General features: G+C 46.5%; 2 protein-coding genes and 1 long non-coding RNA gene across 5 annotated transcripts; 2 read left to right on the plus strand and 1 right to left on the minus strand.

The window, feature by feature from the left end:
* The first annotated feature begins 23,536 nt into the window (after window positions 1–23,536).
* Window positions 23,537–92,289, plus strand: WIPF2 (WAS/WASL interacting protein family member 2). 2 transcript variants are annotated; one of them, XM_050762758.1, is made up of 9 exons: window positions 23,537–23,711; window positions 24,629–24,753; window positions 60,165–60,296; window positions 70,203–70,335; window positions 72,138–72,254; window positions 74,076–74,732; window positions 83,724–83,933; window positions 87,357–87,458; window positions 88,439–92,289. In XM_050762758.1, exons 3-9 carry the CDS (start codon window positions 60,234–60,236, stop codon window positions 88,477–88,479), a joined length of 1,323 nt encoding a protein of 440 aa, XP_050618715.1. In that variant the 5' UTR covers window positions 23,537–23,711; window positions 24,629–24,753; window positions 60,165–60,233; the 3' UTR covers window positions 88,480–92,289. The 2 variants fall into 2 exon arrangements, with proteins under 2 accessions (XP_050618715.1, XP_050618714.1); XM_050762757.1 differs by lacking the exon at window positions 24,629–24,753.
* On the minus strand, window positions 91,057–98,054 carry LOC126938647 (uncharacterized). The gene is made up of 2 exons (XR_007720145.1): window positions 97,907–98,054; window positions 91,057–93,312 (listed from the first exon to the last, which is right to left on the minus strand). It is a non-coding gene; the product is annotated as an uncharacterized LOC126938647 (long non-coding RNA).
* A 267-nt stretch (window positions 98,055–98,321) lies between these two features.
* CDC6 (cell division cycle 6) lies at window positions 98,322–113,423 on the plus strand. Of its 2 annotated transcripts, none has more exons than XM_050762679.1 (12): window positions 98,322–98,578; window positions 99,916–100,106; window positions 101,540–101,821; window positions 101,950–102,149; window positions 103,323–103,498; window positions 103,817–103,923; window positions 104,231–104,370; window positions 105,200–105,300; window positions 106,583–106,647; window positions 111,341–111,540; window positions 111,977–112,117; window positions 112,422–113,423. In XM_050762679.1, the coding sequence occupies exons 2-12, from the start codon at window positions 99,929–99,931 to the stop codon at window positions 112,509–112,511; spliced, it is 1,680 nt and encodes a 559-aa protein (XP_050618636.1). In that variant the 5' UTR covers window positions 98,322–98,578; window positions 99,916–99,928; the 3' UTR covers window positions 112,512–113,423. The 2 variants fall into 2 exon arrangements, with proteins under 2 accessions (XP_050618636.1, XP_050618635.1); XM_050762678.1 differs by having other exon boundaries at window positions 98,322–98,567.
* The last annotated feature ends 2,305 nt before the right edge of the window (window positions 113,424–115,728 follow it).

Genomic DNA, 115,728 nt, shown 5'->3' on the forward strand with positions numbered 1-115,728 from the left:
AGCATGCACTGTTCACACAACCAATATTTACCAGTACTACTAAGAGTATAGGGCGCAGAGAGCCTAGCGTTAGGCTCAAATGATAGCCTGAGTTCCAGAAGACATCATACACTCAAATAGCTATGCCTGGGCCCTCAATCTTCCGCATTCACATCTGTTTCTGCCTCAATCTTCTGCATCTCAGAAAAATGGTCCTCTCATCCACCCAGGTTTTCTCGCTCTGTTGCCAAAGCTGGAGTGCAATCTTGGCTCACTGCAACCTCTGCCTCCCAGGTTCAAGTGATCCTCCTGCCTCCGCCTCCTGAGTAGCTGGGATTACAGGCACAGGCCACCACACCCGGCTAATTTTTGTATTTTTAATGGAGACGAGGTTTCACCATGTTGGCCAGGCTGATCTCAAACTCCTAACCTCAAGTGATCCACCCACCTTGGCCTCCCAAAGTGCTGGGATTACAGGTGTGCGCCACTGCCCAGCCACCCGCCAAAGTTTTCTTTTCTTTTTTTTTTTTTGAGATGGAGTTTTGCTCTTGTTGCCCAGGCTGGAGTGCAATGGCGTGCTCTCCGGCTCACCACAACCTCCGCCTCCTGAGTTCAAGCAATTCTCCTGCCTCAGCCTCCCTAGCAGCTGGGATTACAGGCCACCACACCCAGCTAATTTTGTATTTTTAGTAGAGACGGGGTTTCTCCATGTTGGTCAGGCTGGTCTTGAACTCCCAACCTCAGGTGATCCGCCTGCCTCAGCCTCCTAAAGTGCTGGGATTACAGGCGTGAGCCACCGCGCCCAGCCCACGCACCCAAGTTTTCAAGGCAAAAATATAGGACTCATCATTGGTGCCTCTTTCTCCCACCCCTCATTCATCTCAGCCAGTCCCATCAGCTACAATTCCAGAGCATTTTCTGAGTGATCCACTTCTCTGTGACTCCCCTGTGACCACACTAGTCCAAACCACCTTCATATGTTCCCAGCCTCCTACGTGGTCTGTCAGCTTCCTCTCTCCGATCCATCCCTACCTGCCACCAGTGTGATTTTCACATGGCAGCCAGGGTGTTCTTTCAAAAGCAACAATCACGCTGGGCATGGTGGCTCAAGCCCATAATCCTAGCACTTTGGGAGGCTGAGGCAGGAGGATCGCTTGAGCCCAGGAGTTCAAGACCAGCTTGGGCAACATAGTGAGACCCTGTCTCTACCAAAAAAAAAAAAAAAAAAAAAAAATATTAATGAGGCTGCAGTGAGCTGTGATGGCACCACTACACTGCAGCCTGAGCAACAGAGTGAGACCCTGTTTCAAAAAATGTTTCCAAAAAAAAAAGAAAGAGAGAGAGAAGGAGGGAGGGAGGGAGGGAGGGAGGGAGGGAGGGAGGGAGGAAGGAAGGAAGGAAGGAAGGAAGGAAGGAAGGAAGGAAGGAAGGAAGGAAGGAAGGAAGGGAAGGAAAAAAAAAAAAAAAAAAAAAAAAAAACAAAAAAAACCCCAGCGTCCTTCAACACATGAATGGACAAATACACTGGGGCATATTCTTATGGTGGAATACTATACAGCAAGAAAAAAGAACAAATTATTAATACGTGCATGAATGAATCTCACAGACTTAATGTTAATTAAAGGAAGCCAGACACAGGCTGGGCATGTTGGCTCACACCTCTAATTTGAGCACTTTGGGGGCCTGAAGTAGGAGGATCTCTTAAGCCCAGGAGTTCAAGACCAGTCTGGCCAACATAGTGAGACCCCCATCTCTACAAAAACTAAAAAATGTAGCTGAGCATGGTGTCTTGTGCCTCTAATCCCAGCACTTTGGGAGGTTGAGGCAGAAGAATCACTTGAGTCCAGGAGTTTGAGACCAACTCAGGCAACATAGGGAGACCTTGTCTCTAAAAAAAAATTAAAAAGAGGTCGGGTGTGGTGGCTCACGCCTGTAATTCCAGCACTTTGGGAGGCCGAGGTGGGCGGATCACCTGAGGTCAGGAGTTCGAGACCAGCCTGACCAGCATGGAGAAACTCTACTGAAAATATAAAATTAGCCGGGCGTGGTGGCACATGCCTGTAATCCCAGCCACTCAGGAGGCTGAGGCAGGAGAACCGCTTGAACCCAGGAGGCAGAGGTTGCGGTGAGCTGAGATCACACCACTGAACTCCAGCCTGGGCAACAAGAGTGAAACTCCACCTCAAAAAAAAAAAAAAAAAAAAAAAAAAAAGAGTGAGCAGGGTGACTCATACCTGTAATCCCAACACTTTGGGAGGCCGAGACCTGTGGATCACGGGGTCAGGAGTGCAAGACCAGCCTGGCCAAGATGGTGAAACCCCATCTCTACTAAAAAATACAAAAGTTAGCTGGGCATGGTGGCGGGCACCCATGTAATCCCAGCTACTCGGGAGGCTGAGGCAGAGAATTGCTTGAACCCGGGAGGCAGAGGTTGCAGTGAGCCGAGATTGTGCCACTGCACTCCAGCCTGGGCGATAGAGTAAGACTCCATCTCAGAAAAAAAAAAGAAAGAAAGAAAGAAGAAGAAAAAGTTCAAGAACATGCTAAGTTAATCTATGGAGATAGAAATAAAAATATTGCCTACTCGATAGGGTAGGGGGAAGTATTGACCAGGAAGGGGCATGAAGAAGTCCTGTGGGGCAAAAGAAATATTCCATATTGGCCGGGCGCGGTGGCTGTCGCCTTTAATCTCAGCACTTTGGGAGGCCGAGGTGGGCAGATTGCCTGACCTCGGGAGTTTGAAACCAGCCTGGGCAACATGGCGAAACCCTGTCTCTATTAAAAATACAAAAATTAGCCGGATGTGGTGGCGCATGCCTGTAATCCCAGCTACTCAGGAGGCTGAGGCAGGAGAATAGCTTGAACCCAGGAGGTGGAGGTTGCAGTGAGCTGAGATCACACCACTGCACTCTAGCCTGGGCAACAGAGCGAGGAATAAATAAATAAATAAATAAATAAATAAATAAATAAAAGAAATGTTCCATGTCATGACCTGGGGATGGTATACAAGTGTGTGTGTCCAGCACGTTGAGTTGGTCATGTGAGATTCGTACGTGTTATCATAGCTACATTGCACCATAAAGCAATTCAGATTCTGACAGTCTCCTGTTTTTAATAACAGATTTTTTTTTTTTTTTGAGACAGAGTCTAGCTCTGTCGCACAGGCTGGAGTGGCATGATCTCAGCTCACTGCCAACCTCTGCCTCCCAGGTTCACGCCATCCTCCCGCCTCAGCCTCCCGAGTAACTGGGACTACAGGCGCCTGCCACCACGCCCAGCTAATTTTTTGTACTTTTTTTTTAGTAGAGACGGGGTTTCACCATGTTAGCCAGAATGGTCTCGATCTCCTGACCTCATGATCCACCCACCTCGGCCTCCCAAAGTGCTGGGATTACAGGCATGAGCCACCACACCTGGCGATAACAGTTTTAAAATAAAAAAATGCTCCCTTCCTGGCCAGGCATGGTGGCTCACACCTGTAATCCCAGGACTTTGGGAGACCAAGGCAGGCAGATCACTTGAGGTCAGGAGTTCAAGACCAGCCTGGCCAATATGGTGAAAGCCTGTCTCTACTAAATATACAAAAACTAGGCGGGTGTGGTGGCAGTCACTTGTAGTCCCAGGTACTCAGGGGACTGAGGAAGGAGAATCACTTGAACCCAGTAGGCGGAAGTTGCAGTGAGCCGAGATCCCGACACTGCATTCAAGCCTGGGTGACAGACCGAGGCTCTGTCTCAAAAATAAATAAAGGGCCGGGCGCGGTGGCTCAAGCCTGTAATCCCAGCACTTTGGAAGGCCGAGACGGGCGGATCACGAGGTCAGGAGATCGAGACCATCCTGGCTAACACGGTGAAACCCCGTCTCTACTAAAAAATACAAAAAACTAGCCGGGCGAGGTGGCGGGCGCCTGTAGTCCCAGCTACTCGGGAGGCTGAGGCAGGAGAATGGCGTAAACCCGGGAGGCGGAGCTTGCAGTGAGCCGAGATCGCGCCACTGCACTCCAGCCTGGGTGACAGAGCCAGACTCCGTCTCAAAATAAATAAATAAATAAATAAATAAATAAATAAATAAGGTGTCCTCTTGATGAGGTGTGCTGTGTGCAGTGAAGAATTTAAGCAGTGCCCTTTGAATCCACTAGGTGTCACCACCAAGATTGTTTTCTCAACCTGCCTGGGGATGGGGGAGGAGGCTACAGAGTACAGAGGAGGATAGGGCCTTGCTTGGGGTAATATTGAATCCTTCTGAGAGGGTCTCTCCCTAGGTATAAGTCATATTTGACCGGAAGAACTTGTTTCTTCAGTCTCTCCCTCTCTATGAGCTCTTTCATCTTTAGCGTTTAAACCCTCTCAAGCCTCCATTTTAAAAAACACTTTCCTTCTGTAGTCCTAGCGGGAGGATCACTTGAGCCTAGAAGTTTGAGGCTGTAGTGAGCTATGGTCACACCAGTGCACGCCAGCCTTGTAAACAGACCAAGAACCTGTCTCAAAAATAAATAGGCCGTGTGCAGTGGCTCATGCCTGTAATCCTAGAACTTTGGGAGGCTGAGGCAGGAGGATTGCTCGAGCTCAGGGGTTCGAGACCAGCCTAGGCAACATAGTGAGACCCCCCCATCTCTACTAGAAAAAAAAATAGGCAGGTGTGGTGGCATATGCCTGTAATCCTAGCTACTCGGAAGGCTGAGGCATGAGAATTTTTGAACCCGGGAGGCGGAGGTTGCAGTGTGTGGAGACTGAACCATTGCACTCCAGCCTGGGTAACAAAGTGAGACTGTCTCAAAACAAACAAACAAACAACAACAACAAAAAGAATCCTAATATTTGGGGGAAAAAAGAGAAAACATTATGTTTAAATGTGTTGTGTAATATTTCAATCATACGAAATGTTTGAAGACTAATATATTGAGCACTTGAGTCTGCACCTCCCAACTTAAGAAATGAAACCTTGGCCGGACGCCGTGGCTCACTCCTGTAATCCCAGCACTTGGGGAGGCTGAGGTGGGCAGATCATGAGGTCAGGAGATCGAGACCATCCTGGTTAACACGGTGAAACCCCATCTCTACTAAAAATACAAAAAAATTAGCCGGGCAGGCCGGCAGGCGCCTGTAGTCCCAGGTATTTGGGAGGCTAAGGCAGGAGAATCACTTGAACCTGGGAGGCGGAGGTTGCAGTGAGCCGAGATCGTGCCACCACACTCCAGCCTGGGCGACAGAGAGAGACTTCGTCTCAAAAAACGAAAAAAAAAAAAAAAAAGGAAAAAGAAATGAAACCCTACCCTCCCGCTGAACCTGGTACCGGTCCCCAGTCGCATCCTCTTTCTTTCTTTCCAGAACTACCCTTCTGAGTATGGTATCGTGACACAAAGTAGCAAACGTAAGTAGCCACTTGTGTTAATTCCGCTTGCCAGCAGAATTTCACCAATTCCCTTGGCAGCAGAATTTCACAAAGCCCCTGACTCAGTGTAAGCACAGTCCCCAGCCCAGAAGAATGCCCTGAAAATGATAAGCAGGATAGGGCACAGCTTCCTGTGTCTCTTGCCAAAGTCACTGCAATTTCCGAAAAGATAAGTTCAGTGATCCTGGCCTTTGCTTCTTCCTGTACGTAAAACAATGTGACGAATTAATGATTATACCTCTGTGATCTATAACCAGATGTATCTTCGCACCCAAACTTTGATGAGATTTTGCTCTAATGTAACTTCTGAGCACATACACAACCCCCACCACCTGTGTCTTCACTGTTCTGGAGCGAATGTTTACTGAAACTCTCTGAAAGTCTCCTCCCAGGTTGGGCGCAGTGGCTCATGCCTGTAATCCCAACACTTTGGAGGCTGAAGCAGGTGGATCACCTGAGATCAGGAGTTTGAGACCAGCCTGGCCAACATGGTGAAACCTCATCTCTGTTAAAAATACAAAAAAAATTAGCCAGGCGTGATAGCGGGCGCCTGTAGTCCCAGCTGCTTGGGAGGCTGAGGCAGGAGAATGGCGTGAGCCCGGGAGGCGGAGGTTGCAGTGAGCCGAGATCGCGCCACTGCACTCCAGCCTGGGGGACAGAGCAAGACTCTGTCTCAAAAAAAACAAAACAAAACAAAAACACACACACACACACACACACACACACACACACACAAATGGCCGGGCGCAGTGGTTCACACCTGTAATCCCAGCACTTGGGAGGCCTGAGGCGGGCGGGTCACAAAGTCAAGAGATGGAGACCATATTGGCCAACATGGTGAAACTCCGTCTCTACTAAAAATACAAAAATTAGCTGGGCATGGTGGCGCATGCCTATAATCCCAGCAACTCGTGAGGCTGAGGCAGGAGAATTGCTTGAACCAGGGAGTCAGAGGTTGCAGTGAGCTGAGATCGTGGAGCCTGGCAGCAGAACGAGACTCTGTCTCAAAAAAAAACAAAAACAAAAATAGCTGGGCGTGGTGATGGAGGCCTGTAATCCCAGCTACTCGGGAGTCTGAGGCAGGAAAATCTCTTGAACCTGGGAGGCGGAGGTTGCAGTGAGCCAAGGTCGTGCCATTGCATTCTAGCCTGGGCAACAGAGTGAGACTATGTCTAAAAAAAAAAAAAAAAAAAAAAAAGTAAAGAAAAAATAAAGAAGAAAGAAAAAAGAAAACAGAAAGTCTCCTCCCAGATCGCAATCCTCAGTGAAACTCTGCATAAAACTAATTTTTATTCTTTAAATGCTTGGTTTCTCCTTCCTTCCTTCCTTCCTTCCTTCCTTCCTTCCTTCCTTCCTTCCTTCCTTCCTTCCCTTTCTTTCCTTCCTTCCCTTTCCTTCTTTCCTTCCTTCCTTCCTTCCTTCCTTCCTTCCTTCCTTCCTTCCTTCTTTTTTTTTTTGGCAGGATCTTACTGTGTCGCTCAGGCTAGAGTGCAGTGGTGCAATCACAGCTAACTGCAACCTTGACCTCCTGGACTCCAGTGATCCTCCCACCTCAGCCTCTCAAGTACCTGGGACCGCAGGCATGCACCACCATACTCGGCTAATTTTTTAATTGTTTGTAGAGATAGGATTTCGCCATGTTGCCCAGGCTGGTCTCAAACTCCTGGGCTCAAGGAATCTTCCCATCTCAGCGTCTCAAGTGCTGGGGTTACAGGCTTGAGTCACTGTTTCCAGCCAAAAGCTCGATTTTTCTTTCATCAACAGTATAACATTCCTGTAAACTTGTACTACATTTGTATACATCTCCAAATAGTGTGTTGAAATTTTGGGGATAACAGTTTTATTGAGATGTAGTTCACATACTATGTAATTCACCTAAAGTGTACAAATCAATGGTTTTTAGTATATTCACCAAGCTGTGCAACCATCACCACAGTTTTTTGTTTGAGATGGAGCCTTGCTCTGTCTCCCAGACTGGAGTGCAATGGTGCGATCTCAGCTCACTGCAACCTCTGCCTCCCAGGTTCAAGCAATTCTCCTGCCTCAGCCTCCCGAGTAGCTGGGATTACAGGCGCCCACCACCATGCCTGGCTAATTTTTGTATTTTTAGTAGAGATGGGGTTTCGCCATGTTGGCCAGGCTGGTCTCGAACTGCTGACCTCGTGATCCACTCGCCTTGGCCTCCCAAAGTGCTGGGATTACAGGCATGAGCCACTGCGCCTGGCCAATTTTAGAACATTTTCATTACCCCCCAAAGAAACCCCCTGTACAAGACTGTTCATAGCAACATTATTTGTAGTAGCCCAAAGTAGATAAACTAAAATGTGGTATATTCATAAGAATATTCATACTATTCCATCATGAAAAATAATGTATTTGTCCATTCTCACACTCCTATAAAAAACTACCTAAGGCCGGGTGCGGTGGCTCACACCTGTAATCCCAGCACTTTGGGAGGCCGAGGTAGGTGGATCACCTGAGGTCAGGGGTTCGAGACCAGACTGACTAACATGGTGAAACCCCATCTGTATTAAAAATACAAAAACATTAGCTGGGCATGGTGGCAGGTGCCTCTAATCCCAGCTACTTGGGAGGCTGAGGGAGGAGAATCGCTTGAACCCAGGAGGTGGAGGTTGCAGTGAGCTAGATAGTGCCACTGAACTCCAGCCTGGGCAACAAGAGCAAAACTCCATCTCAAAAAAAAAAAAACCAAAAAACAACAAATCAAAAACAAACAAACAAACAAAACTACCTGAGATTGGGTAATTTATAAAGAAAAGAGGTTTAGGCCGGGCGCGGTGGCTCACGCCTGTAGTCCCAGCACTTTGGGAGGTCGAGGTAGGTGGATCACGAGTTCAGAAGATCGAGACCATCCTGGCTAACATGGTGAAACCCCATCTCTACTAAAAATACAAAAAAATTAGCTGGGCATGGTGGTGGGTGCCTATAGTCCCAGCTACTCGGGAGGCTGAGGCAGGAGAATAGCGTGAACCCAGGAGGTGGAGCTTGCAGTGAGCCAAGATTGTGCCACTGCACTCCAGCCTGGGCGAGAGAGCGAGACTCTGTCTCAAAAAAAAAAAAAAGAAAAGAAAAGAAAAGAAAAGAAAAGAAAAGAGGTTTAGGCTGGGCGTGGTGGCTCACGCCTGTAACCACTACACTTTGGGATGCCAAGGCTAGCAGATCACAAGGTCAGGCAATCGAGATCATCCCGTCCAACATGGTGAAACCCTGTCTCTACTAAAAATACAAAAAATTCACTGGGTGTGGTGGCACGTGCCTGTAGTCCTACCTACTTTGGAGGCTGAGGCAGGAGAATCACTTGAACCCAGGAGGCAGAGGTTGCAGTGAGCTGAGATGGCACCATTGCACTGCAGCCTGGACAACATAGCGAGACTCCATCTCAAGAAAGAAAAGCGGGGCAAGGTTTAATTGACTCGCAGGTCCACAGGACATACATGAGGCGTGGCTGGGGAGGCCTCAGGAAACTTATAATTATGGCAGAAAGGCAAAGGGGAAGCAAGTAATCTTCACATGGGCAGGAGAGAGAGAGCAAAACGGGAGGTGCCACACACTTTTATTTATGTATGTATGTATGTATGTATTTATTTATTTATTTTTGAGACTCACTCTGTTGCCGAGGCTGGAGTACAATGATGTGATCTCAGCTCACTGCAATCTCTGCCTTCTGGGTTCAAGCGATTCTCCTGCCCCAGCCTCCTGAGTAGCTGGGATTATAGTCATGCGCCACCACACCTGGCTAATTTTTGTATTTTTGGTAGAGAAAAGGTTTCACTATGTTGGCCAGGTTGGTCTTGAACCCCTGACCTCAGGCAATCCACCCGCCTTGGTCTCCCAAATGCTGGGATTACAGGCGTGAGCCATGTGCCTGGCCAGTGCCACACACTTTTAAACAACCAGATCTCATGGGAACTCATTTATTATCACAGAATCAGCAAGGGGGAAATCTGCTCCCGTGATCCAGTCACCTCCTGCCAGGTCCCTCGTAACACTGGAAATTACAATTTGACATGAGATTTGGCGGGGGGACACAGAGTCAAACCATAGCAAGGAATGAAGTACTGATATATACTACAACATGGATGAACCTTGGAAAAACTGTGCTAAGAAACCAGACACAAAAGGCTTCATATTGTATGATTCCATTTATGTGAAATGTCCAGCATAGACAAATCCATAGAGACAGAAAGTAGATAGTGGTTGCCAGAGGCTGGGGCGAGAGCAGAATGGGGAGAGGCTATTAATGGGTATGGAGTTTCTTTTAGGGTGATGAAAATGTTTTGGAATTAGATAGTGGTGATGGCTGTACAACATTGTAAATATACTATATACTCACTCGGATACTTTAAAGTGGTTACAATGGTGAGTTTTATGTTATGTGAATTTTATTTGCTTGGCTTGTAGACTCATCACACCAATCTCTGCCTCCATCATTACAAGGCATTCTCCTCTGTGTGTGTCTCTCTGTGTTCTCTCTTCTTCTTTCTTTCTTTCTTTTTTTTTTTTTTTTTTTTTTTTTGAGATAGAGTCTTACTCTTGTCACCCAGGCTGGAGTGCAGTGGCACGATCTCGGCTCACTGCCACCTCCGCTTCCTGGGTTGAAGCGATTATGCTGCCTCAGCCTCCTGAATAGCTGGGATTACAGAAGCCCGCCACAACGCCTGGCTAATTTTTTGTGTTTTTAGTAGAGACGGGGTTTCACCATGTTGGGCAGGTTGGTCTTGAACTCCTAACCTCAGGTGATCCGCCCACCTCAGCCTCCCAAAGTGCTGGGATTATAGGCATGAGCTACCATGCCCAACCTTTTTATATATTTTTATTTTTATTTTTGTCTGAGATGGAGTTTTGCTCTTGTTGCCCAGGCTGGAATGCAATGGCGCGATCGGCTCACTACAACCTCTGTCTCCTGGGTTCAAGCAATTCTCCTGCCTCAGCCTCCCAAGTAGCTGGGATTACAGACATGTGCCACCATGCCCAGCTAATTTTGTATTTTTAGTAGAGACAGGGTTTCACCTTGTTGGTCAGGCTGGTCTCGAACTCCTGACCTCATGATCCGCCCACCTCGGCCTCCCAAAGTGCTGGGATTACAGGCAGGACCCACTACACCTGGTCTATTTTTTGTATTTTTTATAGAAACAGAGTTTGGCCATGTTTCCCAGGCTGATCTGGAACTCCTGGGCTCAAGCAATCTGCCTGCCTCACCCTCCCAAAGTGCTGGGATTACAGGGGTGAGCCACTGTGCCCAGCCCCCTCCCCTTCCCTCCCCTCCCCTCCCCTCCTCTTCCTTCCCCTGCCCTCCCCTCCCCTCCTCTTCCTTCCCCTCCCCTCCCCTTCCCTTCTTCCTTCCTTCCTTTCTTTTTCTTTTTCTTTTTCTTTTTTTTTTTGAGACAGGGTCTTGCTATGTCACCCAGGCTGGAGTGCAGTGTCACGATCTCAGCTCACTGCAGCCTCTACCTCCTGGACTCAAGTGATCCTCTCACCTCAGCCTACTGAGTAGCTGGGACCACAGGCGTGCAGCACCAAGCACAGCTAATTTTTTTGGATTTTTAGTAGAGACAGGGTTTTTGTCATGTTGCCCAGGCTGGTCTCAAACGCTTGGCCTCAAGCAATCTGCCTGCCTCGGTCGGCCTCCCAAAGTGCTGGAATTACGGGTGTGAGCCACTACGCTTGGCCAATTGAATGTTTTTATATTTTGTATAAATATTATACTGGATGTGGTTCAGCAACTCCCCACGCACAACACTGTGCCTGTGAGGCTCATCCAGGTCAGCATGTAGAGTGTGGTTTGTTCAGTTTTGCTGTTCTGAGTTTCTCTTTGATTCTCAACCCAGTGCATCTGCCTTTCTCTGTCATCACTCACTGAAGCCGCCTGGGCCAAGAGTATCAATGACTCCCATGTTGCCAAATCCAAGAACACTTATCTTCCTATTGCCGGCATTTGATATTTCTGATCATTCTTCCTTCTGGAACACTTATTGCTGCTTCCAGGATGCTACATTCTCAGGATTTCCCTGTCTTCTCTTTCTCAGTCTTCCTTGCTGGCCTCTCCCTCAGCCTGGTCCTTGTATGTGGAGTGCCCCGGCTCTCTCTGGAGCCCTTTTTTCTTACCTCCATAATCCTGGGCTTAGATTTCATCGTTATATTTGTATTTGGTTATCTACGGCTGCATAACAAAAATTCCAAACTTAGTAGCTTAAAAACAACAACTTTGTTTTATTTTATTTATTTATTTTTTGAGACAGAGTCTTTCTCTGTCGCCCAGGCTGGAGTGCGGTGGCATGATCTTGGCTCACTGCAACCTCCACCTCCTGGGTTTAAGCGATTCTTGTGCCTCAGCCTCCCAAATAGTTGGGATTACAGGTAAGTGCCACCATGCCCAGCTAATTTTTGTATTTTTAGTAGAGACAGGGTTTCAGTATGTTGCCCAGGCTGGTCTTGAACTCCTAACCTCAGGTGATCCACCTGCCTCGGCATCCCAAAGTGCTAGGATTACAGGTGTGAGCCACTGCATCCAGCCTAAAAACAACCACCATTTTATAACCTCTCATGATCCTCCGGGCTGATGGGAATTTAGCTGGAAAATTCTTCTGGTCTCACTAGAGGTCTCTCTTGCTTCAGTCAGAAGGCCACTGGAGGGCCGGGCGCGGTGGCTCATACCTGTTATCCCAGCACTTTGGGAGGCTGAGGCGGGCGGATCACGTGAGGTCAGGAGTTTGAGACCAGCCTGGCCAGAGAGGCAAAACCCTATCTCTACTAAACATACAAAAATTAGCTGGGCATGGTGGCGGGTGCCTGTAATCCCAGCTACTCGGGAGGCTGAGGCAAGAGAATCGCTTGAACCCAGGAGATGGAGGTTGCAGTGAGCCGAGATCACGCCACTGCACTCCAGCCTAACAAAGCGAGACTCAGTCTCAAAAACAAACAAACAAACAAAAAAAGTCACTGGAGGCCGGGCGCGGTGGCTCAAGCCTGTAATCCCAGCACTTTGGGAGGCCGAGACGGGCGGATCACGAGGTCAGGAGATCGAGAGACGATCCCGGCTAACACGGTGAAACCCCGTCTCTACTAAAAAATACAAAAAAATAGCCGGGCGAGGTGGCGGGCGCCTGTAGTCCCAGCTACTCGGGAGGCTGAGGCAGGAGAATGGCGTGAACCCGGGAGGCGGAGCTTGCAGTGAGCTGAGATCCGGCCACTGCACTCCAGCCTGGGTGACAGAGCAAGACTCCGTCTCAAAAAAAAAAAAAAAAAAAAAAAAAAAAAAAAAAAAAAAGTCACTGGAGCTAGCTAGGATACTAGCTCACATGTCCTGAGCCCTGGTGGGAACAAAGGGACCACAAGGATGGCTGGGCCTTTCTCTCCATGTCCAGGCCTCTCCCTCCAGGTGGTTTCTGCAGCAGAGTACACGATTTCTCACATGAGAGACGAGTCCCAAAACAAAAAAGTAGAAGCTGTCAAGTCTTTTTAAAATTTAGTCCTCCACCTGGTACAGCCTCACTTCTGCTGCATTCCACTGGTTAAGAGCAGTCACAGGCCAGCCCCACATTCAATAAATACCAGGACTCCTGGTTCACTGGGAACCATCTTTGAAAATTAGCTACCACGGTTTATGAGTCCCAAATTCCTAGGATTACTCTCCTAAGTTTCAGACCCAAATATCCAGTGATCTAAGGAATCTCTCTTCTTGGTCATTCCACTCTGCTCTTCAGGCTCCTCCAGTGCCCCAGCCCCTCCTCCTGCTCTACAACTGTTTCCAGCTAAGTGTTAACATCACCTCCACACAGGAGTTCAAGTCAGAAGCTTAGCAATCATATTTGGATCCTCCCACTCTTTGGTCCCGCATTCCTTTTCTTTTCTTTTTTTTTTTTTTTTTTTTTTTTTTTTGAGACGGAGTCTCGCTCTGTCGCCCAGGCTGGAGTGCAGTGGCGCGATCTCGGCTCACTGCAAGCTCCGCCTCCCGGGTTCACGCCATTCTCCTGCCTCAGCCTCCCGAGTAGCTGGGACTACAGGTGCCCACAACCCCGCCCGGCTAATTTTTTGTATTTTTAGTAGAGACGGGGTTTCACCGTGGTCTCGATCTCCTGACCTTGTGATCCGCCCGCCTCGGCCTCCCAAAGTGCTGGGATTACAGGCGTGAGCCACCGCACCCGGCCCCGCATTCCTTTTCTTAAGTAACTCTAGACTTACTCCTCTCCATCTCTGTTGCTGATACTCTAATAGCAATCATGGCTAAGATTGGTGAGTGGTTTCCATGTGTGTAAACACTTGGGATGCATTCCATTTGGGCTTATCTGCTTATTTTGCAGAAGAGGAACCTGAGGCTGGTAGGGATTGGATAATTTGCCCAAAGTCTCACCCTATTCAAGAGTGGGGAGAACGAAGAGGCCTTAGGCTCTGCAGGCAGACAGGCAGCCCTGCTTTCAGAGGTTTTGTGGCAAGCCGGTGTTCAGCTGCCACTCAGTGTAGCCAACTGTCATCTCTCAGTTGGCCTTTCCCAGCAGCCTCCCAACTGGCGTTCCTGCCTCCAGCCGGGCCCCATCTGATCCATCCTCCAGGCTGCAGTCAGAGGTAGCTTTCTAGACTACCAAGAGGATCGTGGTCTTCTCTGCTTAAGCCTTTCAATGGTTTCCCTTGAGATAAAATCTAACTTTTCCCAGTACGTAGTTAAGTCCTTCACAAATTGACCCCTGTCAGCTTGACAGTACAGCGTGGGGCAGTAGCTCTTCATGGCAGCATTTTGGAAATGCGATTGTCCATCTATGACAATGGTAAGAACGTGCTATTGGCATTTGATGGTCAGTGGTCAGGGATACTGGAGTGCTATAATACAAGGGACACCTAACCAAGAATTATCCTTGGTTTCCACAAAACCCTTTTTTTTTTTTTTTTTTCAAGAGTCTTGCTCTGTCACCCAGGCTGGAGTGCAGTGGCACAATCTTAGCTCACTGCAAGCTCTGCCTCCCGGGTTCAAGTGATTCTCCTGCCTCGGCCTGCTGAGTAGCTTGAATTATAGGTGCCCGCCACCACGTCTGGCTAATTTTTTTTTTTTTTTTTTTTTTTTTTTTTTTTTTTTGAGACGGAGTCTCCTCTGTCGCCCAGGCTGGAGTGCAGTGGCCGGATCTCAGCTCACTGCAAGCTCCGCCTCCCGGGTTCCGGCCATTCTCCTGCCTCAGCCTCCCGAGTAGCTGGGACTACAGGCGCCTGCCACCTCGCCCGGCTAGTTTTTTGTATTTTTTTGGTAGAGACGGGGTTTCACCGTATTAGCCAGGATGGTCTCGATCTCCTGATCTCGTGATCCGCCCGTCTCAGCCTCCCAAAGTGCTGGGATTACAGGCTTGAGCCACCGCGCCCGGCCTGGCTAATTTTTGTATTTTTTATTTTTGTTTTTTGAGACAGAGTCTGGCTCTATCACCCAGGCTGGAGTGCAGTGGTGCAATCTTGGCTCACTGCAAGTTCTGCCTCCCAGGTTCACGCCATTCTGCTGCCTCAGCCTCCCGAGTAGCTGGGACTACAGGCGCCCGCCACCATGCCCGGTTAATTTTACTGTATTTTTAGTAGAGATGGGGTTTCACCATGTTAGCCAGTATGGTCTCGATCTCCTGACCTTGTGATCCGCACGCCTCGGCCTCCCAAAGTGCTGGGATTACAGATGTGAGCCACTGTGCCCAGCCCTGTATCTTTTTAAAGTATATATTTTTTGAGATGGAGTCTCACTCTTTTGCCCAGGCTGGAGTGCAGTGGCACAATCTTGGCTCACTGCAACCTCTGCCTCCCGGGTTCAAGCCATTCTTCTGCCCCAACCTCCGGAGTACCTGGAATTACAGACACCTGCCATCATGTCCAGCTAATTTTCGTATTTTTAGTAGAGACGGGGTTTTACCACATTGGCCAGGCTGGTCTGGAACTCCTGCTCACAAGTGATCCACCCGCCTCAGCCTCCCAAAGTGCTGGAGTTATAGGCGTGAGTGGGCCCCATCTTTATGGAGTGGGAATCTCCTATTAAATTCCCCTCTGAAGACTGGGTGTGGTGGTTCACGCCTGTAATTCCAGCACTTTGGGAGGCCGAGGCCAGTGGATCACCAGGTCTAGAGATAGAGACCATCCTGGTCAACATGGTGAAACCCCGTCTCTACAAAAAATACGAAAAATTAGCTGGGCGTGGTGGCATGCGCCTATAGTCCCAACAGCTTGGGAGGCTGAAGCAGGAGAATCGCTTGAACCCCAGGAGGAGGAGGTTGCAGTGAGCCGAGACTGCGCCACTGTACTCTAGCCCGGCAACAGAGTGAGACTCCGTCTCAAAATAAAATAAAATAAAATAAAAAATAAATTTAAAATTCTCCTCTGAAGAGGTTTTGGGGTGTTTCCCTTTCCCATGAGACAATGACAAAAGTTCAGGTTCACCAGGTTAGTCAAGTGCCCTCGGAGTAAAAGCTTGTTTCAGTGTTCCACTGACCTCTGGCTGCATCCCCTGCCTTAACTTATTTTATTTTGCCCTGAAAATTCCTTACTTTTTCAGCAGCTCATCAAAGCATTTACAATTTTTAAAAAATTAGGCTGGATATGGTGGCTCATGCCTGTAATCTCAACACTTTGGGAGGCTGAGGCAGGCAGATCACCTGAGATCGGGAGTTGGAGACCAGCCTGACCAACATGGAAAAACATCTCTAGTAAAAAAACACAAAATTAGCCGGGCATGGTGGCGTATGCCTGTAATCCCAGCTACTCGGGAGGCGGAGGCAGAATTGCTTGAACCCGGGAGGTGGAGGTTGTGGTGAGCCAAGGTGGCGCCATTGCACTCCTGCCTGGGCGACAGAACCAGACTCCATTTCAAAAAAAAAAAAAAGAAAAAAAATTAGGCCGTGGGCGGTGGCTTATGCTTGTAATCCTAGCACTTTGGGAGGCCAAGGCAGGCAGATCACGAGGTCAGGAGATCGAGACCATCCTAGCTAACATGGTGAAACCCTATCTCTACTAAAAATACAAAAAATTAGCTGGGCGCGGTGGCGCATGCCTGTAGTCCCAGCTACTTGGGAGGCTGAGGCAGCAGAATCGCTTGAACCCAGGAGGCGGAAGTTGCAGTGAGCCGAGATTCTGCCACCACACTCTAGCCTGGGTGAGAGAGCGAAACTCCGTTTAAAAAAAAAAAAAATAAAATAAAATAATAATAATCGTTATCTGGGATTTTTTTTTTTTTTTTTTTGAGACGGAGTCTCACACTGTTGCCCAGGCTGGAGTGCAGTGGTGCGATCTCGGCTCACTGCAAGCTCCGCCTCCCGGGTTCCCGCCATTCTCCTGCCTCAGCCTCCTGAGTAGCTGGGACTACAGGCGCCCGCCACCGCGCCCGGCTAATTTTTTGTATTTTTAGTAGAGACGGGGTTTCACTGTGGTCTCGATCTCCTGACCTTGGGATCCGCCCGCCTCGGCCTCCCAAAGTGCTGGGATTACAGGCTTGAGCCACCGTGCCCGGCCCGTTATCTGGGATTTTTAGTTGTTTTTTGGGGAGACAGAGTCTTCCAGGTACTTGGCCTGGCAGAGGAAGGCATAAACATGAAATACCTTTGCATGTATTTAGTGTGACTTGGTTTTTTCCAAGAATGCAACTATGCAAATTGTTTTATATTGTTCAGAACTTTATCAAAAGTTGTTTACTATTTTGGAAAATAGTAACACTAATGGCGATGCTGTTCTATACAACACCCTTAGGTAAGTCTGCATTTATCTCTACCACATTCTTAGTGATTCTAGGTATGGATGCAAGTATCTGACTACTTTATCTTCCAGTGTAATGGTGCCTGGGTATTTGCATATTGAATCGCCATCCTTCTATTTGTCTTTTTTTTTTTTTTTTTTTTTTTTGAGACGGAGTTTCAATCTTGTTGCCCAGGCTGGAGTGAAATGGCACACTCGCACACTCTCAGCTCACTGCAACCTCTGCTTCCCGGGTTCACCCGATTCTCCTGCCTCTGCCTCCAGGGTAGCTGGGATTAAAGGTGCCCACCACCACGCCTGGCTAATTCTTTGTATTTTTAGTAGAGATGAGATTTTACCATGTTGGCCAGGCTGGTCTCAAACTCCTAACCTCAGGTAATCCACCTGCCTCCGCCTCCCAAAGTGCCAGGATTACAAGTGTGAGCCACCATGTCCGGCCTAGTTGTCTTTTTTATAATCAAGACATCATATTGATTTGTTTTTTGAAATCATGTGTCCAGGCAGGCTATACTATCTGTTAATTTCACTCTGGGATATTAGTGTTGCAAAATGTTTGTTATAAGAAAGGAACATTGGGGCTGGGTGTGGTGGCTTGCACATGTAATCCCAGCACTCTAGGAGGCTAAGGCAGGAGGATCACTTGAACCTAGGCATTCCAGACCAGCCTGGGTAACACAGTGAGACCTCGTCTCTACTAAAAACAAACAAAAAAAATTAGCTGGGCCTGGTGGTGTGGGCCTGTAGTCACAGCTGTTTGGGAAGCTGTGGCAGGAGGATTGCTTGAACCTAGGAGCTCCAAGTTGCAGCTACCTATGATCGTGCCACTGTATTCCAGCCTGGGTGACGGAGCAAGACTGTCTTAGAAAAGAAAAAAAAGAAAGTGACATTGGATCTGTTAGGGTGCAGTCACTGGCAAGGACATTAAGAACACAGACTCAGCCAGGCGTGGTGACTCATGCCTGTAATCCCAGCCCTTTGGGGAGGCTGAGGCAGGTAGATCACGAGATCAGGAGTTCGAGACCAGCCTGGCTAACATAGTGAAACTGTTTCTAAAAAAATGCAAAAATTAGCCAAGTGTGGTGGTGCACACCTGTAGTCCCAGCTACTCAGAAGGCTGAGGCAGGAGAATTGCTTGAACCCAGGAGGTGGAGGTTGCAGTGAGCCGAGGTCACACCATTGCACTCAAGCCTCGGTGACAGAGTGAGAATCCGTCTCAAAAAAAAGAAAAAAAGAGAAAAAGAACACAGGCTCAGCTCAGCGGGGTGCGGTGGCTCACGCCTGTAATCCCAGCACTTTGGGAGTCCGAGGCGGGTGGATCATAAGGTCAGGAGTTCCAGACCAGGCTGGCCAACATGGTGAAACCCTGTCTTTACTAAAAAATACAAAAATTAGCCAGGTGTGGTGGAGCACCCCTGTAATTCCAGGTACTCAGGAGGCTGGGGCAGGAGAATTGCTTGAACCCAGGAGGCAGAGCTTGCAGTGAACTGAGATCATGCCACTGCTCTCTAGCCTGGGTGACAGAGCAAGATGTGTCTCAAAAAAAAAAAAAAAAAAAAAAAGGGCCGGGCGCAGTGGCACATGCCTCTAAAATTCCAGCACTTTGGGAGGCTGAGGCTGGCGGATCACCCGAGGTCGGGAGTTCAAGACCAGCCTGACCAACATGGAGAAACCCCATCTCTACTAAAAATACAAAATTAGCTGGGCATGGTGGCGCATGCCTGTAATCCCAGCTACTTGGGAGGCTGAGGCAGGAGAATGGTTTGAACCCAGGAGGCAGAGGTTGTGGTGAGCCGAGATCGTGCCATTGCACTCCAGTCTGGGCAACAAGAGTGAAACTCCGTCTCAAAAAAATAAAAAATAAAAAACAAAAGGACCAGTGCGGTGTCTCACACCTGTAATCCCAGCACTTTAGGAGGCCGAGGCAGGTGGATTGCTTGAAGTCAGGAATTCAAGACCAGCCTGGCAAATACGATGAAACCCCATTTCTACTAAAAATACAAAAATTAGCCGGGTGTGCTGGCGTGTGCCTGCAATCCCAGCTACTCGGGAGGCTGAGGCAGAAGAATTGCTTGAACCCGGGAGGCGGAGGTTGCAGTGAGCCGAGATTGTGCCATTGCAATTCAGCCTGGGCAACAGAGCAAGACTCTGTCACAAACAAACAAACAAACAAACAAACAAAAAACACAGACCCTGGAGATACTTCTACTTTTGCTACTTACAGGTATGTGACTTTGAGCAAGATGGTTAACCTTGCTGTGTCTGTTTCTTCATCTGTCAAATGGGCTTCCAAATACCTGCCTCAGAAAGTTACTGTGAGGATTAAATGAGTTATGTGAGGTTTTGACAGTGCCTGGCACATGGTAAGTGTTACTAAATGTCAAACCTAACCTATGATGACTTCTGTAACCTAATTTCTTGCCTCCCCCAGAAGTTCTAACTCTAACCTTATCAACATGCTTTATGGGCCAGGTGAGGTAGCACACGTCTGTAATTCTAACACTTTGGGAGGCCCAAGTAGGAGGCTCACTTGAGGCCAGGAGTTCCAGACCACCTGGGTGACAAAGGGAGATGCTGTGTCTTTGAAAAGAAAAAAATTGGCTGGGTGCGGTGGCTCACGCCTGTAATTCCAGCACTTTGGGAGACCGAGGCGGGTGGATCATGAGGTCAGGAGATCAAGACCATCCTGGCTAACACGGTGAAACCCCATCTCTACTAAAAATACAAAAAATTAGCCGGGTATGGTGGTGGGCGTTTCTAGGCCCAGTTACTCAGGAGGCTGAGGCAGGAGAATGGTGTGAACCTGGGAAGCAGAGCTTGCAGTGAGCTGATATTGTGCCACTGCACTCCAGCCTGGGTGACAGAGCAAGACTCTGTCTCAAAAAAAAAAAGAGAAAAAAAAAATTAAAAATTAGCTGCGCGTGGCCACCAGTGCCTGCAGTCCTAAATAGGAGGCTGAGGCAGAAGGATTACTTAAGCCCAGAAGTTCAAGACTACAGGCCGGGTGCAGTGGCTCATGCCTATAATTCCAGCACTTTGGGAGGCCAAGGTGGGTGGATCATCTGAGATGAGGAGTTTGAGACCAGCCTGGCCAAGTTGGTGAAACCCCATCTCTATTAAGAATACAAAAATTGGCCGGGCGCAGTGGCTCACGTCTGTAATCCCAGCACTTTGGGAGGCTGAGGCGGGTGGATCACAAGGTCAGGAGATCGAGACCATCCTGGCTAAAACGGTGAAACCCCGTCTCTACTAAAAATACAAAAAATTAGCCGGGCGCGGAGGCAGGCGCCTGTGGTCCCAGCTACTCGGGAGGCTGAGGCAGGAGAATGGCGTCGGCCCGGGAGGCGGAGCTTGCAGTGAGCCGAGATCGCGCCACTGCACTCCAGCCTGGGCGACAGATCGAGAAAAAAAAAAAAAAAAAAAAAAAAAAAAAGAATACAAAAATTAGGGCTGGGCGCAGTGGCTCACGCCTGTAATCCCAGCACTTTGGAAGGCCGAGGCAGGTGGATCACCTGAGGTCTGGAGTTTGAGACCAGCCTGGCCAACATGGTGAAACCCCATCTCTACTAAAAATACAAAAAATTAGCTGGGCATGTTGGCAAGCACCTGTAATCCCAGCCACTTGGGAGGCTGAGGCAGGAGAATTGCTTGAACCTGGGAGGTGAGCTGAGATTGCGCCATTGCACTCCAGCCTGGGCAATAAGAGTGAAACTCTGTCTCAAAACAACAACAACAACAACAACAACAACGAAAACCAAAAATTAGACAGGCGTGGTGGCAAGTGCCTGTAGTCCCAGCTACTCGGGAGGCTGAGGCAGGAGAATGGCGTGAACCCAGGAGCTGGAGGTTGCAATGAGCTGAGATCGCACCACTGCACTCCAGCCTGAGCAACAGAGTGAGACTCATTCTCAAAAAAAAGAAAAAAGAAAAAGACTGTAGTGAGCCATTACTGTGCCACTGCACTGCAGCCTGTCTCTAAAAGACCCTGTCTCTTAAAAAAAAAAAAATGTGCGTTATTGGAATGTGCCATGATTCTTCTTGCTTTGCACAACTTCTCCCTACAATGCTTTTCCCTCACTTCTTCCCTGGTCAATTCCTACCTGTCCCACAAGTCTCACTTAGAATTTGGGTATGGCCTCACTTAGTTACTTTTTGTTTTCTTTCTTGAGACAGGGTTTCACTCTATTGCTCAGCCTGGACTGTATTGGCACAATCATGGCTCAGCCCAGCCTTCATCTCCCAGGCTTAAGTGATCCTGCCACAGCAGCCTCCCAAGTAACTGGAACTACAGGCTCACGCCACCGGGCCCAGCTAATTTTTTTTTTTTTTTTTTTGAGACAGAGTCTCACTCTTGTTGCTCGGGCTGGACTGCAATGGCATGATCTTGGCTCCGCAACCTCCACCTCCTGGGTTCAAGTGATTCTCCTGCCTCAGCCTCCTAAGTACCTGGGATTACAGGCATGCACCAACACACCTGGCTAATTTTGTATTTTTAGTAGAGACGGGGTTTCACCATGTTGGTCAGGCTAGTCTCGAACTCCCGACCTCACATGATCTGCCCGCCTTGGCCTCCCAAAGTCCTGGGATTACAGGCATGAGCCACCACGCCCAGCCATATCCGGGTAATTTTTGTAGTAACAAGGTTTCACCATGTTTCCCAGGCTGGTCTTGAACTTCTGGGCTCAAGTGATCCCCGCCCCCGCCCCGCTCAGCCTCCTAAAGTGCTGGGATTACAGGCGTGAGCCACTGCACTTGGGCCAGTTAGTTACTTTTTTCCTGAAGCCTATATCACTATCTCCCCAAGTCTGGGTGAGATGTCCCTATATTTATCCCAGTGGCTGCCCTTATCATACAGTGTAAGTGTTATAGAGCATGAGGGTTTACAGTGGGCAGTGAATGCCCTGAGGAAGAAGCATTTGCAGTAAGGCTTGAAAAATGAGGAAGAGGCAGAGGATAGCTTGTACAAAGTCCCTGAGGTGGGAACTGCCGAATGGGGTACATTGCAGTGAGTGAGGAGGGGACAGGCAGGGGACTAGGTTGAAGAGCTGGGAGGCTCTGGTAAAGTGTTTAGACGCATCATCTCCCTGGCTCCATTGCCCCACCTATGGCCATGCAGGATGTAGACAGCTGAAAATCTTTACCTTGTGTCCCTGATCCCTATGCCTGCAATGTTCCCTGCCTTCTCTGATTAATAATAAAATTCCATTCATCCTTCAAGGCCCAGGTCCAAACTATTTACGAAACCTCCTTCCATTCTTTAGCAGGAATTAATTGCTCCCTTGTCTGAAGTCCACAGCACTAATCACATGCTGACTTGTATCTCAGCTAGCTGTTTATGCCAGTCTGCCCACCAACGTAGAGAGTTCCCTGAGGGCAAAGGCTCTTAGTCACCTCTGTAGCCATCTCCTGGTGTTTAGCAGGTACTCAATGTGACATTTACTTGACTAGTGGGTGGTGCTTAGTACTACTCATGGCAGAATAGAAGGAAAACAAAAATAGTAACAATTTATGCTCTATCACGTTTCCCCATTCATTACCTGATTTCTGCCTTCCAACAACTCTATGAGACAGATGGGACAGGCACTATTAGACCCACTTTACAGATAGGGTAGCTGAGGCCCTATGGCACACAGCTTGTAAGTAATGTGGACTAAGTCTCAAACTTGTCCCCTTACTTCGGATTCTGTGCTAGGAATGGAATTAAACCAAACAGTATTTTGAAGCCATAATGGAAAGCGCTTTTCTGGGTGGACTAGGGAGAGATCTTTAGTCACTTGTCAGGGGTTAACAGCAGCTCCATCAAGGAGGGCACAAGATTTCTCTCTCTGGCCCAAGCAGCTGGAGGAGTCCACAGCACCATCCTACAGCCCTGGAAGCTGGAGGAAACCCCAGCCCGAGAAAGAAGAGACTGGTGTTCGGGTCAGGTGGGTAAGATGACGTAAATGATGACTTGTGAGCAGAGGCCTGCCTCTGTTGCTATGACAACTGGAGCTTGACTACTTGGCCTTTGCAAGGTTGGCTGAGGCGGGTTCTTCGTTAATTCGAGATTAAGGAAGGATATTTAGCGGGGAAAGTGTGTGTGTGTGGGGCGGATTAAAGACGAAAGGAGTATATTCAACAATGACTGTTTAGCTCAGTGTTCTCCACCTTGGCAACACGTTACAATCACCTGCCACAATTTCCTGATGCCTAGGCTGCACCCCAGAATTAAATTAGAATTTCCAGGAGTGGGAACCAGGCATCATAGTTATTTAAATCTGCCAGGTGATTCCAATTGCAGCTAAAGTTGCAAACCCAGGTTTTAACTGGTAAGCGGCATTCTTGTGACCTTCCCAAGATGGCGGCCACTCAACCGCTTCCGCCTTTACGTGGGCAGGCAGGGGGCGGGCTTCCCAGGGGCGCATGCGTCCCGCGTCTCTTCGCTCCCTGCTCCCTCCTCCTTTTTCCCCCGCCTCCATTTTGTTCGCGGACGCTGGGGACGGTGGGAGCAGATCCATTTCCGGGTTGGCAAAAGGGGCGGCGGCGGCGGCGAGAAAGAGAGCTTGCCGGGGGGCGAGCAGGGCAGGACGAAGCCGGAGCGTAGGCGGCGGAGGATTCGCTCCCAGAGCAGCTGTGGCCAGGTCGGAAAGAGGCCGGGGCGGCTGGGTCAGTCGCTGAAATGACCTGCGGACCTGAGTGGGAGGAAAGCCGGGGGGAGGGGGACTGGGGGCGGGGCTTGAGAAGAGAGGGGGCATTAGAGGAGGGGCCGGAGGGAGAGAGGGGTCTTGGGGGCGGGGCCTGAGGGGCGGGGGGCCTGGGGACTGAATCGGAAGAACCTGGAGGAGAGAGGGCGTGGGGAATCTGGGGAGGAGTGGTCGGGTATTGGTATGGGGCTAGCGCGGACTGGGAAAATGGGGAGGAAGGTTTTTGAGAGACAGGTAATAAGGGCTCCTGAAGGATTGGGTGAGGTAAGGCGGCAGCTCAGGGTGAGGAACGAGGTAATCGTGCGCAAAGAGGGAGACGGGAACGGAAGACCTGTTGGGAACAGCTGATTAGCAGGATGCTGTGAGTGAGGAGTCCAGTGTGACATTTTGGGGATTGAGTTAAGTGGAAGCTAGCGTTTGGGAAGATGGCTCGGGAAACTGCTTACACCAGAGGGAATCTTGAGAACATTCGTTGAAAAGGAATCAGAATCGAGTTAAAGGTCGGATTGAGAATGTTGAGAAACGCATTGGAACGTCTGGAGTTGAGGGTTCATGTTGAAGTGGTGTGAAGTGAGGGAAGATGGAATTTTTTTTTTTTTTAAAGGTGGGGTCTGGCAATGTTGCTCAGACTGGTCGTCTTGAACTCCTGGGCTCAAGCGATCTTCCCACCTTGGCCTCCAAGAGTGCTGGCATTACAGGTGTGAGCCACTGCGCCCGGCCAAGATGGAAATCTTAAAGTGTTCAGCATGAGTGTGTATGGTCGAGTTTTTGATCAGGAAGGAAAGTTCTTAAAGATAACATTGGGGCAAGGAACTGGTATGTGACGGAATTTTTTTTTTTTTTTTTCTTTTAAGAGACGTGGTCTCACTCTGTCGTCCAGGCTGGAGTGCAGTGGCATGATCATGGCTTCTTGAAACCTTGACCTCCCGGGCTCAAAGTGATCCTCCCACCTCAGTCTCTCCAATAGCTGGGACCACAGGTGTGGCCACTACTCCTGCCTAACATATGTGTGTGTGTGTATATATATATATGTGTGTGTGTGTGTGTGTGTGTGTTTTATTGTTGTTGTTGGAGACAGAGTCTTGCTCTGTTGTCCAGACTGGTCTAGAATTCCTGGGCTCAAGTGATCCTCCTGCCTTGGCCTCCCAAAGTGCTGGGATTACAGGTATGAGCCACTGTGCCTGGCCCAGAATTCGTTTTTTTTTTTTTTTTTTTTTTGAGACAGAGTCTTGCTCAGTTGCCCAGGCTGGAGTGCAGTGGTGCGATCTCAGCTCACTACAAGCTCTGCCTCCCGGGTTCACAGCCATTCTTCTACCTCAGCCTCCCGAGTAGCTGGGACTACAGGCGCCTACCACCACACCCAGCTAATTTTTCTTTTTGTATTTTTGGTGGGGACGGGGTTTCACTGTGTTAGCCAGGCTGGTCTCTATCTCCTGACCTCGTGATCCGCCCACCTCGGCCTCCCAAAGTGCTGGGATTACAGGCATGAGCCACCACGCTCAGCCAGAATTCATTTTTTTTTTTTTTTTTTTTTTTTGTTGAGACAGAGTCTCGCTTTGTCGCCCAGACTGGAGTGCAGTGGCCGGATCTCAGCTCACTGCAAGCTCCACCTCCCGGGTTCACGCCATTCTCCTGCCTCAGCCTCCCGAGTAGCTGGGACTACAGACGACCGCCACCTCGCCCGGCTAGGTTTTTGTATTTTTTAGTAGAGACGGGGTTTCACCGTGTTAGCCAGGATGGTCTCGATCTCCTGACCTTGTGATCCGCCCGTCTCGGCCTCCCAAAGTGCTGGGATTACAGGCTTGAGCCACCGCGCCCGGCCCAGAATTCATATTTTTTAAAGGACTTGAATAATTTGTTATTGCTTTGGGCTCTCCCAGGGTCCCCATCCTTTTTCATGCTGTTATTTTTGCCTTACGGTTTTGGTTTTTGACTGTCTTACTGAATGTTTTTGGCTATTCTGTTCTCCTTTTACAAATCAGAAGAGAACTTCAGGGAGTAAGGACAGTTTTAGCCTACCTATGGATTTAGTAAATAACTTCAAGGCAAATTATTAAACTCTCATTTTTTTCCCCTTTGAAATATAGGTCTCATCTGTCCCTGCCTCTAAAAGTTTGTGTTAACACATGGGATCTTTAAAGTGGTTGCATAGAAGTGATGTCTGAAAACGAGACTGCGATATTGATATTTAGAAGACACACAATGGTACACCTGTCTGTAATCCCAGCTGCTTGGGAGGCTGAGGCAGGAGGATTGCTTGAGCCTAAGAGTTCAAGACCACTCTGGGCAACATAGCAAGACCCCGTCTCTCTCTCTCTCTTTTTTTGTTTTTAAGATAGAGTCTCGCTCTCTTGCCCAGGCTGGAGTGCAGTGGCGTGATTTCAGCTCACTGCAACCTCCGCCTCCCAGGTTCAAGCGAATCTTCTGCCTCAACCACCTGAGTATCTGGGATTACAGGCATGTGCCACAACGCCCAGCTAATTTTTATATTTTTAGTAGAGACAGGGTTTCACCATATTGGCCAGGCTGTCTCGAACTCCTGACTTTGTGATCCGCCCACCTCAGCCTCCCAAAGTACTGGGATAACAGGCGTGTGCCACCGTACCTGGCCGACCTGTCTCTTAAAGAAAAACAAGACCGGGCATGCTGGCTCATGCCGATAATCCCAGCACTTTGGGAGGCCAAGGCGGTGGATCACCTGAGGTCGGGAGTTCGAGACCAGCCTGACCAACATGGTGAAACCCGGTCTGTACTAAAATACAAAAATTAGCTGAGCATGGTGGTGGGCCCCTGTAATCTCAGCTACCTGGGAGGCTGAGGCAGGGAATTGCTTGAACCTGGGGAGGTGGAGTTTACAGTGAGCTGAGATCGTGCCACCGCACTCCAGCCTGGGCAACAAGAACAAAACTCCACCTCAACAACAACAACAAAGACAAAAAAAGGAAACATGAGTTTCTTCCTCTCAGCCTTGCTGCTGCTGTGTGTGTGTGTGTGTGTGTGTGTGTGTGTGTGTGTGTGTGTCTGCATGCCAGCCAGGGAAGAACTGGTTTTGATTTGATGCATGTTCAGTGTTTTTTTTTTTTTTTTTTGAGACAGAGTTTCAGTCCTGTTGCCCAGGCTGGAGTGGAATGGCACAATCTTGGCTCACTGCAACCTCCGCCTCCCGGATTCAAGTGATTCCCCTGCCTCAGTCCCCCAAGTAACTGGGACTGTAGGCATGCACCACCATGCCTGGCTAATTTTTTGTATTTTAGTAGAGATGGGGTTTTACTACCTTGGTCAGGCTGGTCTTGAACTCCTGACTTCAGGTGATCCACCCGCCTCGGCCTCCCAAAGCATTGGGATTACAGGCATGAGCCACCACACCTGGCTGCATGTTCAGTTTTTTTTTTTTTTTTTTTTTTTTTTTTTTGAGACGGAGTCTCGCTCTGTCGCCCAGGCTGGAGTGCACTGGCCGGATCTCAGCTCACTGCAAGCTCCGCCTCCCGGGTTTACGCCATTCTCCTGCCTCAGCCTCCCGAGTAGCTGGGACTACAGGCGCCCGCCACCTCGCCCGGCTAAGTTTTTGTATTTTTTTTAGTAGAGACGGGGTTTCACCGTGTCAGCCAGGATGGTCTCGATCTCCTGACCTCGTGATCCGCCCGTCTTGGCCTCCCAAAGTGCTGGGATTACAGGCTTGAGCCACCGCGCCCGGCCGCATGTTCAGTTTTTAAATTCTTACTAGTGTCAACTTTTAAAAGTAAAAATTTCATATTGTGTTACATTGTGTTGGTTGCCATCAAGATGAAGATAGGGAAGTTAAGAGTTGGGGAAGGTGGAGATGAATGAAGTCAATTGATGGAGACTAGTAGAATGCAGTGTTTTTATTTATTTTGAGACAGAGTCTCGCTATATTGCCCAGGCTGGAGTGCAGTGGCGCAATCTTGGCTCACTGTAGCCTTCGTCTCCTGGGTTCAAGCAATTCTCCTGGCTCAGCCTCCCAAGTAGGTGGGATTACAGGCATGCACCACTGGGCCTGGCTAATTTTTGTATTTTTAGTAGAGACGGGGTTTTGCCACGTTGGCCAGGCTGGTCATTTACTAATTCCACCTTACACTTGATACTAGAGTAGTGTTTACCCTAGCTGGTACTGATAAGTTATGTGATAGCACCAAGGTGAAATGCAGGGGAGGTGTGAACATTGGAGTTTTCAGATTTTACTGATGGCTTTTACGAAGGGAAGAGACTCTAGACTCACTAGGTGTTTTTAGAAAGAAAAAAAAAAAAGGCTAGAGACAGAAGTCTTGTTCTGTTGAAGAGAAAATTATTAAATGTTCTTTTCTTTACTTGGGCTCTCTGATTGGGAGAGTGACCTGGTATGCTTTAGTCTGTTTTCCTGCTCTGAAATAACAGCAGAATTCATGGCTCTTGGTTTAGGCAGCTTCAGCGTAAAAACCTGCTTAATATTATGCTATTTCAACCTACAGTGTACCTTTTTGGTTTTTTTTTTTTTTTTTTTTTGGGACACTTTTTCTCTTGTTGCCCAGGCTGGAGTGCAGTGGCACAATCTCGACTCACCACAACCTCTGCCTCCTGGGTTCAAGCAGTCCTCCTGCTTCAGCCTCCCGAGTAACTGGGATTACAGTAACGTAATGAGTTCCCATTTTTCCCATCCTGTCACAGTTTTCCATTGCTCTGCTTGAGCCAGTCCTGTGTGGAAAATGACAAATTACATATTTTTTCTCCCCTTTCAGTCTCTGGTGGACATCTTGTCTGTGTCACAGTTTGATACTGCCAAATTGAAAGGATTCTTCACTGCTTCAGATGGGGAGGGTGACAGAAGCTGAGCTGTTTCCTGGGTCAGAGAATGGACTGTGTCAAAGCAAAGAATAGTTGTAGAGACACAAACTGGGCCCTTAAAGCTGTGACTAACATTTTGGCAACATGCATCCCTTTGCCAAATAACTTCTTTTCTTCTTGAGTGTGATTGTTGATCTCCTTCTCAAAGTAGGCTCTTGTTGCTACTGTTCTTCACACAACTCCCAAGCAAAAGTTGGCAGAGTTCCGGTTGACTGACTGTGTCTTGAGGGATATGCCCTGGATTAGAGTGGATGGGGCGTTCCATGTCAAAATGAGGTTCATTGGCAGATCCTGAGAGCTGCTCTGCAAAGAAATAGAGGCAGTACTCTTTACTGAATGTTCTTGCAGTCCTTTATCTTTCTTCTAAATTCAAGCCTGTTTCTTATTCATCTAGTGATTAAATGCGGAATCATTGCCTTTGCCTAGCTTCATGGGCATGGTGGAAGAGAAGACAGTATTTCCAACTATTTTTTTTCTTGTCTCATTTTTTTTTTTTTTTTTTCTTTTTTTTTTTTTTTGAGACGGAGTCTTGCTCTGTAGCCCGGGCTTGAGTGCAAGCTCCGCCTCCCGGGTTTACGCCATTCTCCTGCCTCAGCCTCCCAAGTAGCTGGGACTACAGGCGCCCGCCACCTCGCCCGGCTAGTTTTTTGTATTTTTCAGTAGAGACGGGGTTTCACCGTGTTAGCCAGGATGGTCTCGATCTCCTGACCTCGTGATCCACCCATCTCGGCCTCCCAAAGTGCTGGGATTACAGGCTTGAGCCACCGCGCCCGGCTCTTGTCTCATTTTCAAGCCATTGAGCCTGAGGAACTACAGGCTAAATTTATGAGCATTTCTTCATATTATCTATGGAGGGCTACTAAAAAAAGTGCTGAATAGACCTTTATGGGGAACAACAATGTTAATAGGAAAAGAAGGTGATGTGTTTGCTAATGTACTATGTCAGTCTTAACTCTCTTTTTTTTTTTTTGAGACGGAGTCTCGCTCTGTCGCCCAGGCTGGAGTGCAGTGGCCGGATCTCAGCTCACTGCAAGCTCCGCCTCCCGGGTTCGGGCCATTCTCCTGCCTCAGCCTCCTGAGTAGCTGGGACTAGAGGCGCCCGCCACCTCGCCCGGCTAGTTTTTTGTATTTTTTAGTAGAGACGGGATTTCACCGTGTTAGCCAGGATGGTCTCGATCTCCTGACCTAGTGATCCGCCCGTCTCGGCCTCCCAAAGTGCTGGGATTACAGGCTTGAGCCACCGCGCCCGGCCTCAGTCTTAACTCTCTTAAGATGTTGGCTTAGTTTGGCTTAAGAGCCTGCAGAAGTATGTAAGTTATCAAATAGGAGAGCCAGGAATTGGTTTCTTCTTGCCATTTAGGCTTGGCAAAGTTAGAGCAATTTGGAATAGCTGTCCAATAATGTGTTCTACTTAGTAAATACGCTCTTGTTTTTCAGGGAATAGTTAGCTAAAGGTAGGGTTATCTCCAATATGTTTTGGGATGGATTGTGAAGATCATTCCGTTTTTATTTTGAGACAGGATCTCTCTCTGTTGCCCAGGCTGGAGTGCAGCGGTACGATCCGTAGCCTCGACCTCCCCAGACTCAGGCTCAGGTGTTCTTCCCACTTTAGCCTCCTGTGTAGCTGGGACTACAGGCGCACGCCACCATGCCTCACTAATTTTTATTTTTTGTAGAGATGGGGTTTTGCCATGTTGCCCAGCCTGGTCTTGAACTTCTGGACTCAAGCAATTCGCTGGCCTCCTCGGCCTCCCAGAGTGCTGGGATTATAGGTGTGAGCCACCGGGCTCAGCCATTATAATTGATTTTCAAAAAAATTTTAGTTTCTTAAGTTTCATGGGTTCAAATTTAGTGCCATTTGGATTTTGAGGCCCCTCAGTGGAAATAATTTGTTTTTAGCAAGTAATTATGATATTTCTAAAGTACAAATTCACTGACCTACTTTCTATGCTTCTGGAAATGCTGAATCGAATAATCCTTTTTTTTTTCCTTCCAATAATCCCTCTGTGAAAACATTCTCCATATGTATTCAGATTGGGATAGTTGGTACCCAGCCTTTGGAATTTTCTTCTAAGGTAGTATGCTAGTATGGGATGCAATGTCTGAGATTTGTGGATAAGTGAGTTTTCCATCTTCCATTTCTGCCCTCCCAGTGATCGGCCAGTAGGGAGGATGTTTATCATTTAAGATCCAGGTGTGAGACATTTAAACTGTTTCTTTCCCTGTCTTAGAAATAAGGACAGGCCGGGCGCGGTGGCTCAAGCCTGTAATCCCAGCACTTTGGGACGCCGAGACAGGCGGATCACGAGGTCAGGAGATCGAGACCATCCTGGCTAACACGGTGAAACCCCGTCTCTACTGAAAAATACAAAAAACTAGCCAGGCGAGGTGGCGGGCGTCTGTAGTCCCAGCTACTCGGGAGGCTGAGGCAGGAGAATGGCGTAAACCCGGGAGGCGGAGCTTGCAGTGAGCTGAGATCCGGCCACTGCACTCCAGCTTGGGTGACAGAGCAAGGCTCTGTCTCAAAAAAAAAAAAAAAAAGACAGAACTGTTTTTAGCAAATTTTATTTTTTTCATTTTTTAAATTTATTATTGTTATTATTATTATTATTTTTGAGACTGAGTCTCGCTGTGTCGCCCAGGCTGGAGTGCAGTGGCACAATCACATCTCATTGCAGCCTCTGCCTCCTGGGTTCAAGCGATTCTGCTGCCTCAGCCTTTCGAGTAGCTGAGATTACAGGCGCACGCCACCACGCCCAGCTAATTTTTGTATTTTTTAGTAGAGACGGGGTTTCACCATGTTGGCCAGGCTGGTCTTGAACCCCTTACCTAGTGATCTGCCCGCTTTGGCCTCCCAAAGTGCTGGGATTACAGGTGTAAACTACCACGCTCAGCCTATTAATTTTTTTTTTCAGACAGAGTCTCGCTCTGTCAGCCATGCTGGAGTACAGTGGCATGATCTGGGCTCACTGCATGCTCCGCCTCCCAGACTCAAGCAATTCTCCTGCCTCACCCTCCTGAGTAGCTGGGATTACTGGCGTACGCCACCATGCCCGACTAATTTTTGTATTTTTAGTAAGATGGGGTTTCACCATGTTGGCCAGGCTGGTCTCAAACTCCTGACCTCGTGATTGTCTGCCGCACCCTCCCAAAGTGCTGGGATTACAGGCGTGAGCCACCGCGCCTGGCCACAAATTTTGTATTTTAAATAAATAATACAAAATTTAAAAGACAAAAAAGTATATAAGGAGGATGGCGGCCATGGAAGTCAGAATCCACTAAGGAGTATGTATCAAGTCACCTGATAAGAAAAAGAAAGTATATAGTGAATGCCCTTGGAAACATCTACGTTTGTCTTCCTGTCAATTCAGTTCATCTTCCTAGAGGCAACTCATATTATTATTTTCTTAAGATCTGTTCAAGGCCGGGTGCGGTGGCTCACGCCTGTGATCCCAGCATTTTGGGAGATCAAGGCGGGCGGATCACCTGAGGTCAGGAGTTTGAGACCAGCCTGACCAACATGGTGAAACCATGTCTCTGCTAAGAATATAAAAATTAGCGGGGCATGGTGGTGTGCGCCTGTAATCCCAGTTACTCGGGAGGCTAAGGCACAAGAATCGCTTGAACCTGGGAGGCAGAACGGTGAGCTGAAATTGTGCCACTGCACTCCAGCCTGGGTGACAGAGCGAGACCTTGTCTCAAAACAGAACAAAGCAAGTAACAAAAACAAATTTGTTCCAGAGATACCAGGTACATATAAAGCAAATATATATATTTCTTGCATTTTTAAAAAATAGGCCGGGCACGGTGGCTCAAGCCTGTAATCCCAGCACTTTGGGAGGCCGAGACGGGCGGATCACGAGGTCAGGAGATCGAGACCATCCTGCTAACACGGTGAAACCCCGTCTCTACTAAAAAATACAAAAAACTAGCCGGGTGAGGTGGCGGGCGCCTGTAGTCCCAGCTACTTGGGAGGCTGAGGCAGGAGAATGGCGTAAACCCGGGAGGCGGAGCTTGCAGTGAGCTGAGATCCGTCCACTGCACTCCAGCCTGGGCGACAGAGCGAGACTCCGTCTCAAAAAAAAAAAAAGTAGCACACTGTTAATATTATCTATGTCTTTTGCTTTTTTTTTTTTTGTTTTGCTTTTTTTAAATTGTTTTTGAGATAGAGTTTCACTGTTGTTGCCCAGGCTGGAGTGCAGTAGCGCGATCTCTGCTCATTGCAACCTCCGCCTCCAGGTTTCAAGCGATTTTCCTCCCTCAGCCTCCTGAATAGCTGGGATTATAGGCATGTACCACCGTGCCTGGCTAATTTTGTAGTTTTAGTAGGGATGGGGTTTCTCCATGTTGGTCAGGCTGGTCACGAACTCCCGACCTTGGGTGATCCGCCTGCCTCTGCCTCCCAAAATGCTGGGATTACAGGTGTGAGCCACTGCGCCTGGCCCTTTTGCTTGTTTTTATACCTCTTTTGGTGGTTACTCCATATCAGCAATAAAGATACTTGGCACCTACCCTACACTGATAGGATAGTGTTTCCAGTCTTTTACTATTGCAAACTATGCCCCAGTGAAGAAGCATATACACTTGGCTCTTTGCATGTATGACTGTATCTGTAGGGTTAATTCTTAGAAGTAGAATTGCTGAAGCTGATTTTCTTTGATGTTTGTTATTCATTTATTCAACAAGAACTTTTGAGTTCCTGCTGTGTGCCAAGTACTGTGGTAGGGGATGCAGGGGATGCAGATAGGGCAGTGAACAAATTTTCTCGGTCTTTTTTTTGTTTTTTTTTTTTGAGACAGAATCTCACTCTGTCATCCAGGCTGGAATTTAGTGGTGCACACATGGTTCATTGTAGCCTTGATTTTCTTTTTTTTCTTTTTTTTTTTTTTTTTTTTTTTTGAGACAGAGTCTCGCTCTGTTACCCAGGCTGGACTGCAGTGGCCGGATCTCAGCTCACTGCAACCTCCGCCTCCCGGGTTTACACCATTCTCCTGCCTCAGCCTCCCGAGTAGCTGGGACTACAGGCGCTCGCCACCTCGCCCGGCTAGATTTTTGTATTTTTTAGTAGAGACGGGGTTTCACCGTGTTAGCCAGGATGGTCTCGATCTCCTGACCTCGTGATCCGCCCATCTCGGCCTCCCAAAGTGCTGGGATTACAGGCTTGAGCCACCGCGCCCGGCCGTAGCCTTGATTTTCTGGGCTCAAGCAATCCTCCCACCTCAGCCTCTTGTGTAGCTGGGACCACAGGTGTGTGCACAACGTCTGGCTAATTTTTAAAATTTTTTGTAGACATGAGGTCTCACTTTGTTGCCCAAGCTGGTATGGAATTCCTGGCCTGAGGTAGGAGGATCACTTGAGTCCCAGGAGAGGGAGGTTGCTGTGAGATGTTGCAGTAGCACTGCACTCCAGCCTCGGAGACAGAGTGAGACCCTGTTTCAAAAAACAACTAAAAGAGTAATAGCATAGTGAATTTTGAGGTCAGCCTCTAGAGCTTTTTTTTTTTTTTTCCCTTTCAGTTCTTTTTTTTTTCGAGATGGAGTCTTGCTGGAATGCAGTGGTGCGATCTCGGCTCACTGCAACCTCCGCCCCCCAGGTTCAAGCAATTCTCCTGCCTCAGCCTCCTGAGTAGCTGGGATTACAGGTGCCCGCCACCATGCCCAGCTAATTTTTGTATTTTTAGTAGAGACGGGGTTTCACCATGTTGGTCAGGCTGGTCTCAAACTCCTGACCTCATGATCCACCCACCTTGGCCTCCCAAAGTGCTGGGATTACAGGCGTGAGTCACCACGCCTGGCCCATCCTTTCAGTTCTTTAATTTACTAGATGATGAGACCATCAGTATCATAAAGAAGTCTGATGCTTGTGCAGTGAAACAGTTTTTACAAGAACTTTCCTGGATAAAACCTATTCTTTTAGTCTTGATTTCTCTTAGGTCCTGCAAATCAAACTTGGATGGCTGGATTAGCTCTTAAAATTTTAGGATCTTAGAAATTGTTTGGAGATTAGGATTATTGGGGAACAATTCTTAGATTATGGGGGATGATGGGATTATTAGTTTACCAGACTTACTATTTAGGAAACAGAAAACCAATTTACTTTTAGGGGGAGGAGCAGGGAGGAGTGTTTAAAAAAAAAAAGACTTTGGGAAGCTGTGGCGGGCGGATCACGAGGTCAGGAGATGGAGACCATCATGGCTAGCACGGTGAAACCCCGTCTCTACTAAAAATACAAAAAATTAGCCGGGTGTGATGGCTGGCGCCTGTAGTCCCAGCTACTCGGGAGGCTGAGGCAGGAGAATGGCGTGAACCCGGGAGGCGGCGCTTGCAGTGAGCCGAGATCGCACCACTGCACTCCAGCCTGGGCGACAGTGAGAGTCTGTCTCCAAAAAAAAAAAAAGAAAAGAAAAAACCTATTTACTGTTAGGGAATGTTGACTGTTTTAAAAATAATCTTCATGGTGCTAGAGAGAGAACAGATGTTCTTATTTTGAACCGATGAATATAGTATTCTGTCATACCCGTCATCTAGACCATATGTCTTAGCACGACATGTAAGTCTTGTTGGGCACACAAGGTAGCCCAAGGGCCATTATAATTCTGAGTATATGAAAGCGTTTTTTACCTGCAAGTACATTGACTTTTGTTCAGAAATCACAGTACTCAAAACCCAGATGGTCCTGTTTGATTTAGTATCTTTCTTGTTTAATGGGATTAGCTTGCCCTGTTTTTATAACTTAAAGTAGACTCTTGACTTAGCAGCATATCACTAGTAATCAAGGGACGGAAATGTGCAAATTTTCTAGCATTTCAGCAAGGAGCATCTGTGTTTCTGATGGCTTAAGGGTATTAGAATGCAAGAGAAGAGACTCCTTGACAATGGAAGTCATAGCTTTGTTATTAGATTATCTGTGGTGAGTTGGGACTTAATATATTATCTTTGAAATGAGGCATGACACTTCTCTCCATGTGAAGTCTGGATCAGCATTTTATGGAGCATCTGTTTAAGTTTTCTTTCAAGCCTTTTCTTAGTGGAGACTGTCATCACTGGATTTTCCTTCTATCTGACTGTTCTGTCTGTGCTTTTCTTTTTTTTCTTTTTTTTTTTTTTTGAGACGGAGTCTTGCTCTGTCGCCCAGGCTGGAGTGCAGTGGCCGGATCTCAGCTCACTGCAAGTCCCGCCTCCCGGGTTTACGCCATTCTCCTGCCTCAGCCTCCTAAGTAGCTGGGACTATAGGCGCCCGCCACCTTGCCCGGCTAATTTTTTGTATTTTTTAGTAGAGACGGGATTTCACCGTGTTAGCCAGGATGGTCTTGATCTCCTGACCTCGTGATCCGCCCGTCTCGGCTTCCCAAAGTGCTGGGATTACAGGCTTGAGCCACCGCGCCCGGCCTCTGTCTGTGCTTTTCTACTTTTATATATGGAATGTGCAGATGAAGGCGGGCTCCTGGAATTTGGGAGCTAGTAATATGGGATACGGCTAGCTTAAAATCTGAGAAGAGCTGTTTTTTTAGTCATCAATGACTAGGTTTCAGCCTGCCTTGTGATTGTATTTTAAGTCTAAATAACAGTTTCTTAGAACAGATTCTTTGATTTTTTATTTTTTAGCAGTTAGTGGCATTACATTGAAAACAAGACCTAAAAAGAGAGTTAAGGTAATTGATTTTACTTTTTTTTTTTTTTTTTTGAGACAGGATCTGGCTCTGTCACCTAGGCTCGAGTGCAGTGGTGCGATCTCTGCTCACTGCAACCTCTGCCTCCTAGGCTCAAGCAATCTTCCCACCTCAGCATCCGGAGTAGCTGGGATTGCAGGCACATGCCACCACGCCTGGCTAATTTTTTTTTTTGAAACAGAGTCTCGCTCTATTGCCCAGACTAGAGTGCAGTGGCATGATCTTAGCTCATTGCAATCTCTGGCTCCTGGGTTCAAGCAATTCTCATGCTTCAGCCTCTGGAGTAGCTGGAATCACAGGTGCACGCCACCACACCCAGCTAATTTTTGCAGTTTTAGTAGGGACAGGGTTTCATCATGTTGGCCAGGCTGGTCTTGAACTCCTGACTTCAAGCAGTCCACCTGCCTTGGCCTTCCGAAGTGCTGGGATTACAGGCATGAGCCACCATTCCTGGCCTAATTTTTGTGTTTTTGTAGATGATTTCATCATGTTGCCCAGGCTGGTCTCAAATTCCTGAGCTCAGGTGATCCACCCACCTCGGCCTCCCAAAGTAATGGGATTACAGGTATGAGGCACCGTGCCCAGCCGGTAATTGATTTTAAGATTCATTTCTCTTTTTTTTTTTAATTTGAAGTAGAGTTTCGCTCTTGTTGCCCAGGCTGGAGTGCAATGGCGTGATTCAGGTCACTGCAACCTCCGCCTCCCAGGTTCAAGCGATTCTCCTGCCTCAGCCTCCTGAATAGCTGGAATTACAGGCGTGCGACACCATGCCTGACTAATTTTGCATTTTTAGTAGAGACAGGGTTTCACCATGTTGGTCAGGTTGGTCTGGAACTCCCGACCTCAAGTGATCCGCCCGCCTCGGCTTCCCAAAGTGTTCGGATTACAGGTGCGAACCACAGTGCCCGGCCGAATTTTGTATTTTTAGTAGAGACAGGGTTTCACTATGTTGGCCAGGCTGGTCTCAAACTCCCAACCTCAGGCCTTGGCCTCCTGATCACAAGGTCAGGAGATTGAGACCATTCTGGCCAACATGGTGAAACCCCTTCTCTACTAAAAATACAAAAAGTAGCTGGGTGTGGTGGCACATGCCTGTAGTCCCAGCTACTGGGGAGGCTGAGGCAGAAGAATTGCTTGAACCTGGGAGGTGGAGGTTGCAGTGAGCCGAGATCACACCACTGCACTCCAGCCTGGTGACAGAGTGAGACTCCGTCTCCAACGACAACAACAACAACAACAATAACATCAGCAAAAAGCAAAATTATCTGGGTATGGTGGCACACGCCTGTAGTTCCAGCTATTTGGGAGGCTTGAGAGGTAGGAGCACTTGAACTGGGTAGGTCAAGGCTGCATGCAGTAAGCCATGATCACACCACTGCGCTCCAGCCTGGGTGACAGAGCGAGACTCTTTCTTCAAAAAAAAAAAAGAAAAGAAAAACCATTTTTGGTATTTCAAAGAGGATATTTTAGATGTTTACAAGACCAGTGGAGGGCTGGAAGAGCATAGGTCAGGGAAACCTCGTTGCAGGAATTTTAAGAAATTGCTTCCGTTAATAATCTTAGCTGCATTAAGCACCAAAACAGGCAGTTTGCAGAAAATTAGAAATGGCTGCAAACCACATGTCTTCCATCTGTCCGAGGCCACACACGCTCTCATTGCTACTGGAGAAGCAATAATGGCATCTACCCTTCTTCCATTGTGCAAATCTTAAGTGTTGGTAGAATTTAAACCACAATGGCATTGATGGAGGATTCTGATAAATGTAGTTCCCAGGCCTCCAACTTCTCCCCAACGCCAGATAAATCCAGAAGGAAGGCCGGGCGCGGTGGCTCAAGCCTGTAATCCCAGCACTTTGGGAGGCCGAGGCGGGCGGATCACAAGGTCAGGAGATCGAGACCACAGTGAAACCCCGTCTCTACTAAAAATACAAAAAATTAGCCGGGCGCGGTGGCGGGCGCCTGTAGTCCCAGCTACTCAGGAGGCTGAGGCAGGAGAATGGCGTGAACCCAGGAGGCGGAGCTTGCAGTGAGCCGAGATCCCGCCACTGCACTCCAGCCTGGGCAACAGCGTGAGACTCCGTCTCAAAAAAAAAAAAAAAAAAAAAAAAAAAAAAAAAATCCAGAAGGAAGTAGAAGTGAAAGTTACAGAGGAAAAAAAATTTAGCGCCCAGTATCATGACTGTATCATTCGTTACCTTTGCTTCCTTGTGTAGTTTTTCCCTAGATAAAGTAATTGTCATTCTTTTCCTTCCTTGCTTTTTTGTTTTCTGCTTATTTTACGGAAAGTCACTAATTCATCCCTAAACTCTGACAGGTAAAAATCTCTTCTCATCATTGAAGCACATTAGTGGAGCACCTCTTCCAGAGGCTTTATGAAATGAGTCTTTGGAGAGAGAGACTTTTTTTTGAGATGGAGTTTCGCTTTTGTTGCCCAGGCTGGAGTGCAATGGCACGATCTCAGCTCACTGCAGCATCCACCTCCTGAGTTCAAGCGATTCTCCTACCTCAGCCTCCGAAGTAGCTGGGATTACAGGCATGCCTTACCATGCCAGGCTAATTTTGTATTTTTATAGAGACCGGGTTTCTTCCATTTTGGTCTCGAATTCCGGATCTCAGGTGATCCACCTGCCTTGGCCTCCCAAAGTGCTGGGATTACAGGCATGAGCCACTGCGCCTGGCCTCTGGAGAGTGGGACTTTTTTGAGGCCTTGCATATCTGAATTTTCTCCTTTCTGCCTTCATGCTTGGCAGTTTGACTGGATTTAATTTTTTTTTTTTTTTTTAGATGGAGTCTTGCTCTGTCACCCAGGCTGGAGTGCAGTGATGGAATCTCAGCTCACTGCAACCTCTGCCTCCTGGATTCAAGAGATTCTCCTGCCTCAGCCCCGCCCCGAGTTGCTGGAATTATAGGCATCCGTCACCATGCCTGGCTAATTTTTTGTATTTTTAGTAACGAAAGGGTTTCATTCACCATGTTGGCCATGCTGGTCTCGAACTCCTGACCTCAGGGTGATCCGCCCACCTCAGCCTCCCAAAGGGCTGGGATTACAGGCATGAGCCAACTATGCCCAGCCTAGATATAAAATTTTCTACTGGAGATTATGTTTCTTTGGAAATTATAAACCCTTGCTTTGTGGTCTTCTAACCCTTTTATTCTTTTGAGACAGAGAATTGCTCTGTTGCCCAGGCTGGAGTGCAGTGGTGCAATCTTGGCTCACTGTAACCTCCACCTCCCGGTTCAAGCAATTCTTTTGCTTCAGCCTCCTGAGTAGCTGAAACTGCAGGCACGTGTAGAGATTTAGTTTTGCCATGTTAGCCAGGCTGGTCTGGAACTCCTAGCCTCAACCGATCCTTCTGGCTTAGCCTCCCAAAGTGCTAGGATTACAGGCATGAGCCACCCCACTCAGCCTGTCTTTGTTTTTTTTTGTTTTTTGAGACAGAGTCTCACTCTGTCCCCCAGGCTGAAGTGCAGTGGCGCCATCTCAGCTCACTGCAACCTCCATCTCCCCGGGTTCAAGCAGTTCCCTGCCTCAGCCTCCCGAGTAGCTGAGATTACAGGCACCTACCATGAAGCCCGGCTAATTTTTGTATTTTTAGCAGAAATGGGGTTTTACCATCTTGGCCAGGCTGGTCTTCAATTCCTGATCTCGTGATCCACCTGCCTCAGCCTCCCAATGTTTCTAACTTTTAATGGTGGCATTATGAAGTTTGATGCTGTTTTGACTCTAGATTCTTTGTATGGGATCTATTTTTCCTCTGGAAGACTTTAGGATCTTGCCTATATCCCTGGCATTCTGAAATGCAACCATGTTGTGCCTTGGTGTGGATATTTAAAAATTCATCACACTCAGCATTCAGTGGACCTTTTCAGTCTGGAAGCTTATTTCAGTCTATCCTGGGAAATTTTTTTGTATTATTTCTTGTATTGATAATGTATTCTCACTTTGATAATTATTTATCTCCTCTGTCTTTCTGGGAACTCAGATGGTGAAACTCCTAGGTTGGTATTCTTAATTTTTTTTTCTAGTCAACTTTTTTTTTTTTGAGGCAGAGTCTCACTTTGTCGTCCCAGCTGGAGTGCAGTGGTGCGATCTTGGCTCACCGCGGTCTCTGCCTCCTGGGTTCAAGGGATTCCCCTGCCTCAGCCTCCTAAGTAGCTAGGATTACAGGTGCGTGCCACAACACCCGCCTGATTTTTGTATTTTTAGTAGAGACAGTCTTACCATGTTGGCCAGGCTGGTCTCAAACTCCTGACCTCAAATGATCTGCCTGCCTTGCCCTCCCAAAGTGCTTCAGATAACAGGTGTGAGCTACCACGCCTGATCCTAATTTTCCATTTTTTTTCCTTCATTCAATTTTTGTGAGATTTCCTTAGCTGTTCTTCCAACTCTCTATTATCTTTTAAATTCCTGTTATCAGTTTGTTTAAGTTCCAAGGGCATTTTTTTTTTTTTTTTTTTTTTTTAGATGAAGTCTCACTCTGTCGCCCAGGCTGGAGTGCAGTGGCGTGATCTTGGCTCACTGCAAGCTCTGCCTCCTGCGTTCAAATGATTCTGCTGCCTCAGCCTCCTGAGTAGCTGGGATTACAGGCGCCCACCACCACGCCCGGCTAATTTTTGTATTTTTAGTAAAGATGGGGTTTCACCTGTTGGTCAGACTGGTCTCAAACTCCTAACCCTGTCTCTGTTAAAAAAAAAAAAGCCAGGTGTGATGACGTGCACCTGTAATCCCAGCCACTCGGGAGGCTGAGGCAGAATTGCTTGAACCCGGGAGGTGGAGGTTGCAGTGAGCCAAGGTGGTGCCACTGCACTCCAGCCTGGCAACAGAGGGAGACTCTGTCTCAAAAGAAAAAAAAATAAAAAAAACCTCTTGATCTTGTAATCCACCTACCTTGGCCTCCCAATGTCCTGGAATTACAGGTGTGAGCCACCACCGCCGGCTCCAAGGGCTCTTTTTATTATCTGAATTTTACATGTATTTTTGGACATTGTCAGAAATTCTGTTTTATTTGCTTTGATTCTTTCGTGTTAGAGATCTTCTTCAGTTGTCTGAAATTCTTAGCTGCTTATTCAATTTTTATTATTTATTTATTTGAGATGGAGTCTGGCTCTGTTGCCCAGGCTGAAGTACAATGGCATGATCTTGGCTCATCTGCCTTCCTGGTTCAAGCAATTCTCCTGCCTCAGCCTCCCAAGTAGCTGGGATTACAGGCACCAGCCATCATGCCCGGCTAATTTTTGTAGTTTTGTAGAGACAGTTTCACCATGTTGGCCAGGCTGGTCTTGAACTCCTGACCTCAAGTGATCTGCCTGCCTTGGCCTCCCAAAGTGCTGGGATTATAGGTGTGAGCCACCGCACCTGGCCTTATTTATTTATTTACTATTTATTTTTTGAGACAGAATCTCACTCTGTTGCCCAGGCTGGAGTGCAGTGGCATGATCTCGGCTCACTGCAAACCGCCGCCTCCTGGGTTCAAGCGATTCTCCTGCCTCAGCCTCCCAAGTAGCTGGGATTACAGGCGCGTGCCATCACACCTGGCTAATTTTTGTAGAGATGGGGTTAGTAGAGATGGGGTTTCACCACCTTGGCCAGGCTGGTCTCAAACTCCTTACCTCGTGATCTGCCCGCCTCGGCCTCTCAAAGTGCTGGGATTACAGACACGAGCCACCGTGCCCGGCCATTTATTTTTTAAGAGATGGGGTTTTGCTGTGGGGCCCAGGCTGGACTCAAACTCCCGGGCTCAAGTTATACCTCCAGGTAGCTGAGACTACAGGCTCATGTCACTGTGTCTGGCTTCTTTTTAAAAATGAGACACTAAGAAGTTCATCAAGTGGTGGACACTGCTATAGGGTATTGGGATTACAGGCAGCCTGGCAGGCTGGTAAAAGGACTCCTCCAGTCCCCTGCCTAGAGAGTATAAACCAGTGGCAGGTGTTTGAGTATAAGTCTGGCTGCCAATGTTTTTGGAGCCAAGTGAGAGAAAAGAGCTGGGGACGGAGGAGAGGTCTCACTGTTGACTTATTAGGCTTTCCACTTGACACCCTTATTTCAGTCACGGCCCTTAGCTGTGACTTAATTCCTTTGGACTCTTTGGGTCAGCTTTTCTTTCTTTCTTTCTTTCTTTTTTTTTTTTGAGATGGAGTCTCTATCGTCTAGGCTGGAGTGCAGTGGCGCTATCTTGGCCCACTGCAACCTCTGCCACCCGGGTTCAAACGATTCTCCTGCCTCAGCCTCCCAAGTAGCTGGGATTACAGGCCTGCCACTGCACCCGGCTAGTTTTTGTATTTTTAGTAGAGACGGGGTTTCACCATGTTGGCCAGGCTGGTCTTGAATTTCTGACGTCAGGTGTGCCACCTGCCTCGGCCTCCCAAAGTGCTGGGATTACGGGCGTGAGTGCCCGCGCCCAGCCTGGTTCAACTTTTCTAATTTGCTTGGCAGCATGGGGAAGGATGAAGGAATCCATTTTTTTTTTTTTTTTTTTTTTTTTTTTTTTTTTGAGACTGAGTCTGGCTGGAGTGCAGTGGCCGGATCTCAGCTCACTGCAAGCTCTGCCTCCCGGGTTTACGCCATTCTCCTGCCTCAGCCTCCCGAGTAGCTGGGACCACAGGCGCCCGCCACCTCACCCGGCTAGTTTTTTTTGTATTTTTTTTAGTAGAGATGGGGTTTCACCGTGTTAGCCAGGATGGTCTCGATCTCCTGACCTTGTGATCCGCCCGTCTCGGCCTTCCAAAGTGCTGGGATTACAGGCTTGAGCCACTGCGCCCGGCCGGGAATCCATTTGTTATACAGACTTTCTGGGTTTTTTTTTGTTTTGTTTTTTTGGTTTTTTTTTGAGATGGAGTCTTTTTTTTTTTTTTTTTTTTTTGAGACGGAGTCTCGCTGTGTCGCCCAGGCTGGAGTGCAGTGGCCGGATCTCAGCTCACCTCAAGCTCCGCCTCCTGGGTTCACGCCATTCTCCTGCCTCAGCCTCCCGAGTAGCCGGGACTACAGGCGCCTGCCACCTCGCCCGGCTAGTTTTTTGTATTTTTTAGTAGAGACGGGGTTTCACCGTGTTAGCCAGGATGGTCTCGAACTCCTGACCTCGTGATCTGCCCGTCTCGGCCTCCCAAAGTGCTGGGATTACAGGCTTGAGCCACCGCGCCCGGCGAGATGGAGTTTTTGTCGCCCAGGCTGAGATCGCAGTGGTGTGATCTCAGCTCACTGCAACCTCCACCTCCCAGGTTCAGGTGATTCTCCTGCCTCAGCCTCCCAAGTAGCTGGGAACTACAGGCATGAGCCACCACACCCGGCTAATTTTTTTGTATGTTTAGTAGAGATGGGGTTTTGCCAGGTTGGCCAGGCTGGTCTTGAACTCTTGAGCTCAAGTAATCCGCCTGCCTTGGCTTCCCAGACTTCTGGGATTACAGGCATGAGCCACAGCGCCAGGCCCAGACTTTCAACCAGTCCTCCTGTTTAGCCCCTTCTACACTATCACCCCCTCTTCCCGAGGTACCAGGTGTCTCTAATTTCTGAGACACTGCAATGTTTATTTTTTTTACTTTTGTGAAGTTATTTATCACTAGTGCATTTGCTTTTTACCTTGCAAAACTTTGTTGACATCTCTCTCTCTGCTGTCTCCTTTCCTAGTTTTTTTGCTTGTTGTTTGGTTTATGTCTTTATAAAAAAAAAAATCCCTTTGCTGTAATTTTAATGGTGTTTTATGATGGAACATTGATTAATGCATGCAATCTATTATGTTTAACATGTTATTCAACATATTCATCAGCTTTTCCTTGCCAGTATCCATTCAGACACCATAATGTCTTTATAGTTCATTACTAATACTCCTTTAGAATAGTGTTTTCTAGACTTCTCTAACACCAAGAATCACTTAAAGTGCTTTTTGGATATACAGATTACCAGATCATTCTCCTGGAAAACTTCTGATTATAGTTGGTTTAGATCAGCACCCAGGGATCTTTTTTTTAAAGTGTGTTTGTTTTTCAACAAATGCCCTAAATGTATCTTATCTTCAGGCAAGTTTGGAAATCCTGCTTTAGAAGGATTCTTTTTAAACCATTAATGCCATCTTACATCTCCATGGCAAACTCCTTAGCCTTCCCCTAATACTGCTTTTGTATTCAGACTTTGTTTTAGCCTGTCTAGCTTTGGTCTGGATTTCCAAATTAGCATGTGTGTCTTTCATCTGATTAACTCCCCTCTTAATATTAAATGCTGGCTGATGGTAATAACTTTGGCCTTGTGTGACTTCATGTTTTTTAGTCAGAGTCTCTAAACCCACTGGTTCCTGGGATGTATAGGGGAGGAAATACTAGTTAGGAATATTGAACCACTCTGCATCAATTCACTAAGTCCAGGAATCAGTGTTTTTGGTGAAATGGAAAATCGACTCAGGCTTTGAAAACAGATGGCCTAATCATCTGCCTTGGGTTTATGCAGCATCATTTTTGGAGATGTTGAAGCACTGTGAAGTTTGTTTTTAACTTTACAATCAAAAGGACACAATTCTCCCTTTTGTATTATAGATTCCTAGGCCTAGAAAGGAAAAAGGGTTGTATCATTTCCTGCCAGTCTGTAAAGCATCTGGAAATGTGTTTGCAGCTGCTCCTTGGTTGTTGTGAATTGCTTAGAGGTTAAAAGCCAAGCCAAATAGTACTTGTCCTAGTAATGTTGCAGAGGCAAACTGTGGTACCCTAGTCTCAGTTCTTGGAAATCTTGTGGCTGTTATTACCTAAAATACAGCTGAGGAGGCCGTGTTGGCTCTGACGTAGAGTTGATTCGCATTCAAAGATGAGCAGCTCTATAGACATAGCTCTAATACATTTTTACAACTTCCATTGAAACAGTTTTTTGGAAGGCTAAGGCAGGAGGATTGTTTAAGGTCAGGAGTTTGAGATCAGCCTGAGCAACATAGTGAGATCCTGTCTCTGCAAAAAAAAAAAATAAATAAAACAATTAGCCAGATGTGGTAGTCCCAGCTACTCAGGAGGCTGCGGTGGGAAGATTGCTTGAGCCTGGGAGGTTAAGGCTGCAGTGAGCTGGGATTGTGCAACTTGCACTGCAATCTGGGCTGTAGGGTGAGACCCTTTTTCAAGGAAGAAAGAAAGAAAAAAAAAAGCAAGAAACAGTTTTTTTTTGTTGTTGTTGTTTGTTTGTTTGTTTGAGACGATTCTCGCTCTGTCCCCCAGGCTGGAGTGCAGTGGTGCAATCTTGGCTCACTGCAAGCTCTGCCTCCCGGGTTCACACCATTCTCCCGCCTCAGCCTCCCGAGTAGCTGGGACTACAGGCACCCACCACCATGCCCGGCTCATTTTTTGTATTTTTTAGTAGAGATGGGGTTTCACCATGTTAGCCAGGATAGTCTCGATCTCCTGACTTCATGATCTGCCTGCCTCGGCCTCCTGAAGTGCTGGGATTACATGTGTGAGCCACCGCGCCCGGCCTGTTTGTTTTTTGAGACAGAGTCTCACTCTGTTGCCCAAGCTGGAGTGCAGTGGCACCATCTCAGCTCGCTGCAACCTCCGTCTCCTGAGCTCAAGTGATTCTCTAGCTTGAGCATCCCGAGTAGCTGGGATTACAGGCACCTGCCACTACCCCTGGCTAATTTTTTTGTATTTTTAATAGCGATGGGGTTTCACCATGTTGGCCAGGCCGGTCTTGAACTCCTGACCTTAGGTAATCCACCTGCCTCGGCCTTCCAAAGTGCTGGGATTACAGGCGTGAGCCACTGTGCCTGGCCAAGAAACAGTTTTGATGAACAGAGTCACAAAAACAAAGCCACATCATAAGTGTTATTGTCTCATTGGTTGTTGATCACTGGCTGTATTATAAGGCATGACTTTGATCTATTCCTGATTTACTGCAATTGACTGTTTTCTGTATATGTTCCCATATCTCCCAGTGCTGTACTTCAGTGCTTTCAGGATAATGAGATTTTCTCTTTGCCTTGAGGGGTTGGGCGTGAGGTCATTCCCTGATATCTGTTTCGTATGATTTTCAGATATTTAATTTACATTGCTTTTGCATTACTTATTGCTAGTCATCTTTTTAAATGAAGCTTTCTTTGCAGCTCTGGTTATTTAATTGAACATAGGAGTAGACTTCTCATTGATTTGTTATCATTTTAGATGACAGAATTCAGCTCCTGGGCTGCCCTGTATCTGGGAATAACCCATAGTATCTATTATTTACCACATAAGGTAGTATATGAAGGTAGACTTCCAAATTTACATTTTTAGGGCTTTAAAAAAATAATCTGGGACTCATCTGATGGCAGTGGGTTATCAGAGCTTATTAACATTAGTGTCACTGCAGTTGGTATACAAACGCCCACTGCTAAATTTGACTGACTTTAAAAAAATTCTGGGGGAAGAGGAAAGAGTCACATTAGTGGGGAAAGCTGCGTTTTGGGGATGCATTATGTTTTTGTTAAAGAAAATAGGTTTGAAAGAATTTCATCATTCAGTAGTTAAATCTTTCTTCTTCATTTTCTCTTTCGGGGGGAGTAAAACATCAAGGTTTCATTTGTTGTAGAAGTCCTAGGATTTTTCAGGTTTTTTTTTTTTTTTTTTTTTTTTATGGAGTCTTGCTCTGTTTGTTGCCCAGGCTGGAGTGCAATGGTGCCATCTCGGCTCACTGCAACCTCCACTTCCCGGGTTCAAGCAGTTCTTCTGCCTCAGCCTCCTGAGTACCTGGGATTACAGGCATGCGCCACCACACCCGGCTAATTTTGTATTTTTTCAGTAGAGTCGGGATTTCTCCTTGTTGGCCAGGCTGGTCTCAAACTCCTGACCTCAGATGATCCACCCACCTCGGCCTCCCAAAGTGCTGGGATTACAGGCATGAGCCATTGTGCCCGGCCTGATTTTTCAGTTTTAATATTCATGATGGTTATGTGATTTTTTTTATTACTTGTTGGATCAGTCAGATTTGCTGCATAGTTGAATTTCTGTGATGAAAATTTCTGTAGTTGAAAAAAATTTTTTCCCTTAAGTAACCTTGGAATTTTAATTAATTCCATCTCTACATGTGATAGAAATCTGTTTCACCAGAGGTTTGACTGAATTGAATTTCAAGAAGTGGTAGCACTTTCTCCATTGAGAGGAGAGGGCTGTGAGCTATAGAAAAAGCCTTTTTTTGGAGTGGTAGTGGTAAAATATGTGTGACATGAATATTATTCTAGTCTGTTTCCTTGTACTTTAGAGAAACCAGAAACGCTTTAGTGGAAACCCTCTGCTGTAGTCTGTCCTCGAACACATGGAGGCAAGTTCTTCATTCCTCTTGACATTATTCCCTGTGTAATTATAGGAACCTGTTTGGCTCCTGCCGTCGGTGGCTCCTGGAGTGGCATGTGAATACTCTTAGGCAGCTCCTGGCTCTTTTCTCATTTTGGGGTTCTTTGGCCTGGGGACTGGATGCCATTATGCCATTGTAGTAATGAGCTCCTACCTCCCAGGCTGGATTGCTTTTCAGGAGCAAAGCTGAAGGACAGGTGAACAGGTGGGCAGGTTACCAGCAGGTGACTTTTAACCCTGGAAGGCTTTCCGTTAGTACTGAGTCTCTGGATGAGATTAAGCCTGGAGATCAAGTGTAGTCTGTGGGATTAATGAGATAACCGATCGAACTTCTGGTTTGAGTGTGAAGCCATTGGTTCGTTCAGGTTTCTTTGGTATTACAGTGTTGGCATATTGGACAGAGAGGGAGACCACTTTTGGATTTGGAGGATGGCCTATATATAAAGCCTCAGGTTTCATCTCTTCTCACTCTGTTCTAGCTATCCTGGCCTTTTTACTAGTTCTCTAACACACCAACCACATTCCCATGTCAGGATTGTTTTGCTTGCTGTTATTTGTTTTTGACATGCTCTTTCCCAGATGTTTACATGGCATGCTCTGCTCATGGAGAGACTTCCTGGGAGAGCCAGATACTCTCCCCCAGTGGCCCTTTCCTTGTGACTCTATTATTTTATCATTATTATTACTATTTTGTTGTTGTTGTGGTTAAATTCTCCTGGATCCCGAAGCCTGCAACCCTATCTAAAGGAAGACTCTAACCTGGGCACCTGTAGTCCCAGCTACTGGGGAGACTGAGGCTGGAGGATTGCTTAAGCCCAGATGTTCAAGACCAGCTTAGGCAACATAGTCTGGACAACCTGTCTCTAAAAAATAAATAAATAAAACAAAAGAACATTCCAGTCTATTCCTATACTCTACCTTTATGATTCTCTGTTTTTTTTTACTCCTTTTCTCAGTAACTGTGATACTGAGATTTTATTTCTACCCTGTCTCTTACACTAGGTGTAAGCTCCAGGATAGTAGACGTTTGTCTTGCTTATCTTCTAGTACAGGGCTTAGCAACCTCAGCACTGTTGACATTGTAGACCAGATAATTCGTTTTTTGTTTTTTTTTTTTTGAGGTAGAGGCCCATTCTGTCGCCCAGGCTGGAGTGCAGTGGCACGGTCTCGGCTTACTGTAACCTGCACCTCCTGGGTTCAAGTGATTCTCCTGCCTCAGCCTCCTGAGTAGCTGAGATTACAGGCGCCCGCCACCATGCTCGTCTAATTTTTGTATTTTTAGTAGAGACGGGGTTTCACGATGTTGGCCAGGTTGGTCTCGAACTACTGACCTCAAGTGATCCGTCCACCTCGGCCTCCCAAAGTGTTGGGATTACAGGTGTGAGCCACCACACCTGTCCTGACCAGATAATTCTTTATTGTGGGTGGCTGTCTTATGCGTTGGAGGATGTTTAGCAGCATCCATGTTTTCTATCCACTAGATGCCAGGAGCACTCCCTACCCTAGTTGTGACAAATATGTCTGTAGACATTGTCAATGACTCTGGAGAACAAAATCCCTCCTGGTTGACAGCCATTGTTCTAGAAAAATACTTTGGCACTCAGTGGGTGCTTCAATATTTATTAAGTGGATTAAGTGGTGGATACTTAATTGGATGATGGATGCATGAGTGCATTCAGCATATTAAAAATTTTTGGAGCATTGAACAACGTGTATAGCCTTGTGTTCTTCCTTTCCTCTTTTCATAGATATCTCCATTCTTCTGTCTCTTTTCTGTTTCTGGCATGTTGATCCATCCTTTGCTGCATTTTCCTCCACCCACATTTGATTGCTCTTTTAGACAGTGCTACTCTTTTTTTTTTTTTTTTTTTTTTTTTTTAAGTCTCACTGTCGCCCAGGCTGGAGTACAGTGGCATGATCTCGGCTCACTGCAACATCTTCCTCCTGGATTCAAGCAATTCTCCTGCCCCAGACTCCCAAGTAGCTGGTATTACAGGCACGCACCACCACACTCAGCTAATTTTTGTATTTTAGTAGAGACGGGGGTTTCACCATGTTGGCCAGGCTGGTCTCAAGCTCCAGACCTTAAGTGATCTGTCTGCCTCGGCCTCCCAAAGTGCTGGGATTATAGGCGTGAGTCACCGTGCCCTGCCTGTGTTGCTCTTTTTTTTTTTTTTTTTTTTTTTTTTTTTTTGAGACTGAGTTTCGTTCTTGTTGCCCAGTCTGGAGTGCAATGGCATGGTCTCGGCTCACTGCAACCTCCACCTCCTGGGTCCAACGACTTTCCTGCCTCAGCCCCCCAGTAGCTGGGATAACAGGTGCCCGCCACCACGCCCAACCAATTTTTGTATTTTTAGTAGAGATGGGGTTTTACCATGTTGTCCAGGTTGGTCTCAAACTCCTGACCTCAAATGATCCACCCGCCTCAGCCTCCCAAAGTGCTGGGATTATAGGTGTGAGCCACTGTGCCCCGGCTAGACCTGTGCTACTCTTATATTTACTTTTGTTCAATTCAGCAAGTGACTCCTGAGCAGCTATGGTATGCTGTAGAATAATGAGAGAGAACCCTAGAAAGATATGGTACTGTCTGTGCTTAACATCTCATTTGTTGGCCGGGTGTGGTGGCTCAGGCCTGTAATCCCAGCACTTTGGGAGGCTGAGGTGGACGGATCACGACATCAGTTCCAGTCCGGTCTGGCCAACATAGTGCAACCCCGTCTCTACTAAAAATACAAGAAATTAGCCGGGTGTGGTGGTGGGCGCCTGTAATCCCAGCTACTCAGAAGGCTGAGGCAGGAGAATCGTGTGAACCTGAGAGGTGCAGGTTGTGGTGAGCCGAGATCGCGCCATTGCACTGCAACCTGGGCGACAGTGCGAGACTCCGTCTCAAAACAAAACAAAACAAACAAAAAAACCCCCAACTCATTTGTTAAAATGGACATAGGTGTATGAAATGTTCCTCCAAATTTTAATTCTTATTTCAAGGTTTTTTGTTTGTTTGTTTGTTTTGAGACAGGATCTTGCTATGTCGCTCAGGCTGGAGTGCAGTGGCACAATCTCGGCTCACTGCAACCTCTGGCTCCCGGATTCAAGCGATTCTCCTGCTTCAGCCTCCCAAGGTAGCTAGGGTTACAGGCGTGTGCCACTAAACCTGGCTAATTTTTGTATTTTTAGTAGAGATGGGGTTTCACCATGTTGGCCAGGCTAGTCTTGAACTTCTGACCTCAAGTGATCCGCCTGCCTCGACCTCCCAAAGTGCTGGGATTACAGGCAAGAGCCACCGCCTCTGGCCTTGTTTTTACTTTTTTTGAGACAGAGTCTTACTCCTTCACCCAGGCTGGAGTGCAGTGGTGCAATCTCAGCTAACTGCAACTTCCGCCTCCTGGGTTCAGGTGATTCTTGTGCCTCAGCCTCCCAAGTAGCTGGAATTACAAGCGTTTGCCACCATGCCCAGCTAAGTTTTGTATTTTTAGTAGAGATGGGGTTCACCAACTTGGTCAGGCTAGTCTCAAACTCTTAATCTCAAGCAGTCCACCCCGCTTGGCCTCCCAAAGTGCTGGGATTACAGGCATGAGCCACTGCGCCCAGCCTCAGGATATTTAAATTGATATTAATGGGCCACCGTAGGGTTGAGTTAGTAATTGTTAAGTACTTATCAGAATGGGTGAAATTGCTGTCGAATTTAAAATCCAATTTTAACAAAACCTACCCATTCAATTTTTACTTATTTTCATTTGTTGCAATTGTCTTTGGTTTCTTGCTATTAATTCTGTTTTTGTCTAAAACCTGGTTGAAAAATATACAAAGTGGCCTTGGTAATTTTGAACTTCTTGTTCGTTGTGAATGTTCTTGGGGTGGGTTGTTGTATTGAAAGGTTGTGAACAGCTGATACATCAGTTTTTTTTTTTTTTTTTTTTTTTGAGACAGAGTCTTGCTCTGTCGCCCAGGCTGGGGCGCAGTGGCCGGATCTCGGCTCACTGCAAGCTCCGCCTCCCGGGTTTACGCCATTCTCCTGCCTCAGCCTCCCGAGTAGCTGGGACTACAGGCGCCCGCCACCTCGCCCGACTAGTTTTTTGTATTTTTTAGTAGAGACGGGGTTTCACCGTGTTAGCCAAGATAGTCTCGATCTCCTGACCTCGTGATCCACCCGTCTCGGCCTCCCAAAGTGCTGGGATTACAGGCTTGAGCCACCGCGCCCGGCCGATACATCAGTTTTTAAATAAAAATTTAAAAATTCTTTTTTTTTTTTTGAGACGGAGTCTCGCTCTGTCGCCCAGGCTGGAGTGCAGTGGCCGGATCTCAGCTCACTGCAAGCTCTGCCTCCCGGGTTTACGCCATTCTCCTGCCTCAGCCTCCCGAGTAGCTGGGACTACAGGCGCCCGCCACCTCGCCTGGCTAGTTTTTGTATTTTTTAGTAGAGACGGGGTTTCACCATGTTAGCCAGGATGGTCTCGATCTTGACCTTGTGATCCACCCGTCTCAGCCTCCCAAAGTGCTGGGATTACAGGCTTGAGCCACCGTGCCCGGCCTTTTTTTTTTTTTTTTTTTTTTTTTTTTTTTTTTTTTTGAGGTGGAGTCTCTCTCTGTTGCCCAGGCTGGAGTGCTGTGGCGCAATCTCGGCTCACTGCAACTTCCGCCTCCCGGGTTCAAGTGATTCTGGCACTTCAGCCTCCCGAGTAGCTGGGATTACAAGCACCTGCCACCATGCCTGGCTAATTTTTTTTTGTAATTTTAGTAGAGATGGGGGTTCCACCGTGTTGGCCAGTCTGGTCTCAAACTCCCGACCTCAAGAGATCCGTCTGCCTCCCAAAGTGCTGGGATTATAGGCGTGAGCCATTGCGCCTAGCCTAAAAGATACTTCTTATTAAATAGAGACAAGTTCTCACTTTGTTACCCAGGCTGGTCTCTTAAGCACAGGCGATCCTCCTGCCTCAGCCTCTCAAAGTGTTGGGATAGCAGGCTTGAGGCATAATGCCCTGCCTGACTCTCTTTCTACCAAACATTTATGTTTCATCTCTGATACTGTTAGAGAGATTTCATTTGATTTGAACTATGGGATGAGAAGAATTCCATTAGGGAGGAGTGTCTGGAATCTTTTTCTTTTGAAGACACAACTGTCTTCTCCTTAGATTATCTGGGAGATAGAGTAGACAAAGCTATTGTGGTTTTTTCGGAGAGGATCCTGAAATTTGTTTTACCTATCTCTGTTTCTTTGTGTTGATAAATGGTTTATTAGGATATTAAATAATTAAACATACATTTAAGAAAAAAAGATGATTTTCTTGTTGATGTCTCAGATTCCTATTCATATGACTGATTCTTGTAAGGAAGAACTGGGACCTTAAGATTTTGCTGAGTGAGGGAGGTGGCCTGTTTTTTTAAGGTCAGTTTTTTCCTCTTGTGGGATTTTGTTCAGTGCTTTGATACAAAAACTGTAATTTACTTTGTAGTCAAAACTGACATCAAAGGAAAGTACTGTTACCTGAGGCATGAAAATAGAAGATAGCATTAAGATTTAGAATTTTTCTTGATTTTCGTGTCTTTTTAAAATAACTTGCAATTGAAACCTGAGTTTTAGAGCAGCAGAATGCCATTTGAATAAAGGCCCCAGATTGTAGTGGTAACTAGGATACCTCTTAGATAATTTTAAGTGTACGAGAAAAGCAACAACTAAACTGGATTCTTCATTTATCACATGTAAAAGGTAGTAGTTGGTGTTTTTGTACTAAGGAAGTCTCCTGTTTTTCAAATGTAGGAATATTTGGAGTGAAACATTAGGAAATTGAAGAGAAAAATAGGCTTTGTCATTTTAAAGACGAATAGAAGGAAGCATTTTTTTTTTTTTTTTTGAGATGGATCTTCGCTCTTGTTGCCCAGGCTGGAGTGCAGTGGCGCAGTCTTGGCTCACTGCAACCTCTGCCTGCGTCCTGGGTTCAAGCAGTTCTCCTGCCTCAGCCTCCTGAGTAGCTGGGATTACAGGCATGCGCCACCAGGCCCGGCTAATTTTGTATTTTTAGTAGAGACAGGGTTTCTCCATGTTTGTCAGGCTGGTCTCAAACTCCTGACCTCAGGTGATCCGCCTGCCTCGGCCTCCCAAAGTGCTGGGGTTACAGGTGTGAGCCACTGCACCCTGCCAGGAAGCAATTTTTAAAAGTGCATTACTTGAGTTTTATCAAGACTTATTTCTGAATTCTATGATGAATTTGACATCAGGACGATTTTTTTTTATTTTTATTTTTTGAGATGGAGTCTCGCACTGTCGCCTGGGCTAGAGCACAGTGGCGTGATCTCAGCTAACTGCAACCTCTGCCTACTGGGTCAAGAGATTCTCCTGCCTCAGCCTCTAGCGTAGCTGGGACTACAGGCACCTGCCACCACGCCTGGCTAATTTTTTGTATTTTTAGTAGAGGCAGGGTTTCACCATGTTGGCCAGGCTGGTCTCGATCTCCTGACCTTGTGATCTGCCCGCCTCAGCCCCCCCCAAAGTGCTGGGATTATAGGCCTGAGCCACCCCGCCCAGCTGGACATCAGGAAGATTTTAAATAATATTCTCTGGTGTTTATTTTTAAGATATTGACTCCTGAGGTTGTGAAAATCTTGTTTTATCTGTTTTTTTTTTTTTTTTTTTTTTTCGAGACAGAGTCTGGCTCTGTTGCCCAGGCTGGAGTGTAGTGGCGCAGTCTCGGCTCACTGCAAGCTCCGCCTCCCGGGTTCATGCCATTCTCCTGCCTCAGCCTCCCAAGTAGCTGGGACTACAGGCACCCGCCACCATGCCTGGCTAATTTTTTGGAATTTTTTTTTTTTTTTTTTTAGTAGGGATGGGGTTTCACCATGTTAGCCAGGATGGTCTTGATCTCCTGACCTCGTGATCCACCCGCCTCGGCCTCCCAAAGTGCTGGGATTGTTACAGGTGTGAGCCACCGCGCCTGGCCTTTATCATGGTTTTTAAGATGGAAGGGCTTAAGAAAGGAATGAGAATTACTGTGTTGCTGAACTTGAGGCAGCCTCAAGATGTTTCTGAAAATCAAGGTCTCTGAAGAACACAGATGGTGAGGTTTGTAGTTCTAATTTAATAGATCAGAAAGGAAATACTTAAAATTCTGTAGAGAACCTTCTTGTTCTTTTCTAAATTTAATCTCAGGTTTAACCTCAAGGCTGTTAGATCCTTAGCTGCATGTGGTGGTGTTCACTTGTAGTCCTAACTTCTCGGGAGGCTGAGGCAGGAGGATCACTGGAGCCCAGGAGTTTGAGGTTACAGTGAGCTATGATGGTGCCAGTGCTCTTTAGCCTGGGAGACAGAATGAGACCCTGACTCAAAAAAAAAGCTGTTAGATTCTTTTTTTTTTTTTTTTTTTTTGAGACAGAGTCTCGCTCTGTCACCCAGGCTGGAGTGCAGTGGCGCGATCTCGGCTCACTGCAAGCTCCGCCTCCCGGGTTCACGCCATTCTCCTGCCTCAGCTTCCCGAGTAGCTGGGACTATAGGCGCCCACCACATCCAGCTAATTTTTTGTATTTTTTAGTAGAGACAGAGTTTCACCGTGTTAGCCAGGATGGTCTCAGTCTCCTGATCTCGTGATCCGCCCGCCTCAGCCTCCCAAAGTGCTGGGATTACAGGCATGAGCCACCGTGCGTAGCCTGTTTGTATTCTGTCACTAAGAAATCTGGAATGAGTTAAATTTCATTTGGGGAAAAATAGAAAATTGCTAAACCACACTAATTTCTAGGGGAGTTTTTTGTTTTCTCCATAGTGATTAGTGAAAAGGAAGAAGTCAGGAGACCTGGATATGAGGCCTAACTCTGCACTTTACTCCTGAGTGATCTTGGGCAGTTGCCCTTTGATGAGTCAGTTTTTCTCATGTACATATAGGCACTCCCACTCCTGGGACTTCAGTGTCCTCACCCATAAAATGGGAAGGATAATGCATCATTATGTAATAAATGGCATTGATAGGAGTGTGTCATGCATACAGTCCCTGTGGAGCCAGAAGAAAGCTTGAGAGCCACTGTTGGTAGTCAACACTAAAGTCAGTCACTTGATAAAGATGATGTTTCTTTGACTTGTTTTATGCATTTAATTTTTTAAAGGGGTCCTCCTATGTTGCCCAGGCTGGACTGAAACTCAGAGGCTGAAGTGATCCTCCCTCCTTGGCCCCTCGAATAGCTGGAATTATAGGCAAGCGCCACTGATGAATCTATTTTTCAGTTAGAGTTTGAATTGAGTCTATTTTAGGAAGGCATCTTTAACTGTATAATATATTGCTTAAAAAAAAAATTGCCATGCTAGAGAATTCCTGCTTTGCTTAAATAAGTGGAGCACACTGACAGGCATAAGGCTGTTTTCTTTAGGTCATTATTCACCTTGTAGCATGTAGATTGGATCACCTATGGACATGGAAAGAGTAAAGGACTTGTCTGAATCTTTTTTGGGTCATTCTAGGGGATCCTTTCAATTATCACAATGGCCAATGGCTGATAGAACTAGAAACCCAGGCCGGATACAGTGGCCGATGCCTGTAATCCGAGCACTTTTGGAGGCCGAGGTAAGAGGATCACTTGAGGTCAGGAGTTTGAGACCAGCCTGGCTAACTTGGTGAAACCCCGTCTCTACTAAAAATACAAAAATTAGCCAGGTGTGGTGGCATGCGCCTGTAGTGCCAGCTATTTGGGAGGCTGAGGCAGGAGAATCGCTTGAACCTGGGAGGAAGAGGTTGCAGTGAGCTGAGATGATGCCGCTGTAGTACTCCAGCCTGGGCAACAAAAAAAAAAAAAAAAAAAGAAAGAAAATAGAAACCCCCTCAAAAAGGCAGGACCTCTGGTGACTGGAATTAGTTGAAAATGTTTGTTTCTGAATCAACTGTTATTTTCCCTGTTTTTTGTTTGTTTGTTTTTTGTTTTGAGATGGAGTCTTGCTCTGTTGCCCAGGCTATAGTACAGTGGCCCAATCTCGGCTCACTGCAAGCTCCGCCTCCCAGGTTCATGCCACTTTCCTGCCTCAGCCTCCCCAGTAGCTGGGACTATAGGCATCTGCTACCATGCCTAGCTAATTTTTTGAATTTTTAGTAGAGATGGGGTTTCACCGTGTTAGCCAGGATGGTCTCGATCTCCTGACCTTGTGATCTGCCCACCTTGGCCTCCCAAAGTGCTGGGATTACAGGTGTGAGCCACCGCGCCCAGCCTGTTTTCCCGCTTGTTTCCTACTAGCTTTCTTTGATAATGCTGTGGGCACTTTGGAGTGGAATGGTCACAGTAAACCCAGGGGATTCAAAGAAAAGAAAGGTTTTTGTTTGTTTGTTTGTTTTTCTACTTCTTGTGTTTTCTTTCTTTTAAATTCCTTTCCCTCACCTGGTGATAAATGTTCTGCTTATGATTTACTGTTTTGATCAATTTTTAAAGCCTCATATGTTAAACGACTGGCAAGGCAAGACTGCTCTTAGTTTTGAAAGCAGAAATGAGAAGGTATTTCCCTTGGAGGGAATTTATCGGCTTATTTCTTGAAGTGAGTGCAGACACCGTTCCCCATGGGAACCACCTAGCCTGAGTGCTGTCCAGTTCTTTGTGGTTAGAGCAAATAGCTCTATTGGGCAGCCAGCCTATAGTGGCATCACACTGGCAGGAGTTGGGACTTTGAAGACTTTTACAGTCTCGTTTCTGATCAAATTCTACTCTCCTGGAGTAGTTTTTGGTTTTATAGAACTTTCGGAAAAATTTCCCTTTCCTTTAATCATTCCCAGAGCATTGAGAGAAGTATTAAATTACTCCATTATTGACGGAGAGGTTTTAGTCACCCATGTAAGGAGTTCAGAACCAGACCTTCCCAGTGAGCTGCCATGCTGGTTTGATTTTTTTTTTTTTTTTTTTGAGACAAAGTGTCACTCTGTTACCCAGGCTGGAGTGCAGTGGTGTGTTCTCGGCTCACTGCAACCTCCGCCTCCCGGGTTCAAGCAATTCTCCTGCCTGAGCCTTCCAGGTAACTGGGATTACAGGCGTGCACAACCATGCCGGGCTAATTTTTGTATTTTTAGTAGAGATGGGATTTCACCATGTTGCCCAGACTGGTCTTGAACTCCTGGGCTCAAGCCGTCTTCCTGTCTCGGCCTCCCAAAGTGTTGGGATTATAGGCATGAGCCACCACGCCTGGCCTCCTAATCTTATTGGTCACCTTGCTTAGAAGCAGTTCTTCCATGGATTGATTGGTGAGGTTGGTTACCCTCTTGAACCTTTCTTGTCATCTGTAAGTTGTACTCATGGTGACCGTCTTATTTTGGCTTCCATTTTTTGGGGGGAGGGGGTAAAAAAATGGGATTTCCTTAAAATGGCTTTGTGGGGGTATTGTTCTTGAGTTCTGGTTTTAGTCTGATCTGTAAAATGAGGATTACTCACAGACTATAATAGAGGGACAACTATATAGTTTTTGAGTGTTAAAGTGTTTGGTGACCTGATAAATGGCTATCAGATTCCAGGGATGTGACTATACCAGATGTTGGTAAACTGTGGCCCATAAGTTAACTCTGGTCTACAGCCTGTTTTTTTGTGGCCCATAAACTAAGAATGATTTTTCCTTTTTTTTTTTGAGATGGAGTTTCACCCTGTTGCCTAGGCTGGAGGGCAGTAGCACGATCTTGGCTCACTGCACCTCCGCCTCCTGGGTTCAAGCAATTCTGTTTCAGCCTCCTGAGTAGCTGGGACTACCGGCACACGTCGTCATGCCTGGCTAATTTTTGTATTTTTAGTAGACACAGGGTTTCACCATATTGGTCAGGCTGGTCTCGAACTCCTGACCTCAGGTGATTCACCTGCCCACCTCGGCCTCCCAAAGTGCTGGGATTACAGGCGTGAGGCACCGCGCCTGGCCTGATTTTTACATTTTAAAGAGGTTATAAAAATCAAGAAAATGAGAAGATAAACCGCAGACTGGGAGAAAATACTACTTGCAGAAGATATATCTGTTAAAGGACTGTTATACAGAATATACAAAGAGCTTTTAAAACTCAACAATAAAAAAGTAAAAACAACCCAATTAAAAATACAACAATAAATACAACAATAAAAAAGTAAAAACAACCCAGCCAGGCATGGTTCCTCACACCTGTAATCCCAGCTGGGAGGCTGAAGTGAGATGATTTGCTTGAGGCCAGGAGTTGGAGACAAGCCTGGGCAATATAGTGAGCACCCATCTCTGATTTTTTTTTTTTTTTTGAGACAGAGTTTCGCTGTTGTTGCCCGGGCTGGAGTGCAGTGGCGCAATTTCAGCTCACCCCAACAACCTCTGCCTCCCAGGTTCAGGTGATTCTCCTGCCTCAGCCTCCGCAGTAGCTGGGATTACAGGCATGCGCCACCACACCCAGTTAATTTTATATTTTTAGTAGAGACAGGGTTTCTCCATGTTGGTCAGGCTGGTCTTGAACTCCCAATCTCAGGTCATCTGCCCGCCTTGGCCTCCCAAAGTGCTGGGATTACAGGTGTGACCCACCGTGCCCGGCCTAAATTTATTTATTTATTTATTTATTTATTCTTTTTTTTTTTTTTTTTTGAGACGGAGTCTCGCTCTGTTGCCCAGGCGGTAGTGGGAGTGCAGTGGCCGGATCTCAGCTCACTGCAAACTCCACCTCTGGGTTTACACCATTCTCCTGCCTCAGCCTCCTGAGTAGCTGGGACTACAGGCGCCCGCCACCTCGCCTGGCTAATTTTTTGTATTTTTTAGTAGAGACGGGGTTTCACCGTGTTAGCCAGGATGGTCTCGATCTCCTGACCTCGTGATCTGCCTGTCTCGGCCTCCCAAAGTGCTGGGATTACAGGCTTGAGCCACCGCGCCCGGCCCTAAATTTATTTGTTTATTTATTTATTTTTTGAGACAGAGTCTCGCTCTGTTGCCCAGGCTGGAGTGCAGTGGCCGGATCTCAGCTCACTGCAAGCTCTGCCTCCTGGGTTTACGCCATTCTCCTGCCTCAGCCTCCCGAGTAGCTGGGACTACAGGCGCCTGCCACCTTGCCCAGCTAATTGTTTGTATTTTTAGTAGAGACAAGGTTTCACTGTGTTAGCCAGGATGGTCTTGATCTCCTGACTTCGTGATCCACCTGCCTCAGCCTCCCAGAGTGCTGGGATTACAGGCGTAAGCCACCATGCCCGGTCCGAAAATTTTTTTTTAATTAGGTGGGCGTAATGGCGTGTGCCTGTAGTCCCAGCTACTCGAGAGGCTGAGGTGGGAGGATTGCTGGAGCTCAGGAGTTCTAGGCTGTAGTGAGCCGTGATTGTGCCACTGTGCTTCAGCCTGGGCAATGGAGAGAAACCCAGTCTCTTAAAAAAAAAAAAAAAAAAGGACAGAAGTCCTGGACACCTTACCAGAGAAGAAAAACAGATGACAAGTAAGCATATGAAAAGCATATGAAAAGATGTTCAGCATCATAAGTCATTAGGAAATTGCAAATTAAAACAATTGATTTAAACAGATTTGCCAGGCTCTGGACTGTATCACAGTGGAACTAGAAGATGAGGTGTGCAGTCTCTTTCAGTTGTCATGCCCAGTTCTCTTGTTCTCCTGGGCACTTGTATCTAATGGTAAAGCTGTTGTTATTAATTTGTTTCATTTGCAGGTATATGAATGACCTAAAGCTACAAATAAAGACGGAGAGAGAACAGTGCCAACTGGGAGCAGGGCAAGAATGCCAATTCCTCCTCCCCCGCCACCCCCACCTGGCCCTCCTCCACCTCCCACGTTTCATCAGGTAGGTAGTCCTTCCATCAGGCTATCTCAAAACCTTTGAGTAAATAGGTTGATGGTCCTCACATATTACTATTATTTTTTAACCCCTTTGGTTAAAATTTCTAGATTTTCCTACCCGTAGCATTCCTATTCTTTCATTCTGTTTTTAACATTCCAGATTGTTATTCCTAGCATTAAAGGATACATAGGGCTTCCTTATACAAGACATAGTGTCTAATCAATGACATGTGGTATAGGAAGGTGGAGAATAAACAAGTCCATCTTCTTCAGCTGGTTCTGATTCCTGAGATGTCCTCTTAGGACCATAATGGCATGTCTGCTTTCCTTGTCCTGGTTCACTCTAAATGGAGATTTGGACAGGTGGCATTGGAGTAGGAGCTAGTGTTTTCCCCTAAAACTATTTGCTGTATAAAAGTTAGTTTGTTGTTCCTTTGGCATTTTTGAGAAAAAAGTGGTGAGGAATCTTTTTTTTTTTTTTTTTTTGAGATGGAGTCTTGCTCTGTCGCCCAGGCTGGAGTGCAGTGGCCGGATCTCAGCTCACTGCAAGCTCTGCCTCCTGGGTTCAGGCCATTCTCCTGTCTCAGCCTCCCGAGTAGCTGGGACTACAGGCACCCGCCACCTCGCCCGGCTAATTTTTTTGTATTTTTTAGTAGAGACGGGGTTTCACCTTGTTAGCCAGGATGGTCTCGATCTCCTGACCTCGTGATCCGCCCGTCTCGGCCTCCCAAAGTGCTGGGATTACAGGCCTGAGCCACCGCGCCCGGCCTTTTTTTTTTTTTTTTTTGAGACAGTCTCGCTCTGTTGCCTAGGCTGGAGTGCAGTGGCGCGGTCTCGGCTCACTGCAACCTCCACCTCCTGGGTTCAAGAGATTCTCCTGCCTCACCTCCTAAGTAGCTGGGATTACAGGCATGCACCACCACACCCGGCTAATTTTTGTATTTTTAGTAGAGATGGGATTTTACCATGTTGGCCAGGCTGGTCTTGAACTCATGACCTCGTGATCCTCCCGCCTTGGCCTCCGAAAGTGCTGGGTTTGCAGGCGTGAGCCCCCGCACTCGGCCTGAGGATTCTTAGTGGTTGTCTCTTGATACCACTTCATCATCTTTTCTATTCAAAATCAGTTCATTTTAAAGCCAAGTCCATCAAGTCCAACACCTTATCAAGAAGGAAAGGAGTTTTGAAATGTGTTGGTTCGAAGACCGAAAGATTCAATAATAGGAAAAAAAGCAGTGTGGTTTTTGAACCAAACAGGAAGCTACTTTAACCATACCTGGATTGTGATACCTGGTTTCACATGAGAAAGAGGGAACCTGATGCCAGGCGCGGTGGCTCACACCTGTAATCCCAACACTTTGGGAGGCTGAGATAGGCGAATTGCTTGAGGTCAGGAGTTCGCAACCAGCCTGGCCAACATGGTGAAGTCATGTTTCTGCTAAAAATACAAAAATTAGCCAGGTATGGTGGCAGGCGCATGTAATCCCAGCCACTCAGGAGGCTGAAGCAGGAGAATTGCTTGAACCCAGGAGGTGGAGGTTGCAGTGAGCTGAGATCACGCCACACTCTGGCCTGGGTGACAGAGCGAGACTTCGTCTCAAAAAAAAAAGGCGTGGGGGTGCTGGGCGCAGTGGTTCATGCCTGTAATCCCAGCACTTTGGGAGGCCGAGGCGGGCGGATCACGAGGTCAGGAGATTGAGACTGTCCTGGCTAACACGGTGAAACCCAGTCTCTACTAAAAAATACAAAAAATTAGCCGGGCGTGGTGGCAGGCTCCTGTAGTCCCAGCTACTTGGAAGGCTCAGGCAGGAGAACGGCATGAACCTGGGAGGCAGAGCTTGCAGTGAGCGGATATCATGCCACTGCTTTCCAGCGTGGGCGACAGAGCGAGACTCCGTCTCAAAAAAAAGGAACCAAAGGAACCTGTATGCATTCTATTTTTGTAAAATTTGGAAGTAAAAGTAACTTCAGAGAAGAGTAGGCCACGGATGTGTGTATGCGTGCATGCATAGGTGTGTATGTGTGTTTATGTGTGTATGTTAAGTGTTTAACAGTTGAGAAATTGTACACTGAAGAGGAAAAGTGACTTGCCTATCTAATTTGTTTCAGAACTAGAACTAGAGTTCAGGTTTACCCACTTCTGTTTGTTTTCATAACCTGTAGTTTTTAGACATTTTGTTTTAAGAATATGTATGAACCGCCTTTTAGATGAAGTTTTGTGTGGAAGCCCAATAAATGAAGTAGATAAAAGCAGAGCTTGGCCGGGCGTGGTGGCTCACACCTGTAATCCCAGCACTTTGGGAGGCCGAGGCGGGTGGATCAGTTGACGTCAGAAGTTTGAGACCAGCCTGGCCAACACGGCGAAACCCCATCTCTACTCCCATCTCTACTGAAAATACAAAAATTAGCTGAGTGTGGTGGTTGGGAGCCAGTAATCCCAGCTGCTTGGAAGGCTGAGGCAGGTGAATCACTTGAACCCTAGAGGCAGAGATTGCACCCAGCACTTTGGGAGGCCAAGACGTGCAGATCACAAGGTCAGGAGATCGAGACCATCCTGGCCAACGTGGTGAAACCCCATCTCTACTAAAAATACAAAAATTAGCTGTGCGTGGTGGCATTTGCCTGTAATCCCAGCTACTTGAGAGGCTGAGGCAGGAGAATCGCTTGAACTAGGGAGTCAGAGGTTGCAGTGAGCTGAGATCACGCCGCTGCACTCCAGCCTGGGTGACAGAGTGAGACTCTGTCTCAAAAAAATAAAGCAGAGCTTGTATGGTTATAGTCAGGGTAGAAAGAGGAGGCAGTCAATGAAGGCTTTTAGGTAGGTGGTGATACTTGAGCTGAGTCTTAAACCATGAGTAGAGCTTAGCCAGAAAGAAAGGCAGGAGGGAGGGCACTTGAAGCTGAGGAAGCAGCATGTGGAAAGATACTGATTTGGTGTTAATTAATTAATGAATGAGACAGGGTCTCACTGTGTTGCTGGAGTGCAGTGGTTCTGATCATAACTCACTGCAGCCTCTAATTCCTGGGCTCAGTGATCCGCTTGCCTCAGCCTCCTAAGTAGAGGGGACTACATGTGCATGACACTGCACGTAGCTAATTTAAAAAAAATTTTTTTTAGGCTGGGTGCAGTGGCTCATGCCTGTAATCCCAGCACTTGAACCTCTGTCTCAAAAAAAAAAAATTTTTTTTTTTTTTTTGTAAAGGCAGAGTCTCACTTTGTTGCCTAGACTGGTCTTGAACTCCTGGTTTCAAGTGATCCTCTTGCCTGGGCCTCCCAAAGTGCTGGGATTACAGGTGTGGGCCACTGTGCCGGCCTCGTGCTGATTTGTAAGAAAGCATATAGAGGTTTAGATTATTGCTTGAGGGGATGTGGTAGCAGATGCAGCTGGAGATGTACGCTGAGGGTTTAGATTTTTCTTCTGACCATCATGAGGAGTTGTTGAAATATTTTCAGCAGCAAGAGTAACCTGTTTTTGCACCTTTCCAATACAGTTTGGGGGACTGGGGTTGGGGTCGAGCCTGGAGACAGAGGCCTGTTGCCATTGAAAATTTAGGTCTAAGGCTGGGCACAGTGGCACATGCCTGTAATCCCAGCACTATGGCAGGCTGAGGCGGGCGAATCACCTGAGGTCAGGAGTTCAGGACCAGCCTGGCCAACATAATGACAGCCCATCTCTATAAAAATACAAAAAAAGTTAGCCAGGCATGATGGTGGGTGCCTATAATCCCAGCTACCAGGGAGGCTGAGTTGGGAGAATCACTTGAACCCAGGAGGTGGAGGTTGCAGTGAGTGGAAATCGCACTATTACACTCCTGCCTGGGCGACAGAGCAAGACTCCATCCCCCCCCCCAAAAAAAAAAGAAAAAGAAAAAGAAAATTTAGGTCTAAACTAAAGCTATCAGCATGGATAGTGGAGTCGAGATATTTAGAGGGAGGCCGGACACGGTGGCTCATGCCTATAATCCTAGCACTTTGGGAGGCCGAGGCAAGCGGATCACGAGGTCAGGAGATCGAGACCATCCTGGCTAAGATGGTGAAACCCCGTCTCTACTAAAAATAGAAAAAATTAGCTGGGCATGGTGGTGGGCACCTGTAGTCCCAGCCACTCGGAGGCTGAATCAGGAGAATGGCGTAAACCCAGGAGGCGGAGCTTGCAGTGAGCCGAGATTGCACCACTACACTCCAGCCTGGGCAACAGAGCGAGACTCCATCTAAAAAAAAAAAATGTTATTTAGAGGCCAGGTGTGGTGGCTCACGCCTGTAATCCCAGCACTTTGGGAGACTGAGGCGGATGGATCACAAGGTCAGGAGTTTGAGACCAGCCTGGCCAACATAGTGAAACCCTGTCTCTACTAAAAATACAAAAATTTGCCAGTCAGAGTGAGACTGTGTCTCAAAAAAAAAAAAAGATATTCAGAAAGTGAAATCTTTTTTTTTTTTTTTTTTTTTTTTGTGAGACAGGATCTCACTGTCACCCAGGCTGGAGTACAGTGGCATGATCTTAGCCCACTGCAGCCTCCGCCTCCCGGGTTCAAGTGATTCTCATGCCTCAGCCACACGAGTGGCTGGGACTTCAGGTGTTCACCACTATGTCTAGCTAACTTTTGTATTTTTTTTTTTTTTTTTTTTTTTGAGACGGAGTCTCGCTCTGTCGCCCAGGCTGGAGTGCAGTGGCCGGATCTCAGCTCACTAGCTCACTGCAAGCTCCGCCTCCCGGGTTTACGCCATTCTCCTGCCTCAGCCTCCCCAGTAGCTGGGACTACAGGCGCCCGCCACCTCGCCCGGCTAGTTTTTTGTATTTTTTAGTAGAGACGGGGTTTCACCGTGTTAGCCAGGATGGTCTCGATCTCCTGACCTCGTGATCCGCCCGTCTCGGCCTCCCAAAGTGCTGGGATTACAGGCTTGAGCCACCGCGCCTGGCCAACTTTTGTATTTTTAGTACAGACGGGGTTTCACCAAGTTGGCCAGGCTGGTCTTGAACTCATGACCTCAGATGATCCACCTACCTCAGTTTCCCAGAGTATTGGGATTATAAGTGTGAGCCACCACACCAGGTCATATGTATTGTTTTTCAAAATGTTTTACTTGACGAGGCCAGGTGCAGTGGCCACACTTTGAGAGGCCAAGGCAGGTGGATCACCTGAGGTCAGGAGTTTGAGACCAGCCTGGCCAACATGACGAAACCCCATCTCTTCTAAAAACAACAAAAAAAAGTAGCCATGTGTGGTGGCATACGCCTGTTGTCACAGCTACTTGGGAGGCTGAGGCACTAGAATCTCTCGAATCTGGGAGGCAGAGCTTGCAGTGAGCTGAGATCACACCACTGCACTCTGGCCTGAGCAAGAGAGGGAGAGTCTGTCTCCAAAAAAAAAAAAAAAGATTGTGTCAAACATTATTGCTATAAAAAGATACTTACTTTTAAATATTTGAGAGCTTAATTGGCATTCCATTGTATGCTTATATTATCATTGTTCCTTCTGATTTAGCTTTTAGATTATTTTCAGTTTTATGCCATTAGAAATAGTTTATTGCTATTATTAGCATCTTTGTGCACTTGTCCAGTTGTTTTTTTTTTTTTTTTTTTTTTTTTTTTTTTTTTTGTGATGGAGTCTCGCTCTGTTGCCCAGGCTGGAGTGCAATGGCCGGATCTCAGCTCACTGCAAGCTCCGCCTCCCGAGTTTACGCCATTCTCCTGTCTCAGCCTCCCGAGTAGCTGGGACTACAGGCGCCTGCCACCTCGCCCGGCTAGTTTTTTGTTGTATTTTTTAGTAGAGACGGGATTTCACTGTGTTAGCCAGGATGGTCTCAATCTCCCGACCTCGCGATCCACCCGTCTCGGCCTCCCAAAGTGCTGGGATTACAGGCTTGAGCCACCATGCCCGGCCTGTCCAGTTGTTTTCTTTTTTTTTTTTTTTTTTTTTTTTTTTTTTTTAGAGACGGAGTCTCGCTCTGTCGCCCAGGCTGGAGTGCAGTGGCCGGATCTCCGCTCACTGCAAGCTCCGCCTCCCGGGTTCACGCCATTCTCCTGCCTCAGCCTCCCGAGTAGCTGGGACTACAGGCGCCCGCCACCTCGCCCGGCTAGTTTTTTGTATTTTTTAGTAGAGACGGGGTTTCACCGTGTTAGCCAGGATGGTCTTGATCTCCTGACCTCGTGATCCGCCCGTCTCAGCCTCCCAAAGTGCTGGGATTACAGGCTTGAGCCACCGTGCCCGGCCCCAGTTGTTTTCTTAAAATGAATTCCTAGAAGTAGAATTCTTGTGCCACACATGTTCAAGCCTTTTTTTTTTTTTTTGAGATGGAGTTTCGCTCTTGTCGCCTAGAGTGCGATGGCACGATCTCAGCTCAGTGGAACCTCTGCCTCTCGGGTTCAAGCGAGTCTCCTGCCTTAGCCTCCCAAGTAGCTGGAACTACAGGCATGTGCCACTATGCTTGGCTAATTTTATGTTTTTAGCAGAGACAGGGTTACATTATGTTGGCCAGGCTGGTCTCAAACTCCTGACCTCAGGTGATCTGCCTGCCTCGGCCTCCTAAAGTGCTGGGATTACAGGCATGAGCCACTGCACCTGGCCTGGACATTTTTAAGGCTTTTCATACATATTGTTAAATTGCTTTCTAGAAAGATTATACCAATTTATCTTACCCTAGGTAGTATAAAAATTCCCTTTTCCCTGAATCCTTACGACTACCATACTTATTCATCCTGTGTATTTATTTTTCATTTTTTAATTTTATTTACTTATTTATTTTTTGAAACAGAGTCTTGCTCTGTCAGCCAGGCTAGAGTACAGTGGTGTGATCTCGCCTCACTGCAACCTCTGCCTCCCAGGTTCAAACGATTCTTCTGCCTCAGCCTCCCAAGTAGCTGAGATTACAGGCATGCACCACCATGCCAGGCTGATTTTTTTTTTTTTTTTTTTTTTTTTTTTTTTTTTGAGACGGAGTCTCGCCCTGTCGCCCTGGCTGGAGTGCAGTGGCACAATCTCGGCTCACTGCAAGCTCCGCTCTGCCTCCCGGGTTCACGCCATTCTCCTGCCTCAGCTTCCCAAGTAGCTGGGACTACAGGCGCACGCCACCACGCCCGGCTAATTTTTTGTAATTTTTAGTAGAGACGGGGTTTCACCATGTTAGCCAGGATGGTCTCGAACTCCTGACCTCATGATCCACCCGCCTCGGCCTCCCAAAGTGCTGGGATTACAGACGTGAGCCACCGTGCCCGGCCACCAGGCTGATTTTTGTATTTTTAGTATAGACGGGGTTTCGCCATGTTGGCCAGGCTGGTCTCGAACTCCTGACCTCATAATCCACCCACCTCGGTCTCCAAAAGTGCTGGGATTACAGGTGTGAGCCACCACGCCCGGCCCATCCTGCGCATTTTTTGAGCTTCCTCTCTGTGCCAGGCACTCTGCAGCAGTGAGTGGTGTGGTTCCTGCCTTCATGAACCCTGCCTTCAGTAAGTTTTTACAATCTCTTTAGTAAAAAAAAAAAAATTTTTTTTTTTTTTGAGGCGGAGTCTCGCTCTGTCACCCAGGCTGGAGTGCAGTGGTGCGATCTCAGCTTACTGCAACCTCCGCCTCCCAGGTTCAAGCAAATCTCCTACCTCAACCTCCTGAGTAGCTGGGACTGCAGGCGCATGCCACTACGCCTGGCTAATTTTTGTATTTTTAGTAGAGATGGGGTTTCAGCATGTTGGCCAGGATGGTCTCGGTCTCCTGACCTCTTGATCCACCGCCTTGGCCTCCCAAAGTGCTGGGATTGTAGGCGTGAGCCACCATGCCTGGCCTTCTGATTTTAACCTTTACCAGTTGGTAGTTACTATGTTTTAACTTGCATCTTTATTTTTATTTTTATTTTTTGAGATGGAGCTTTGCTCTTGTTGCCTAGGCTGGAGTACAATGTTGGGATCTCGGCTCACCGCAGCCTATGCCTCCTGGGTTCAGGCAATTCTCCTGGCTCAGCCTTCCAAGTAACTGGGATTACAGGCCTGTGCCACCATGCCAGGCTAATTTTTGTATTTTTAATAAAGACGGGGTTTCTCCATGTTGGTCAGGCTGGTCCTGAACTCCCAACCTCAGGTGATCCACCTGCCTCGGCCTCCCAAAGTGTTGGAATTACAGGCATGAGCCACCGCGCCCGGCCGCATGCATGACTTTTTTTTTTTTTTTTTTTTTTTTTTAAATCTTGAAGCGATGTCTCACTCTGTCACCAGGCTGGAGTTCAGTGGCGTGATCTCGGCTTGCTTCAGTCTCTGCCTCCCAGGTTCAAGTGATTCTCCTGCCTCAGCCTCCTGAGTAGCTGGGATTACAGGCACGTGCCACCGCACCCGGCTAAGTTTTTTATATTTTTAGTAGAGATGGGGTTTCACCATGTTGGCCAGGATGGTCTCGATCTCTCAACCTCACAATCCGCCCGCCTCGGCCTCCCAAAGTACTGGGATTACAGGCGTGAGCCACTGCGCCCAGCCGCGTGCATCATTTTTTATACTGCAGTGTATGAAGTTCAGGTCAGAGGCATGAGGACGAGATACACATATTTGAAGTTTGGGGAGTTATGGTGGCAATCAAGCCCTGGGACGGGGTGGGTGTGCCCAGGAGCATTTGAATAGAGGCTGAGGATAGAACTCTGGGAAATGAGGTTTAAGAGGTAAGTGGAAGATGAAGAACCTGAAAAGAACCATGTTGTTGAAAGGTTACAAAAATTAGCCAAATGTGGTGGCATGTACCTGTAGTTCCAGCTACTTGGGAGGCTGAAGTGAGAGGATCACTTGGGCCTGGGAAATTGAGGCTGCAGTGAGCAGTGATCGTGCCACTGCACTCCAGCCTGGATGACAGAATAAGACCCTGTCTCAAAAATAAAAAAAAGCAAAAACAAAAAAAGCAATCAGAGAATAGAAAACGCCTGGGGCTTCGAGACAATCAGAGCATTCAAATCTTGGCTGTTTGTTTATTAATGATGTGACATTACCTTTATTTCCTCATCTTTGGAATGAGAATAATATAGTTTACTTTATAACTTTATTTAGAGGTTAAATTGAAGTAATAGGGAGACAGTAGGGTATGTTAGTTGAGATAGGATATGAGTTTTTAGTGTCACTGTTGGAGTTTGGACTCTTGTTTTATCGTTTATTAGTTGCATGACCTTAGATAGCTATTCAGCGTCTGGCCCACCCTTTCCAAATGGCGACAATGATAATAATACCTTTCTCATGGGAAGGTTTCGAGATTTAAATCAGCTAAGGCAAATATTGTGCTTACCACAGTGCCTAAGTCATAGTAGGGACTAAATTTTGCCTTGATGGTGATGATACACATTAACATACATACATAGTGTCTCACATGCAGACTAGCACAAAGATAACTAAGTATTACTGCAGGCCTCCCATCAGAAGCTTCTGAATAAGAAGGAAATGGAGCTCCTTCACAGAAGATAGAACAGGAGGGAAAAAACTGAAAAGGATGATGCACATTGATATTGCTCTTTGGTATATATATCTAATGATGTTAGACAGATATTTCAAGGAATCCGTTTGCTTTAAGTCATTTATCCCAAGCTTGTGATAAAGGGAACTTTTTTTTTTTTTTCTTGCAGACGCATTCTCGCCCTGTTGCCCAGGCTGGAGTGCAGTGGTGTGATCTCGGCTCACTGCAACCTCCAACTCCCGAGTTCAAGTGATTCTCCTGTCTCAGCCTCCCGAGTAGCTGGGATTACAGCATGTGCCACCATGCCTGGCTAATATTTTGTATTTTTAGTAGAGACGGGGTTTCACCATGTTGGCCAGGATGGTCTCGAACTCCTGACCTCAAGTGATCCACCTGCCTTGGCCTCCCAAAGTGTTGGGATTACAGGTGTGAGCCACTGCACCTGGCCGATAAAGGGAACTATTTAGGGTGAACTTACATTTCTCTTATCCTCCAGGCAAACACAGAGCAGCCCAAGCTGAGTAGAGATGAGCAGCGGGGTCGAGGCGCCCTCTTACAGGACATTTGCAAAGGGACCAAGCTGAAGAAGGTGACCAACATTAATGATCGGAGTGCTCCCATCCTCGAGAGTGAGTCTGAGCTTCATTTCCTAGTGAACCGGCAGGATCCCAGGAGTGACTTGAAGACTTGGCTGTGTTGTTATTTTTATTGGGGCTTGAGTGGGAGAGTTTTGTCCTGGGATGTGCTTTGGCTCTCTTCTCATTCTTCTGAACCTTAGAAGTTTCTTCTTGACTCTTGGAGAGCATCTCAGGTTTAAGGTTACCATCTCACTGGGCGTGGTGGCTCATGCCTGTAAGCCAAATACTTTGGGAGGTCAAGGTGGAAAGATTGCATGAGCCTAGAAGTTCGAGGCTGCAGTGAGCTGTGATCACGTCAGTGCGCCACTGCACTCCAGCCTGGGCAACAGAGCAAGACTCTGTCTCTCAAAAAGGAAAAGAAAAAAAAAAAAGAAGGCTGCCGTCTCTTATTGTAACTAATACTCATCAGGGCACATCCTTGACTGTCCTTTGAGGATACTGCCACATTCCTATAAACCTCTTGACTGAAACCAAGGTTGATTTTATGATTGCTACAAGTGTCCGTTCCTGTAGGCCTCTGGAGAGTGCTCACATATTGGTCCCTGATCCCTTAACCTTCTATCTATCATCTGAGATGTGGAGAGGAGAGTCCAGATAACTATGTTGCACTTTTTTTTTTTTTTAGCCTGAGTTTTGCTCTTGTTGCCCAGGCTGGAGTGCAGTGGCGTGGCCTCAGCTCACTGCAACATCTGCCTCCTGGGTTCAGATGATTCTCGTGCCTCAGCCTCCCAAGTAGCTGGGATTACAGGTGTGTGCCACCACGCCTGTCTAATTTTTTGTATTTTTAGTAGAGACGGGGGGTCTCACCGTGTTGACCAGGCTGGTCTTGAACTCCTGACCTCAGGTGGTCCACCTGCTCGGCCTCCCAAAGTGCTGGGATTACAGGCATGAGCCACTGCACCTGGCCCCCCAAACATTTATTTAACCCCCTTATCCCTTTGCCCTAAATAAAGGAAGATCAGCCACTTGTTCTTTTTTTTTTTTCTTTTGAGACGGAGTCTCACTCTGTCACCCAGGCTGGAGTGCAGTGGCACAATCTCAGCTCACTGCAAGCTCCACCTCCCGGGTTCACACCATTCTCCTGCCTCAGCCTCCCAAGTAGCTGGGACTACAGGCACCCGCCACCACGCCCGACTAATTTTTTGTATTTCTAGTAGAGACGGGGTTTCACCATAGTCTCTATCTCCTGACCTCGTGATCCGCCCACCTCGGCCTCCCACAGTACTGGCATTACAGGTGTGAGCCACTGCGCCCAGCCTCACTTGTTCTTTCTCTTTCATCACAACAAAGAGTTTCATCCCTACACAAAGCTGTGGAGCAGAGACGCCTAGCTTTCCCTTCTTTTCTTTTCTCTCTCTCTTTTTTTTTTTCTGAAACAGGGTCTTGCTCTGTCTGTCGCTCAGGCTGGAGTGCAGTGGTACGATCATGGTTCACTGCCACCTCGACCTCCCAGGCTCAATCAATCTTCCCATCTCAGCCTCCCAAGTATATAGGCATGCATCACCATGCCTGGGTAATTTTTGAAATTTTTTGTAGAGACAGGGTCCTACTATGTTGCCCAGGCTGCTCTCAAACTCCTGAACTTAAGTGATCCTCCCATCTTGGCCTCCCAAAATGCTGGGATTAATGACATGAGCCACTGTACCAGGCCTGCTTTTTTAAATAGAAGGGCAAAAACAAGACTGGTTTGTTTGCAAGCGATAGCCCAGACAGAGGAGGGGTTTCCCCTCATGATTGACTTGGTCATCAGCTGAGAGCATGTGAAATGAAAACCCTACTGGTATGCTTTCCAGAGCCCAAAGGAAGCAGTGGTGGCTATGGCTCTGGAGGAGCTGCCCTGCAGCCCAAGGGAGGTCTGTTCCAAGGAGGAGTGCCGAAGCTTCGACCTGTGGGAGCCAAGGACGGTTCAGGTATCTGATGAGTACTTTCCCAGGATATTTCCCTGGTGTGTTAATTTCTGATGTCCCAAGTGGGCCATCTCAAGTTGAGGAGTGTGGTAAAGGTCGGGGGCAGAAAGACTTGGGAGCAGGGGAGGAGTTATACAGTAGAATACAGCAAAAGCTGAGGGATTAAATGAAAGCGGATGCAATTTAGATAAAGAAAATGTGGTATATATACACTAGAATACTATTTAGCCTTAGAAAAGAAGGAAACTTCTGTCATTTCTGATAATACGGATGAACTTGGAGGAAATTATACTAAGTGAAATAAGCCAGGTACAAAAACACAAATACTGCATGATCTCATTTATATGTGGGATCTGAAACAGTTGAACTCATTCATAGAAGTAGAGAGTGAAACGTTGGTTACTAGAGGCTGGGGGCAGTAGGTGTTGGGATGGAGAAAGGGGAGATGTTGGTCAAAGGGTACAAAGTTTCAGTTAGACAGGAGGGGTAAGTTTTAGTGATCTATTGCAGCAGTCCCCAGTCTTTTAGGCACCAGGAACTGGTTTCATGGAAGACAATTTTTCCATGGATGGTGGTCGGGGATGGTTTCGGGATGAAACTGTTCCACCTTAGATCATCAGGCGTTAGTTAGATTCTCATAAGGGGCATGCAACCTAGATCCCTCACATGGGCGGTTCACAGTGGAGTTCGCCCTCCTATGAGAATCTAATGCTGCTGCTCTTCTGACAGGAGGCGGAGCTCAGGCGGTAATGCGGGCTCTCTCACCTTCTGTGTGCCCCGTTCCTAACAGGTCACTGACCTGTACAGGTGCGTGGCCCCAGGGGTATAATCAGACGACCCCTGATTATACTTGATGTATATTTGAAAATTGCTAAAAGAGTTTTATTTTATTTATTCTTTTCTTTTTTTTCCTCCTGAGATGGAGTCTTGCTCTGGCCCAGCCTGGAGTGCAGTGGCGCCATCTTGGCTCACTGCAACTTCCCCCTCCTGGGTTCAAGCCATTCTCCTGCCTCAGCCTCCCAAGTAGGTGGGATTACAGGCACAGGCCACCACACCTGGCTAATTTTTGTAGTTTTAGTAGAGATGGGGTTTCGCCATGTTGGCCAGGCTGGTCTCAAACTTCTGACCTCAAGTGATCCATCTGCCTTGGCCTCCCAAAGTGCTGGGATTACAGGCATGAGCCACTGCGCCTGTTGTAGAGTAGATTTTAAGTGTTTTCACCATAAAAAGAAAAATAGGTGATGGATATGTTAGTTTGATTTAATCATTCCACAATGTATACATATAACAAGGCATTGTATCCCATAAATACATAAAATCATTACTTGTCAAAAATAAAGTAAAATTTAAAAATAAATAACAATGTATCCTGAGCCTGAAACCATATTAAAACCTAGAACTAGGCCGGACGTGGTGGCTCACGCCTGTAATCCCAGCACTTTGGGAGGCCGAGGTGGGTGGATCACCTGAGATTAGGATTTTGAGACCAGCCTGGCCAACATGGGGAAACCCCATCTCTACTAAAAATACAAAAATTAGCCGGGTGTGGTGGTGCGCGCCTGTAATCCCAGCTACTCAGGGGTCTGAGGCAGGAGAATCACTTGAACCCATGAGGCAGAGGTTGCGTTGAGCTGAGATCGTGCCATTGCACTCCAGCCTGGGCAACAACAGCAACACTTTGTCACACACAAAAAAAAGCAAAACCCCAGAACTATGCAAGTCCTTTCCCTGCTACCATGCAGGTTGCACTAAGGAGCTGAGTCAAGTAGAGATACTGACCAGTATCTGTCTAGCTCTGTTGACCCCGTGTTTGTGTATTTGTAGAGAACCTAGCTGGTAAGCCGGCCCTGCAAGTCCCCAGTTCTCGAGCTGCTGCCCCAAGGCCTCCAGTATCTGCAGCCAGCGGGCGTCCTCAGGATGATACAGACAGCAGCCGGGCCTCACTCCCAGAACTGCCCCGGATGCAGAGACCCTCTTTACCGGACCTCTCTCGGCCTAATACCACCAGCAGTACGGGCATGAAGCACAGCTCCTCTGCCCCTCCCCCGCCACCCCCAGGGCGGCGTGCCAACGCACCCCCCACACCTCTGCCTATGCACAGCAACAAAGCCCCCGCCTACAACAGAGAGAAACCCTTGCCGCCGACGCCTGGACAGAGGCTTCACCCTGGTCGAGAGGGACCTCCTGCTCCACCCCCAGTCAAACCACCTCCTTCCCCTGTGAATATCAGAACGGGACCAAGTGGCCAGTCTCTGGCTCCTCCTCCTCCGCCTTACCGCCAGCCTCCTGGGGTCCCCAATGGACCCTCTAGCCCCACTAATGAGTCAGCCCCTGAGCTGCCACAGAGACACAATTCTTTGCATAGGAAGACACCAGGGCCTGTCAGAGGCCTAGCACCTCCTCCGCCCACCTCAGCCTCCTCCTCTTTACTGAGTAATAGGCCACCTCCCCCAGCCCGAGACCCTCCCAGTCGGGGAGCAGGTAAGTGCTTGGAAGCACCTTTTTCCCTATCGTGCTGTGAATTGATTTTATCTTTTCCCCAGAGCACTGCTTGAAGACAGTAATTCATTTATTCATTCAATGGGTTTATTGAGTACCTTTTTATGCGTCAGATCTGTTGGTAGGGAAATAGCAATAAATAGAAAAGACAAAAAGTTCTTGTTTTGGACAGTCAAACTAGTAAAATATATAAATACATAGTATGTAGTATGCTTTAGAGAATTACAAAGCAGAGGAGAGGAATAAGATGTACTGGGGCGGAGGTCGGATGATGATAAATTGGAGCAGTAGGGAGAGAGTCAAGACAGTCCTTACTGATAAGGTGAAAATTTGACAAAGACCTCAAGAAAGTGACGAGTAAGCTTAGTAGTTATCTAGGAGAACAGCTGTTGCAGGCAGTGGGAACAACAAATGTAGAGGACATAAGGTAGAAGTATTCTTGAAACATTTTGGGGACAGCAAGAGGGCCTTTGTGGCAAGACTAGAAAGACTGAGGGAGGGAAGAGTGGTAGGACTTAGAGGTTGGAAAGCTGGAGCTGCAGGGGAGAACACTGCAGGACTTTGCAAAGACCTTGAATTTAACTTTGTGAGATGGGAAGCCACTGGAGAGTTTTAAACAGAGAAGTAGTATGATTTGACTCACCTTTTAAAAAGATCACTAGCTCCTGTGTTGATAACAGACTGCAGTAGGACAAAGGTGACAAAAAGAGACCAGTTACTGGGCTGTTGCAGTAAATGGCCAGATGGTTAGGAGTACTGCGAATTTGTGGGAAGATAGGTGTTTGGTTTGAGACAAGTGTGAGATGCCTATTAGGTACTCAAGAAGAGATAATGAATTGGTACTTGGCTATCAGACTCCAAAGTTGAGGGGAGAGGTCTCGACTAGAGAGACACATTTGAATGGTATTGAAAACCACATGCTAGATGAAGTCACCTAAGGAGTGAGTATAGATAAGAAGAGTCCTAGGAGGCTGAGGCAGGAGAATTGCTTGAACTCAGGAGGCAGAGGTTGCAGTGAGCCAAGATCACGCCACTGTACTCCAGCCTGGGTGACAGAGTGACGCTCTGTTTCAAAAAAAAAAAAAAAAAAGATGAGGGCTAAGCCCTCGCCCTCCTACATTAGAGGCAAGAGAGATAAAGAATACCCAGTGGAGGAAACAGAAAAGCTTCTAGTGAGGATGGAAGGAGAAAAACCAAGAATGTGATGGAGAAACTCCAAGGTAGAGTAAGTGGTCAGCTGTGCCCAGTGCTGCAGATGGGTCGGGTAAGTTAAAGGCCAAGAACTGGCATTGGTCATGGGACCCTTTGGAGTAGTTTCAGTGGAGTGGTGGAGGGCGAAAGTGAAAGCTTAATTGGAGTGGGTTCAAGAATGCAGGAATAGGAGGAGAGAAATTGGAGATAGCAATATAGAAATATCTTAAAGAGTTTGCTGTAAAGTCCAGGAGAGAGGGGTGAAGAGAAGTGAAGTGAATGTTGGAGGAAGATGTGGGGTTGAGAGTTGGTTTTTTTCCCATCCCAAGATGGGAGACCTATTTGTATGCTGATGGAATGAGTAGCATGAAACTTAGGAGAGAGGGAAAAAATTGAATCAGAGGAGAGGGAACAGATTGCCTGAATAATGACCTTAGGAGGCCAGAGGAGAGAGAATGTGATCCACAGATAAAAGGTTGGCCTTAGATAGAAATGTGGTTCTTCCGTAGTAACAAGAGGGGAGGCAGAGCATATAGGCTTAGAAGCAAGTGGGTAGGTGGGTGTAGTGGTAGAAGCAAGTGGAAAGTTTATTCTAATTTGCTTCTGTTTTCTCAGTGAAATGGAAAGCAAAAGCATCAGCTGTGATTGAGGCGAGGGAAGGAGAAGGCGAGTTGAGGAGAGAGAAGTGGCATGAAATGGTCATCTGGAGCATGGGAGTATGGGTGGATTAGGGAAATGTGCTCAGATAGGCAACCACGCGAAGGGCCCACTTGAGATTATGGGCCATACATTTCATGTGAGATTAATTAGTCTCATGTGTGTTCAACTGTGATTTGCAGGTACAAAATAAGAGTAGAGCTCTGTTTAACCAGTGTTAGCATGTTTTAGGCATGTGCGACTCTAAGGGAGAGTGAGGCAGGAAGGAAAGGGTGTATGTGAGGGAGTGATTGCAATAATGAAGCCTAAGCTGGGTAAGGAGGAAATTCAGGAACCCTGGAAAAAGAAGAGGTTGTGTAATCTCCTTATAATTAGCATAATTGAAATTTTAGAGTGAGGGGAGACCATGACAGCTCTCTGGGGCCTTATTGGACCTGGGAATTTTGGCTCCCATATCCTTGTATCATTAGACTTTGAGATATACCCTCCCCAAACAGCTTATCCTTTATTTATTTATTTGTTTGTTTGTGTTTTGAGACAGAGTCTTGCTCTGTCATCCAGGCTGGAGTGCAGTGGTACGATCTCTGCTCACTGCAACCTCCGCCTCCTAGGTTCAAGTGATTGTTATGTTTCAGCCTCCCAAGTAGCTGGAATTACAGGCAAGTGCCACCATACCTGGCTAATTTTTGTATTTTTAGTAGAGACAGGTTTTCACCATGTTGGCCAGGCTGGTCTCAAACTCCTGACCTCAAGTGAGCCACTGCGCCCAGCCCTTAGCTTTTATTTTAAAGTCAGTTTCTGTAGGTATAGAACATTGATTAAGGAGTTATGTCATGGAGTCTGGGCATGATGGCTCGTGCCTGTAATCCCAGCACTTGGGATTGGGGAGGTTGAGGCCGGCAGTTCACTTAAGCCCAGGAGTTCGAGACCAGCCTGGGCAACATAGCAAAACCCTGTCTCTACAAAAAATAATTTTAAAAAATTAGCCTGGCATGGTGGTGCATGCCTGTAGTCCCAGCTACTCGAGAGGCTGAGGTTGGAAGACCACTTGAGCCTGGGAGGTGGAGGTTGCAGTGAGCCGTGATAGTGCCACTGCACTTCAGCCTGGGCAACACAGTAAGACCTTGCCTCAAAGGAAAAAAAAAAAATGGTAAAGGTTATATTATTAAGTAACAAGGCATTAAAAGCCTATTAACCTGTGTGCAGCTGCTTTATTTGGTACACACAGATTTGTACTCTGGCAGCTGGCCATCTAACATAGGGCAGCCAAACAGTGGCCTGCTGCATTCCTGATCCCATATCTCCCTAGCTTTAGCCATAAGGAGGTAGTCCTAAGGTGGACCTTGATTCTGTAAAGTTCAGGTTTGACTTTTTTTTTTAACTTAGGGATTTTACAAAAGACTCTTATTAGGGATTTTACAAAGGACTCTTTGTCTGAGCAAAGCTCGTATCTTTCTGACCTCATCCAGGAATAGAAGAAGAGAAAAATGCAATTTCCGTGGGTTGAACTGAGTACTGTTAAATGTCTGCAGGCTTTCTTGCTTCCCACTTTTCCATTCCTTCTCTGTGATAGCTAGGGCTACAGGGTTGTTGCCACCATGTCTGGCTCATAAATTTTTTTTTTTTTTTTAAGATGAGGTCTGTGTTGCCCAGGCTGGACTCAAACTCTTGGGCTCAAGCCATCTTCCCACCTTGGCCTCCCGAAGCCCTGAGATTACAGATGTGAGCAATTGTACCTGGCTAGAGCAGCAATTCTTAAGAGTGATAAACTGGAAAAAAATTGAGGTATTTTAGTCAGAGATCATTTGAGTATTGCCTCAATTTGTTGTGTGACATTGGACAGATCGCTGATTCTCTCTTTTCTCATCTGTAAAATGTACATTTGAAAAGTACAGTGGGGGTAAGGCACAGAGGCTCACACCCGTAATCCTAGTGCTTTGGGAGGCTGAGGCAGGAGGATCGCTTGAGACTGGAGTTCAAGACCAGCCTGGGCAACATGGTGAAACCCCATTTCTACAAAAAATAAAAAAAGTAGGCCGGGTGCAGTGGCTCACGCCTATAATCTTAGCATTTTGGGAGGCTGAGACAGGCAGATCACCTGAGGTCGGGAGTTCAAGACCAGCCTGGCCAACATGGTGAAACCTCGTCTGTCTACTAAAATACAAAAATTAGCCGGGCATGATGGCGGGTGCCTGTAATCCCAGCTACTCGAGAGGCTGAGATAGGAGAATCGCTTGAACCTGGGAGATTGTGGTTGCAGTGAACTGAGATCGCACCACTACACTCCAGCATGGGTGGCTGAGCGAGACTCTGTCTCAAAAAATAATAATAAATAAAAATAAATTTTAAAAACCTAGCCAGGTGTGGCAGCGTGTGCCTGTGGTCCCAGCTACTTGGGAGGCTAGGATGGGAGGATCACTTGAACCCAGGAGGCAGAGGCTGCAGAGAGCTGAGATCACACCACTGCACTCCAGCCTAGGCAGCAGAGCAAGACCCTGTCTCAAAAAAAAATCCTAAAAACACAAAAACTAGTATTATTGGTTTATAGAGTTTGTTTCAAGAATTTTTTCTTTGCAGAGTAAAACACTGTCCATTTTTAAGGGAATTAAAAAAAAAATTGAAACCATCATACTTTTCTCAAAATTAGGGTTAATCTTGGATTACAAAAGGCTGTCTCCCATCCCAGGACTTCTTTTGCAAATTGTTTTTTTAGGGACTGGAGTTCTGGCTCTGTCACTTGAAACAGTCTTAAAACTGGATCTGGGGCCAGGCGCGGTGGTTCAAGCCTGTAATCCCAGCACTTTGGGAGGCTGAGACGGGCGGATCACGAGGTCAGGAGATCGAGACCATCCTGGCGAACACGGTGAAACCCCGTCTCTACTAAAAATACAAAAAATTAGCCGGGCATGGCAACGGGTGCCTGTAGTCCCAGCTACTCGGGAGGCTGAGGTAGGAGAATGGCGTGAACCCAGGAGGCGGAGCTTGCAGTGAGCCAAGATCGCGCCACTGCACTCCAGCCTGGGGGACAGAGTGAGACTCCATCTCAAAAACAAACAAACAAACAAAAAAACAACTGGATCTGACAAAGAACCCAGAAGCTTATTGGAGATAGCAGAACCTGGCTGGGATGAGGGAGGGAGCTGGAGGAGCCAAACAGATCACTCTTATCCTGCTCTATTTTGCCATTCCAGGTCATTTCATCAGTGTCACCTGCCTGGTGTCTAGCTGGTGCCAGTGTCCTTGTGAACCTGGCTAACCCTGTCTACCTTGCTGCCCTGGCCGGGGAGTAGATACAAATTCTCAGGGCCTTGAGGAATCTGGGTTTTCAGGAATATTTTTCGGGGCTTAAAGAAGCTTCTCTTAAAGAGCTTTGGTTTGAGTAGGTTTGGAATGAAAACAAGGCTCAGGCCAGGCGCGGTGGCTCACGCCTATAATCCCAGCACTTTGGGAGGCCGAGGCGGGCAGATCATGAGGTCAGGAGATCGAGACCATCCTGGATAACTGGTGAAACCCCGTCTCTACTAAAAATACAAAAAAATTAGCCAGGCGTGGTGGCGGTACCTGTAGTCCCAGCTACTCGGGAGGCTGAGGCAGGAGAATGGCATGAACTTGGGAGGCGGAGCTTGCAGTGAGCCAAGATCATGCCACCACACTCCAGGCTGGGCAACAGAGCGAAACTCCGTCTCAAAAAAAAGAAAAAAGGCTCAGAGATCTGCTGGGAGGTATAAGATTTCTCTTTAATTATTGCATCTAGTGTCCCCTGTTTCTACTTGAACAAAGCTTGGAAACAGTGAGGAAGAGTTGACATTCTGAGTGTGTCTTATGGGAAGCAAAAACATTTATTGGGCTTATTGTGCCAGCTTGTGTGTGTGTGTGTGTGTGTGTGTGTGTGTGTGTGTGTGTGTGTGTTCGTTCCATTACCGTGTTACATGCTTAGCTATAGTCACTACAGAAATTCTGACAGTAAGCAGGAGGAATAATAGGACACTTTTTTCTTCAAGACAGTCTTGCTCTGTCACCAGGCTGGAGTGCAGTGGTGCGATGTTGGCTTCTTGCAACCTCCACCTCCCAGGTTCAAGCTCCTCCCACCTCAGGCTCCAGAATATCTGGGATTGCAGGCATGCGCCACCACGCTTGGCTAATTTTTGTACCTTTTTTTTAAATTAGAGGTGGGGTTTCATCATGTTGCCCGGGCTGATCTCGAACTCCTGGCATCAAGCGTTCTGCCTGCCTCAGCCTCCCAGAGTGCTGGGATTACAAATGTGAGCTACTGTGCCCGGCCAAGATACCGTTTTATTACTAAAAACAGTTTTGTCTGTTAAGCTGAGTAGTCTCTTCACTTACTATTTAGTTAACAACTATTTATCAGGCCACATGCTGTGGCACATGCCTATAATCCCAGCCCTTTGCTGAGGCTGGAGCATTACTTGAGCCCAGGAGTTTGAAGCTGCAGTGAGCTGTGATTCCACCACTGCACTTTAACCTGGGTGACACAGTGAGACCCTGTCTCTTTAAAAAAAAAAAAAAAATTGAACATGGCCCAGATACCAAAAGATGCACTTCCAAACCACTGAATTGTAAATCTGGTTGGAAAGATACTATGCAGAATACTGGGAGTTATGAAAAGCAGTGTGGGAGAGTAGAAAGGGCAGACATGTGCCTTGCCTGTTTTTATTTGATCTGCGACCTTAATCAGATCAAATAAAATGACAAATGAGAGTCCCAGTTTTCTCATTTGTGAAATGGGGATAATACTACATTCTTTGCAGGTGTGGCTATAAGACTTTTTAAAGATTTAATACACCTAAAATGCCTGGAACATAATAGATACCCAATAAATGGTAGCTGCTATTATTGTTAGTTAATACAGAGCACAGGAGTAAGACAACTTAAACACATTAGAATCTATTGTATTCCAGTCATATTGCCATGTCTTCACACATGCTTTTGACGTTACCTTCTACTTGGTGGCAAATTTTCATCTTTTAAGAGTGAATTTGATTTTTGGAAATGACCAAAAAGCAGATTCAGACACAGGTATGAATATTTTCTTTTTTTTTTTTTTTTTGAGGCAGAGTTTGCTCTTGTTGCCCAGGCTGGAGTGCAATGGCACAATCTCGGCTCACTGCAACCTCCGCCTCCTAGGTTCAAGCAGTTCTCCTGCCTCAGCCTCCCGAGTAGCTGGGATTACAGGCATGCGCCACCACTCCCGGCTAATTTTTGTATTTTTAGTAGAGACTGGGTTTCTCCATGTTGATTAGGCTGGTCTTGAACTCCCAACCTCAGGTGATCCTCCTGCCTCGACCTCCCAAAGTGCTGGGATTACAGGTGTGAGCCACCATGCCCGGCATAGGTATGAATATTTTCATTGGTGGTGGGACGACCTCAGAAATGAAATGTGACCATCATATAATAGTGTTTATAGCTCTGATAAACTTGCTTTGGAGGTAGTTCCAAAAGAGGTGTTTGCAATGTTTGAGCAATGAGACTGTTACTGGACATTTGTAACTTCCCACAATGAATCTGCTGTATATATTTTGAAAGTCGCTCATTGATATTAGAGTAAGTGACATAGCCTGTATATGCTGTGGGAGAGCAGAGGTGGAGGGACTCAGAAGAAAATGGATTGCTTTGGGAAAGCCTTGAGAAGATGGGACTTGGATTGAACCTTGGAGGATAGGGAGGATTTGGTAGTAAGGGAAGGGGGGATATCAGAATATTGTGAGGGGAGTCACAAGAGCAAAGCATGTAATTCAGTTTATTCAGCAGACATTGATTGAACACCTGCTGTGTGCTGTACTTGAGAACCCAGAAGGAGGAACTGCTCTGACATCAAGGGGTACACAGTATACTGGGGGAAGAGTACACAGAAGAAATAATTATAACAGTCTATTCAAGTGGTAGGTACGCACAAGCTGCAGTGGAAGTGCAGAAGAGGGCTCCTGACCTAGCCTAGCAATAAGAACGGAAGAGGAGAAGCCAAACTCAGGCTGATAGGCACGGTAGGTTACTATGTAAGCAAAGGCTTTGAGACTTTATTTATTTATTTACTTATGTATTTGAGATGGAGTCTCGCTCTGTTGCCCAGGCTGGAGTGCAGTGGCACAATCTGGGCTCACTGCAGCCTCCACCTCCCAGGTTCAAGTGATTCTTGTGCCTCAGCCTCCTGAGAAGCTGAGACTACAGGCACATGCCACCGCACTGGGCTAATTTTTTGTATTTTTAGTAGAGATGGGGTTTCATCATGTTGCCCAGGCTGGTCTCGAACTGCTGAGCTCAGGCAATTCCTCCCACCTTGGCCTCCCAGAGTGCTAGGATTATAGACGTGAGCCATCATAGCCAGCCACGGTTTCAGACTTTATGATTTAGGCAGTGCAAAGGCTTTGAAAAAATTGGATCAAGTTTTTAGGGAGATTAGTGAGTTGGTGTTATGCAAAATGAATTTGGAGGGGTAATAGACGAAGCAAGGAGAACATTCGGAAGGCTTTTGCAGTGGAACAGGCTAAATATAAGGAAGACTTGAATTAGAATTGTGGAGGAAGGCATGGAAAAGCATAAAAAAAATCAAGAACAGATAGAGTTCTTGACTGACTGGTACGAAATGTAAAAAGGTCATACATTTATTCTGAATATTGGTATCTGGAAGAATGGTGATACTATTCAGGTAATAAGGACAAAGGGGGACCAGGCACTGTGAGCGTCTGTGGGACGTGTTATTCTTTTTTTTTTTTTTTTTTTTTTTTTTTTTTGAGACGGAGTCTCGCTGTGTCGCCCAGGCTGGAGTACAGTGGCCAGATCTCAGCTCACCGCAAGCCCCACCTCCCGGGTTTACGCCATTCTCCTGCCTCAGCCTCCCGAGTAGCTGGGACTACAGGCGCCCGCCACCTCGCCCGGCTAGTTTTTTGTATTTTTTAGTAGAGACGGGGTTTCACTGTGTTAGCCAGGATGGTCTCGATCTCCTGACCTCGTGATCCGCCCGTCTCGGCCTCCCAAAGTGCTGGGATTACAGGCTTGAGCCACCGCGCCTGGCCAGGACGTGTTATTCTTTTAGCTCATGTGTTTCAAGTCACTCTACCGCTTGCCATCTCCACATCCAAACCTAACTACTTTGGATTTTAATTGCAGCTCCTCCACCCCCACCACCCGTGATCCGAAATGGTGCCCGGGATGCTCCCCCTCCCCCACCACCATACCGAATGCATGGGTCAGAACCCCCGAGCCGAGGAAAGCCCCCACCTCCACCCTCAAGGACGCCAGCTGGGCCACCCCCTCCTCCTCCGCCACCCCTGAGGAATGGCCACAGAGATTCTATCACCACTGTCCGGTCTTTCTTGGGTGAGTAGCTAGCTATCTGTAGTCTCATGGTTCCTGCGGTGACTTCACCCACTCCACTGCCATGGCTGCCAGATGGCCACCGTAGAGCGGGAATGGCCACATGGGATCCTTTGTTCACAATAGTTCTCCTCCTGACTTTATCCTCAGACTTACGGGCTGTGTTCATTGACTTCCTTATCTTGATGTGAATTCTAAGCATGGATGCTTTGGAATAGATTGAAGTAAGATCAGCAAGTATTATGCTAGCTTAACTCTAAAGCCACTCCAAAGATCAGTTTCTGTAGCTCGCTTTTAGGTCAGAGACTTTGTATCTTCTTTAGGATTATTCAGACAGGACTTACATATTCTCCTAGGAAGGAGTGTTCCTTTCTAGCTCTTCAAAAACAAAACATTTGATTGTTCTTGGAATTACTTTTTTAAATTATTTTTTATAGAGACCGGGTCTCACTCTGTTGCCCAGGCTGCTGTCAAACTCCTGGGCTCAAGCAGTCCTCCAACCTCTGCCTCCCAAAGTGCTGGGATTACACATGTGAGCCGTCACACCCAGCCTCACGGCCCCTCCTTGGAATTCTTGGGGGAAAAAAAAAAAAAAAAAAAAAGTCCCATGTCACATTGCCTGGAAAGAAACAAGAAGAAAGAATAACAAAAAATATTAAAGAAAAAAGGATTGGCCGGGCGCGGTGGCTCAAGCCTGTAATCCCAGCACTTTGGGAGGCTGAGATGGGCGGATCACGAGGTCAGGAGATCGAGACCATCCTGGCTAACACAGTGAAACCCCGTCTCTACTAAAAATACAAAAAACTAGCTGGGCGAGGTGGTGGGCGCCTGTAGTCCCAGCTACTCGGGAGGCTGAGGCAGGAGAATGGCGTAAACCCGGGAGGCCGAGCTTGCAGTGAGCTGAGATCCGGCCACTGCACTCCAGCCCCAGCGGCAGAGCGAGACTCTGTCTCAAAAAAAAAAAAAAAAAAAAAAAAAAAAAAAAAGAAAAAAGGATTGGGTGCGGTGGCTCATGCCTGTAATCCCAGCACTTTGGGAGGCCAAGGTGGGAGGATTGCTTTGAGCCCAGGAACTCAAGACCAGCCTGGGCAACATGGTGAAACTTCATCTCTCTGAAAAATACAAAAATTAGCTGGGTGTGGTGACACATGCCTGTGGTCCGAGCTACTCAGGAGGATTGCCTAAGTCCAGGGAGGTTGAGGCTGCAGCAAGCCATGATCGCACCACTGCACCCCAGCCTGGACAACAGAGCGAGACTCTGTCTCAAAAAAAAAAAAAAAAAAAAAAAAATCAGCTGGGTGTGGTGGCTCATACCTGTAATCCCAGCACATTGGGAGGCCGAGGCAGGCAGCTCACCTGAGGTCAGGAGTTTGAGATCAGCCTGGCCAACATAGTGAAACCCCATCTCTACTAAAAATATAAAAAATTAGCGTGGCATGCCCCTGTAATCCCAGCTACTCAGAAGGCTGAGGTAGGAGAATCGCTTGAACCCAGGAGGTGGAGGTTGCAGTGAGCCAAGATCGTGCCACTGCACTCCAACCTGGTGACAGAGCAAGACTCTGTCTTAAAAAAAAAAAAAAAAAACGAAACCCAAAACATACACATTAATCCAAAGCCACTAACGAGCAGTGTTATTTTGAGGAAGTCACATTACTCCTTGGGGCCTCACTTCCCTTATTTTGTAAAATTAGGTTGACTAGATGAGAAGTGTATCAGATTAACTTTTCCAAGATTATAAATGTTGGGGGGCTCTACCTAAGAGATTCCAATTCCTTGGTTCTGGGATGTAACCCTAAGTAAAGGTTGTCCAGAGGCTATTGTTAGACCCCTCTGTTGAGGACCCCTGGAAAAAATCTCTGTAAGGTCCCTTGCAGGCCTAACACTCTAGATTCTTTTTTTTTTTTTCTTTTTCTTTGAGATAGCGTCTTGCTTTGTCATCCAGGCTGGAGTGCAGTAGCACAATCACGGCTCACCGCAGCCTCGACCTCCCAAGCTCAAGCAATCCTCCCATCTCTCAGCCTTCCAAGTGGCTGGGACCAGAGGCGTGCATCACCATGCTTGGCTAATTTTGTATTTTTTTTGTAGGGATGAGGTTTTGCCATGTTGCCCAGACTGGTCTCAAACTCCTGGGCTCAAGCTACCTGCCCACCTCAGCCTCCCAAAGTGCTGGGATTACAGGCATGAGCCACCATGCCCAGCTTCTAGATTCTTTAATGGTTGCTGTCTTTACCCCCTGTCCTCCATGTTCTGTTCTATTCCTATTAGGCATGCCAGGGTTTTTGCTTTTAAAGATATATCCTTATTGTAGAAACCTTTGGGATGTGATCAAGCCACACTTACAGAAAATTTGAGCCTTCTTATCGAGGGGCCATAGAAAATAGGAGTAGAAGCCATGTTGGCTGTCCCAACTATGTAAGTGAAGGTAACATGGGCTGAAAGGGAATTATCTGCTCATATCTCTCACTAGCCATAGACAAATATTCCCATTTTAAATTAATTTCTACTGATTTCTGGATTTAGATCAGTTGTTTTGCCATGGCGACAGTCCCTAAGATGTTATTAAAACACAGAATCGGCTGGGCCTGGTGGCTCACACCTGTAATCCCAGCACTTTGGGAGGCCGAGGAAGGTGGATCACCTGGGGTCAGGAGTTCAAGGCTAGCCTGGCCAATATGGTGAAACCCTGTCTCTACTAAAATTACAAAAATTAGCCAGGTGTGGTGGTGCACGCCTGTAATCCCAGGGATGCTGAGCAGGAGAATTGCTTGAACCTGGGAGGCGGAGGTTGCAGTGAGCCAAGATCACGCCACCGCACCTCAGCCTGGGCAACAGAGTGAGACTCCATCTCAAAAAAAAAATTTCTTTCTGCTTATTCAGAAAGAATTATATTTCTTCCTGCTACCATGCAAACAACTGGGCTCCTGTCCTGTTCTGTGTCTGACTTGATGGAAAGGTTTAAAGAATCGGCTCAGGCTAGGCACGGTGGCTCACACCTGTAATCCCAGCACTTTGGGAGGTCAGGTGGGCAGATTGAGCTCAGGAGTTCGAGACTAGCCTGGGCAATATGGCGAAACCCCGTCTCTACTAAAAATACAAAAAACTAGCCGGGCGAGGTGGTGGGCACCACTGCACTCCAGTCTGGGTGACAGAGTGAGAGTGTTAAAAATATATATATATATATATATAAAAAATGAGCTCAAAGATGCACTACTTAGTACAGAGAGGTTTCGAATACATGCTCTGTGCATGCAAGGCGCGTGGGGTGATGCTGCTGCTGTTCTCAGGGTCGTTAGTTTGGTGGCGCAGTAGGTCTTCACGGTACCTCAGAGTGCCTGAGAGATTAGTAAGTGGGGAGGGTTGAAGTGGTCAGAGGCCTTGGGAGCACAAGCAAGGATGATAGGAATTAATATTCTGTTATTTTTGCAGATGATTTTGAGTCAAAGTATTCCTTCCATCCAGTAGAAGACTTTCCTGCTCCAGAAGAATATAAACACTTTCAGAGGATATATCCCAGCAAAACAAACCGAGGTGAGAATAATAAAAAAGTTTTTCCATAATTGCATAAAATGTAGAATTTGTGTGTTTTCTTAAGTTACAATTTGCTTCTCTCTGGACGCAGTGGCTCACACCTATAATCCCAGCACTTTGGGAGGCCGAGGTGGACGGATCACAAGATCAGGAATTCGAGACCAGCCTGACCAACATAGTGAAATCCTGTCTCTACTAAAAATACAAAATTAGTCTGGGCGCGGTGGCTCACCCCTGTAATCCCAGCACTTTGGGAGGCTGAGGCAGGCGGATCATGAGGTCAGGAGATCAAGACCATCCTGGCTAACACAGTGAAACCCCATCTCTACTAAAAATACAAAAAATTAGCCAGGTGTGGTGGCAGGTGCCTGTAGTCTCAGCTACTCGGGAGGCCAAGGCAGGAAAACTGTTTAAACCCAGGAGGTGGAGGTTGCAGTGAGCCAAGATCACGCTACTGTACTCTAGCCTGGGCGACAGAGGGAGACTTCGTCTCAAAAAAAAAAAAAAAAATTGCTTCTTGTCATCTTCATTGACTTTTTTTTTTTGAGATGGAGTCTCCCTCTCATCGCCCAGCCTGGAGTACAGTTCTTGGCTCAACCCAACCTCTGCCTCCCAGGTTCAAGTGATTCTCCTACCTAAGCCTCCCAAGTAGCTAGGATTATAGGCATGTGCCACCATGCCTGGATTATTTTTGTAATTTTAGTAGAGACTGGGTTTTGCCTTGTTGGCCAGGCTGGTCTCAAACTCCTGACCTCAGGTGATCCACCTGCCTTGGCCTCCCAAAGTGCTGGTATTACAGGCGTGAGCCACTGTACCTGGCCTCTCATCTTCATTTTCTTAAGCAAAACAACAATAAAACTTAGTCCCCAGATTTTAAAGATTAGCTTAAAGAACCTGTCTTTCATTTTAGAAATGTGTGGGTTGTTCCGATTCTGGTGGGTGACCTGTATGTGTGTGGTTTTTATTTTGTTTTTTTTCAGCTGCCCGTGGAGCCCCACCTCTGCCACCCATTCTCAGGTGAAGCCTGGCTTGGTCCTGTTCCTCAGGAAAAGGATGGACCTTCTCTTCTTCTCAGATGGTCCCTTCCATTCCCCTGAAACCCGCATGAGAGCTCCTAACATGTTTCTCCAATGCAACCAACCCCTAGACTCCAAGTGTCCTCCCAGTTCACCTCCATCTATGCATCTCGTCTCTGGATTTGGTGATCAGACTCTTTATATTGACAGTAGGATCTCAAACCCTGCATCCATCCTTCCTCCAGCAAGCCCTGCTAAGCCACATGAGGAACAAGTTTCCGTGTCTCCTGCCTTCCTCTTGGGGAAAGGTGCCTTGTTGTGATGAATTAACTCACTGTTGGGGCAGGGTGGGGAATGGTACTCCTTCCTTCTTCTGTCCACGGTAGGGGAAGCTTGGCAGGTATATTATATTTCATCATTTAGGAGGCTGACATGACCAGGACTTATGGGTGGGAGGGGAGCATTTTTAGTGAAGCAAGAAAGGAGTTTGCCAAGAGGTGATCTGTTTTAAAGGTCATATTTGGAGAAAGGGCAAGGAATTGGGTCTGCTTTATTTTAGGGGTATTTTGTTTTTGTTCTTACCTGCTGCCTGCCCCCACCACCCCAGGGATAAATTGGATATAAACACTAAATACTAATCAGTTGAACTTAACATTTAATAAAAAGAGAGGGTGAAATAAACTGAGGACCATTTTAGAACTAGTCAGTTCTCTGCAGCAAAGGGACCAGGAGCCATTTGAACCCTCTGGGACCCCTCACCCCACTGCTTCACGGTGCTAGGCTGAGGGATGTTTTTCCTCCCCCTTACCACCCATGCCCTCGAAGGAAATGTCACTTTTTGTGGAGGGCATCATTCATTCCTGATTCACAAACCCCAAAAACCTCTGGTGGGAGAGAGGAAGATAGGGCATGGGCCTAGGCCTTAACCTCAATCTTGAGTCTGCCTCAGTCTTTTCTGACTGGCCCCGAAGTTGTCAGTGGCTCTTTCTGTCCTTCAGCCCCTGGAAGGTGCTCCAGGATAACAAAGAAGGGCAGGTTGAAGCCCCTCATGGAAGGAACTGGCTTTGTGGCGCTGCAAAGGACTTTTAAGTCCTGCATGTACTGAAGTTCACAGCCCACCTGACTGAGCAGACTCTTCCTATTCCTTTCTCTACCACCCTTGCCTTCCCAGGACTGCACGATTTAACACAGCAGAGTACAGAAGGGTGAAGAAGTGAGCAGAGGCTTATGAGGATATTCAGATACTCCTCTATGCCAGGAAGCACAAAGACTTTGTTGAGTTTTGCCTCAGTTCAGTAGATCTTCCTTGGCAGCCAGCCATAGGTTGTTTCTTTGTCTTCCAGATCCCAAAGAGCACAGAGAAAAATGGAGGTCCCCAGTCTAGGTAGGAACTGTCGTTGGCTGATTGGATGAGGACTTCTTTTTTTCCAACAGCAGGATGGGGCTTCTGGGCTTGACACACCAGATGCTTTGGTTTTCTACAACTGTTGCTACGTGTAGAGGCTGTTCAGAGCGTGGCATGAGAGCAAGGAGACCATGGCTACTCTTTGAAATGGATGGGGAAAATTAGCTTAAAAATTTAATCACACACATCACAGGCTTAAACTGTCTTAGGGACCTTTCCAGTTGATTGGATTACAGGCTAGAGATCTGTGCATGGTGCCAGGTGAAACCCAAGTCTCCCCAGTGCTAGGTGAGGGAGGGCTCAGCAGGGGTAATGTATATGGGGTCTGCTGTCCTTTGCCATCCCCTAGACCACATTAACTCTGGGACAGACCATGATTAGGTCTGTCACCAAACTTTTCCCAATAATTTTTTATATATCATTCCTCTTTCTAATCTGTTAGCAGTTATCTCCCAGAAGTATCCCTAGCATCCTGAAGTAAACAGAACTGCCGGACCTGGTGGCTTACGCCTGTAATCTCAGCAATCTGGGAGGCCAAGGCGGGTGGATCACCTGAGGTCAGAAGTTTGAGACCAGCCTGTCCAACATGGCGAAACCCCGTTTCTACTAAAAATACAAAAATTAGCTGGGCATGATGGCACGTGCCTGTAGTCCCAGCTACTGGGGAGGCTGAGGCATGAGAATCGCTTGAACCCAGGAGGCGGAGGTTGCAGTGAGTAGAGATGGTGCCACTGCGCTCCAGCCTGGGTGACAGAGTGAAACTCCGTCTCAAAAAACAAACAAAAAAACAGAACTGAGAGAGGGGATGCTAGTGGAGGGAAAAGGAGAGAGTATAAGAATTCATACTGCAGCAGAGTTCCAGGGCAGATACTGACAAGTGACTAAACTTTGACTGTGAAGTCTTCCCATTTATTTTTGAAATGGGAGTCGATGCCTTTTGTACGTTATCAAAGTGTCTTTTTTTTTTTCCCTCCTTTACTCACACAGAGCATCAAAATATCACGAGTAAAGCCAAACCTCCGTTTTTCACTGGGGCTGATACCTTCCTCCCCATGGCCCGCTGCCCCTCAAATTCCTCAGCACTTGGACTGTGTCACATGGATATTGATTGTGTACTTGTTGTCTCCGCCTCATGCAAAAAGGCCTGGGTCTAGATCTAGTCAGATGGGTTTTTTTCAGAGCATGTTGATGATACAACACCTGTTTCAATGTCTTTGCCTTATACATTATTTGGTCCCGCTGTTAATAATAGATTTATTACTATGTATATTTACTATTGAAGATGGGAATGTGATCTGCATAGTTATCGGTCTACTTTCTATGTTGTAAAAAGCTTCTAATATGGGGTTTAAGGTGGGCTGGCTACAAGAGCACTAAAACTCCTCACCTTTTAAACTGCTCTTTTTATCTGCTTGTGGGAATGTCGTCTCTTCCATGGAAGATTGGGTGGTCTCATGTTGAGGCTGTTGCCCAGTCCCATTAACTCCCTTGTCCCCCCGCAGAAGGAAGAGACATTTCCCAGCTAAGCACCAGGAAGCTGTGTTAAAAGCCCTTGTATGGGTTAGGTTTTGTGATGTTCTTCCCTAATGGGAAAAACTTTATAGTTGTTTCTTACTGCCCTGTGTGGGAAGCAGGGCGGTGGCCTCCAGGCTTTTAAATGAGCTAGATGTCCCTCTTCCCCTTCTCTGGTCACTGAACCTGGACCAAAGCACTTTGATATTCCAGGTGTGATTTTCTCTGTCATGGGGATTTGCTCCAGCTGCAGAGCCCCATCATTTTCACAGCCTAGGCCAACAGAGTGAGAACCTAGGGCTACCCTAGCTGATGGATGTGAGGCTGCTGTCTCCAGGAGCTCATCCCAGCCCTGCTAACTGGCAGCGGCAAGGATACTCGTCACCGGCCATTGCACTGGGGAACTGCCTCACCCCATGGCTTCCCAACTTGAAACCCAGATTTACCTCCAGGGAGAGGTGAGAAAAAAAGTTTAAATAGACTTGCTACAGAGCAACTCAGGGTTGGGGTGTGTTTTAATTCTCCTGATCACTTGAAATAATCTGTAGGCTGAGTGCTTATGGGGGTGCGAGAGAAGGGCGACTCCAGGGTCCTTCCCTTTTACGAAGCTCTGGGGGTGGAGTGTGGGCATCTGAGGCCCTATGATGGCACTACACTGAGCTGTCTATCCTTCTGGAAACCCATCCTGCAATCAACTGCAAATCAAATTCTTCACATTCCAGCTACAGTCTTTTTTTCCCCATTGAATCTCAGTCCCTGGCCATGTGGTCAAGGTGGCTTTCTGTTAAGCTATCCTAATTTTGGGAATGGGAGGGGAGAGAGGAGGGCCATTACAACTCTGCCTTGAAGGCTCATCTCTTCAAAACAAAACAAAACTACAACCACCATCAAAACCACATGAAAAAAAAAAAAAGATTAACTGAAGGGAGGGTTTGGTTCCATTCAACTCCACATTCATTGTGCCTTTACTTGTGTTAGATTTCTGTGCTTTCTTCCTCTGCCTCTTTGAAGCAATTAAAATCTTCCTTGATAACTGCTGTTTCTTTCTACTCTTGTTTCTGGCAACTTGGTGGGTTCCTTCCCTAGTTGTCTTAAATCTCATTCCACTGGTGGCAAGAGGGGGCCTAGCCTTCTTTTCTCATGTCTAATCTTTGTCCTTTCTCATGGTGCCCTGCATGGAAGTCACAGTCAACACTGAATAAATGACTAGAATGACATGTGTGCGTGCGTGTGTGTGTGTGTGTGTGCGCGCATCTGTCTGTATGTGGATCAATTTCTTTTGGAAAATAATTTATTGTATGATTTATTTTGGAGTTATATTCTGATTACAGTGCTCCCTCTCCCAAATAGCATTGATTTGTTTCCCCCCTCTAAAATGTATAATCTGGTCTCAGGTTGGATTCTTTGGTACATTTCTTTCTTCTGGATGCCGTGCAGTGTAATTAAACCTTGCTTAAAAACAAAAAGTGAAAAATGTGTACTCTTGTGTGGAATACCGCCTCAAGTGGTGGCACAGAGAGGGGAGAAAACCTTTGCCTCATAATTTGGGTAAATGTAGTGGTTTGATTCCAGGTCTTTTGAAAAGGTAGATCTGCTGACTTGGGCAGACTCATCTACAGCTTCCTGAGGGTCTTCTCTCCTCCCCTCCAGCTGTATTTTGAAAATTACAGTTCTAGTTGGCCGGGCGTGATGGTCCAGCGCCTGTAATCCCAGCACTTCGGGAGGCCAAGGTGGGTGGATCACTTAAGGTCAGGAGTTCGAGACCAGCTTGGCCAACATGGTGAAACCCCGTCTCTACTGCAAATACAGAAATTAGCTGGTGTCGTAGCGCATGCCTGTAGTCCCAGCTACTCGAGAAGCCGAGGCAGGAGAATCGCTTGAACCCAGGAGGCAGAGGTTGCACTGAGCTGAGATCATGCCACTGCACTCAAAAAAAAAAAAAAAAAAAAATTACAGTTCTAGAGTTCTAGTTACCCTTCCTGGGAGATTCTGATAGACTTTATTTTATTATTTTTTATTATTTTTTTGAGACAGGATCTTGCTCTGGAGTGCAGTGGTGTGATCATAGCTCACTGCAGCCTCCAACTCCCAAGCTCAAGTGATCCTCCCACCTAAGCCTCCTGTGTAGCTGGGACCACAGGTGTGTAACTGTGCCTGGCTAATTTTGAAAATTTTATTGTAAAGATGAGGTCTCTCTATGTTGTTCAATCTGGTCTCAAATTCCTGGGCTCAAGTGATCGTCCCATTTCGGCTTCTCAAAGTGCTGGGATTACAGGCATGAGACACCACACCCAACCAGTCCTTGTTTTATATTTCTACCTAACTCCCCCTTTTTTTTTTTTTTTTTGAGACTGAGTCTGGCTCTGTCGCCCAGGCTGGAGTGCAGTGGCCGGATCTCAGCTCACTGCAAGCTCCGCCTCCCGGGTTTACGCCATTCTCCTGCCTCAGCCTCCCGAGTAGCTGGGACCACAGGCGCCCGCCACTTCGCCCGGCTAGTTTTTTGTATTTTTTAGTAGAGATGGGGTTTCACCGTGTTAGCCAGGATGGTCTCAATCTCCTGACCTCGTGATCCGCCCGTCTCGGCCTCCCAAAGTGCTGGGATTACAGGCTTGAGCCACCGCGCCCGGCCCCTAACTCCCCTTTGCGCATGATTTCAGGGAACCTAAGAGGCTTCCTGGCCTTGTGACCTTTTCCTTGAATCTCTTACAATTCTTTCTACCTGTGTTACACAGCAGATTCTCAAATTGAGGCTAAAGGAAAGAAGGGTGGGGACAAAGCATACAGAATGTGTGTATCTGTTTTTATATGGGTGTTGGCTGTTTTTCCTCACTGCTTTTTAAGCTGAATCTTAGCTGGTTTTCTTGAACTTTGCCTTTAGGTGTAAAAATTCAACCAGACACTCTCTCCTTACTGTGGTCAGCTGACATCATAACCACTAAGGCTTAATGAGCTTAACTTGCACTTTGATCACTAGCAAAGGTCTTGAAGTTATTTCTCTTCCTGATTCATAATGGGTGTGTGTATGAATCACTCTCACATAATTTAGATATAAAAACCTATGAGGATGAGGGAGGGAGGAGAGAAAAAAAGGACTCCTTTCATTTTCATCTGTACTTCCCAGATGGGCTGAATCCCTGATTATTTGACCCATCATTGTTATTAATATGGTTAATAAACTACTTGTTTATTGATTGAATTGTTCCTCCGATTTGAAATAGCCTGCAAATGGAGTTTGCCTAAATGACCTTCGACTTCCTAACCCTATAATTCATTCTGTCTTATTGTGATAGTATTGCTAGTACGTGTGTGTGTATGTCTACACACACACACAAAAGGATACCAGACAGGTTCTTCCAGTGTGATTTGATTCCTTATCCATGATACTGTGTATGAGTTAGCAGGTGATAAGGACACTAGTTTCCTCCCTCCATTACTGAGGCAGAGCTGCTTGCCATGAATGTGCCTCTTAAGTATTTCCCAACCCAATCTAACCATGAACTGAGTGACCCACTGGAAGGAAGCTGCCTGTCTCCAACTTCCTAGTACTCTGCAAAGAGAGGTAAAGGAACTGTGGAAAATGAACTAGAACTAGAAATATGTTAACCTCAGGATTCTGACTGCCCCAGAGGATAACTGGGGATATGCTTTGCCTCTGACATCACTGGAGCCCAGTCTGGATCGTTTTCACACATAATTGAATTCATTCTCCACTCCTAGGCGTAAGGGTGTGAGACTTAAAGGAGTATATGCTCTCCAGCCACAAGTGTTTATGCAAAGGGTAGATGTCCACTTGGCAAGAATGTCCTTTCCATTCCTTCAGCAAGCACTTATTGTACACTTTACTGTGTACCAGGCGTCTATGAAGATGAAGTCTTTTTTTGCCGGGCATGGTGGCTCATACCTGTAATTCTAGCACTTTGGGAGGCTGAGGCAGGTGGATCACCTGAGGTCAGGAGTTCGAGACCAGCCTGACCAATATGGTGAAACCCTGTCTCTACTAAAAATATGGGCGCCTGTAATCCCAGCTACTCAGGAGGCTGAGGCAGGAGGGTTGCTTGAACCCCGGGGGGGGAGGGCGCGGCAGAGGTTGCAGTGAGCTGAGATTGCGCCACTGCACTCCAGCCTGGGTGACAGAGTGAGACTCCATGTCAAAAAAAAAAGTATTTTTTTTTTGTTTTTTCCAGTTTGGAGATGGGGTCTCGCTATGTTGCTCAGGCTGTCCTCAAACTAGGCTCAAGGGATCCTCCCACCTCAGCCTCCTGAGTAGCTGGAATTACAGATGCATGCCACTATGCAAGGCTAAGACATGGTCTTTGACTCCAAGGAACTCATAGTAGACTTCAGGATAACTACCAGGAGAAGCCTATGCAGGGTATTAAAAGGCTTTCTGAGAGTTAGCCAGGGAAGATGGAAGGTGAGTGACATTCCAGACACAGGAAACAGCAAAAACAAACGCAAGAAACAAGAAGGAAGAAGCAAGAAACAATATGTGTACCCATCACGTTGCTGGAGGATCATTATTAGTGCAAAGGAAAAGCTTCAAGTAGATAACTTTTCAGTCCTGACATTCTGTGATTATTTGCCTGCTTCCACGGTGGTCATTTACGCCTGTAGGCTTTTCTTGGACCACTGCTATGTTTCCTGGTGTTTTCTTTCTTTTCCTTTTTTTTTTTTTTCTTGAGGCAGAGTCTTGCTCTCTCCCCCAGGCTGGAGTGCAGTGGCGTGGCCTGATCTGCGCTCACTGCAAGCTCCACCTTCCGAGTTCACACCATTCTCCTGCCACAGCCTCCCAGGTAGCTGGAACTACAGGCGCCCGCCACCACCACGCCCAGCAAATTTTTGTATTTTAGTAGAGACAGGTTTCACTGTGTTAGCCAGGATGGTCTTGATCTCCTGACCTCATGATCCACCCGCCTCGGCCTCCCAAAGTGTGGGGATTACAGGCGTGAGCCACTGCACCCAGCCGTTTCCTGGTGTTTTCATAGGCTCCAATATGCATGCTAAGTACTCATAGCTGCCTCTGCTTTCTCCTTGTAACCGAGGTAGGTTGTTTACCATAACCACCCCTTAAAGCTGGCTGGGCACACGTTACCATTTCAGGTTATTAAGGGCAATTCTTAGATGCCCATGTTATAAAAATATGAACAGTGAAGGTTGCTTCCTGAGTTCTGTTGTCCTACTAAGACATCAGAAATACCATCTAGTCCTTTTAAAATCTTCCATTGTGGCCAGGAGCGGTGGCTCACGCCTGTAATCCCAGCACTGTAGGAGGCTGAGGTGGGTGGATCACGAGGTCAGGAGTTTGAGATCAACCTGGCTACCATAGTGAAACCCCCTCTACTAAAAATACAAAAATTAGCCAGGCGTGGTGGCTCGTGCCTATAGTCCTGGCTACTCAGGAGGGTGAGGCAGGAGAATGGCTTGAACCCAGGAGGTGGAGCACTCCAGCATGAGTGACAGAATGAGATTCTGTCTCAGAAGAAGAAGAAGAAAAAAAGCTTCCATTGTGTGGTAACTTTCTCCATTCCTGACAGCCCATTCTCTTCACTTTTGGAGTTTTCAGCTGCTAAAAAGCCTTCACAAAATGTACTCCACCATCTCTTCCTGTTTAGAATCTGAATCTGTCTAATCATCCCCCTATGATAACGTGGTCAAGAGTTTGATGTTCTGTCAGAGTTCAGAGTTAAAATTCTAGCTTTTCCACTTACTAGTTGTGTGACCTTGGGCAAGTTTTCTCAACTCCCCTCTACTGTAGTTCCCTCATTTGTAAAATGAAATAACACCAGCTTCGTGGGGGTGCTTGTGAAGATTAATAAGCTGATGTAGGTAAAATACTGAGCACAGTCCCTGGCATACACTTAAGCACTCAATATTGCCTCTCTTCATGAACTAGGTACCAATTAACTGATGATCGTAATATTGTTGCTTTCCTCTTTCTAGGCTTTATGGCTCTATTTTATTTGTTACTGAGGGGTAAAAGATAAATGTTTACCATCACCTAGAATTGGGTTCTGGCCTCGAAAGGAGCCTGAGGCTTAGATGAGTTATTGGCTTTGGAAGCTGGCCTCCAAATTACTGCGCTAATTTATATTTTTCATTAAAAACTCAGCTTGCCTCTTCTATATAGCTGTCTTCCCTGGCCCTGAAACCCTGGTGTTTCGCCATAAAAGATTTTAAAATTAAGGGGTCATGATTCTCTCCCCACGATGTGTGGATTAATGGTAAGAATGTGCACAGAACATAATATTCTTACGTTGAACGAAATAAAAGCAAAGATTTGGCTGTTTCTCATCTTTGAAGCACGAATCAAGAGATACTATGATGAAGCATAGTTTTTCTTTATATAGGTGTGTAGAACTTTACCAAAAAAATCACTAGATCAGCCATCAGTAGATCTGGATCCTAGGCTTTTCGCTGTCACCAAGATGCTGTGACCTCTAACCTTGTATACAGGTTTGCTTTGTACCTTGCGAGGTTGAGCATTAGAGAATTAAGTAAAGTGCCTAGCATCATACCTGGTGCACAGAACCCAAAACGGTAGGTATCATGTAGCAGTTCTGAAAATCTAGCCCATCAGGATGATGCAAATGGGTGCGTTCGGCAGTGAGAAGGGGAACCACATCTTGACACATCCAGTCGAAGGAAGAGCGCGGAAGTAGAGTCGCGCGGCAGCAAAGACTACGCCTCCCACCGTGCTTTGCGGCGGGGCCGGCCCGTCTTGCCCAGAATCGCCCTGCAGCGATCGCGCGTCTTTCCACTGAGGCCCCGGATGTAGAGTCCCTCCCACCCGTTCAGTGGTCATGGCCTCACAGTGACGCTAAGACTTGGGGCTCTCTCATTGGCTGTAACTCTTCTACTGGATTGGAAGCAAAAAAAGAGGCGGTGCACAAGGCGAACGGCGCCTGTGACTACAGCCAATCAGAAGCGAGGCCGGGCTTTGGCGGGAGGTGGGAACACTGTGGCCATTCGAATTTGGCGCGACCGCGGCTGTATTTTGCTGCTGCCGGTGTGCAGTTTGTTCAGGGGCTTGTGGTGGTGAGTCCCTGAGCCTGCGTGTGAGAGACGTGAGAAGGATCCTGCACTGAGGAGGTGGGAAGGAGAGGATTGCTCGAGGAGGCCTGGGGTTTGTGAGGCAGCGGAGTTGCGTGAAGGCTGCGGGTTCCGGCGAGGCCCGAGGTAAAGTGAAGGTAAAAGAGCTGAGCTCGCTGGCGGTCTGAGGTCAGGATCAGGGAAAGGGCAGGTGCCCTCAGGGTAGTTATAGCAGTTGTGCGTGGTATGAAGGAGCTGAAAGTTGTAGGAAGGAAATATTCTGGGGTGCGTTGAGAGCTGCCTAGAATGAGGACTGAGTGCAGAGGCGGAGAGAACTGAGGGAAGACTGAACTGTAGTGTGAGGACTTGGGAGAGAAGAGACTAAATGTGGCGGATGCTGGGCTGAACTGGTGATAAAGACACCCCGCGTTCCTGGAGAGAGGGAATTAGAAGTTCTATATAAATCAATTCATGTAACTGTTTTTTTGTTTTGTTTTGTTTTGTTTTTTTGAGACGCGGTCTCGCTCTCGTCGCCCAGGCTGGAATGCAGTGGCGCGATCTCCGCTCACTGACTGCAACCTCCGCCTCCCGGGTTCAAGCGATACTCCTGCCTCAGCCTCTCGAATAGCTGATACTAGAGGCGCCCGCCACCACGCCCGGCTAATTTTTTTTTTTGAGACGCAGTCTCGCTCTGTCGCCCAGGCTGGAGTGCAGTGGCACGATCTCGGCTCACTGCAAGCTCCGCCTCCTGGGTTCACGCCATTCTCCTGCCTCAGCCTCCCGAGTAGCTGGGACTACAGGCGCCCGCCACCACGCCCGGCTAATTTTTTGCATTTTTAGTAGAGAAGGGATTTCACCGTGTTAGCCAGGATGGTCTCGATCTCCTGACCTCGTGATCCACCCGCCTCGGCCTCCCAAAGTGCTGGGATTACAGGCGTGAGCCACCGCGGCCAGCCGTAATTTTTGTATTTTTACTAGAGACGGGGTTTCACCATGTTGGCCAGGCTGGTCTCGAACTCCTGACCTCAGGTGATCCGCCCGCCTCGGCCTCCCAAAGTGCTGGGATTACAGGCGTGAGCCACCACGCCCGGCCTATTTCAGGTAACTTCTTATTGCATCGCTCAGTTGGTTAAGAACTTGGGCTCTGGCGCCAGAATGCCTGGGGTTACATAACTGTTTTTCTGTGACTTTGGGCCACTGTTTATCTCAGTTTTCTCATGTGTAAAATAAAGGCTAATAGTAGTACCTACCTCTTTAAGATAGTTGTTAAACGAATTGGTACCTAAAGTGTTTATAACAGCGGCTTCCACGTAGTAGGTAGACAACAAATGTCAGTTGTTCTTGCATAGATTTGGATGTGAAGCAAAACTGAATGCTAAAATATTGTGATAACATAATTTACTTAAGAAATAAGTGTTAATCATCAGTATAAATTTATTTATTCTCTTCACTTTCACATATTGACTAGTTGTCCTGTTATTTTTTTTTAATCTAGCTGTGCTGCCATCATGCCTCAAACCCGATCCCAGGCACAGGCTACAATCAGTTTTCCAAAAAAGAAGCTGTCTCGGGCATTGAACAAAACTAAAAACTCAAGTGATGCCAAACCAGAACCGACAAATGTTCAAGCTGTAACCTGTTCTCCTCGTGTAAAAGCCCTGCCTCTCAGCCCCAGGAAACGTCTGGGTAAACCATCCATTATATCACTTTTTCACTAGCAGCTCGTGACCTTTCTTTTCTCAGTAAGATGTGTGTCCTTTGAAGGAGCTTTCTAAGTTCAGTTAAGACTTTTTTTTTTTCTTTTTTTGAGACAGTCTTGCTCCATCTCCCATCCTGGAGTGCAATGGTGCGATCTCAGCTCCCTGCAACCTCTGCCTCCCAGGTTCAAGCGATTCTCCTGCCTCAGCCTCCCAAGTAGCTGGGATTACAGGCGCCCACCACCACGCCTGGCTAATTTTTTTTTTTTTAGTAGAGACAGGGTTTCGCTATGTTGGCCAATCTGGTCTCTGACCTCCTGATCTCAGGTGATCCACCTGCCTCGGCCTCCCAAAGTGCTGGGATTACAGGCGTGAGCTACCGCTCCTGACCCTAAGACTACTCTTCATTTTAGTTATTTTCAGAATGGTTGCTAAGTGCTTACCAAACTCCAGAGTTAAGCCACTTACTGAGGTCACTTTCTGAACTACTTAATAGGTCTGATCTTCAATTCCTTAATGCTGAACTTAGTTCTGTCAGTGTTTTAAGTTACCTTGTAGTTACACGGTATTATGAAATTTAACCTCAATATTTGTGAAATTAAAACAAAAAGGTGACATGCTGGATATTTTCCGTCCTTTAGAACAGTGGTTGGTAATTCTTTCTTGTTTTGGAACATTTGTTTTTAAATGGAGGGGTGATTTGGTTGTTTCTGGAGACATGTTTGGTTGTTACAGCTGGGTGTTGCTACTGGCATAGTGGGTAGAGGCCAGGGATGCTGCTAAACATTACAATGCACAGGACAGCTCCTTGACAATGAAGAATCATTTGGTTCAAGATGTCAGTGGTGCCAACATTGAGAAAACCTGTTTCAAAACAGCCTTACAATTTCATCCTGGTAAAACCCGTTTGGTTTCTACTAAATGCAGTAGTCCTCACTTATCTATGGGGGATACATTCCAAGACCCCCAGTGGATGCCTGCAATTGAGGATAGTACCAAACCCTACGTATACTGTGTTTTTGATCTGATAACCAAGTCAGCTACTAAGTGACTAGTGGGTGGATAGCATATACAGTGTGGATATGCTGGCTGAAGGGATGATTCATGTCTCTGGTAGGATGGTGTGGGATTTCATCATGGTACTAAACTGCATGCAATTTAAAACTTGTCAATTGTTTATTTCTGGAATTTTCCATTTAGTATTTTCAGACTGAGGGTAACTAGAACGGTGGATAAGGGCACTACTGTAGTAAGATCAGTGGTGCCATCTGGTGGCCAATATTTGCTGCTAAGTGAGAAGGCATTTTATGTTGGTGGTTCTAAGGTAGAAATTCACCTCTTTCTGGGAGAGGCAGAGGTCTTGCACATCCTTTTACTATCCAATGCTATGACTGACTACATTTTGATTTTATTATGTTTCAGGTGATGACAACCTATGCAACACTCCCCATTTACCTCCTTGTTCTCCACCAAAGCAAGGCAAGAAAGAGAATGGTCCCCCTCACTCACGTACACTTAAAGGACGAAGACTGGTATTTGACAATCAGCTGACAATTAAGTCTCCTAGCAAAAGAGAACAAGCCAAAGTTGACCACAACAAAATACTTTCTTCAGTTAGAAAAAGTCAAGAGATCACAACAAATTCTGAGCAGAGATGCATATTGGAGAAAGAATCTGCATGTGTGAGACTATTCAAGCAAGAAGGTTTGTTCTTCCATGGCAACTGTTAGTGCAGCCATTGTAACCAAGGCTGATGACTCCAAATGAACCACCCAGTGGGTCTTCTCAGTCACCTTCTGTTGTGTCTAATTGACCTTTTATGTCTGGCACAGGCACTTGCTACCAGCAAGCAAAGCTGGTCCTGAACACAGCTGTCCCAGATCGGCTGCCCGCCAGGGAAAGGGAGATGGATGTCATCAGGAATTTCCTGAGGGAACACATCTGTGGGAAAAAAGCTGGAAGCCTTTACCTTTCTGGTGCTCCTGGAACTGGAAAAACTGCCTGCTTAAGCCGGATTCTGCAAGACCTCAAGGTACATTGAGAGTCTGAATTATGATGCTCTTGGTAAATGATATTTGGGTGTTTTGTTTTTGAAACAGGGTCTCACTCTCTTGTCCAAGCTGGAGTGCAGTGGTGTGATCTCGGCTCACTGCAGCCATGACCTCTTGGGCTCAGGTGATCCTCCCACCTCGACCTCCTGGATAACTGGGACTACTGGCACTCACCACTACGCCCAGCTAATTTTTTGTAGAGACAGGGTTTCACCATGTTGCCCAGACTTGTCCTGAACTCCTGAGCTTAAGCAATCGGCCTGCTTCAGCCTCCAAAGTGCTGGGATTACAGGTGTAAGCCACTGTGCCTGGCCAGCACTTAGTTTTTAAGAGTTAAGAAAGAGGGCTAGGCACAGTGGCTCACACCTGTAATCCCAGCACTTTGGGAGGCCGCGGTGGGCGGATCACCTGAGGTCAGGAGTTCGAGACCACCTTGGTCAACATGGTGAAACCCTGTCTCTACCAATAATAGAAAAAAAAAAATTAGCCGGGTATGGTGGCAGGTGCCTATAATCCCAGCTACTTGGGAGGCTGAGGCAGGAGGATCACTTGAACTTGGGAAGCAGAGGTTGCAGTGAACTGAGATTGCACCACTGTACTCCAGCCTGGGTGACACAGCAAGACTCCATTTCAAAAGAAAAAGGAAAAAAAAGAGTTAAGAAAGAGTAGGCCTGGTGTGGTGGCTCACGCCTGTAATTCCAACACTTTGGGAGGCTGATGCGGGTGGATCACCTGAGGTCAGGAGTTCAAGACCAGCCTGGCCAACAGGGCAAAACCCCATCTCTACTAAAAATACAAAAATTAGCTGGGTGTGGTGGTGTATCCCTGTAATCCCAGCTACTTGGGAGACTGAGGCAGGAGAATCACTTGAACCTGGGAGGCAGAGGTTGCAGTAAGTTGAGATTGTGCCATTGCATTTCAGCCTGGGCAACAGAGTGAGACTCTGTCTCCAAAAGAAAAGAAAAGAAAGAGTAGAAGTTTCGAAGATTGAAGGTTTCTTTAAAACAAGACATTTGTAATTTCGTTGTTTAAATCTTTCCAAATGAAAGTAGAGCTTCCTTACGCGCTGTTAGCTCTTCAAAGACATTTTAGGCTCTATCAGATCTTTATTTTCTGAGGCCAAAATAACTACCATGTTTGCATTTTTTTTCCAGAAGGAACTGAAAGGCTTTAAAACTATCATGCTGAATTGCATGTCCTTGAGGAGTGCCCAGGCTGTATTCCCAGCTATTGCTCAGGAGATTTGTCAGGAAGAGGTATCCAAGCCAGCTGGGAAGGACATGATGAGGAAATTAGAAAAACATATGACTGCAGACAAGGGCCCCATGATGTAAGTATTGTTCTGCTTCATGTTGCTCTGTGAAAATCTGCAAGGTCTGTTGCCCATAAAAAGTACATTTTGTATATTTGCTCTCTGAAGGATAGTTACATAAGCTTAAAGGGAAAGAAGAGAAGGAAGATACACCTAATTTTAAATTGGATTACTTGTAGATGATGTGGAGTATCCTTGTAACAGTAACTAGAGATAGGATAGATTATGATCTTTAAACTGGTCTGAGCTTTAGGAAAGTGACCTGAAGACAGCCTATACCAAACATTAGAGGGTTAGGAAGGTGAATATGGATTCTAACTGTTTCTCTTTTTATAGTGTGTTGGTATTGGATGAGATGGATCAACTGGACAGCAAAGGCCAGGATGTATTGTACACACTATTTGAATGGCCATGGCTGAGCAATTCTCGCTTGGTGCTGATTGGTTAGTGCTCAATTGTTAATGTTACGTGGTGGTTTTAAAGTATTTTTTTTTTAAATATATATTCAGCTTATTTATCAACTATTTTATCTTAAACCAGCTTTCTGCCTTGTCAAAATAGAAAGTTAAATGACTAGGTACATCTTACCTAATAGATATATCTTATTAATTGGGATGGGGTAGGAGACAGCTGTGAAGCAACATTAAGACGCTAGATTCTATAACTGGAAATTTATTTAGCTTTCAGAGGATTTAGTTTTCCCTTTAGGATAATGTGACCAATGATCAATGTTGTTGATCTCCTCCTTAGGTATTGCTAATACCCTGGATCTCACAGATAGAATTCTGCCTAGGCTTCAAGCTAGAGAAAACTGTAAGCCACAGCTGTTGAACTTCCCACCTTATACCAGAAATCAGATAGTCGCTATTTTGCAAGATCGACTTACTCAGGTCAGTGCCAACTATTTTGCCAAATTATGTGTTTCTTGGATCACCTGTGCTAGGAAAATTTAACAATAGTTTTAAAATATTTTTGCCTTAATTGCTTTATTAATGGAGCAAGAAGTTCCTGTGGACCATAGTGAGAACATTTTTATGTGAATTTCTGCTTCATTCATTTACTGGGTGTCTCAGTGTTGAAATAAAATCAGGAGTTAGAGGAATTTTGAGATGGAGTTTTGCTCTTGTAGCCCAGGCTGGAATGCAATGGCATGATCTCGGCTCTCTACAACCTCTGCCTCCCAGGTTCAAGCAATTCTTCTGCCTCAGCCTCCCGAGTAACTGGGGTTACAGCACCCGCCACCACGCCCAGCTAATTGTTATATTTTTAGTAGAGCTCGGGTTTCACCATGTTGGCCAGGCTGGTCTCGAACTCCTAACCTCAGGTGATATGCCTGTCTCGGCCTCCAAAGTGCTCGGATTACAGGTGTGAGCCACTGTACCCGGCCTCAAGTGCTTTCTTTAATGACTTTTAAAAAATAGGGCCTATGAAAAAACTTTTTCTGTTGAAAGTAACTAAATAGATATTTTATTTTTGCTAATTTCAGTTCTGATTGCTTTTTTTCCATTTATGAACTTCTACCACATCCATACAAAATGCTTAAATGTGTGAAAACTCTCAAATATCTCCATTATTTATGAGAAGAAAAGGCATCTTTTTGACCCTAAGGAGTTGCCAATCAAGTTTAGGGTTAAATGTGAAAATATTTATGCTTGGGACATAAATTACCGAGGGAGAATCTTATAGTTCAAACTGTCATATTCTATGTCTTGTCTTAAGGTATCTAGAGATCAGGTTCTGGACAATGCTGCAATTCAATTCTGTGCCCGCAAAGTCTCTGCTGTTTCAGGAGATGTTCGCAAAGCACTAGATGTTTGCAGGTGAGTTATGGCACTGTTGCCTCCTTTTATTAAAAAAAAAAAGAAATGCTGTTAATTGTCTCATGTAACTCAAGTGAATGTGGCTTAAGAGGCTCTGTTCTGCTACTTTTTTACGCTCAGAAAGGAGGACTTGTTTCTCAGTGGGGAGCTGCTCAGAAAGGAGGACTTGTTTCTCAGTGGGGAGCTCTGGATTTCCACCGTGTTAATGTCTGAAACATTATCAGTCCATTACCTACAGAGGGAGAAACAAATGAGATGTTGCTGGCACTCCCTGTGGTGATTATAGATTGGTTAATTACATTTGTATTAAAAAAGACTCCAGTTTACTTTTCCATTAGCTGGTCTCAAGCAGGTTTATTTATGGACCTGAACCATCTTTGCCTTTAGACTTTTTTCCTTCCTTTCCTTTTGTGAGCACCCCTTCTTCCCTCCAGTTGGTGGTCCCCCATAGTTGTACTCCAGACCTCTTTCTCCCTTCCCATCCCCCTGCCCCTCCTGCTGGGGAAAGCCTCTGTGCTGACTGATGAAATTTCTTCCTTCCCAGTAGGGACGCTGGGTCCATTAAAATGATACTTGCTGTGCTGGCCTGCTGGTCCAACCTCCCCCTATTGCCATGCAGAAGACCCAGGTCTGGCTTATGGCTTCCTGTGGGCAAAGTACTTTGGAGAGAGCAGTGGGAGAGTAAGCTCTTCCTATTGCTAGATTGCATGATCCTGAATTTGAAAGTTTCCCCTAATCAGCAAACTACTTGGGTAAAGACTGCAACTATGAGCAATAGTCATGTAGGCTAGGGTGGTTTAGCCTACACATATCCTATGTATTTATAACTGAAGATATCTCTTTTAGGTTTGGTGTGTATGGGTGGTGCTGGCTCCCTTTAGTTAGTCACCCACACTACATATCCTCTCTCCTACCCATGACATTTTCTCCTCATCCAAGATGTTATCATTGGCTTAATGTATGATGACCTACTTGGCATCTATTAGGAGGAAACCATTGAAGTTTCTCAAATCTGACGTCCATGAATTATTTCAAAGCAATTAAGTCCCCTTATCTGAGAAATAACCCAGTTTTGTTTGGGGGCTTTAAAATTACAAAACATCATAATTTTAAAGTTAGACATAGGATATGTATAGGCTAAACCATGTTAGCCTACATGACCATTGTTCATAGTTGCAGTCTTTAAGCAATAGTCATTAATGTGCCTGCTTTTGAGGCTGGTGGTTTGGTATGGTGTTTGGTTTGGCTCACACTAAATTAATTTTAGAAATTTTTTTTATAGGAGAGCTATTGAAATTGTAGAGTCAGATGTCAAAAGCCAGACTGTTCTCAAACCACTGTCTGAATGTAAGTAGTTTATCTTCTTCTTGTCTTCCTTTGTAACTGGAAGCTTAGCTTTTCTGAGGAAAGAGGTAAAAAGATGAAATGAACATAGTTAAATCCAAAATCACCCATTTTTGTGTGTGTCTGTGTTTTTAGTCTGTTTCATCTACTTTATTTCAATCTTGCCTGCCAGTACTATAGTTCATGCATTACTGGAAATGAGTTCCCAGGGTATTGCGTAAATGGCTGGGACAGAGTAAGTTTTCTTTCCAAGCTCTAAAAATGAAACTTGTAGACAATGAGGTTGGATCAGCTCTCTAGGTGCTTATGTTGCGTGCACTTTAGGTCTCAATATAGGTGAAAGCAAAGCCTGATAAATAAGGGAGAATTGGGTAAAAGAATCGTGAGGCCAGAGGCCCGGCGCGGTGGCTCAAGCCTGTAATCCCAGCACTTTGGGAGGCCGAGACGGGCGGATCACGAGGTCAGGAGATCGAGACCATCCTGGCTAATACGGTGAAACCCCGTCTTTACTAAAAAAATACAAAAAACTAGCCCGGTGAGGTGGCGGGCGCCTATAGTCCCAGCTACCCGAGAGGCTGAGGCAGGAGAATGGCGTAAACCCGGGAGGCGGAGCTTGCGGTGAGCTGAGATCCGGCCACTGCACTCCAGCCTGGGCGACAGAGCGAGACTCCGTCTCAAAAAAAAAAAAAAAAAAAAATTGTGAGGCTAGGTGTGGTGGTTCACACCTGTAATCCCAGCACTTTGGGAGGCCAAGGCGGGAGGATCGCTTGAGCCCAGGATTGTGAGACCAGCCTGGGCAATATAGTGAGACCTTGTTTCTACAACAAAATTTTAAAAATTTTGCAGCCATTAGAAATATGAGTTCATATCCTTTTTAGGGACATGGATGAAGCTGGAAACCATCATTCTTCAGCAGAGTAACACAGGAACAGAAAACCAAATACCACATGTTCTCACTCATAAGTGGGAGTTGAACAATGAGAACACATGGATGCAGGGAGGGGAACATCACATGCCGGAGCCTGTCAGGGGTGAGGGCCAAAGGGAGGGAGAGCATGCGGGACTTAAAACCTAGATGAGGGGTTGATGAGTGCAGCAGGCCATCATGGCACATGTATACCTATGTAACAAACCTGCACATTCTGCACATGTATCCCAGAACTTAAAGTTAAAAAAAAAAAAAAATTAGACAAGCATGGCGTGTGCCTATAGTCCTAGCTACTTGGGAGGGTGAGGCAGGAGAATCACTTGAGCCGGAAAGGCAGTGGTTGCAGTGAGCTGAGATCGTGCCACTGCACTGCCAGCCTGGGCAACAAAGTGAGACTCTGTCTCAAAAGAATAATAAGAAGAAAAATTATAAGTTCAACTTGGGATAGATATCTCAAGCTTTTAACGAAGTCTAGAGGGTAGAGGTAAAAATATCATACTGCTACAGTAAGCTACACGCTATCACAAATGACAAAACTAATTTTCCATTCCCTCAGCACTGTTGTTTCGGTTGTGGCAAATGTAAAATGGCCATGAACTACATATCTTACAGTATTTGATATCCAGTGTTAGTCTTTATAAACAGAATAGTAAGATTTGATTGTTTCTTTTTCACTCCTACACTGGCTGGGAGTTAGTAAAATTGTTTCTGGCATTATAGTTCTGCATGAAATTCTTTCTTTTTTTCATCAATTTGCTGAAATAAAATAAAAATATTTCAGAAGTGGCCAAAAATAGTGCTTAGGCTAATAGTAGGCAATATATACCAATGTATAGACTTAGATACTGGTTTCTTCTTCCATTTCAACTTTTCAGATTATTCTCTTTTCCTCCTTTTTCCCCACCAGTAACATTTAGGCTTGTCACTGGCCCCTGTGAGCACCACTAGCACAAACATAATTAAAAGAGGTAAAGAGGTTGTAAGTTCTATCTTTTGACTTCGGGTTTGTGTGGGATTGGCTTTTTTCTTTTTCTTTCTTTTTTTTTTTTTTCTTTTTTCTTTTTGTGTGAGACAAGATCTTGCTCTGTCTCCCAGGCTGGAGTCCAGTGTGCAATTATGGCTGGTGCGATCATGGCTCACTGCAGCTGCAGCCTCCCAGGCCCAAGCAGTCCTCTCACCTCAGCCTCCCCAGCTCCAGCTACTGCTAATTTTAAAATTTTTGTAGAGTCAATGGGTGGAGGAGTCTCCTTATGTTGCCCGGGCTGGTCTCAAACTCCTGGGATGAAGTGATTCTCCTACCTCAGCCTACCACAGCTTTGGAATTACAGGCATGAGCCACCATACCAGGTTGAGATTGGCTTTTAATGGCTCCAGAAAGCTACAGGGAGAATGACTTCAACTAAATATAAGAAGAAAATTTCTAATAACTAGAACTAACTGGGCTTCCTTGAAACATAGTGGGTTCTCCAGCATTGAAGATATTCAGACAAAAGCTGGATAGATGCCACTTGTTGAGATTGTTTTAGAGAGGACTCAGCCATTGGGTAGGGAGTAAAAATAGACTTCTAAATTCCTTTCAGTTTTAAGATTCTTTTACTTGATCTGTGATCTCCGGTTTCTCCATTAGTCCTCTGCAGCATCCCTTTGTGGTAATATATTATAGAAGTAAATTGTTGTGGGACAACTGCAAGTGATTTCAGGAAGTAACTTCAGGCAAAGGTTGTTACAGAGCACGTTTCTCTGTCTTGAAATTCATGCATCTCCAAACGATGAGGCCATAGTCTTTTTTTTTTTTTTTTGAGACAGGGTCTTGCTCTGTCACCCAGGCTGGAGTACAGTGGCGTGATCTTGGCTCACTGCAACCTCCTCCTCCCAGGCTCAAGCCATCCTGCCACCCCAGCCTCCTGAGTAGCTGGGACCACAGGCACACACCACCACACCCCGCTGTTTTTTTGTATTTTTAGTAGAGATGGGGTTTCACCTTGTTGCCCAGGCTGGTCATGAATTCCTGAGCTCAAGCCATTAGTTATTTTTCCTGATCCTCTCCCTCCACCCTCCTATAGGCCCCAGTGTGTGTTGTCCCCTCTGTGTGTCTATGTGTTCTCATCATTTAGCTCCCACTTAGAAGTGAGAACATGTGGTATGTGGTTTTCTGTTCCTGCAGTAGTTTGCTAAGGATATAGTCTTATGCAGCTTATTGGCAATTTCCCAACCCCTGGCTTTTATTAAGATGATGATATCTGACCAGGCATGGTGGCTCACGCCCATAATCTCAGCGCTTTGGGAGGCGGAGGAGGGCAGATTGCTTGAGCTAAGGAGTTCAAGACCAGCCAGGGCAACATGATGAAACCCCATCTCTACAAAAAATACCAAAAAAAAAAAGATGGTGCTATCTGCTAGCATATCTAGTGACATTTTCTCAAGTGTTGCTCTACTGCTGATCAGCTTGGGCAAGTGAACCAAACCTCAAAGGTCATTTGGGGAAGCCCTCTGAAGGACTGATATGGCAGTGACTTCACTCGCCACATTTAGCCGCTCATTTGATCCAAAATATTAGGGAATTTTCCAACTTTTTTTTTTCCTTTTTTTTGAGACGGAGTCTGGCTCTGTTGCCCAGGCTGGAGTGCAGGGGCTGGATCTCAGCTCACTGCAAGCTCCGCCTCCTGGGTTTACGCCATTCTCCTGCCTCAGCCTCCCGAGTAGCTGGGACTACAGGCGCCCGCCATCAGGCCCAGCTAGTTTTTTGTATTTTTTTTAGTAGAGACGGGGTTTCACCGTGTTAGCCAGGATGGTCTCGATCTCCTGACCTCGTGATCCACCCGTCTCGGCCTCCCAAAGTGCTGGGGTTATAGGCTTGAGCCACCGCGCCCGGCCTTTTTTTTTTTTTTTTTTTTCCAAGACGGAGTTTCACTCTCGCGCCCAGGCTGGAGTGCAGTGGCACGATCTCGGCTCACTGCAACCTCTGCCTCCCGGGTTTAAGTGATTCTTCTGCCTCAGCCTCCCAAGTAGCTGGGATTATAGGCACCCGCCACCACACCCAGCTAATTTTTTGTGTTTTTAGTAGAGACGGGGTTTCACTGTGTTGGGCAGGCTGGTCTCAAACTCCTGACCTCAGGTGATCTGCCCACCTTGGTCTCCCAAAGTGCCGGGATTACAGGCATGAGCCACTGCACCCAGCCTTTTTTTTTTCTTTCCTTTCTTAATTACCAAGCACAGTCACCATATTTGCTTCAAGGTTCTGTTATTCTGTACCTCTGAGATACTAGGAACTAGCCTGGCGTGTGGCATGCACCTGTAATCCTAGCTACACAGGAGGCTGAGACGGGAGGATCACTTGAGCCCAGGAAGCCAAGGCTGCAGTGAGCCATGCTAGTGCCACTGCACTCCAGCCTGAGCGACAGAGATCCTGTCCCCGCCCCTGCCCCCCCCACCAAAAAAAAAAAAAAAAACATAGTTCTCTGGTTCTTTCATGAGGTGGGTTTTGTCCCTCTGACATTAAATTACATTCCATAAGACAAAATAGCTCACTATTTGGCCCAGAGAAAGGGTAACCCTACTTTTCAAGTCATCCCACATTATTTTGACATCTTTAAGATAATAGCGTTATCTCTCATCCTTTGGCCTCTGGTTAGAGAGAACCTCTGCTTTGCCACCATGTGACCGTACTTGAATTTCCTTTAGCTCAAACTTAGTATCATCCGTCTCATCATGCATACACACACACAATATTTTAGAAAACGAATTAAGCTTGACTTATTTACTTTATAGGTAAATCACCTTCTGAGCCTCTGATTCCCAAAAGGGTTGGTCTTATTCACATATCCCAAGTCATGTCAGAAGTTGATGGTAATAGGATGACCTTGAGCCAAGGAGCACAAGATTCCTTCCCTCTTCAGCAGAAGATCTTGGTCTGCTCTTTGATGCTCTTGATCAGGCAGTTGAAAATCAAAGAGGTCACTCTGGGGAAGGTAAGTTGGGATGGAGCAGACAGAGCGGAGGTAGAGATCAGAATCTGCTTTGCAGAGCAGGTATTTTCCAAAAGGCCTATGATATTTCAGCTGATATGAATTTAAAATGGATTTTAACAGTAAGAATTAATACTGGTACTCTATAAAAGGCACCTATTTCCCTTGGGTTGTGGTTGAGAGTTTACCATTAATCTTTTCCCCATACTCCCCTTCATTTCTGCATCTCTCTATGAAATACATAAAGCCCCTTTCCTACATTACTGTATAGGTTTTCGGGAATATCTACAGAAGCCTGTTCAAGGATTTTATTGAAAAGAGGAAGAAATAGGGTATTCAGATAAGTTTTTGCAACCCTAGACTCAGGTTTCTTAAATGATTAAAGGCTATAAGCAATGTGACTTTTAAGCAGCATTTGTTCTCCCTTGTTTCCTACCAGTTATATGAAGCCTACAGTAAAGTCTGTCGCAAACAGCAGGTGGCAGCTGTGGACCAGTCAGAGTGTTTGTCACTTTCAGGGCTCTTGGAAGCCAGGGGCATTTTAGGATTAAAGAGAAACAAGGAAACCCGTTTGACAAAGGTACAACTGCTTTTTTATGACAGTGTTTTTAATTGTTCTATTTTTGTAGAGTGATGCTAAAGTAAAGGTTTATTGTTAAACGAGATGACCACAATTAGTTAAACAAGTCGATTTTTGTTAGGTAAGGTTTAAGGTGTATAAAGATGGGAGTGTGATATGAATATTTTTTCAGGCCATTGGAAAAAAAAAGTAGTAGAGACTTTTGTCTTTTGTGAGAAAAGTTTAATATGGTATAAGTTTGTGTACTGACAACTTTGCTTTTATGAGTTCTCCAGTGTGAAAAATCCTTTTCTTTTCTTTACAGGTGTTTTTCAAGATTGAAGAGAAGGAAATAGACCATGCTCTGAAAGATAAAACTTTAATTGGAAATATCTTAGCTACTGGATTGCCTTAAATTCTTCTACACCCCACCGGAAAGTATTCAGCTGGCATTTAGAGAGCTACAGTCTTCATTTTAGTGCTTTACACATTCGGGCCTGAAAACAAATATGACCTTTTTTACTTGAAGCCAATGAATTTTAATCTATAGATTCTTTAATATTAGCACAGAATAATATCTTTGGGTCTTACTATTTTTACCCATAAAAGTGACCAGGTAGACCCTTTTTAATTACATTCACTACTTCTACCACTTGTGTATCTCTAGTCAATGTGCTTGCAAGTGTACAGATCTGTGTAGTGGAATGTGTGTATATTTACCTCTTTGTTTGCTCAAACATGAGTGGGTATTTTTTTGTTTGTTTTTTGTTTTTTGTTTTTGAGGCTGCATCTCACCCTGTTGCCCAGGCTAGAGTGCATTGGCGTGTTCTCTGCTCACTGCAGCATCCGCTTCCCAGGTTGAAGCGATTCTCTTGCCTCAGCCTCCCAAATAGCTGGGATTACAGGTGCCCACCACTGTGCCCAGCTAATTTTTGTATTTTTAGTAGAGACAGGGTTTTACCATGTTGGCCAGGCTGGTCTTGAACTCCTGACCCTCAAGTGATCCACCCACCTTGGCCTTCCAAAGTGCTGGGATTACAGGCGTGAGCCACCACGCCCAGCCATGAGTGTATTTTGTTAAGAACTTTGAGGTTAGGGTAAGAAGAATGAAAATGATCCAGAAAAATGCAAGCAAGTCCACATGGAGATTTGTAGGACACTGGTTAAAGAATTTCTTTCTTTTTGGAGTATACTATGTTCATGGTGCAGATACTATGACATTATGGCATTTTAAAGACTCGTTGAGTTTCTTGGGCACTCCCAAGGGCGTTGGGGTCATAAGGAGACTGTAACTCTACAGATTGTTAATATATTTATTTTCAAGTTGCATTCTTTGTCTTTTTAAGCAATCAGATTTCAAGAGAGCTCAAGCTTTCAGAAGTCAATGTGAAAATTCCTTCCTAGATTGTCCCACAGTCTTCGCTGCCCTTGGATGAAGCCACTTATTTCAAGATGCTTACTTTGGGGTTGGGTTTTCATCTAAACACATTTTTCCAGTCTTATTAGATAAATTAGTCCATATGGTTGGTTAATCAAGAGTCTTCTGGGTTTGGTTTGGTGGCATTAAATGGCAATTTGTGACTGAGACACCAGAGGGCACCATTATAACATTGACTGCTTTGAAAGGGGATGCTTGAGGCTGAGGTAGTTTTGAGGGAAAGGGGGAAGTTCTAGTTTGATTTGTTTGGGAGATTGCTGTACTTTTATAACTCAAGCAAATGCTTGAAGTGTAAACCATGTGTGATACGAATGATCTGAGAGCCAGTGACCAAGTCTGCTTTTCCCAGAACTCTCCTGCTGCCGCCTCTACCTTTCTGACATGGCCTTCCATTTGGGAACTTGATATGTGTACAAATGATATGTTGGCCACTGTTTCATTCATCCTGACCACTGTATCCTTGTAATGTGATCTGAACTACAACAGGTGGTATGGGATAGAGGCAGGGAAAGCAGAGAGAGCCCTCTGAAATGAACACTACCCACTGGTGTGTGTAGCACAAGATAGTCTGTAGGCATGAGCCTGAATGTTGTTCTCACACTCCTTTACTAGAGCATTCATTCCCTCTGAAGGCAGTTTGAACATGGAAACACAGTTCTATACCTAGAAGGTTGGAAAGTGTCTGGGAGTATAAGGGTTAACAGGCATAATTGCAAAGATTGTCCAAAGACTGATGGAGAGCAGAGACTGAATGGGATTGAGAACAGATGCGAAGCTTGATTTAAATTACATTTTATTGGATGCTGCAGCCTTAAGAGACGTGACTGCTTTACAGTTTGTTTCCACACTGTGGGCAGCTGCTGTCTGTTCTGTGTCCACAATAGGATCCTGCCCAATAAGGAGCAGCCTCCCCACCTCGTTGTGTTTGAGGCTTGGCGCCTTCGTCTTAACTGTAGGGCTTGAGTCAGGAACATGGCTTGACTCGCAGTGGGGCTGCTATGTATCCTCCCTGGCTTCCAGCCAAAATCACATTGGTAGATTCGAAGGGGCCAAATTTGTTTCCCCTCTATCTCCTTTCTCTTTCCCCTGGTTTTGGAAATAGGGTTTTCTGTCTACTGATTTGTTAGTTTCCTTTTCTTTACTTCTCCCCTCATTGTCAATTTCTAGGTCATTGCTGCTCTTAAGACTTTAGCAATTGGAACAGGGTTGGTTCTGTCAATGATGCGTGAAGCAGACTTAGTGTCCCTGCTTGGCTTCCGCTGCCCTTGTGGGAGCAAAAACTGATATATGTTTGTCAGTAAAGTCTTAAGTGTAATTCAGACTGCTGAGGAAGAAAGCCCTTTCCTTGCTGGCTTTTCTCACTGAAGCTGAGAGCTACAGGAAGGTGGTAGGAGTTTTAGTGGGATGGGATGGGATGGGCTTGTGGTTAGCAGTTTTTGCCACGATTATAGGCTGCTTCACTTAGAGCAGTGGCAAAGATGCTGACCTACATTCTTCCTTTTGAAGGTGATGAAGTGTCTGTCTATATCCTGGTTTATCTCTCACCCCCACCCCAAGGAAGCTGATTAAGCTTCCATAGAGTATTGGATATTGCCATGGAAAGAGCATAGACAAAATAAATTGGTGTGTATTTCAACCCCAGAGCTGCCACAGACATTTCTGGCTCAATGGAGACTTGCTTGTGGCTAGCTAACTCTGCAAGAATGTGTGAGGTCCAGGCTGGGCGTGGTGGCTCACGCCTGTAATCCCAGTACTTTGGGAGGCCGAGGCAGGTGGATCATCTGAGGTCAGGAGTTTGAGACGAATCTGGCCAACATGGCGAAACCCTGTCTCTACTAAAATAAAGTAGCCAGGCATGGTGGCGTGTTCCTGTCATTCCAGCTACTGGAAGGCTGAGGCAGGAGAATGACTACAACCCGGGAGGCAGAGGTTGCAGTGAGCCGAGATAGCACCATTGCACTCCAGCTTGGGCGACAGAGTGAGACTGTCTCAGAAAAAAAAAAAATGCCGGGTGCAGTGGCTCACGCCTGTAATCCCAACACTTTGTGGGGCCAAGGCAGGCGGATCACTTGAGGGTCAGGAGTTCAAGACCAGCCTGGCCAACATGGCGAAACCCTGTCTTTACTAGAAGTACAAAAATTCACCTGGCACCGTGGTACACACCTATAATCACAGCTACTCGGGAGACTGAGGC

This window comes from Macaca thibetana, chromosome 16, assembly GCF_024542745.1.
Source record: "Macaca thibetana thibetana isolate TM-01 chromosome 16, ASM2454274v1, whole genome shotgun sequence".
Taxonomy (NCBI): domain Eukaryota; kingdom Metazoa; phylum Chordata; class Mammalia; order Primates; family Cercopithecidae; genus Macaca; species Macaca thibetana.

Bases quoted from the DNA above. Each gene is read 5' to 3' on its own strand.
- WIPF2 (XM_050762758.1), top strand. From the start codon at position 60,234: ATGCCAATTCCTCCTCCCCCGCCACCCCCACCTGGCCCTCCTCCACCT. The intron at 60,297-70,202 runs GTAGGTAGTCCT...CTTATCCTCCAG, and splicing joins CACCTCCCACGTTTCATCAG to GCAAACACAGAGCAGCCCAA. The intron at 87,459-88,438 runs GTGAGAATAATA...GTTTTTTTTCAG, and splicing joins TCCCAGCAAAACAAACCGAG to CTGCCCGTGGAGCCCCACCT.
- CDC6 (XM_050762679.1), top strand. From the start codon at position 99,929: ATGCCTCAAACCCGATCCCAGGCACAGGCTACAATCAGTTTTCCAAAA. The intron at 103,924-104,230 runs GTTAGTGCTCAA...TCTCCTCCTTAG, and splicing joins TTCTCGCTTGGTGCTGATTG to GTATTGCTAATACCCTGGAT. The intron at 104,371-105,199 runs GTCAGTGCCAAC...TCTTGTCTTAAG, and splicing joins TGCAAGATCGACTTACTCAG to GTATCTAGAGATCAGGTTCT.